Source organism: Liolophura sinensis, chromosome 12, assembly GCF_032854445.1.
Source record: "Liolophura sinensis isolate JHLJ2023 chromosome 12, CUHK_Ljap_v2, whole genome shotgun sequence".
Classification (NCBI taxonomy): domain Eukaryota; kingdom Metazoa; phylum Mollusca; class Polyplacophora; order Chitonida; family Chitonidae; genus Liolophura; species Liolophura sinensis.
In genome coordinates this window covers 10,313,388-10,435,754 of record NC_088306.1, presented here as the reverse complement: position 1 = coordinate 10,435,754, position 122,367 = coordinate 10,313,388, and the positions used below count along the sequence as shown (strand labels likewise).

Sequence of the window (122,367 nt, the reverse complement as noted above, 5' to 3'; positions counted from 1 at the left end):
TTCACTTCGTGGAACTGGTCAACAGTGCATCATTTTAAAATGCAGTTTACAGACTAACGTTGAATAAATAGAGTGTGTAAGGAATTCTCGGCTTGAAAACAAAGGCGTTGGGATCTCTTTTAATAAAAATTAAAGCCGTTGACTAAGAGCGTTGCCGTAGTCCGCGCTACTTGGTAGTGTGTTATCATCTCTGTTAGCCAGGTCCATATATTGTGTTCTTTATAATGAAAAACGACAAAAACTGATGGTAAGAAGGAACATGGATAAACGGGATTTGAACCATAGACTGTTAGGTGGTATGAGCAATGGACGTATTATACAAAAACCAATGAAAAGAAAGAACACATCGTGTTCAGATGCTGGCGCTGTTTCGTTGTAGCTTTTTGATTTACTGCTGATAAGGGAAATCATGCATTGATGCAAATTTGTTTGGTGATGGCCTGCTCCTCCGACCGCATGTTAACTGAATGGGAGAGAGCAATATGTCATTCCCATGAAAGATGATACTTTTACCCCACAAATCAGTGTTTTCATCATTGAAAAATCTGCACAGAAAGCTATTGGTCAAAGCATATATTTGATCACAGGCTACGTTTAGGTAGTTCCGTCATTCTAACATTTGGTCGCCACGATATGGCTGAAATATTGCCGATGTGGCGTTAAGCCATAATCATTCATTCATTCTAACATTTGGGGTTTTCTTTCTACAGAGAAACATCTGATTTCTTCAAAATGGATGATATCCGGAAATAAGCCGAGCGTGATCCATTTCACAGTGTTCTGACATGCACTATTGATCTTGGCATAGTGAAACACATTAAAAACGGTCTTGCATCAAGTAAGGTCAAGAAAGGAACTGATAAACGTGACTAAAATAGCTGACGAATGCGAATTTGCGCACGGAAATCAAACATTTTTAACATTCAAAAATGCCTCATCACTGTGTTGCAGCATATCAAATTTCAGATCGACTGGTTGTGTGTTTTTTAAGACGCTTTATTAAGGTACTCATTAAAATTTAAAAAGCCCGACCAATATGATTCCCAACGTAGTAAAAGTTATCCCATGTGTTTAATATTGTTACTGCTGAATTTATTTTTTGCACACTAAGCAGTTTTGAGACATTAATTAACAGCAAACGATAATAATCCCCAATAGGTGTCCCGCGAGGATGGCGTGGAACATTGATGATATTATCAAACTGCAGATTTGCAGAGTTTTTCAGGGATTTATTATTTCATTGGCATTTTACGCCGTACACAAGAATTTTCCCCTTATACGACGGCGGTCAGCATCACGATGGAAAGAAACAGGGTGGAGCTCGGGGGAAACCCACAATTACTCACAGGTTGCTGCGAGACCTTCCCAAGTACAAGTGCGATGGGATCGAGAGCAAGCCAGCATAAACCCACAGCGACCGCATTGGCGAGAGGCTCTTGGGACATTGTGACGTACAAGCCAGCTAACCACTAGGCCACGAAGTCCCCTTTCACAGGGATCTGTCGCATTAACATCCGGGTGTCACTGAATCCTGACATTTTTCGTCCGATTTCAGCAACGACAAGTCAAGACGTCTACCGCCATCACCAAGTGCGTTGGGAAATTAATCGAAACAAGACTCACAATAGCACTAACATACCTTCAAATTCGAAATATATCAATGTTGCTCATACCTTTATCACAGTACACAGTGCAAACTAAAGACTTTTTACCATGACCAAATTTTGGGTGGAGGAAACCGGAGAGTCCTTGGTAAACCTTCAACCTTTTGCAAGTTATACTGGCTAACTTTTCCACCTGCGACTTATGTCGTTTTGGTGGCAGGTAAGTGATCTGTAGAGAACTTCACGCAAGACTACACGAATAAGAAACGTCGACAGCTTATTTTCACCATGGCCAAGAGACCAAAGGAAACAGAGAAACTTCCTTGTCCGAGAACACAGACACTCAAAACATTTATATGTTAAAGTTAACAGAAACTATGTTATCTGAGTGATGTTAGAATATATTCTGTTATTGCAGCAGATTATTCAGTGAATAACACACATATTCTGTCAGTTTAACATAACCATTCTATTAGACTAACAGGATATTATGTTGAATGTGACATCATATTGTGTTATAACAATAGTATACATTCTTAACACATTAATTTTTCCGTGTGTAACTAATGTGATGGACTGACGCAGAAAAGACATGGTTGGTAAAAGTCATCATCGAAGTTTTTATTGACAAATTCTTTGTTAGCACAATACAGTACATATTTGTGAAAACAGAAATAAACTGGGTCTATTATACAAACACAAAGGCATGAAGATTCCGTAAATAGCCTTCCACTGTACGTTTCAAGACGATGAATCAAATGGACCAAGTTATTTCCGCTTTATTCTTCCAAAATCTCCAGGTCGGCATTCTGTCAATATTTATTTATTTCTTAGATTGGTTTTATACACCGTCCTCAAGAATATTTCACTCATACGACGGCGTATAGCATTATTTTGGGAGGAAGCCGGAGAAAACTCACGACCATCCGCAGGTTGCAGCCAGACTTTCATTCAAATAAGTGTAGATATACATATGGAGCGAGTCAAATCCAAATTTACCACTCTAAGTAAATATTGTTTGATTTTTGGTGTTTTTGCTATATAAACTCGGCTCGCGTGCTTGACAGTTGCCCTATTTCATAAAGGTGGAGAGTCGAAAATATAGCTCTCGGATATAGGGCCACGAGAGATTACGTTGATCTAAGCAGTTTCTGCAGCCGTACAACATGACTATGATCTGATCTCCGGGTTTACATGGTCATTTCTGACTTTTGGATATGAAGCCAACTGACGATAATTTGACTCAATAAAAAAAAAAAAAAACAGGCACCACCTTTTAATGAATTTCATCAAAACTATTCAGCTATATGTAAAAAAAACAGAACGGATTCGGGGCATATATTTGTAATCTCCACACGATCGCATGTTTAACGCCTACATTTCTAGATTTTAATCACAAAAAAAAGTATAAACAAAAGAAATTTTTATTACAAATTCATAATTAAACGTATTTATAATTAAAATGTAAGTTTATTGGATGTAACGCCGAAGTATATTGGAAAAACCTATAAAATGATTACAACTGTTCAGGTTTTCGCTTGGTGCTAAGACAATGGTGGACACTATTAACAGCCAAGCTACGTCAAACCTCCGTTATGTCATATCTCGTGTACATTTCATTTGAGTCAACAAAATTATATATAGATATCAGACAAATAATGAACAATTAATATTTTAACAATGCTTATGCCACAGTGTATAATAAATTGAAATGAGAATGAATTATAACTAAAAGGAGAGAAACAAGCAAACAAACGTTACACATAAACTTCAAACAAACATTAAAAATGAACTTCAAGCTGTTAAGATGTGTTGTATGTAAATATACTGTATTATAATAAAACACAAAAAAAGAAAGAAATAAACAAATATAGTAACGTTTCCATTACAGACATATTAAATATACATATAACCTGTTGAGAAGACCTTTCTGAGTATACAAAGAAACCAACCATAACCCTTAACCATAAGTGTGGGAACATGTATTCCAAACTTATAACAAATAACGACAATCATACTATTCCTAAGCGGAACAATTAATTTCATATTGGAGGAAATCTTATAAACAAACAGGGCATAAAGCAAAAGGAGATTCATGTGAAGTGAGGTGGGCAAAGAGGATATAAAGCAATTTTAAGCTGCTATCCAAAGATACTCTGATATAAATAAAGTGAGTTTCACATAACTGTCTTTCTATACAAAAACAAAACAAGCTTAACAAAATATGTTACTTTGAATTTGGGTTCAATAACAAAACTCCACAAAGACTCAACTCATGACAACTGATAAATTGTTTTCTTTTTTTATGTTTTTTTCTTTGACATTATACTGTCTTAAAGGTACCTATCAGAACCTTTTAACACTAGGTTATTAGGGTTCCTTATACATTAAAGGCCTTTCATTCATTTATCTATCAATCAGGGGAAATATTCTAATGTTGACGTTGACCTTCCACTTTACCAAGCTTCTGTCAGGATTACATGAAACAGGTGAAAACTAAGAGAAATTTATGGCATAATTTTGTCACAGATTTTCTACTAGTATGACACTGGAAACAAGAGAGTGATGTCATGGACTGGTAATCCTACCGCAGCTGTTTTTCTCACCATTGTTATACATTTTTGTCGCAGGAACGCAAACTTATTTCCATAACAATAATTACATAACAATTTATTCATCTTGTCGAGAACTGTTAGGTTTACCAAAGTTTTTCTTGGGATTGGTGACTTGACACAAATTTAATTGAGTAAAACTCAAGATTTTCTAGAAGTCTTCTTGAGTAAAACTCAAGATTTTCTTGAGTCTTCAAGAAGAAATCGCTTACTGTTTGACGTTATACGCAACTGAAATGCCGTATAATACAAGAGAGCCATGCTAATTTGGGTTTCACGGGTGTTTGACTACAGCAATTTTATCCTCCAGGATATCACCAGATATTTGTTTCTTTTTTAAAGACTTCTGTTTAATACGGAATTCAAGAAATCTTCACTTGTATCAACATTACATGTAGTCGGGATTATGGGGTAAGCTCATGCCGTTTCTCATGGGGTAATGTCATAAACTTCCTCAATTCAAGATGTACATGGACTGAGAGCTGGTTCACAGTGTTCTACCCCTGGGGCTGTCAGGGGCAAAGTGGCTATCAGAAGAACATTCAACAAGATTTTAATGTCTGATAAGCGAGTGAAGGCCCCGGATGATGATACTAAATACCACAGAATTATAAACATATCTTGCATCCAGTGGGTGAATATCAATAATACTGTATTGATAGAACATTTTGTATTACAGTATTACTTTGTACATGTAATAAAGACAAATATGTTGAACAGTAAAGTTTTCATGTCATTAATTACAGAAACTAAACAATTTCACGCTGGGTTACAAGCTCCATAGCCTTCGTCTGGTACAGAGGAATGGTAAACCTAAACCTAAAGAACAAATTTCTACGGACAGGAAATTCTACCGTGAGAAAAGCTTAAACTTAAATAAACTTATAACCATTGCATCTTAAGAAAATTTGGCTCCCTGTTAACCACAGCAATCAAAAGCGAGCCTGTAAGTACAGACAGGTGAGATGAACTGGAGGACTACATACATTTACATGTATATTCGTATCACAATAATTAACCATAACAAGTCACAATTGCCACACAATGTCAAATTCTAATCTGTGCTGAACTAAAATGGTTCAAATCCCGCAAATCAGGGATTCAAAGATAGAAGCATTCCTTTTCAGTTTATCACTTTTTTAAAACATTTTTCTCCTTTTAAAGCAGCAAAGGTTATTATTCATATCTACCCCACATTTACATACACGCATTCCAGATGAAGGAAACGAACTAGTACACATATACAACCTTCATAAATTCAGTCATTTAATCACACAGATTAATGTGACCTGATTTGCTTGCCACATATCTACTCATTACGTGAGAATTACAGCTTCAGCCATGCATGAACAGCTTGGTCACAGGCGTAGGTGTAGTGGTTAGGATGAAATTTTCACATTTATAAATACATACATCTGCCACCTCTGCAATACGTCATTTCACATCTCTACAAATACATAGGTATGTAAACATTTTAATATACAAGTATGGTTACACATAGATATCTTTTATAATCATTATAAGCTAGTATGTACAGGCTTACAGAAAGATACATTATTAAGTTAAGGACTACCTCACAATTAACACAGAACCAGATGTACATATATACTCTAAAACTTCTCATTTTAACATATATTGTAACATCTTATTGGAGAACACAAAAATTGTAGTTCAGGACAACAAAAAACATAATTCACTGCATATGATACATATTAATTCTTCAACCTTTTCAATCACCTCTGCAAACGTATATATTTTGAAACATTCGGAGAGAACTGAGGGGTGTAGAGAAATAATCTACACAGTTTTATGAAGCTTGCATCTTTAATGACACACACAAAAATAAATTTTGGTGTGATTTTCATAATAACTGTACGTATATATTCCACTGAAAAAGTGCTTCAGTGGTTGGAAATGTTGAAGACTTACAGCACTTATCATAATCTTAAGAAACCAGGAGATATAATTTCTAACCCAACTTTTTTGAGGTGTAGAAAGAGTTCACATGAAAGTGACATCAGGTAAAAGTTACCCCAGTACTTGTAGAGCAAACTTGAGTTGTAGCAATTTGAGAAAAAAAAAATCTGATTGTGGAAACATTGCTTAATTCTTATTACTTTCCACAGCTAGAACACAAGATTGACAGTTTCTACCGACAAAGAGCAAGATTCAAATTAGAAGGACTTTCAAATTTTATGGTAGTTGGAAGTTCTGTAATTCTTCAACCTTTTCACATGTTTGCCAAGTGTTTTTTTTCCAGTATATTCTGAAGGCATAATTCCATGTAGAATGATAAACTTATATTTACGGTGAAGCCCTGAAACTGGTCAATCCAACCAATGTACTTCTGTCTCCAAAACCAATTTAAAAATGCATGTAGATTGCACTGAAAGTGGCCCTTTCATATGCAAAAAAGGTTCAGGAATGAGTGAAGCGGTACAAATTACAGCTGATATACAAGCACTTTGCATTATTCCTGTGTTGGTTCTCAACTTCACACTGGAATGGTTTGACTTTGGTGATACAAACACTTCAGCTATCGAAGTATAGAACAGATACACCTATGCCAACAATATTAATATGCTGGAATATTTGTGAGTTAATGAAAACAAAAATTTAAAAAATGTCAGTGAATAGGGCCTACATCTTTCTACAGCAAGCATCAACAAGCAAACTGTCCATAAGGCCATCTGGATCCATATTAACTTATGACTAACTCATAGCCAATAGTACGTGAGAAGGTCTGCCAACAACTTGTGGATGCTCATTGCGTTTCCCCCCAGGTTGTGCCGGTTTACTCCCACCATGATGCTTGCCCCCATCACATAAGTGTTCTCAGTATGGTGTAAAACATCAATGAAATAAATAAATCATAGCCAGTGTAGCCACACTTGGTTTTTCAAAAAACAAATATTCAAAATCTTGAAAGGCTGCAAATTAATAAAACTTTGGTTCAATGTAATCCAATCCGAATGGCAGTAATTTGTGTCAACATTGTTAATTATCTGTCTAATTAGACGGACATGTCATCCAAGGTATACTTTCAGTCAAAAAAAAAAAGAAGACATACAAGAAGAAAATCATGACTCTGGCAACAGATGAAAACTTGTTTAAATATAGTGGAATGCTTGTAGCCAGCAGCAAGTGTACTACTGGTAAGCTATTAGGTTCAATACCTGGGTTAGACTCTAATTAGCCATTTTGGTACTTGGAATGCAAGCTGATCAACAGGCTGGTTTACAATATGCCTTTTTCGGAACATGCCAAAAGTGACAGTTAAACCACAATTACAGTTCAGCTGGATTCTATTTTAAATGGAATTGGGGTTATATGTCCTTCAAATTAACGAACACTCAATTTATGCCATTTTTGGTTAATCACTATTTACAGAGCAATGAGATACCAACATTTTTAAGACTGGACCACAATTATCAACTATTCTCTTACAACTAAAATTAAATAAAAGTACATAGCTCATCACATGAAATGTTATTTGACCATTACGATAAATCTTAAATAGACATTCAGGCTTATATGCACATGTACACATCCTTTAAATGTTAACTGAAAACATTTGTCCAAAATTCAACTGATCCAACAAGAATAAGATCTGCATCAGTGGTTCTTCATCATACATTTATCTCTAAAATGTTCAACACATTTGCAGGAGAATTGTCTATACAACACAGCTGCTATATAAACAAGTTTTAATAAAACACTACACGATAAACTAGCACAGATAACTCATACATGTACAGTATGACAAGCAATCTCTGGGAAAATGAGCCTGGATGCGATTGGCTACTTTACATCACCTGACACACATACATACAGTTTTGATTGGCTAAACACGATCACCTGATGATCCCGGTAACTGTATCTGTAATTTCATTGGTTGATGGTTTGAGTCCCCAAGGCCAAGGTCACCTAACACTTCTTCATCATCTAAGCCCTAAAATTTAATGATCAGAAATGGATTAGACACCTGATGTATACATAAATTAATCACATGAACCTATAATGAGTTATAAAGAAAATAGATCAAATGCCAAAAGCTGAGTATATTATGAATTTCAACAACAACAACATTAATAACCATGATATTTAAATATTTTCATGCACATATCAGCGCTTGTAAGATTTAGAAAGTTACATGTATGATCTTTCCGCGCTAAAATCTGTTTCCTGATTTTTTCCCCTAAGCTTTTACCTCTGAAATACACTTCAAACATTCACTTCGTGTGAGTGGAAAGAAAATATTAGGCACATTAACAAGCACGTGTGACACACTAAAATTCAGTACGGTTCACTCAAGGTGTGGCTCAAATTTTACAACTGTGATATTAAACATTAAATTTCAAAGAGTAGTTGTTAAAGATAAAATTTCTGTGATGTGACCTCCATGCCCAAAACGTTAGATGGATTTATCATTCCTTGCAAAACTTAAGTTTTTACTGGGTGTTAGTTATATTAGGAAAATTCCTAGGATGACCTTTGACTGTTAGAAATGCATTTTATCCTATACATGCTTTTCATGTATTGATCTGAAAACTGATAAACAATGTTCTGAATGACAATTTAATAAAAAAAATAAAAAAAAAGAATCCCGTCACCAGAACTATTCTCAGTATCTATGAAAATTGTTGGTACAGTAGTCAAAATAAAAAATAAACCTTGAATAAAAGCATTACAAAGTTCTCAAAATATTGATTATGCACAGCATTTTCAGTTAAGTGTCTAAAAACAAAGTTCCTGAAGTCAAAACAATCTGTGAAAAAGAATGCATTCCTTGTAGCATGCTGCATTCATTTCCATGTCCCATGAATGACAGAACGAGTGCATTACTGTAATGCTGACAGTTTCAGAGACTTTTCTAAACTGAAACGGGCAATGCAGGCAAGATTTCAAAAAAAATTCTATTGCTTTTGATCCTATCCAATACTCTGCTGATATATATATATATTTCAGGAGACCAGGGCCCACTTGCACGAAGCCCTCTTAATGTTAAGAGCACGAAACTACCATGACAACCAGCACTGTAGGCATTACGTCGCCATAGTAATTACGTGCTCTTACCGTTTAAGGCGGCTTCGGGCAAGTGGGCCCAGGTTTAAATGCAGCAAGGATTTCTGTCAAATACGCCCACGTGACACATATATGTACACACCATGATATATATATATATATATATATATATATATATATATATATATATATATATACCCACTACTTTACATGTATGAATCACACTACACATCAATGCCAGAAGCGCATTGTAAACTATCAGCCATGTAACATGCCAAGGATCCAAAATTCAGTTGCAAAGTTCCCTTCCAATTTCATGTACATCTACATGTCTAATTAAGAGCTAAACCTACAAGAACATATCCAATTCTTGTATTTTGTGATAAATCACAAAAATGTGCAATTTTTGACTACCTACTGACCTTGGCAGCACTTTTTCTGACCTTAGGTAATTTTTTTTTAGCAATGTTTAAATACTGCAAATTTTCTTATTTATAGGACAGACATTATCGTGGTCTTGAAAGTAAAAAATTACATTTTGTTTTGTGAGGGAAAAGTAAAGATATGGATGGTAGTTTTACAGAGATGGATTAACAATGTGAGGAAAGAAAAACTGTTTAATCTTATTACAATTACATGTACATCTGTATTGGCTAAAAAAAGACTACACCAGGTCTGGTGGTCGCAAAGCGATCGTAGGCTGAAGTCAAAACTTCAATCCTTACATTTAGTCTGTTCCTTTCCTTTATTTTAGCTGCAATTTGTTGCACAATAACTCACCTAGAAGTATAGGATAGAGGTCATTATGAAAAGTGTTCACAATTATGACGGGCAGAGCGAAGTCAATAGCCAATCTGTCATCTAATTTACATTGTCAAGTAAAATTTTGACCTTGTAGCATAATAAACAACAATTTTACTGTGATTTGAAATTTTGACTTAAGTCTAAGATCGCTACGTAATCCTGCGGCCAGATGCCCCAGGAATTATGTCACTTATGTGTATGTGCTTGTAATTCAGAAATAACACATACATTTATTCATTTATTGCTATTTTTCATAACATTTCAACAAAGTTTTTCTCATGGTTATGGTTCAGGAATACTGTTACGGTTGAAGGAAACCAAGAAGAGAAAGTAGGAAACCTATCTGACTGCTCATTCAGGAAACTGGATTGATAAAAAAAAGTAATGGCTTCTCTGTTTTCTATCCTCTCTATGTACATGATGTGATGAGAAATTCCGCAAGCCTATAGCTCTACATATTATATTTACAAGGTTTGATTCAGTAAGATTTGTGCAAGTGTAATGGAGCCTGTATTAAACAATGAAATGTGCATTACAATTTTGTATGCTGTACAATTAATATGCTGACTATGAGGCCCAATAAGTCTGGGACAAGGTATTGGGTGAGTGAGAGTTGGAGGGGTGGGGGTAGGGTGGGGTGGGGGTGGGGGGGAGAGGGTGATTGCCAAGGAGGGAGAGTTAGGCTATAAGGAGTGCAAAAACGGTATAGGATGGCAAAATGGAGCAAACAGGTTTAATACCATGATCAATGCATAATGTAGTTACAAAATGTTAAATTTGTACTCTCACAACAGCGCGCACGTGGAACTGTGCAAACATAGATTATAATACAGCGTAGGTAAATCCCCCCTGATCTCTGTTATTCACATTTTGTATTGTTTTATACTGGATGCAGACAAATGCACCTACAGTTTTTCTTCTAGTACTCTTCCCTTGATCTTCAGGTAATTTCATAAATAAACAATAGTTTTCTTTAATTGCTGTAGGAGTCATACTGGGACTCGTTGAAACAAATAAAACTACGATATTTGTAGAATGCTCCACACTTCTAAATAGCTTCAGATCATGACAATTCAGCCCAGCTCCCACCGACCAAATGACATGAACAACACGAAAAGAAGTTTGCCAAAAGTAATAAATACTGTAAAGCTATGCTGGTAAAGAATTATCTATCAAAGTCAGCTCGCAATAGTTGCACCCAACAAGACTTTATGAAAACTACTGGGTTCTAGTGATGACAGTAAGTAAAGTTTTACAAACCGTAAGGAGTCTAGTATACATTACAGTTAAAAAAAAAACCAAAAACAAAAAAAAACCCCTCAAAACAAAGCAAAGCAAGCCAGCACAGAGTTCCCTACTTCGGGCTAACAAAGACCTATCTCTCTTTCACCTGATCAATGTTTGAGCACAAGTGTGCGTGTACTTATTTCTTTTTCCCAGTAAAACTATATGATGATCTCATTCAATATGTATGCTGAATTTATTTATCTACTTATTTGATTGGCGTTTTATGCTATACTAAAGAATATTTCACTTATACAAAAGCAGCATTATGGTGTGAGGAAACCGTGCAGACCTTCTCATGTGCGACTGGAGAGGAAGCCAACATGAGCTGGACTTAAACTCAAAGCAGAGAGGCTCCTGGATAATTGTGCTGTGCTAGCCCGGGGAAAACCCATGACCATCCACAGCTTGCTGACACGTTTGATCTGCATGGATTAGAACCTTGGATCTCATCATCACATACGTCAGGGCTGACTGACAGAGGGGAATACAATGTTCTTGCCAAATGAATGAGATAGTCTTTTGCTCCAATATTTTTGTACTTATACACAAATGAGCGGTGTGAATAAAAACATACTCATAGTCAGTCCCGGTAAGCGGCTTAGGAGAGCTGTGGGGAAGAAAACTGTCACATTTAAAGGGTGAGGAATGTGCACAGCTGCATCAGCACAGGTAGGTGTCTTTACGGGTAATCACAATAATTTTTTATCTGCCAAAACTGACAAACTTACACTTTTCTGGGCCAGGTAGCTTTTTTTTTTTTCCTTTTTTTTTTATTAGACACCGTTGTAGCGAGTAAAATTCAATTGTTCAAGGCCTGTAGCGAGTAAAATTCAGTTGTTCAAGGCCTGTAGCGAGTAGAATTCAGTTGTTCAATGCCTGAACTTTTGACTGTCAGCAAGCAAGGGACATACAGTTACTAAGTTAAACGCTCAAAAATTCGACACAACAAAATGCATTTTTATGAGCATGACCAAGTGTCCTAAAATATTACTTTCAGTGTCGAAACTTACACTGTAATTTCCACGGGAAACAATACTGAATTCCAAACAAACCTTAAAACACTTCGTACATGGGAAGGACTGCCAGCAACCTGTGGATGGTTGTGGGTTTCCCCCAGGCTGTGCCCGGTTTCCACCCACCATAATGCTGGCTGCCGTCGTATAAGTGAAATATTCTTGAGTATGGCGTAAAACACCAATCAAATAAAATAAATAAATTAAAACACTTTTATAAGATCAACGGAATGATCAGAATCAAAAATGTGTTTGTGATCAAAATGTGCATTTTAGTCCTGGATTTTAGGTTCTTTATCATAATCGTATCGTATGTCGTAAAGAAAAAATCATTAAGGTCGTAAAGAAAAAAACGTTAATAATACTCAACACATTACAAACTCCACTTGTTTCTTTACATCTTCTTTCCTTTTTTTTTGGACTGAATTAAATCTAGTCAAATGCTTCAGTTCTGCTGTGCTGGGTAAATGTGATCAGATCCTAAAAAAGACCTTCCTGCCACACACATGTAGCTTGATGCAGAGCAATTACACCATACCATAATAAAGCAACCAAGGAGGTAAGTAAACTAGTGCAAGACAGATGTACAGAAATCACGGGGCAGGTGCTCCAAACCAAAGAAAAAAAAGTAGGGCTACCTCAATGGATGAAATCAACGGGCGTCTACTTCAAACTGAAAGTGAAAGATGGGTCAAATCAAAACTAAGAATCAGTGCATGGGGCTACTTTCACAAAACTTCGTAAATCAAACTTCTCGCAACTTTTCCCGTAAAATGAACACAAAGCTGTTTGGGTAATAGTGTTATGAGAAATGTGACACAAACCTGTTTTACAAAGTTTTGGAAAAGCTGGCCTTGAGAGGAAGTTAAAAGGAAGACATTTCTAAAAAATTCTAAATGGGAAATGGCATCTGCAGGCCTTTCAATGGTCAACAGGATAAATATAGGACACGTTGTTGTTTTTTTTTCTTCTCATAAATACAAGCTAACCATACAAAAGCGGAAATCTGTTGCTGCAACATCCTGTCTACAGTCCTGTGTTGTCTTGTACACAGACCACAGGCCTGTTGAGTCAATGGCCCATGTAAAAAGACACAGGAAAAAATTATTTTCAGAGCAGTTGTAAATTAGACTAAATAAAGCACATTTTTGATTCCCTGAAAGCAAAAAAACCCCAAGACACTAGCACATCATACATATCAAAAACACACCATGTTATAAAAATCAAGACGGCATCATACATCATGCCACATGATCCAACATGGTGTAAAACCTGAGAACAAAGCAATGTACTGTAGCAAACTAAATATGCACACAAGAGAGTGACTAATATATATAAATGTGAACACAATGTAGGAAAACCTAAAACAAAATGTGTAAAGTTTATTTATATGATGGTGGCCAGCATTATAGTGAGAGGAAACCGAATCCGTCCCCTGGGGGAACCCATGACCATCTGCAGGTTGCCGCCAGTAAAGTTTATAGGACACACAGCTCTTAACACAACAGTGAGGAGTGAAAAATATTACATTTACCCGCTGGGCATTGTGGAGGACGTGTGCCTTTACGGAGAGGGAATAAGGAAATGCATGACTTGGTACTGGAGATTAAATACAGATGATAGTTATCAGTTCATGATATGGTAGGAAACATATGAATGATGATTCCATGCAGGCTTATATAAAGGACTCATACTATATTGAAGTTTCTCATATACCAGCACATGTACTTGTATACACTGTATTTCGCCATAAGTTTGGTAAGACCTTAAAATGACACACTTGAGGTCAACAGTTTTTCTGATAAAAAAATTAATCAAACTTCACAAAAAAAGTCTCTTCAGTGTGCCTATATAAAAAAAGTTGATGAATCCATCAGAAACTAGCAAAATATCACATAAAAATGCTAAACTTTAGGGGAAATACAGTACTTTTACAGTAAGCTAGTTACAAGCCATGATGTCACAAAACCATGAATCAATACCTTCACAAAAGCTATACACATAAACATGATTATGATGACGGCTAGTGGTACACCCAACTATGACTGCACTCAAAGGGTCAGCCTACACCAAAACATGACTGCACTCAAAGGGTCAGCCTACACCAAACCATGACTGCACTCAAAGGGTCAGCCTACACCCAACCATGACTGCACTCAAAGGGTCAGCCTACACCAAAATATGACTGCACATAATGATCCCAGCTGTTCACCATAGCAGTACACCAAACCATGACTGCACATAATGGTCCCAACTGCTCACTAAAACAGTACACCAAACCATGACTGTACATACTGATCACAGCTGTTCACCAAAACAGTACACCAAACCATGACTGCACTCAAATGGTCAGCCTACACCAAACCATGACTGCACATAATGGTCCCAAAAGCACACCAAAACAGTACACCAAACCATGATTGCACATAATGGTCCCAACTGCTCACCAAAGCAGTACCCCAAACCATGACTGCACATAATGGCCCCAACTGTTCACTAAAACAGTACACCAAACCATGACTGCACATAATGGTCCCAACTGCTCACCAAGGCAGTACACCAAACCATGACTGCACATAATGGTCCCAACTGCTCTCCAAAGCAGCACATCAAACCATGACTGCACATAATGGCCCCAACTGTTCACTAAAACAGCACACCAAACCATGACTGCACATAATGGTCCCAACTGCCCACCAAAGCAGTACACCAAAAACCATGATTGCACATAATAAACACACCTGTTCACCAAAGGAGTACACCAAACCATGACTGCACAGGCCATCAAGTCACCTATAAACCATGACCATGCATGTGTCAGCTGACGAAGATTGTACACTAAAACATGAGAGAATGCCTTGACCATAAATGTACACCAGACTATGACAGCTCGCATCCCACAAAACCATGAATGAACACCACAAACATACATAATTGTACACAAAGCCATGATAATACTGCACCAAATACATGTACCTTGTTTTAAGCTAACGTTGTAACATTTCTATGTTTATGTCAGGTAAATCATGATGACGGTGCTTGCTCTTTTGTCTAAACATTATGTTAAAACATAACTAGCAGCAGATCCTTCAAGCAGGATTACAGTCTTGCTGGTTAAAATTTATTTTGAACTTTGGAACCGCAATATCAGATAAAAATTTAATACAATCCGTGCTCATGAACGATGAACGGGCATGGATAAGAAACGAAGGAATAAATATGGCCTTAAAACACCACATCATAGATCAGGAATGAAGGAATGAATATGGCTTTAAAATGCCCCATCATGGATCAGGAATGAAGGAACGAATATGGCTTTAAAATGCCATATCATGGATCAGGAATAAAGGAATGAATATGGCTTTAGAACACCACATCATAGATCAGGAATGAAGGAACGAATATGGCTTTAGAACACCACATCATAGATCAGGAATTAAGGAATGAATACGGCTTTAAAACACCACATCATAGATCAGGAATAAAGGAATGAATATGGCCTTAGAACACCACATCATAGATCAGGAATGAAGGAACGAATATGGCTTTAGAACACCACATCATAGGTCAGGAATGAAAGGAATGAATATGGCTTTAGAATGCCACATCATAGATCAGGAATGAAGGAATGAATATGGCTTTAAAATGCCACATCATAGATCAGGAATGAAGGAATGAATATGGCTTTAAAACACCACATCATAGATCAGGAATAAAGGAATGAATATGGCTTTAGAACACATCATAGATCAGGAATGAAGGAATGAATATGGCTTTAGAACGCCACATCATGGATCAGGAATGAAGGAAAGAATATGGCTTTAGAACACCACATCATAGATCAGGAATGAAGGAATGAATACGGCTTTAAAACACCATATCATAGATCAGGAATGAAGGAATGAATATGGCTTTAAAACACCATATCATAGATCAGGAATGAAGGAATGAATATGGCTTTAAAACACCATATCATAGATCAGGAATGAAGGAATGAATATGGCTTTAGAACACCACATCATGGATCAGGAATGAAGGAACGAATATGGCTTTAGAATGCCACATCATGGATCAGGAATAAAGGAATGAATATGGCTTTAGAACGCCACATCATAGATCAGGAATGAAGGAATGAATATGGCTTTAGAGCAGCACATCATGGATCAGGAATGAAAGGAATGAATATGGCTTTAGAATGCCACATCATGGATCGGGAATAAAGGAATGAATATGGCTTTAGAACGCCACATCATAGATCAGGAATGAAGGAATGAATATGGCTTTTGAACGCCACATCATAGATCAGGAATGAAGGAACGAATATGGCTTTAGAACACATCATAGATCAGGAATGAAGGAATGAATACGGCTTTAAAACACCACATCATAGATCAGGAATAAAGGAAGGAATATGGCCTTAGAACACCACATCATAGATCAGGAATAAAGGAACGAATATGGCTTTAAAACACCACATCATAGATCAGGAATGAAGGAACGAATATGGCTTTAGAACACATCATAGATCAGGAATGAAGGAATGAATACGGCTTTAAAACACCACATCATAGATCAGGAATAAAGGAATGAATATGGCCTTAGAACACCACATCATGGATCAGGAATGAAGGAATGAATATGGCTTTAGAGCAGCACATCATGGATCAGGAATGAAGGAATGAATATGGCTTTAGAGCAGCACATCATAGATCAGGAATGAGGGAATGAATATGGCTTTAGAGCAGCACATCATAGATCAGGAATGAGGGAATGAATATGGCTTTAGAACACCACATCATGGATCAGGAATGAAGGAATGAATATGGCTTGAGAACGCCCCATCATGGATCAGGAATGAAGGAACGAATATGGCTTTAGAACGCCACATCATAGATCAGGAATGAAGGAACGAATATGGCTTTAGAACGCCACATCATAGATCAGGAATGAAGGAACGAATATGGCTTTAGAACGCCACATCATGGATCAGGAATGAAAGGAATGAATATGGCTTTAGAATGCCACATCATGGATCAGGAAAGGAAGGCTAATATGTCAATAAGTCTAAAGTTAATATGGTCAATAGTGATCATTCCATGACATATTTGGAAACACTTTAATGAAGGGGCTATACCTGTACTGGATATTTTTGGTAAAACTTCCATATTTGTTAATTAAATCAAATTTTATTTATTTATTTCAAATTATTGCCTTTTAGAAAATATCTATTATTAAAATGATTCAAAAGTCTGAAAAAGCCAAAAAGCGCTTTGTATAAAGTTGTATAATAAAAGCTGTGAATTATATTACCGATTTTGAACAGATGATGATGATATTTTGAGAAATGTAATTATTTGGACTATCCTAAAATTTTAGTAAAACCTTCACTGCATTTGTGCTGACTGATTTCCCAAAAATCAGTGGTTTTTAATCACTTTATTAAGCAGTTTTAGGGGACTGACATTAACAGATGATTAACACACTAAAGAAAATCCAGACTTAAAACAGATGTGGCAAATACAGTTGTATTTTTTTATTCTGATTGCCACACATCATGTTGGCAAGACAAAACACAATACATGTAAGCATTCAAAAAGAGATTGTCAAGCTTACAAAATACAATAATTGTTTAGGTTTCTTATTGGCAGAGCGAATGCTGTTTTTAATATTTCTTATAATGTATGACTTTACATGATTATTATGGTATTATAGAAAGAAATAAATTGCATCAATTATTGTTATAATGCTTATTTGATAAAAACACTGGTCTTTTATGTCTTACATAAATATTTACATGCATCCTCTAATGTACAATATAATAATCAATAAAATATGGAAAACAAATTAACCTAAGTAACCATGTATATATATATACATGTGTGTATATATATATATATACATGTGTTATATATATATATACATGTGTTATATATATATATATATATATACGTGTTATATATATATATATATATACGTGTTATATATATATATATATATATATATATATATATATATATATATATGTGTATATATATATATATACATGTGTTATATATATATATATATATATACATACATGTGTATATATATATATATATATGTGTATATATGTATATATATGTATATATATATATATATATGTATGTATATATATATATATGCTCATGTTCTTAATTCAAATACGCCAAAGTGAAATACTCTTGAGTAAATAAATACTGGTAAATCTTAATTCAAATTAAAGCCTGCAATGTAAAGTGTATGTATATGTTATAACTTCTGTTTTTTTACACAATAAAGCATGTAGCATGCCATTTTACCACATGCATCTATATACAAGGGCACATTTATATCAATTCCGCTTTTTCAAATACGTGTGGGTGCACACATGTACAAAATACTCACAAATATACGCATCTAAAACTACCATGCTACCAGATCTTACATTACAGAAAATAAAATAAAATAATTTAAACTGTTTGTAACACATCCATCATATACAAATGTCCAAAACACTCACTGATCCAGATATGGATAGAAAAATGATACAAAAGCATGTAAAATGAACACATCAACTATACTTAGGTCTTTTAACGATATTATATATATATATATATATATATATATATATATATATATATATATATATACATGCGCATATATAAACGCTACCTGTAAATGTGATTAAATACAACATATACATGTGCTTTGTGAAAAAAAGAATGTTATAAAATGAGTACTGGAGTTACTTTGATTAAAAATTCAATACAGTGATCATCCCTTTGTCTGTATTGGCCTACATTTACCTATATGTATGTATACTAGTGGTTTAATGTCATACTTAACAATTGTTAAGCTATATGACTACAAGGAGTCTTTAGGCATTTGCACATATTGCATACATATTGTCTTCTTGTGGCATGACGAGTCCATGCTGCCAAAGTGCTTCCTTAAACTGGACACTTGACACGACACCCTACCCAGTCGCACCATACTGACACTGGGCCAACCAGTTACATGTCCTTGCCCTAACCTCTAAGTGCTAAGCACCAACGGATGCAGCAGCAAGCAGCATTTTGTAAAGTCTCTGGTATGACCTGCCCCGTGTTTGACCTCAGTCTCCGTACTATGATATGGACACTCTAACCATTAGGCCACCGAAGCAGTCTTAATATCAATACCCTTGAGAAGTCACCCAAGTACGCTGTGACATATAACATTACTGAAGAAATTGTTTATTAATTTGATTGGTATTTGATACTTCATGCTCAAACATAATTCACTATTATACAACTCCATACTTTATACACGTAGGTTTACACGTGTTAGAAACTGAGCAGGATTCACAGATTTGGTAGCAAAGTTACCAAAGAGTTTTTCTGTAGGAAACACATGAAAGCAAAACTTCAGCTGAAAACCTGAAGTACTAAAATCATGAATTTGGCAATTTACAGTTATTGATATGCACACAGAGCATCAGCGATGAAACATCCCCCTTGTGTAAGTGCTTTATCTGTGTACAATTTCAGGAATTTGATAATTTACGGTATTTAATATGCACACATCAAATGTACTCTGGACAAGCTAGCTAAAAACACTGCACCAGTGTAAAACTCTAGAGGCTGTGTGCAAGCTTCACTGACATACATGTAATGTCTGTAAGCTTCACTGTCGTGTAAAGGCTGTGTGCAATGTTCACTGACACATACAGGCTGTGTGCAGGCTTCACTGTCACATAAAGACTGTGTGCAAGCTTCACTGACACATAAAGACTGTGTGCAAGCTCCACTAAGATATAAACAGATAAAGGCTGTTTGTAAGCTTCACTAACATATGAACAGATTAAGGCTGTTTGTAAGCTTCACTAACATATGAACAGATTAAGGCTGTTTGTAAGCTTCACTAACATATGAACAAATTAAGGCTGTTTGTAAGCGTCACTAATATATGAACAGATTAAGGCTGTTTGTAAGCTTCACTAACATATAAACAGACAAAGCGCAACATGACTGTGCAAAATGACTCACTGACATAAGCCTGTGTATGATCACTTATTCATTCACTGCCTACAGAAATTGTAAAACTTTACAATGACACATGATGTTCTTAAAAAAAAAATACAACAGTTAACAGAATAATTATTAAAAATCCATATAAAAAGCACAATATAACAATATAGGTCATAAAGATAAATGTATGTATAAATTAACACAAACTTGTTACAATGACCATAAAAACACAGTTCCAGATGTTACTTTGTTCTGAATATGCATGTTAGTGCTCTTTATGGACATTTCAGATCTACAAACGCTTATTTTACATTTGATCACACAGATCTACAACTGCTTATTTTACATTTGACCACACAGATCTACAACCGCTTATTTTACATTTGATCATCGTATATTACAACAATGACAAACATACTTTGTTAAACGTTCAGCTTACTTTTAGACAGTCATAGCTTATTTTTCGAGGTCAAAACTTCAACCTTTCGAGGTAATTCTTCAACCTTTTTGCATGTTTGCAAGGTGTTTATTGAAACATATTTTGAAGGTATTATTCTGTGTAGATTGATAAAATTATACTGTTTATAAGAGCCCTGAAATTTGCGATTCCAAACAATGGAGTTTTGTCTCCAAAATCAAATTAAAAATGTTCATAAATTAGGATTAAAATTGCTCTTTCCTTCATATGCACATACTGTCTCCAAAACTATTTTTTATCAAAATTAATCCACATCACCATTTCTAGGTCAAACATGGTGTCAAGCAGTTTAACTGAATATACCAGAATAGTTCAATTAAATGACTGCAATCAGGTTTATGGGTGGAGAGAATTAAGCAGATCCAGAGGAGAATTCTCACTCAACTACATGTACTATGCGTCTGCCAAAAACAAAAAGGCAGAACTGGAATGTAGCTTGCAACCTCAACTGTCCTACTTGTGTGAAATTGAATACTAGTCCAGCAGTGAGTAGACAGTAACTGCTTTTAAAACAGATAACTGCTACACAGTAGCATTGTTTTTGGACACGTGAGTGACAAATCACACATATTACTTGATTCTACCACACATCCATCTCGTTTGGCCACTGCAGAGTTTTTTGTTACTTTGGAAGTGTTTGCATTACAGGTATCAATTTAAGACTGTATATATGTGCTTCTGAAAATGCTAAATACATATAAAACTTGTTTCAAAATACACTTAGATGTTAAAATTTAACACAAACAATAAAAATGTCTCATACTGGCCTTGGTTGCTTGTGACATATATTAATAAATAAACTACATCTTTTCACAACGGTGCCTCCATGTAACACGCCACACGGTCCCAAAATTTATAGTGCTGCCTCACTGGAACATCATGTGGAAAATACAATAATCAATGGCATATCCCTAATTTCTATATCCAGCGGCCAAACTTATAAATTCTGCTCGTTAACCGTTTTAGACATTCTGGATACCCCATTTCTTCTAAATATTGGGACACCTGGTCTGTTCATTTTAGCCAATATATATGTAATTCTAGCAGAAATATTGAGTTTCTTTTTTCCCACATGGTTCGACAATCGAATGGACAACATACTCATATCTTTACTTTTCCAACAGGCTGGTAATGAAATGTAGTATTCTAATATCAACGCTACTAATATCTGCCCAAGATAAGGATTTTAAAGAAACTAACATTTAGAGAAAATTTAAAAATGAATTTCATCAAAAGCCTCCTATTCCCTCCCAACCCCTTATTTCCAAAATATTTTTAGAGCAGAGCCTTTTGGCTGGAAAAGTCAGTTTGGTTATATCCCTGGAACATACAATAAAGAGGATCTGAGGACCAACCCAGTGATCGAAGTACCAAAATCACAAATATCAAAGTTTTACCTGTACATGTACCTGTAAGACGGTACTAAGGACTCGATCTCTGAAGCTCCTACTTAAAAGCTGGATATAACACTTAACTCGCCCATCTGAGTTTCTTCACAATCATATATTCTAGTATATACACTTGCGTATACAAATAAACTATCACAAGGGATTATTAGCATTGCTAGAGCACACAAGAAGCATCCACAAGTCTGAAAGCAGCCATTAATAACCTTCCCATTCTTATAAAATAAGTTGGTATTAAATACAGACTTAAAATTTTTAAAATTATGACCATCGGCCATTTCATTTACTTCAGTTTGTAACTCTTGAAATTTATCAAATATTTTTGCAATTAAAAAAAACTAAGAAAAAACAAAGACAACAAACAAAGGCTTATAAATCTTTGTACGACACATGATGGCCTTGTAACATGTATAAAGGTTTGGCAGGAAAGTCAGTCTATGGAATTTCTACATGCACGTCAACTGAGATACAATGGCAGGAAAATTACCAGTAATAACAATCACTGTATGCAGCCACAATGCATCACTGATGTCCGTAAGACACAAAGCGCGAAAGGCAAAACACAATCTTCAACCACCCAACATCAAGTTTCATAGAGCTCTGACCTTGTTTGTATTAAACTGTCTTGCAATAATAGGCATTATGAAAGCACAAAGACTGCATTACACACAGATGAAAGATTTGACACATAACGACTTGTTGCCCAAAATGTTGCCACTATTCAGCCTTAGAACATAAAGATTTGATCAAATAGACAAATTCTTGTTGCCACTGTTCTACTGCTGAACAATGTTGACCAACACAAAGTTCAGACAGGCTTATGAAGTGTTCCAATCCAAATTGTTGCCACAGTTTGAAGACTATGAGGACTGCATGCAGAGCTCACTGTTGCCACACTGATCCTGAATGTTGCTACACTGATCTTGAATGTTGCTACACGCATGCTGTGGATGGTCAGGGTAGACATGCAGACCTGATCAGATCTCTGATGTGTCCACACGGATGAGATCAAACGATCTAAGGCGTCAAAGGTGGATCATCTTCATCAATGTTCTCAACATAGACCTCGAAAAAAAACACACAAACAAAACCAAAAGATACTCAAGAGAGATGATGGAATGCAACAAAAAACATACATACAGAAAACAAATGTCCTGAGCTCAACACACATCTTGGAAAAAAAAACCCCAAACAAAATGAAAAGAAATTAAAACTGATGAAACAATACGTCAATATACACAGATCTTAAAACATAAAAAAGAAGATATCAATACAGACAAAAGACAGCAAGACAAAACCCCCCCAAAATTAGCAAAAATGCAAAACAAGCGATATGGAATTGATATGACAAAGAACTCAGACAGAAAAAAAACCTTCATGTGGAATGTAAGGTTTCACAAAAGTAGAAGATATCATAGAGATATATAAATCAATCATGACAAGAAACATACATTAACAGATGTGCACAAGGCAAATGATGAAAAATCATAGCCCACAGCAAAAGGACCAAGCCATCTTCCTCCTACCCCCACCCCCAACCCCACTTCGCGCACAAACTTCTCTGTATAAAGGCAATTGTACAATCTTTAATGCATTAAGAAAACGATCTCAGAAATATAAAACACATTCTTCATGCGAATTACAACATAAAGGTATCCATAATTTTTTTTCAAACGAGATATGCACACTGTTGTCATTCTGAGGAAATCATCTGCCAGCTGTACTGAATTAATTTAATCTGAATTAAACCAACAGATGTCCCCATGTACAGACATGATAAACTCAGTAATTCCAATGACCATTCTCCCATAAGCATCATGTATACCACCAAAGGCCTTCACCTTTGCCCTGGTGCAAATTATCATAACAGACTTTGTAATGAACGCTCTGCCATGAAATGCAGTTAAAAATACTGTACAATCAAGATAATGCAATAAATACCTGTTTAGAGATGCATGAACAATATAGTGTGTAGGGCAATTGCAAATGAAGCCCCAGGCCCCATAACCTTGAAAAACAATTAGTTCAAGGTCACTAGGAAACAATAGAGTGCTTCAGCAACACTTGATCCACATGTGGTACGAGCTGAATGAAACTGTTTAAAGGTTTCAGGAGATATGTTTTTCAAGCCTCAGGCAATGTAAAAATGTAAATGACCCCTATGACCTTGACACAGTTTACATGTACCCTACTAACAAACTTCATCACTCGGTCACCAAATGTAGTTGAAAACAAGACAGTAAAATGACTACTCAAGTCTGGTGTACATTTATATCATCTACCTATGCACAAACATCCGACAGAACAGTCACAGTGATAATACTCCCGTCACAAACTGCACTCAAGAAAATGTCTGGTGTACATTAGGAATGACCTTGACCTTTCAAAACCTTGACGCAGCAAAACACTGTAATGACCAATCTGCCCCTGAATGTAGTCTGAAACAATGTCCATGCATGCATGCATGTACTTGCGCATTATTGGTGCAAAGATCTTCAGCTCTATTAAACCCTTGTACCAATGCGGTCGCTTTTAGTTCAAGTCCAGCCCATGCTGGCTTCCTCACCGCTTGTAAGTTGGAAGGTCTGCGAGCAACCTGCAAATGGTCGTGGGTTTCCCCCGGGCTCCTCCCACCATAAACGCCAATCAAATAAAATAAATAAATTAAGCCCTTGTACAAGCACAATCAGACAGACAATGCTGTGATCACTCTTGTCATGAAATGCAGTTAAAACCAAGTTCCATGCACAATGATCTTCACCTTGACCTTTACACAAACAATTCAATGGACCCTCTGACAACAAGACTAATAATAACTTCAGGAGAGAAACATCAATGAAGCTATTGGCCATGATAATTGCAACAGCATGCGATGACATCTAAACCCTTTTGGCAGATAGGCCTGATACTAAACTATTTAATAGCCAAATTCTTTGACAACATTTGTGGCAAGTAAAAAAAAATCTCCACATCTGTGAAGAAAATGTACAACATCTTTTCGTACAATCTATATTACATACATCACTGCCATCACACTGTGTTCCGTGTTTCTACATGTAGAACAGCTGGTTGTGAATTTCCTCCAGGCTCTGCCCTGTTCCCTCCCAACATTTGATGGAATCTGAGGCCGAACACTAGTCACTTAAATAGCTTAGCATGTATGTGACTGGGGGCCTCCGTGGCTCAGTCGGTTAGCGCGCTAGCGCAGCGTAATGACCCAGGAGCCTCTCACCAATGTGGTCGCTGTGAGTTCAAGTCCAGCTCATGCTGGCTTCCTCTCCGGCCATAAGTGGGAAGGTCTGCCACCAAACTGCGGATGGTCGTGGGTTTCCCCCGGGCTGTGCCCGGTTTCCACCCACCATAATGCTGGCCGCCGTCATATAAGTGAAATATTCTTGAGTACGGCGTAAAACACCAATCAAATAAATAAATAAATAATGTATGTGAGTGCAGTTGAATGAATGTCGCCACTAAAACATTATCATCCACAATCTGACAATAGATTGTCATAATCGCTGAAATATTGCCAAAGAATATTCATTTATTCCACAAAACTTTGCCTGTAACAGCATACATGTACAGATTAATGTACGCAGCTTATAAATTGTAACAAAATCAATTCATTGTATAAAATTATAACTATGATGTTTGGTAAACCTTTGACCTATGCGATGATTCGTCAATCCTATGTAACTTGAGTTACGATCACCACACTTAACTTTGCGAAACGTACTGAGATTTCAAAATTCTATTCAATTTATTATTTTAGTCCAACACTGTTATGAGCTAGGATCGATTTATCTTCGATGGTTGCATCTGATTGTCTTGTGTTTGTTTCAGGGGTTTTCATTATACGTTAATGAACGTTCGTAACCCTGGCGTTCTCTCCTTCAATGGAGGCTCACGCATCAACGCCCCCCGACAATAATACATAACAATAACAAAAAGGAGAGAGAGGTTGTTTACGGTGTTGTTCCACTCCACTCCAGCTGTGGCTGACCATTGTTACAATCTATATCACAACCTCAAATTATATGGTTTGGTTTTAGTTAAACATCTCCATAGTGTGATAGAGTCAAGACTATCTACAAAGTTAAATGTGGTGATTGTAACTCTTGTTACATAGGACTGACAAAATGTCACATTGTTTAAAGGTTTGCCGAACAGCTTATGAGGTACAACATGTTGTCAGAGTTAGGTTTGCCAGCCTATGGCAAATCATAACCAATTTCATGTTGTCACTACACTCAAGCAGTAACTATTCAATGAATAATCAACACAATGACTGCATGAACAACCTGGAAAACGGTAAATGAATAACAGCTACAGTATGTGAACAACCAGCACAACAACTACATGAACAACTACAGTATGTGAACAACCAGCACAACAACTAAATGAACAACTACAGTAGGTGAACAACCAGCACAACAACTAAATGAACAACTACAGTAAGTGAACAACCAGCACAACAACTAAATGAACAACTACAGTATGTGAACAACCAGCATAACAATTAAATGAACAACTACAGTATGTGAACAACCAGCATAACAACTAAATGAACAACTACAGTTTGTGAACAATCAGCACAACAACTAAATGAACAACTACAGTATGTGAACAACCAGCACCACAACTAAATGAACAACTACAGTATGTGAACAACCAGCACACCAACTAAATGAACAACTACATGAACAAACAAAGAATGAAATACCAAAGGCCAAAAAATTTGCCCAAAACAGAATTCTCAGCTTGTCGCTCCAAAAACGTGTTGAAATTAACACAGGTACCAAAACTAGCTATTAATAGTTTCTGCTTCTTAAGCAGTAATTATAGCACCTACCTCAGCTGATTTGACGACATCTGTACTCTCCAGCACAGAGGCACTGGAAGCGCCACTGCTTGGTTCTCCGTAGGAGAGTCGATCTCCGTGAGCAATTATCATATCTGTGTCGGAATCATTGTCCTCCGTCCTCGAGGAACCCTGAGGAAGACCAGAGTTTTGAAACCTCAAGACATGACAGTAATGCCAGGGATATTAAACATGAGTATATACAAAACAGACAATTTCGTATCAGGCTTGGCATCGATGATTGATACCATATACACAGAGTCGTCCTATGACAAACACTCAAATGAAACAGTTCTTCAAATACAAAGATGACAATGCATCACAAAATAACACACAAATTTTGAAGTGAAATGATTCGTTTTCACAGGGAACCTACTCTTGTCGTAAAGTCAAAAAGTGAATTAATATCATAACTTTGAGTTACACATTTCTATATGTATGTATATATATGTGTGTACAGTACAGCTTAGGCTAAAAGTCAATTGTTTCCCACTCGTATCACCCTCCGAGATACTGAATAATGCTCCGCTGGTGTGTGACAAACCCTCTACTGAGCTATGTTGGGGATCTGCTGAGGCGCGCAGGATTATCGTCGAAAGTGTGAATATAGTACCCTCTACTGACTAATCTGCAGACTAGCTAGTCTGCAAGCGAGGGTGTCCTCGTGCGGTCAGCTATGTGAACATATACTAGCTGTGAAAGCGCAAAGTTTATCTTGCAATATGTAACCTACCTCAGCAAAACAAAATCAGTTCATCAACTATATATTAAGCGATTTATTTCAGAGTTAATATTCGATCAAAGTCATCCACTGGTATCAACGATCAGCGTACTAATTTTGATATACATTTATTTTACGCCATACAGAACCTTACAGCTCATATAAAGTGTATTGTTGCAAATTGAAAATTATGTTTTTTTTTCTGTGAGAAAAACTTTTCCTTAATGTATTTGCTCTGTGGGTGCTTTTTTCCACATGGTTTGGTACAAACCACAAATTATCCACAAAGTTATATGATACAGACAAACTTTAACTTGCCCTATATTGTGTTTTTCATTTTTCCCATGTTTTGTTGTTGCACGGCATGTCAGCGTCAAAGTGTCAATTTTGTCTGCTAAATTACGGAGTGGCATATAATTTTTCACTGGCAAATGACTCCCGCAACAAGGAAAGCCCTCTGTGGAAGAAAGGAATGATATCTGTCCACTTTTAAGGAAGATGAAGAATGAGCTAGGAGTCGTGGTGATCAATTACGAATCTCGCAAGGACTCACTCGTTAATCACTTCTTAAAAAGAAGATTGCCACGTTTGCAATAAAAAAAAAAGACACACATCAGATATTTTACTTCAGTTTCATGTATGGTGTTTGCCTTTCAAAAATTCCTTTAAATCATTGCAATGGAGAACTAAATTTTCTGCCGTAAATTTTCCACAGCCAGCGCATAGGCATAACAATGCTCAGCCATGTGTGTGTGATCGGTCACAGTAGATGGATCTCTGACACTGCAGGTGACTGTCTGTCCCTGAGCTCTCTACAGGCGCTCTACAAACTCTCTGAAAGATCTCTAGGATGGCACTAATCTGCTGCCTGGTTTTGACTTTTAGCCTCAGCTGTAGCAATATATATGTATATACATATATATATATATATATATCCACACACACACACACACAAAAGTAGCATTTTTGGAAACAACTATTTCTCTGACATTATTTCTGGTGTTAAAATTTAGAGTTTCCCAGGAGAATATCATCCTGCCTTCAAAATACCTCTCGGGCCATCTTCCTAAAACCAATAGAACTCTAAGAATCTGGAAAAATGAGCAACTTAGTTGGGCGAAATTTTACTTTATTTAGGTAGATGGCATCATCAAAAATTTTATAAACAGACCAACAGACAGCCAGATGGCCAGCACTACACTATAATTTAACTCATAATATATCGGGTGTGAAAAAAAAAAGTGAGGAGTTATTTAATACCATATAAGAAATGTTGAATACACATTCCTTCATTTGACTGGTGTCATGCCACGATTAAGAATAATTCACTCATATGATGGTGGTCAGGTATATTGGTGACTGCAGGTCACTAACATTCCTATCACAGATTTACCTGGGCTAATTGCTCCTCTGTAGTCAGGAACTGTGCCACAGGTAAACAGCGGTTCACTAACATTTGTTTCATAGACTCACATTTACCTGTCCTGTCAGAACTTACCTGGGCTAACTGCTACTCTGTAGTAAGGAACTGTGCCACAGGTAAACAGCAGTTCACTAACATTTGTTTCACAGACTCTCATTTACATGTATCTGTCCTGTCAGAAAACTTACCTGGACTAACAGCTCTTCCGTAGTCAGAAACTGTGCCATAGGTAAACAGCAGTTCACTCACATCTGTTTCATAGACTCACATGTACCTGTCCTGTCAGAACTTACCTGGGCTAATTGCTCCTCTGTAGTCAGGAAATGTGCCGCAGGTAAACAGCCGTTCACTAACATTTGTTTCATAGACTCACATTTACCTGTTTCTGTCAGAACTTACCTGGGCTAATTGTTCCTCTGTAGTCAGGAACTGTGCCACAGGTAAACAGCAGTTTGGTAGCGTCTCAATTAGACACGGGCGACAGTTTGTCAACAGTGGCTTCATAAACCTGTCAATCATAAATGTTAATGTACATGAACATGTACCTGTATATATAAATACATAATTTCCACCATAAGACTACCAAATGTTATTGATGTCTTTATTCTTCATACCGTATTTTTTCTAAAATTTGGGACACCTTGTCCGTTCATTTTAGCCAATGTATATGTAATTCTAGCAGGAATATTGAGTTTATTTTTTCTCCCACAGTTAGACCATCTAATGAACAACATACTCATAACTATACTTTTCCAAAAGGCTGATAAAGAAATGTAATATTCTACTTTCAACACTATTAACATATGTCCTAAATTTTGAAAGAATTATGGTAAAGTATACAATCTACTCACCATAATGATTTAAAGTTCGAGTCATTAAAGGCTTCCATTGCCTTTTTTCCCTGTTACTATTCAGATGGTTCGGCCGAGCACAAAGCAAATTACCCACGAAGGCTTCTTTACAAAAGCCTGTGATACTGTTTGTGATATCATCCCACACAGGTAGAACAACACAGGTAACTGACAAAAATAGCACTCACCTTGTATCAAAGTTGTACCACTTGGCTGCCACCCAGGCTTTTTCGTATTTAGAGGAGGAACTAGGAGGAGGAGCTTCTGGCCGGCCCTGATACGAACAAAATACATGTAAAAATCAAAATGATGGCTATAAAGGTAGAGTGAAATGATAATAATCAAGAGCTAGTCAAAATATATATTAATAATGTTACAACACTGTAGGTTTTCCCTACAGCTTTGAATTCCCTGTTTATGTTTTTTCTTAACTGTTTCAAAATTCATTTCGAACTTTACTACAACAGTTTAACCAGTAAGCATTAGAGTGAGTGAGTGAGTGCTTGGGGTTGAACGTCATACTCAACAATTTTTCAGTCATATGACGACGAGTAAGCATTAGAGAGAAGAATGAAGAAAAGTGCATGGGATATAAGCGGCACACTGAATACCCCTTTGGGGGGAGAGGGCCGTCCATGCTGGCATTTAGCTACCTGTCTTCATGCTGAATATGTGAAGTGAGATTCATTTTGCATTCATTTCTAACATAATAATGTCAACAATCCAAATCTGCTAGAGAACATAAGGCACATGAGAAAAAAAAAATAAGATATACATGTACAAGCATAATAATTATAATACAGGTAGGACCTGCTGTGAACTGCTGTTTACTTGTATTTACTCTTTAACAAATAAACAAATGATAGTGCTGAAACAGGTAACTCTCTATACAACAGAATACATGCGTTAATAACTCATTGTTTAAGACACTATATAACAGCCTGCTCATGCATGCTGCATGCTTCCACCAACTACATGTACATGTCTATTTCCCCTTAATACTCTATTTCACCCAAATACTCTATTTTACTTAAATACCCTATTTCTCCTAAATACCCTATCTCACCTAAATACTCTATTTCACCTAAATACTCTATTTCACCTATGGTTTGTCATTTTTCAAGCAACACATTTTGCTTGATTTTCATTACTTAATACTCTATTTCACCCAAATACTCCATTTTACTTAAATACCCTATTTCTCCTAAATACCCTATTTCACCTAAATACTCTATTTCACCTAAATACTCTATTTCACCTAAATACTCCATTTCACCTATGGTTTGTCATTTTTCAAGCAACACATTTTGCTTGATTTTCATTGATTCACCAAACCTGATATGATCATTTACCAGTTTTTTTATGGAGTTTGATTAATGTTGTATGAGAAAAACTTAAATGTTCCTACGAAAAGTAGCATTTCAAGACTTTCATGTGCTTCTGAAAGAGCATTTATACACAGCAAACTTGAAATACATTGCTCTGAGAGTTTGTACTACAAAACAGCTTTACACACAGCACTAATTAACTGTACAACCATACAACACTGACGGTACCTAAATCTAATTATACAACACCGAACACCTTTATTACAACCAGTCATACCACACTCATGCAATCCTTATATTTGCTGATGCAACTCACTGTTTAATCAACTAAACAACACTTTAATACTGGGTTTAAATGCATGAAGGCTATATTAATGACCAAATCCAGCTCAAATGCACAACCACCAAATTTACAACATATTAGAGATCATGTTTGATGATGAAGATGATGATGATGGTGGTGGTGATGATGATGTCATGATAACCGTGATGATAACCGTGACAGCTCAAAGTAGTCTCACTCCCATGGCTATTAACTCATATGTAACTAAATTTTCACAATACTTAACGGCTAACATGGAAATGATAACAGAGACAAACAGCTTATTATCAGTAATAGTATAATAATTACTTATTAAAATAATATTATTCCACAGCTTTTTACTTTCTATTTTAATTTTCTCAAAATCTTACAGTAGGTTTAATTTGAATCATAAGAAAGCGTTTTATACAAGTGCAATGCGCACAATAAGGACTTTTCAGTTAACAGGCTCTATCATTAACTCAATGTACAAGTATCACTAAAACACGAAAGTGAACGCCAATGTCGGATGGTTTATTTTTCATGTCCACACTTCAAGTCTAGTCCTAATATTTGAAAACCTTCGACCATCAAGAAAATGATGCCAGCTTGTCATTTATTTATTTATTTGATCAGTGTTTTACACCGTACTCAAGAATATTTCACTTAGACGACAATGGCCAGCATTACGGTGGGAGGAATCCGGGCAGAATTCAGGCTCATTGAACCTGCAATCTTGGTTCATGAGCTGCAGAAAAGGGAGGTGCAATGGCCTAAAGCTGCTCAAAAGTGAATTAAATTTTTAAAATTATGTCAAATGTATAGGAAACAAAAAGGTGGCTCAAGACAGGAGGGAAAATTTAAAGGGGGGGGGGGAGGGTGGACTACTGGGTTGGAAATACAGTTAACTTCAGACAGACGATGTAAGCGAATGCTCTGTTTAAATTAACATCCCTTAGTTGCAGACTGATTTACTGATTTATTATTTACCTTTCACTTACACATGTACGCTTCCTGGTTTAGAGGAAAACCAATCTATGGTTGGAGGAAACCAGGATAAACCAATCACCTACAGCAAGTTACTGAGTGACAATTCCACATAAATTATGACGTATATATACAATACATGTACTGGTGGTAGACAAGTGGTCTTCAATGAAAGTATGTGTAAAACTGAATATGACATATGAGCGCTGTAGACTGCTCACTGTCCACTGTCCAAGGGTCACAATGAACAGGAATCATACAAATTTCCTGTTCAAAGCTGTGATTGAGCCTGCTTCTGGTATGAGTCTAACACTCACATACTAATTACAAGAGAAGGAGACAGAAGGACACAGTAGCAGCAGCATCAAAGAAATAAAACCAAAAAAGAAGATAACAAACCAAAATTTAAAACTAAACAAAAAATAAAATACGCCAATGCAATCAACTGACCAAACAAAAATCTATTGAGAGCATATAAACCTCTATGTAAGACAACACGAAATTAAAAAAAAAAAAAAAAGCCAATAACAGATTTTTGATAAAAGCCTGAGTGTTGCCCTTCACCAATAAATTCATTAAAGCTGGGTGCTTAAGTGCTGATACAGAAAAAGACATGTGAATTTATACAGCAAACCCAACCTCTGATGTCCTCCTGTCGGCTGTCAAAACAAGGGCATGTAAATCTTGGAATGGAAGTAAAGGTGAACTAGCATACGTGTGAAGTGGATCATGCTATAATGTGTAAAAATGTACAACCATACACTTTTGTCAGGTGAGGCCTGCATTTTAAGGGTGATCACAAAATGGTCCAACTGTACATATAGTTGTAAAACAATGATGGTGTAGAGTGGATGATAGAAAAGTAATTACAATAACAAAAACTGTCCTGGAAAAACTGTGATAATTGAAATAGTTGAAGTCAAAGCCATAGGCATAATATGTATATATACATGCTGGGCTGGATACAGGTCTTCTTACAGAAAAGTTAACTGAGCCCAAAATGAGACTCTATCGCTCAGAAAACTCCCAATAGAAAGCTCCATATTAGAACAGCTGACCACCCCCTAATCCCCTAACTGAAAGGGACATCACAACTCTCAATTTAGAAGGACTCTTAAAATCCCCAAAGTAGAAGGGCTCTTAAAATCCCCAATTTAGAAGGGCTCTTAAAATCCCCAATTTAGAAGGGCTCTTAAAATCCCCAATTTAGAAGGACTGAACATCCCAAATTTCCGAGGACTCTAAAAACCCCCAATTTAGAAGCGCTCTGAAAACCCTCATTTTAGACATGCTCTGAAAACCCCAATTTACAAGGGCTCTGAACAACCCCAATTTAAAAGGGCTCTAAAAAACCCCAATGTTGCATTAATTGAACTGTATGTCAGTTCCAAGTTAATGGTAAATTGCCACAAGGATACGTGTTCTTCTTTTCTGTGAATTTTTTTCTGTGCTTTATTAAAAATAAACAGGAATACACTATCATAAATCTGCCAACAAAGAAATAAAAAAAAAAGGTGTGGTGAGGTGGTGGGAATATACAGGAAACCCAAAGTTAAACAAAGCAAGTGAATGAATGCAACAGCAACAACTACTAAATCCTAGAAGCAACGAAACTGAATAAAGAGGCTAGACCACATGGCAACACATCAGGGGACTGTACTCACCCCTTCACAGTCATCGGACAACAGGGGGCGCTGTACTATCTAGGTAAAGATATAACAAAAACGTGCAAATGACAGAGGCAATTGTGAAGCCAGCCGACATCAGAGCACCACAGTGCAGCAAAATATCAACAGCAGCTGCACCTTATGAAAATGCTGCTCAGAAATGAAATGCAATGCGATAAATATGAACACCAAAAGAAAAAAAAAAAAACTTCCAAAAATTCAGTGCTAGTACAAAATGCATGTATATAAAAGATTCAAGGTAGATATACATGAATAGATATACAGCCCAGTCCTCCAAAATATTACCATAAATAAATTATTAGAGTAATCTATATTTAAAGACTTGTCAGCGAGAAAAATTTTGTTAAAAATGGAGGCAAATCTTGCTTCCCGCAGAACACCAACAACGCTCAATATGTAATTGCCATTCATCGAGAGTGGTATAAATGTCAACTCACAAAGTTCCTAGAATTTATGAATCAATTTATAACGTCTTCAAATTTCATGCCTATAAATAATACTGGTATGGGTCTCCTCTTCGTAAACACAGAGAGTTTTGTTTTATTAGCAAATATGGATTTTGTCGAAAGTCTCTGGGACATGGTATATCTGGATGTTGAGGTAGTGATAATCGAGACTGTCCAAATTTCTAGAGTGTCTGAAATTCTAGAAGAATTACAGTACCCTCTTTAAACATATTCGTATTAAGTTTTCGATATGATGATGTAGTTTTCACAAGGCTATGTACTTATGGTTATGATGTAGTTTTCACAAGGCTATGTACTTATGGTTTGAATATGGTATTTAAAAGCTGGGAATTTGCACCTATAAGCCTCACCAAGAAAAAGCATATTTAAGGCAACACCAGTCAGTTTATCAAGTCCTTAAACTTATTTATATTTATTTCTTTATTCGATAGTTGTTTTACAACGTACTCAAAAATATTTCATTTATACAACAGTGACCAGCATTATGGTGGGAAGCTGGGCAAAGCCCGTCGGAAACCCACAGCCTTCTGTAGGTTGCTATAAGACCTTCTCACATACAGCCAGAGAGGAAGGCAGCATGAGCTGGTACTGAACTCACAGCCACCACATTGGTGACAACTCCATGATCAATTAAAGTCCCTGTGATCAAGTGAAACTCCAAAAAAAAAAGTATCAGTAATGATATTCTCCAATATCAAGCATAAAGTGAAGGGTGTAATCACTACAATTTCATCCATTTTATCTCAAATTCCGTCGAAAATTAAGTGCCAAAGAAATATATGTTTTTTTAAACTATGGTAAAGAACTTCCGGGTAAATCACAGATCACAGACCAGGTAAAAGAGGGAAAAAAAAAAAAGTTCAGCTGAGGAAAACGAAATCAGATCTGGCCACATCAGATGACAAGATGTCCAATAGTTGTTTTCTGTACAGGTGTTTTTAACATCTCAGTTACCTTTCTTATACACTCTGTTGGGAACATAAGGAAAAATTCAAAAGCTTTCAATGCAGTTAAACTCAGATGAAATTACATCTGCAACTACCTATTCCCACTTTTAAAAACAAATATTACCTTGTTACTTGTATTAAATTAAAAAAAAAAAAGGAAAAAAACAAAACTGTAATATACTGGAAGTCACAATCTGGATGGTCAAGTTTAACTTCTAAAAAAGCTAGAACAATATTAATTTTTGCAACAAGCTGATAGCAGAATGAAGAGACTGGGGTGAATGTCCTTATTGTGAAAATGACAGAAAAACTTTCAAGCACGGGTTGTAACTGTCCAAAACTTTGAAGAGGTAAGGTTAAAAAAAGTGGCGGAGCTTAGTTTAGAACATCAAATTTGAGTGACAGATAACATATATATATATATGAATATGGATAGGATCTGGATGTTATTGAAGATGATATGAGAATGACAATGAGTTATGAGATGAAGGGCTTAACATTCTGAAGCATTCAAAGCAATCAGCAAGACAAAAACAACCAAAACAACCAAAACAAAACAAAAAAGAAACAATGCCCAATTTGACAGCAGAACTATGAAAGACGAACCGCAACCGGAGGTGTCATTTCAGTACTGCCGGTACTGCCCATGGTGTCATATTGCCGGCGCCTCTGGGACCCCTAAAGAGTTAGCAATCAAAATCATGTTGGGCATCAACTACATGGCAATGAATGGTGATTTTCACAGGTTGAGAGATACACAAAAATAGCAGAGCCCCTTCTCAACCTTTTTTTAATTAAGATACCTAAGCTGCTGAACAGTATTAGTGATTAAAAAACACAACAACAACAACAACAACAAAACCAACAACAACAACACATAATTGCATTTATTTATTTCAATGGTGCTTCTGGTGTTTTGGGTGGAGGAAACCATGCTACTGTAATTCCTCAACATTTTCGCATGTTTGTACGGTGTTTCTTCAAGCATGTTCTGAAGATATCATTCTGTGTAGATTGATAAAATTATAGTTTTTGTGAAGCCCTGAAATTGGCCAATCCAACTTGAGTCATTTTGTCCGCACAATCATGGTGAAAATGTGCACAAATTCCACTGAAAGTTCCTCTTTTATATGCGAAAAGATTGAGGAATTAGGTAAATGCTAAAACACTAACCACCCTTATACACGACAACCCTCCTGATAAAGGTGTGAGCCTACACCAAACTAGAGCAGAGAATACTGGGTTCAAGCAGACCACATTCTCACTGAAATAAGCCAGCAAGGACACCATACAACGGAGTCCCCCAGGCCCTCTACAAAGGGAAGCAACTCTTATAACTGATAAACAGCATTCCCCTCTATCAACTTAAATAACAAAACCACTGATTTCAATACCAACACCAGTAATCTGGAATAATAAAAGCTGATATCGTTATTCAAATAGATATGTTTTATCAGTTACAAGATTTGCTTCCCTTTGTAAAAGGCTGGCAAACCCCATTACATTGCACCTGCACCACAAAAGCCTTATAGGTACCAGGCAACGGATTTCATAATTCTGTCAAGGAAGTGGTCAACAAGTAACACACAGGACCAATTTATTTATGTCCTTTACAAACATTACTTCATTTCATACATGTACCCTACATGGCCCTACATTTCACTCACAAAATTGCATGTTAAGAGGCACATACATGTAGCTGTCACAAAATATTTCCGTTTTTCAGTAGAATATCATCCCATGTGCCAAACGAACCTCAAAACGCCTTTCTACAATCAACAGAACTCCCAGAATCGGAAAAAGGGACAAGTTAGTCATAGACAAAATTTATGGTCATTCAGGGTATATAGCATCTAATTTTTTTTTTTTTTTTTTAACAAGAAAGTGTTGAGAAAGCTCACCTAGGATGGCTTTCATAACCGGTGGTGAGTACAGAAGTGGCTTAGGTGCACTCTATAATAAAGGACTCAGTCTTTCTATTAGGTTATGTAATTAACACACTGCACACTTTTATCACCCCTGGGGTTGACTATTCTATTTAATAACCAGATTCTGACAAATTCTGAAAATTTCCGACATTCGTTGCCAAACCTGGCCTGGTATCTAATATTATGTATGTTTGAGAAACTGACGCTCTTCAATCTCTATCATTTTATGGTGCACCACCCAGGCAGAGCCGAAGAACCAGGGCAAGGTATATAGTACCGTAATCCTGCAACCTTTAGTATGTTTGCAAGGATTTTATTTGTAGCAAATTTTGAATTGTTTGTGAAGCCCTGAAATTGGCCAATCCAACCAAATGTAGTTTTGTATCCGAAATCAAACTAAAAATGCACACTGAAAGTTGCTTTTCAAATACGAAAAGGTTGCGAAATTTGAGTGCATGTGGGTCCCTCACCGAGGTGGGTCCCTCACCAATGTGGACCCTTCACCAATGTGGGTCCCTCACCAATGTGAACCCTTCACCAATGTGGGTCCCTCACCAATGTGGGTCTCTCACCAATGTGGGTCTCTCACCAATGTGGGGCCCTTCACCAATGTGAGTCCCTCACCAATGTGGGTCCCTCACCGATGTGGATCCCTTCACCAATGTGGGGCCCTCAATGATGTGGGGGCCCTTCACTAATGTGGACCCTTTACCGATGTGGGGCCCCTCACTGATGTGGGTCCTTCAACAATGTGGGTCCTTCACCAATGTGTTTTGCATAAAAGTGCAAAAGACACTGACTGACCATGAAGTTACAGAAGCACTAGTATACTAGTCAACTGGTACTACAAGTAAGTCTCAGAGGTCCACGGCTACCATAAATCTTCAACTTTTTCAATTTCTAAGGCGCTGTTTTGAGCGGCATTTATGCATACTATTACTAAGAAATGACATTAAAAAGGACTTGTTTGTGTCACTAAAGACACAAGCTTCATAAATCTGTGCAAATTATTTCTCTACACCCCCCAGTTCTCTCAGGATGTTCGAAAATATTGGCTGAAAAGGCGGTTGAAAATGTTGAAGAATTATGCTAATGAGGAATGTTAATCATTGACCAGAATCTTTGTCTATCTACTATAATTAGGCTACCACAAGACACCCTACACACACTCCAAACAGATGTCGATTAGCTGATGATTCAAACTTTCGGCAGAGTTTGATCTGTTTGCTTCAGGACAGCAAATCATGCTGACTGTTCTCTGTCATGTCTCTTCACACTATAATCTGTAGATAAAAATGTACCCCAGTAGGATTATGTGCCAGTAGGTCCTGCCTCAGGCTCATGCGGCTAAAGCAATTAGTCTTACTGCAACTGATCCTCCCCTGGACTATGAGGTCACAGGATCAAATCCAGCTTCCGTGTTAGTTAGGCCAAATCAGGAGGTTTGTCACATACCTGACAAAGGGAAACTGTGTCCAGGCACAATAATACAATGTCCAGACTGATATGTTAGCCTGTTGCATTTTTTAACAGCATCCTTGAGCTTTCAGGGCTACGAAAATGCGATTAACCTTGAAGGCCAAACTTGCAACAGAGAGCTTCAAATGTTGCTCATACCATGTCAAAACAAGTGTAATGTGTTGTCTGGTTTTGTAGACTTCTGGTGGGAAACACTCCTCTGAAAGGCTGAAATATTTATACTCACAGCATTTGCAGGATCAAATGTCCTTGTTTCTTCTTCAACTCAACCCTAAAATCATGAAAAAAAAAATTGCATGTACGTCCAGTATTTGATAAAGCTGCAAATGTGAACCATAGAGTACAGGTCAGATGAAAGGCCATTAAATGTTAACTAGGAAATAGTTTGATTTATTTTATTTTTTTTTTTTTTTTTCAGAATATTTTTTGACCTAATAAAATGCATTTAAAACTTTTGATTCTACTTATCTGGCCTAATCTGACCATATTGGGACCAATGATGTTACTTTAGCTTTTTGCCCTCTTAACACTCATTCTAGCCTGCTACAAAAATAAATCAACTATTTTCCTGAACAGTGTTTAATGGTCTTTTCATCTGATAAATACTTTATTTTAGTGTTTTCTTTGCATTTAAATATCTGCTTAGGGCAAATCTCCAAGTTAGGCATACCATCACCAGACATGAATGTTGGCTGAGGGAAGATAAATACTGTATGTATTATAGCCAATTAGGGAAGAGCTCATAAGCCGGAGCGGCGAACCGAACAAGGTGGCGCGCAAATGTAGGATGCATGCCGTTCGTGCCCAACCTCTAGGAACAAGGATGTAGGCATAACCAGCAGGTCCAAACGATTGGATACATGCATGGGATGTGGCTTGATAGGAGACAAGTCAGTCTGAAACAAGCAATCACATACGAACCAAATCTGAAGCTACGACTGTCTTGTGAAGTCGAAGGAGATTGGAGTGTAGGATATTTTACATGTCCTAACAAGCAATAAAAACTTGTAAATTAAAAGGAAATTGTCTGCAGACTGATACATCTAGGGTTCATTTGTTATCATCCCTTATACAACATCCATCATGTCCAGATGGTGCTATGCCTATCTCGGACATACGGGCAATGAATGAGCATCAATTTAAGATAAATGAGCATCAATTTATGATAAATGATAAATGAGCATCAATTTATGATAAATGATAAATGAGCATCAATTTATGATAAATGATAAATGAGCATCAATTTATGATAAATGAGCATCAGTTTATGATAAATGAGCATCAGTTTATGATAAATGAGCATCAGTTTATGATAAATGAGCATCAGTTTATGATAAATGAGCGTTTATCTGATTTCTGTTTCATGTCAAACTCAGGAATATTTCACTTATACGACAGCACTCAGCCTTATGGTGGGAAGAAACTGCGCAGAGCTCAGAGGAGAAACCCACAACTATCCACAGGTTGCTGGCAGACCTTTCCACATACGACTGGAGAGAAAGCCAGCACGAGTTGAAGTGATATAACTGGCAAAATGCAAATTACTGGAGTCATTGTGTTGTGCTGGCATGCTGATCACTTGGCCACGAATATTTTTCTGTGACAAAGAGATCTATGATGTACATGGATAGAACACTGTTGGCAGAGGGGTGGAAACAACCCCAGAAAGATGGTTATAAGACCTCGTATATATGCACACACAGTCATGTACAGTTCATGTGTAACTTTTAACTGAAATTTCTGTTGTAAGAAGACAGTGATTGGGTTACCTGATCTGGAGCCACTGTAGCATGGGTGTGGACAGGCCTCCACACAGAATGACGGTCACTAACACAATACACATGGTAGAGGACAGCATCAGCTGCCGCGGTTCCGTAGTAACACTCTGAATCGCTAATGCATAAGCAATTGCACCGCGAAGACCTGAAACCACAAAATACATCGTACATGTACGAAGTCTATTCATGACTTCTATTTATCAAGTTTATTTACTCGATGTGCATTTTATGCCAAACTTTTTTCCACCGTATGTACTACGGCTATTTGTTTCAGAAGAACAAACCATAGTGCCAGCGGAAAAAAACTACTAATCTTTGGGAAGTACTGACGAACTTTGCCACTATAAAATCTTCAATTTTTTTTCCCTAGTGCATGCCTTAAGAGCTGCTTTTACTTAGCTCTACTATGCATCTGAATTTTTAGAAAAGCCATAATCGTTTATTTCTGTGCACAAAACTCTGATGGATACCAGTGTTATTCCCCTAGTCAATCACTAAGATTGATTACTGTTTAGCGAAAACTTATTTTATTTATGGTGGTAAGACGTTTATAGGTGTAAGAAACTGGAAAGCCTGTAGAAATCGCCGATTCAACAAAGCCATTTCTGACTTAAATCAAAATTTTAAACCTCTTTACAATGCGCAGTTTTTGGTTCTGGCAATAGAAATTTGGACGCTGATGAGGTGGACAAAATTTTAATTTCTAGAGCTGAAAAATAAGCTTTATGATCGCATTTCAATTTTGGATTGAAGTCAGCAATGGTTTTGTGGAATCAGCACCAGGTATCTGACAAAGCTCTTGAATAACTTTACTCGTTCAATGTGTTGTAACTTACAAACCTTCACCCCCAAGACACCTATTTTCAATGAAAGATTTTCCATCTTTCATGTGCATCTCTCAAACGTAATAAGACACGAAAAAGGTGAAAAAAAAATTCAAAAAAGCAGAAATAAAAAAAGGTACTTACCTGCAAACATCATCATGTGCTGGAAATTAAACCTAATTTTATTGGTCCTCCCCAAGTTTAGGAGGAAAGACAGTGGATATATGTTAAATATTCTGCCCAGAATAATGGCGAACTGAAATAGGGGTTAAGGATTACATCGCCATGATTATATCAATAAAGGAACATGTACAGTTTCTTTGGTTTTGTTGATATATTACCTTAAACATAGTTTGAGTTAATATGTGATTATCTGATTTTATCTGATTGGTGTTGTACGCTGTATTCAAGAATATTTCACTTGTGTGACGGCGGCCAGCATTATGGTGGGAGGAAACTGGGCAGAGCCCGTAGAGAAACCCACAACCATTTGCAGGTTACTCTCTGACCTTCCCATGTATGGCTGGAGAGGAAGCCGGCATGAGCTGGACTTGAACTCACAGTGACCGCATTGGTGAGAGGCTCCAGGGTCATTGCATCGCTCTGGCGTGCTAACCCCCCCCCCCCCCCCTCCCAAACCAACCACAGAAGCCCTCGTCCTTTGAAGCAAATGCTCCCGTCCGGTACCAAGACGTGCCCTTTTTCTTTTAATTCAGATATACCATTAAAGAAAGAAATCAATGAATGCAGGTATTAGATCAGAAGTTACTGATTGATCTTGGTCTTTGACTACACTGATATGAGATCAACAAAGAACTAAACATAGGAGTTTAGTTCTTGAAGTGAGATTTGAACCCTCAAACTCAACGGTCAGGGTGCATTGAATAAAACAACAGTGCTTGTCACTCTAATTTCTGTTTACTAGTCATAAACTGGTAATATGGAAAAATGAAAAAAGCTTTTCCCATGCCAAAATTTTAATTTTAGATGGATGAATGAATGGATGGATTTTAAATTAACTGGATATTAATTAATAAACCTTAATTAGTAATGACAGTCACTTAAAAGGATACAAAAGCTGAGACTATAAAGGCTAGGTGCCATTTCTGGGGCTGGAAGGTGAAGATGGAAACACCGATGTACAGGAACACAAAATTCTCTGCCAGAAAGTTCAGCAGGTCAAACAGCTGCAAATGGGAAAGTGAAAGTAATGAAAAGCCAGACAAAATATGTTACTGATCAGTTAAGTTTGTTGCACACCTTTGCAATGATCTGGATTCATTTGTTTGAAGAGTTGTGTGAACACTTTGATTAATAAACTCACAGATCACTCACAAACACATAATATTACAGTTCAGTGCTATTTAGCACCGCAACTGATAACTTTTCTCTTGATACAAGATGGCGGTCAGTTTTACCGGGGGAGATAACTTGAGTTTTTCTAGAGAAATCACCCACCTCGGGCAAGTTACAAACTCTCCCCACATCTGTGGAAGACACAAGGCCTTCAACAAATTTTAGACAGAGAATATGAATGTTGACTGCTTAATGTTAACGTGAAAGTCATAAAATATAATTTCTTGTGGTGAAACTTACATTTTTCTAGTAGAATATCATAATACAATCAAAACAAACCTGAAAACACAGTCTATATAAGATCAATACAGCTTCTCAGAATAAGAAAAAATTAGCAATAAAGTCAAAGACGAAATTCTAACTTATCTACTGCAAAGGAAAACAATAAATGCTTTCTTACCTGTTTTGTCCACACCTTGGAGGTGGCAGAAAGATTGTTGAAAGTATAATGAGCTTGGGTGATGCCACAAAACAGAACAGCCACAATACCTGCAGGGGAAACAAAAACACAGTTGACACAAATAAGGCACATATCAAATTTCTTTGTATGCTTACTTGCATTTTAAATGTTTTCAATTACTTTTTCACATATTATTAAGTTTTCATAGAAAAAAAAAACGCTCTCTTGTTAATAATATATCAAGAAGCCTCTCAGCTTATTTATTTCACTGCAAAAGTTGTCTCCCCTGAACGACTTCTTCATACATACCCGACATTTTAGCTGCCTCTGATGCCTCAAAGGTAATGTATGACATCAGTACAAACAGCGACGTCTCCAACAGTGGGTGGTCACGAATCTTTGTGAACTTTGTCAGGTATAAGAGGTCAAGGCAATAAATTCTAAGCATTTTTTTAAGTACAATCAATGTTCGCTTTCTTCAGTTTATAACAGACCAATAATGTCCAAATGTTTAGCCAGAGTAATTTTCACTCACTGTTAAAACTTCCTGTGCTAAACAATACATTTATTTATTTATTTGATTGGTGTTTTACGCCTTACGCAAGAATATTTGACTTATGCGACGACAGCCAGCATCATGGTGGGAGGAAACCGTAAAAAACAGTGCTTATACAAGTATTTTCTGTAACAAACTGCATATAAAAAGCAAAAGTTTTGAAAATAAAGATTTATATCTTTTACACGATTCAAAATGGGCACATCTTATTGTACTGGCTGCAGCATTAAGTCAGGAAATGTGTCAGGTATACCTGGCAAAAGGCTGCAGCCTCAAGTCAGGAAATGTGTCAGGTATACCTGGTGAAATGCTGCAGCGCTTAACTCCAGGCATTCCAGTTGTCATCGTAAATGTGAATAATTGTTGTGGATGGCATTAAGAGCCAAATTAATCAATGAAAAGATTTTGGTGCTTTATGTTTACCACTTCAGCTTCATATGTACACATTCCAGTTCAATACATAGGCTCATGATGACGAATGGCAAAATTTTGTTTATTTATTTGACTGGTGTTTATGTCATGCTCAAGAATACTTCACTTGTTCAACGGCAGCCTGCATCATGGTGGAAGGAAACCGGGGGAAACCCACGACCATCAACCTGTTGTTGCCAGATCTTCCCACATACAGCTGGAGAGGAAGCCAACATGAACTAGACTTGAACTCATAGCAGCCGCATTCAGAGATTCCTTGGTCATTGCACTGTGCTGTCATGCTAAGCCCCTCGGCCACAGAGGCCCCTAGAATGCCAAATCATCAAAAAGCTATCTATGAATGGTTACTTTCAAGTTTCATGAACAGAATGTACAGAATATACCGATCTGGTTTTGGAAGAGTGACTTGGGCCCATCTTATTTCCTGGGTAATATTAAAGCGACTTCAGGAAAGTTGTAAAGTAGCTCTGAATCTCACTTCTCTTTACCTATTAAAGACCAGCGATGTGTTACTTTTCACGTGTGGTTATCAGAGTTACATTTGCCTTCAGTATATTATTTATTTATTTGATTGGCGTTTTACGCCGTCCTCAAGAATATTTCACTTATACGACGGCGGCCAGCATTATGGTGGGCGGAGCCTGGGGGAAACCCACGACCATCCGCAGGTTGCTGGCAGACCGTCTCACTTCAGCATATTAAAATGGAGTTTCACACATATACAAGAGCATTATTATGCACTAATATTTCATTTATTTAGGGGTGTTTAATGCCATATTCAAGAATTTTTTCACTTTATAATATATATTGTTGGTCAGTTTTATGGAGGAAACCACTTGCCCGCAGTAACAATAGCGTATGTCCAATTCCATGTAGCTTGTTCACTTATGCTCAATTTTAAACTTGTATCCTGACATAGAAATTGTGTGCTGCCTGATGAAAGAATGTTTGAAGTTCATGAAACTGATCCAGAAATGTGCGTAAAATCGAGATGTGAAAGTCACACGTCATCAGTGATTTTTGTCTGTAGCATCTGTCACACTATGCAAATTAGCCTCTATTATGATTTGTTTCTTTGATGTTCCTTATTAACTTTGGCTTTCTTGATATATTCCCTAGGATGGCCATTTATTACTGTGTTAAGAACGGATATGTCTTTGAAGTTTTTAACTGTTTATTTGGTACCTGAATAAGTGCAAAAAAGAAAAACACAATCTGAATGAAGCACCCGTCACATGAAATTGACCATATGCCATTTTAAACAGGTGGATATCAATAATTGAAGAAGGAATAACTCCTTCATAATGTTTATCCATCTTGTTTCTGAATGAACAAATCTGATTAATCACCATAAAAAAAGGATATCAGAGCTGTAATACAGCCCATCAGCGAACCAATAGCAAATGCTCCGAAGAACACTTTTACAAAGGTCAAAAGGGCATGGAAAAATGCACTGGCGCTAAAGTGGCCAGCACGGGACTCTCGACCATACGTCTCAATAGCCCTACAAACAGACATAATGTGCATACTCTCAAGCAACTTGATTAAAACAGAATCCATTTTAAAAAATCACTGTAACACCACTGATTAGTCACAAGTTTTACATTTGCAATCAAAGTAAAAGAAAGTTAAAATATGAAGTAAGATTCATCATAAAGACAACGGAAAACTATGCGAAAAATTCCTTTCATTTGTTTTTCAGATTTTTTTTTTGAGAGCGTTGAAAGGCATTCAAATATTTGAAAACTAAGGTGGGCTTTATGAGCCATATTGACAGTATCTAAGAATTGTGATGTCACATATAACCGTACGTTCACCAGAATGTAGGAATTTTGGCAAACATCATTTCAGCAATCTTTTACTCATGGATAAAAAGAGTTATTCCAACATTCAGTGTGGTGATTAAGTTGGATAAACTTCCTGTGACGTCAGAGTTCCTAACCTCCGATGGTATGGTTCATAAAACCCACCTTACAAGTCAAATGTTTTAGTGCATTTACACTAACTCTTTTCATAAAAATCTAAAAAAAAAAATGAATGAAAGTATACATATGCAAAGGTTTAAGTTGTCTACTACATTTTTAAGGCCTTTTCCTTTAAAGCACAGAAAAAGGTTGTAATATGTAAAATTATTATCCAGGGTAATGTTAAATTTGTCAGATTGAACTTCAACATTTCTCAAACAGCTTTTTAGACTTTTTAATTAACATTTAAAAAATACTGATTACATTATCCAGACAGCAATACATGAAACTACTATCTGCTGAACAGCATTTTAAAGAGACATCTGTAATGCTACTATCATTCAAATTGTTCTCTCGGTATAAAATCATTTTCCACTATTCTTAGCAATACTGCAGTCTATCATCCTCCTTTACCAAATGTGAAAAAAAATATTTTTTGTAAAATTTAATATTCCAGAAAAAAATAATGAAAGCTATTCCACGAACCATGATAGGACAATGGCCACGGCATCATTCAGAACTGACTCTCCAAATACCAGGGCATACAAGTCTACATCAACGTTCAGATCATGAAATATAGCCAGCACCGTCACTGTGCATAAAACAGAAAAGCAAACAATGTGATTACCAGAGGACACTGGACAGGATACATTGGTTTATTTATTTATTTTTTTTTTTGGACTGGTGTTTTACGCCGTACTCAAGAATATTTCACTTATATGACTGCAGCCTTCATTTATGATGGGAGGAAACTGGGCAGAGCCTGGGGGAAGCCACAGCCATCTGCAGGTTGCTAGCAGACCAGCCAGCCAGAAGCTGGCATGTGCTAGACTGGAACTCACAATGACCGCATTGGTGAGAGGCTCCCGGGTCATTGCACCATGCTGGTGCACTGGCATGCTAACCATCACGGCCACGGATGCCACGCAGAGCCCAAGCTGGATTCAACGACAAGTTACTGTTCTATGGCTGGTATCGACTAAATTAGGACTTTCATGATAAATTTAGCAAATATCCCTAATAATACAAATAGTTCTAAATGTTACCTGGGTCAGTGGCTGAGATCAAGGCTCCGAAGAAAAAACAGTCATTTAAGCTGACACTTATGTTGGTCATCAATCTGGTCAAACCAAACATAATGCCCCTGGAAACAGAAAACACAGTGAGAAATGCTGCGATAAAAAAACACTTTGTTCCCCATGATTCTATACTACAAGGTTTCAGAGAGTACTTACATTATCATCAGGTAAAGTGGCAATTGTTGCTTTAGTTGCCACTGTCCCCATCATCAGATAAAGTGGCAATTGTTGCTTTAGTTGCCACTGTCCCCATCTTCAGATAAAGTGGCACTTGTTGCTTTAGTTGCCACTTTCCCGATCATGAGATAAAGTGGCACTTGTTGCTTTCGTTGCCACTTTCCTGATCATGAGATAAAGTGGCACTTGTTGCTTTCGTTGCCACTTTCCCGATCATGAGATAAAGTGGCACTTGTTGCTTTAGTTGCCACTTTATCTGAGGATGGGGACAGCACTCTCCAAAAGCTTGTAGTATAAAATCATGTTCTTTGCTGCACTATTTTCTCGCTAGTTTAGTGAAGCTTCTCCATACCCACATCTATCAGTAAAAGATAAATGTTTAAATAAATATAAAAAAAAAACATGCTAAATGGTATATTCTTTAATTTTACAAAAACGCAGAAGAAATTACGCTGTTCAACCTTAATTTTTCATGTTTGTATAAATGAAGTACAAAACTCCACAATGTTTTTGGACGTTTGAATAAAACTATTCACCATGGTAATTTCAAATTTGTTAAGATTGACTTTCAACATTTTTTGAGGTTTCAGCCCTGTATTAAAGCTTTAACATTTTGCACTCATTACATTTTTAAAGAGTCTGTCTCTAATTACAAAGAGCAATATATAAGAAATGCTCATTCAGTACATGCATATCAACAAAACACAATCTAACTACTTATTTTTTTTCAATACAATTAATCTTAATATTTCTTAAACTACATTTCTTTGTATTTCTTATATAAGATCTTTATTGATCTTAAAGAAGAGATCTTTATATATGTACACTCACCCAACAACAACACATGAAATTGTCGTCCCAAGGAAAGCATATGCAAATATTGCACCAATATTTCTGAAAAAGTGTTTCTGAAATGTAAATTGAGAGATCCAATAAAATTTATTTATTTATTTGATTGGTGTTTTACGCTGTACTCAAGAATATTTCACTTATACGACGGCGGCCAGAATTATGGTGGGTGGAAACCGGGCAGAGCCCGAGGCAAACACGCGACCATCCGCAGGTTGCTAACAGACCTTCCCACGTACGGCCGGAAAGGAAGCCATCATGAGCTGGACTTGGACCCACAGCGACCGCATTGGTGAGAGACTTCTGGGTCATAACCCTGCACTAGCGCGCTAACCAACTGAGCCACGGAGGCCCCGATCCAATAAAAGTATGAGCCTCATATCAAACACAGAATGCGTACATGCATGTATACTGTCTTGTTTAACAGGCTACCGATTACTTCCTGTACTCAAGGCTGTGAGAGAACAAAACATGAAGTCTATATTTGCATTCTAGAACAGTCTTCAAGAATCCATCTTCAGTACTTGTACGGTATTAAAGAAAGGCGGACAGATTCCCAGCCATATGCAAATCTCATTTGTACATGTGGGTTGAAAGTGTACGGTTCCTGCTAGCACACGTTTTTAAGCAATCTCTCCTACTGCAACAGAATTACCCAAATTCCTCAACCTTTTCGCATATAAAAGAGCAACTTTAAATTTGATTTTGGAGATTGGCTGGATTAGCCAATTTCAGGGTATAATTTTATCAGTCTACACAGAATAATGCCTTCAGAATATGCTTGAAAAAAAAACCCTGCAAACAGGCGAAAAGGTTGAAGAATTACAGTAGGCCTATTACAGCTTTTTGGTCAGATCGGTCATAAAGGTTTAGGGAACTATTTCCAAATCTAGAAATCATTTAACCCAAAACCCTCAGAAGTAGGGCAGCAGAGGCTTTAGATCTGCTTAGAACTTAAATCAAAGTTTACAGGACCATCATTGCTATGACAATACTGTAAATCTTCAACCTTTTCAACTACACTAAAGCACTTTCTTCAGTGGAATTTATGCATATAATGATAACGCAAACACCACCAAAAATAACTTGTGTTTGTGTCACTGGAAGCTTCATAAAACAGATTATTTCTTCACACCAAATAGTTCTCGCAAAATGTCTCAAATATTGGTAACGGTGGTCGTTGAAAAGTTTGCAGACTTGGGGTAATTCCTGAATACAATCCAATAAAATGCCCTTTTTGAGAGTACATGTACTTACCCTTTTCATACTGTATCCAGCGTTGAAGATGATCAGTGGCAGTAGTACATTGAAGAACAATTCAGGGTTAAAGGTCACCTTTATCAAGAAATAAACGAAACGGTATATGTAAATGATATGAAATAATAGACGCAACCAACAGACGTTGGCGCCTACATGTACATACTCTCCTTAAAGCGCATGCGTCACTCTCCAACTTTCGCATTACATCACTGCCACCACTAGACAAGCTTGGAGTCCACGAGACACATGTAGGCTTGTTTAAGCTCAGCCTTATCACATGTGACCTCCAATGGAACTATTTAATCAGCATTCATCAATAAAATTGCTTCAGGTTTTGATTAGAATCATGTTATACATACTCTGGATAAAGAGAATGTATGTGTATCAAGTATTGTTAGAGACAAAGGCTGAGGCAGATTGTTTGTGTTTTCTGACGTCACTTCCTGCCTCACCACCGTGGCCCTAGTGACCTTTACGTTGTTCAAGATTTCCGTATAATATTTAATACTGGTGACAGTGATGTAAAGTGCACGGTAGAGACTGACACTGTAAGGAGTATGCTACAAGCACAGCTACAGGTACATTTACACTAAACATCTCTCTGCCTACTACCAACATGTCATTCATTTGCATGTACGAACACTGAAATTCTGAACAATTAAACAGTTGTTCAAACAGTTCAAACGCAAAAAAGGGGGAAAAAAATTCATGATACAATAAATATATTTATTTATTTGATTGGTGTTTTACGCCGTACTCAAGAATATTTCACTTATACGACGGCGGCCAGCTTTATGGTGGGTGGACACCGGGCAGAGCTCGGGGGAAACCCATGACCATCCACAGGTTTACAATAAATCTAAATATAACACTTATACCAATGTATCCAAAATTCTTCACTATTCTAAACTTCCTGAAACAAGCCATACCACACGCTGATCAAGTTTTCTGAATATACATGTATACATTGGAATAATGTATAGTCTATACATTACACTCTACATTTTTATGTATTTTAGTATAAATGTGTACAAATTTAAAGAAAAAAAAACCCTTTTCATTTATTTGTTTGTTTATTTGATTGGTGTTTTAATACTGGTGAGAGAAAGCTGGGCGGAGCGCATGGGAAGCCCACCACAATATGCAGGTTGCTGGAAGACTTTCCCACAAACAGCAGGAGAGGAAGCCAGCATGAGCTGGACTTGAACTCACAGCGACCACATTGGTGAGAGGCTCCTGCGTCATTGCGGCGCTGGGACGCTAACCGCCATGGCCACTTCGGCCGCTTACACACTTAGGACTGCGGCCAGAACAGCTTAAGCTGGATTTGAACCCACAATTTACAGGCTCAACAGACATATAGCCCCTTAATATGAGCTTCCATATTGCAGCATGTTGACAGGAAGGTGTCTACTGGTACTGAAATGAATGGACAGTGGAAAAACCTGACGAACCCTAAAATGACCATAAAATTTTGTCCATGAATAACTTGCCCATTTTTCTAGAGTCTGAGAGTTCTGCTGATTTTAGAAAGGCGTGGTAAGGTTTGCTTGGAACATGGGATGATATTCTACTGGAAAATTGTAATTTTCAGCACCAAAAATAATAATTTTTATAATACAAGGGCTATAATACAAGGACTTTTTTCAAACACTCAAGTTAAATTTATTAGGCAGTACATGTATTTCCATAATTTGGGCTTTTTTAGGGTTTGCTCTAATTTGGGTGAAGCGTATCAAAATGTCCTTGCATTTGACCCTATATACATGTACATACACATGTGTATGTGTTACACATGTGTTTGTGGTACACATGTGTTTGTGGTACACATGTTTGTGGTACACATGTAAGCGTAGTACAGAGAATTCTAACAGTACAGTACTTCACCTAAAAGTTTGGTCAGTAAAACCGACACTTTCAGAACCGCATAATGATACTTTTGATGCCAACACTTCTGAGTTTATTCTGAATATTAAGACATAAATCAAACTATGTTTAAACTAAAATCTTAGTTACATCACTTTCCCTGTTAGTTGACACCAAAGCCAAGGCTTGCGGCACAACATAAGCTACGCCTTTACTTTGTAAATGCAGGCTAATAAATTCTTAATTTCATACAGTAACCGCAGGCCTAGATTTAGCCAGAATTTGAAATCAGGCTGTCTCGTTTCCAATTTTTTTCCTTTTTTTCCCTTTCTCTCCCATGTTAATTTTGTCAGAATAGCGTATCTCAAAGACACTGAGCTAAACCTATGCCAGCAGGGTGTTTGCATATTTCCTCCATGTACACAACTATGTGCTTTTACCTTGTTACTGTAGATAACGTAGATGTGAACAATGTAATCATGACAAAAGCAGATCTGTGTGATAAAACTGATGAGGTCACACAGTATGATGTGATAGCTAAATGTAGAGGAAAACTGTCACCTGCTATCTTTCATACACGACAGATGCACACAGCATCTACTCTTCCACATGGGCTCTATCTAAGAGTCATTTTGGTTCTGGGAAGCCGTTGGGCTCTCAAACTATTGGCCCCCAAAACTAAACGAGCTATATTAAAACTAAAAAGGAAATTAAACAAAATATGATGGTTTACTGATAAAAGTTAAGTTTTCATGTCAATTTTTTTTTCGTTTACAGACTTAAAAGCTCATAGAAAGCATCATTTTGAGTTGCATTTCTCCATATTTATTTATTTATTTATTTGATTGGTGTTTTACGCTGTACTCAAGAATATTTCACTTATACGGTGGCGGCCAGCATTATGGTGGGAGGAAACTGGGCAAAGCCCGGGTGAAAACCCACGACCATCCGCAGACTGCTGGCAGAACTTCCCACTTACGGCCGGAGAGGAAGCCAGCATGAGCTGGACTTGAACTCACAGAGACCGCATTGGTGAGAGGTCCCTTGGTCATTACGCTGCGCTAGCGCGCTAACCGACTGAGCCACGGAGGCCCCCTTTCTAGATATCACCAAGTATACATACACAATGGGTGATCATGGTGATATTATTTAATTGCTTCTCCATAAAGGTTTGCAAAGACTTTATAACAAAGCGTACGATATAAGACTTCTTACATCCTGCTTTCATCCATGCATTTAGTGTTTTAATAATGTCATACTGAAATTAGTATATTTCCTTATATACACATGTCACATTGTTTGGCAACAGGCTTCATCTATCTAAATGTATCTGCTCATGCATGAGTGGCATGATAGCTGACATAATTAAGGCAGTTAAGTTGGCAGTGGCCTCAGGGGAAAACCAGCCTACTATTGGCAGCCATGACTTCACTGATATATTTCGAATAGAAATGAAACTATTTTCAGGTTAAACACGTTAAATGAATTTACACAAGATCATATGAACACATAAGCAAATGAAAAACGAAAATACCACTAAAAACGACACATGTATATTCAAAATAAATTTGATTTAACTTTTATTTCAGATTCATTTTGCTTTACTGAATTAATGCAGTGTAATGTAGGAACTAAAGTTGGGCAGCATGGACAGCTTAGAGCATTTATAGTGTGGGCATGGTAGAGTGCCAGTCTTTCAATCTAAACAACCATATTAAGGGTTGGAGTGGCTTGTTAATGTGGAAGGGTGAAGCATACACTCAAATAGACATGTAACTTCACAAGAATTTCTCCTACAGCATTTACGGTGAAAATACAAAAAAAAAAACTCATGAAAAGCATTAAACTGATCAATATGGTCTCATAAAAGCCCAAGTCCTACAAAATTCAAGTAAACCACTCATTCTGTGAAAAAAAAAGGAGAGTAGGTTGAGGTACATAGTCCCTCTTATAGTTTTCTGTGGTCTTTCTGTTAAAATTCATTTATTCTGTAGTACTCTTTCACATAAAGTTTTATAGCTATGTTCCATGTATTAGGACATTTTCCTTTTTTTTTTTTAATTTTTCTTTCAACAGATATGCCGCATGATATATGATATTATATTGCATCAGATGTACACATAAACAAAGAAAAAGACTGCTACAGAAAACATACGTTAAAGTGAGGCACCGTTCATATGCGTGTAAATCATCTATGTACTAATACTACATATACCACTGGGCGGTATTCCCAATGACTGGTTATGCAAACATGTAATTAAATAAATAATATAAACACATATATATAATTTGGACTTTACATGGGGATATGTGGGAACATAACCTGGAAAAGACCGTTGCCATTGGTAGGGAAATAAATGGGGGTTTCAGCATTTACCCGTATATAGGAAGGACCATTCCATTATGTACAATAGGGGGTGTTGGGTTCAAAGGTCAAACCAAAAAGGCCCAGGGGTTAGACCAACCCAAAGCCTAAACTTACCGCCACAAGAAGGGTAGTATAGTAGGAGCAAGAATCACAACCTTTCTGTGAAGATGAATCAGGTAAGAAATAAACAGAAATCATGCCCCACGAGAAACGCTCGCAAACCCATGCAGACAATTACTGCAGTAAGTAAAAACTCAAATATAGTTTTTGTTTACTTTCTCGAAAGCTTTCCTCAGGTGCACACGTGCACCTTTGCCAAAAATAAAACACATTTTAGTTGGATGACCTGTAATAAAAGTTTTTTTAAAACAACAACTTCATGTATCCAGTCTATTGGACAGCCAGGTATGTGTCCGAGGATACCATATAATGTGAACCAATGACCTTAGAACCCTGCATGGCCTTGGTTTCTACCACGAGAATGATGGGGACCTTCAGTGGCCTTATTATATTAAAATCCAGCATATTCTGTAGTTTTTAGGTTGTAAATCACTATATTTAGGGATCCCGTTCTCCCGAACGGGATCCCTATTGTAATCGTTCTGTTTTTTCTTATTATTAGGGATCCCGTTCTCCCGAACGGGATCCCTATTGTTATTGTTCTGTTTTTAGGGATCCCGTTCTCCCGAACGGGATCCCTATTGTAATCGTTCTGTTTTTTCTTATTATTATTATTATTATTATTATTATTATTATTATTTTTTTTTCACCGACTTTGTTCGCATGGAAACTTTTTTACCGTTTAACATACAGGTCTGAAATTTTGCACACATATTCTGGCGGTGAATACCTCGGGACAAATTCTCCACTTTTTTGCCATGTCACGTGGTTCGGACGCCATATTGGATTTTGTGTAAAATTTTTAAAAATCTTCTTCTCCAGAACCACTGAACCGATCGGTTTCAAATTTGACATGCTGCTAGTAAGTTACGAGTTCTTTAAAGTTTGCGAAAATGGTTCACTTCCGGTCAAAATTCTGGAAGTTCGCCATTGGTCGAATTTATGACGTCACAAAAAGTTCTCAAAGTTCAAATGTTCTTAACGTATTCTGATGTATCTTGAGCTGCTGATTCTGAATCTGCTTGTATTTTTTGCATATCTGTGTAACTTTTTGAGATATTAGCAAAAAACTCAAAAAAGTGACGTAACTTCAATGACCTGTAACTCGAGATCTGTGGCAGCTAGAAATGTGCAACCTGCACGAAATTGTAGCCCAAGACATGCTCTTTCGAGCATTCGTCAACAGATTTGAGCTCCGATCAATAGTTTTTTCGCTACAAGCGCTTAAATCACAACACCGTTTTTTGAATAAAAAAGACGGGAATCCTATTGCTTTAACATGGAGTTAGATGGGGACTGGACTGGGTTTGTAGTATTTGACCTGATGCTTTCGGCTACACTGTCCGTGATCTTCCGAAACAGGTTTAGGATGACATTGATTCCAGTTCCCATCTAACTCGAGTACTCTATTAGAAGGCGTAGACATCTAACTACAACAGCAAACGACATGGACCTGTAAAAGTTAGCTTTGTTTTGCGCAGACCTCGTGCTCTTTACTATACGTTAAACAGGCCAGGGTGATTAACAGATATGGACACGTGAACTGGTCCAAGTGCTGACTTTCCAACGATGGCCGAGCTATCAGTGGAGCAGTGAGTCTGTGCATGGCATATCGTGGATTGAGATGTGAATGTACAAACCTGCTGTTACACTGGTCGTGTTTTTGCGTTATTTCTTACAATTAGCGGGCTAAATCTGTCGAGGAACGACCGTTTTTCACTGGGCATAGCGTAGCATCATCAAGGTCGCCTATCTATTTGAGGGAATTCAAATGATCAGCCGACTGCCTCAGTGACAAACGGTGTAAGGTCGCAAGGTAACTTTGAAAGCCGTGTATGTGGAACATGTGTCCTTCGAACACAGAACATGAAGGGGAAAACCTCATCGATCCGATCCGGGATCCCGGCCTAGGATCTGCTATTCGCAGATCCATTCTAGTTTCTTATTATTATTATTATTATTATTTTTTTTTTTCGATTTTGTTAGCAGCAGAACTCCAACACCGATCAACACAGAAGTTCAAAATTTCGTACACATAATCTAGGGAAAATTTTCTAGGGGTATATTTTTTCTTTTTTTGCTATGTCACGTGGTTCGGCCGCCATATTGGATTTTGTGTAAAATCTTTAAAAATCTTCTTCTCCAGAACCACTGAACCGATCGTTTTCAAATTTGACATGCAACTAGTAGGTCACGAGTTCTATAAAGTTTGCGAAAATGGTATACTTCCGGTCAAAACTCTGGAAGCTCGCTATTGGTCGAATTTGTGACGTCACAAAAAGTTCTTAAAGTTCAATTGTTCTCAACGTATTCTGATGTATCTTGAGCTCCTGATTCTGAATCTGGTTGTATTTTTTGCATATCTGTGTAACTTTTTGAGATAAAAACAAAAAACTCAAGAAAGTTACGTAAGTTCAATGACCTGTAACTCGAGAACTATGACAGCTAGAAATGTGCAACCTGCACCAAATTGTAGTCCAAGACATGCTCTTTCGATCATTCGTCAACGGATTTTAGCTCCGATCAATAGTTTTTTCGCTAGAAGCGCTTAAATCACAACACCATTTTTTGTTTAGAAAAAGACGGGAATCCTATTGCTTTAACATGGAGTTAGATGGGGACTGGTCTGGGTTTGTAGTATATCACCTGATGCTTTCGCCTACACTGTCCGCGATCTCCAGAAACGGTTGTAGGATGACATTGATTCCAGTTCCCATCTAACTCCAGTAATCTGTTAGATGGCGTAGATATCTAACTACAACAGCAAACGACGTGGACCTGTAAAAGTTAGATTTGTTTTGCGCAGACCTCGTCCTCTTTACTATACGTTAAACAGGCCAGGGTGATTGACAGATATGGAGATGTGCCGTGGTCCAAGTGCTGACTTTCTAACGGTGGCCGAGCTATCAGTGGAGCAGTGAGTCTGTGCATGGCATGTTGTGGATTGAGATGTGAATGTACAAACTTGCTGTTACACTGGTCGTGTTTTTGCCTTATTTCTTACAAATAGCGGTCTGAGCCTGCCAAGGAATCACAGTTTTTCACTGGGCATAGCGTAGCATCATCAAGGTCGCCGATCTATTCGAGGGAATGCAAATGACCGGCCGACTGCCTCAGTAACAAACGGTGTAAGGTCGCAAGGTAACTATGAAAGCCGTGTTTGTGGAACATGTGTCCTTCGAACGCAGATCATGAAGGGGAAAACGTCATCGATCAGATCCGGGATCCCGGCCTAGGATCTGCTATTCGCAGATCCATTCTAGTTATTATTAGGGATCCCGTTCTTCCCGAACGGGATCCCTATTGTTATTGTTCGGTTTTTTCTTATTATTATTATTATTTTTTTTTCACCGACTTTGTTAGCAGCAGAACTTTAACACCGTTCAACATAGAGGTCTCAAATTTTGCACAAATAATTTGGCGGAGATTTTGCAGGGGTATATTTTTCTTTTTTTTTTTATGTCACGTGGTTCAGCCGCCATATTGGATTTTGTGTAAAACTTTTAAAAATCTTCTTCTCCAGAACCACTGAACCGATCGGTTTCAAATTTATCATGCAGCTAGTAAGTTACAAGTTCTTTAAAGTTTGAGAAAATAGTTTACTTCCGGCCAAAACTCTAGAAGATCGCCATTGGTCGAAATTGTGACGTCACAAAAAGTTCTCAAAGTTCAATTGTTCTGAACGCATTCTGATGTATCTTGAGCTGCTGATTCCGAATCTGCTTGTATTTTTTGCATATCTGTGTAACTTTTTGAGATATTAGCAAAAAACTCAAAAAAGTTATGTAACTTCAATGACCTGTAACTCGAGAACTATGACAGCTAGAAACGTGCAACCTGCACGAAATTGTAGCCCAAGACATGCTCTTTCGATCAATCGTCAACAGATTTGAGCTCCGATCAACAGTTTTTTCGCTAGAAGCGCTTAAATCCCCAAACCGTTTTTTGTTTAGAAAAAAATGGGAATCCCATTGCTTTAACATGGAGTTAGATGAGGACTGGACTGCGTTTGTAGTATTTGACCTGATGCTTTCGGCCACACTGTCCGTGATCTCCCGAAACGGTTGTAGGATGACATTGATTCCAGTTCCCATCTAACTCCAGTACTCTATTAGATGGCGTAGAGATCTAACTACAACAGCAAACGACGTGGACCTGTAAAAGTTAGCTTTGTTTTGCGCAGACCTCGTCCTCTTTACTATACGTTAAACAGGCCAGGGTGATTGACAGATATGGAAATGTGCCCTGCTCCAAGTGCTGACTTTCTAACGATGGCCGAGCTATCAGTGGAGCAGTGAGTCTGTGCATGGCAGGTCGTGGATTGAGATGTGAATGTACAAACTTGCTGTTACACTGGTCGTGTTTTTGCATTATTTCTTACTAATACCGGGTTAAGCCTGCCAAGGGACGACTGTTTTTCACTGGGCATAGCGTAGCATCATCAAGGTCGCTGATCTGTTCGAGGGAATGCAAATGACCGGCCGACTCCCTCAATGACAAACGGTGTAAGGTTGCATGGAATCTTTGAAAGCCGTGCATGTGGAACATGTGTCCTTCGAACACAGAACGTAAAGATGAAAACGTCATCGATCCGATCCGGGATCCCGGCCTAGGATCTGCTATTCGCAGATCCATTCTAGTTAGGGATCCCGTTCTCCCGAACGGGATCCCTATTGTTTTCGTTCTGTTTTTTCTTATTATTATTATTATTATTATTATTATTTTTTTTTCACCGACTTTGTGAGCAGCAGAACTCAAACACCGTTCAACATAGAGGTCTCAAATTTTGTACACACAATCTGGCGGTGATTTTCCAGGGGTATATTTTTTGTTTTTTTCTTAAGTCACGTGGTTCGCCCGCCATATTGGATTTTGTGTAAAATCTTTAAAAATCTTCTTCTCCAGAACCACTGAACCGATCGGTTTCAAATTTGACATGCAGCTAGTAGGTCACGAGTTCTTTAAAGTTTGCGAAAATGGTTTACTTCCGGTCAAAATTCTGGAAGCTCGCTATTGGTCGAATTTGTGACGTCACAAAAATTTCTCAAAGTTCAAATGTTCTTAACGTATTCTGATGTATCTTGAGCTGCTGATTCTGAATCTGCTTGTATTTTTTTTGTATCTGCAAACCTTTTTGAGATATAAGCAAAAAACTCAAAAAAGTGACGTAATTTCTATGACCTGTAACTCGAGAACTATGGCAGCTAGAAATGTGCAGCCTGCACGAAATTGTAGCCCAAGACATGCTCTTTCGAGCATTCGTCAATGGATTTGAGCTCCGATCAATAGTTTTCTCGCTACAAGCGTTTAAATCACAACACCGTTTTTTGATTAGAAAAGATTGGAATCCTATTGATTTAACATGGAGTTAGATGGGGACTGGACTGGGTTTATAGTATTTGACCTGATGCTTTCGGCTACACTGTCCGTGATCTCCCGAAACGGTTGTACGATGACATTGATTCCAGTTCCCATCTAACTCCAGTATTCTATTAGATGGCGTAGAGATCTAACTACAACAGCAAACGACGTGGACCTGTAAAAGTTAGCTTTGTTTTGCGTAGACCTTGTCCTCTTTACTATACGTTAAACAGGCCAGGGAGATTGACAGACATGGATATGTGCCCTGGTCCAAGTGCTGACTTTCTAACGATGGCCGAGCTATCAGTGGAGCAGTGAGTCCGTGCATGGCAGGTCGTGGATTGAGATGTCAATGTACAAACTTGCTGTTACACTGGTCGTGTTTTTGCGTTATTTCTTACAAATAGCGGGCTAAATCTACCAAGAAACGGCCGTTTTTCACCGGGCATAGCGTGGCATCATTAGGGTCGCCGATCTATTCGAGGGAATACAAATGACCGGCCGACTGCCTCAGTGACAAACGGTGTAAGGTCGCATGGAAACTTTGAAAGCCGTGTATGTGGAACATGTGTCCTTCGAACACAGAACATGAAGGGGAAAACGTCATCGATCCGATCCGGGATCCCGGCCTAGGATCTGCTATTCGCAGATCCATTCTAGTTAGGGATCCCGTTCTTCCCGAACGGGATCCCTATTGTTATTGTTCTGTTTTTTCTTATTATTATTATTATTATTATTATTATTATTATTATTATTTTTTTTTTTCGATTTTGTTAGCAGCAGATCTCCAACACCGTTCAACATAGAAGTTTAAAATTTTGCACACACAATCTAGAGGAAATTTTCTAGGGGTATATTTTTTTATTTTTGGCTATGTCACGTGGTTCGGCCGCCATATTGGATTTTGAGTAAAATCTTTAAAAATCTTCTTCTCCAGAACCACTGAACCGATCGTTCTCAAATTTGATATGCTACTAGTAGGTCAGGAGTTCTTCAAAGTTTGCGAAAATGGTTCACTTCCGGTCAAAACTCTGGAAGCTCGCTATTGGTCGAATTTGTGACGTCACAAAAAGTTCTCAAAGTTCATACGTTCTGAACGTATTCTGATGTATCTTGAGCTGCTGATTCCGAATCTGCTTGTATTTTTTCAATATCTGTGTAACTTTTTGAGATATCAGTCAAAAAATCAATAAAGTTACGTAACTTCAATGACCTGTAACTCGAGAACTATGACAGCTAGAAATGTGCAACCTGCACGAAATTGTAGCCCAATACATGCTCTTTCGAGCATTCGTCAACGGATTTGAGCTCCGATCAATAGTTTTTTCGCTACAAGCGTTTAAATGACAACACCGTTTTTTGTTTAGAAAAAGGTGGGAATCCTACTGCTTTAACATGGAGTTAGATGAGGACTGGACTGGGTTTATAGTATTTGACCTGATGCTTTCGGCCACACTGTCCGTGATCTCCCGAAACAGTTGTAGGATGACATTGATTCCAGTTCCCATCTATCTCCAGTACTCTATTAGAAGGCGTAGAGATCTAACTACAACAGCAAATGACATGGACCTGTAAAAGTTATCTTTGTTTTGCGCAGACCTCGCCCTCTTTACTATACGTTAAACAGTCCAGGGTGATTAACAGATATGGACGTGTGCCTTGGTCCAAGTGCTGACTTTCCAACGATGGCCGAGCTATCAGTGGATCCGTGAGTCTGTGCATGGCATGTCGTGGATTGAGATGTGAATGTACAAACAGGCTGTTACACTGGTCGTGCTTTTGCCTGATTTCTTACAATTAGCGGGCTAAGTCTGCCAAGGAACGACCGTTTTTCACTGGGCATAGCGTGGCATCATTAAGGTCGCCGATCTATATGAGGGAATGCAAATGACCGGCCGACTGCATCAGTGACAAACGGTGTAAGGTCGCAAGGTAACTTTGAAAGCCGTGCTTGTGGAACATGTATCCTTCGAACAAAGATCATGAAGGGGAAAACGTCATCGATCCGATCCGGGATCCCGGCCTAGGATCTGCTATTCGCAGATCCATTCTAGTTAGGGATCCCGTTCTCCCGAACGGGATCCCTATTGTAATCGTTCTGTTTTTTCTTATTATTATTATTATTATTTTTTTTTCACCGACTTTGTTCGCATGGAAACTTTTTTACCGTTCAACATACAGGTCTGAAATTTTGCACACATATTCTGGCGGTGAATATCTCGGGACAAATTCTCCACTTTTTTACTATGTCACGTGGTTCGGACGCCATATTGGATTTTGTGTAAAATCTTTAAAAATCTTCTTCTCAAGAACCACTCAACCGATCGGTTTCAAACTTGACATGCAGCTAGTAAGTTTCGAGTTCTTTAAAGTTTGCGAAAATAGTTTACTTCCGCTCAAAATTCTGAAAGTTCGCCATTGGTCGAATTTGTGACGTCACAAAAAGTTCTCAAAGTTCAATTGTTCTGAACGTATTCTGGTGTATCTTGAGCTGCTGATTTCGAATCTGGTTGTATTTTTGGCATATCTGTGTAACTTTTTGAGATATGAGCAAGAAAGTAAGAAAAGTGACGTAATTTCAATGACCTGTAACTCGAGAACTATGACAGCTAGAAATGTGCAACGTGCACGAAATTGTAGCCCAAGACATGCTCTTTCGAGCATTCGTCAACGGATTTCAGCTCCGATCAATAGTTTTTTAGCTACAAGCGTTTAAATGACAACACCTTTTTTTTGTTTAGAAAAAGACGGGAATCCCATTGCTTTAACATGGAGTTAGATGGGGACTGGACTGGGTTTGTAGTATTTGACCTGATGTTTCGGCCACACTGTCCGTGATCTCCCGAAACGGTTGTAGGATGACATTGATTCCAGTTCCCATTTAACTCCAGTACTCTATTAGATGGCGTAGAGATCTAACTTCAACAGCAAACGACGTGGACCTATAAAAGTTAGCTTTGTTTTGCGCAGACCTCGTGCTCTTTACTATACGTTAAACAGGCCAGGGTGATTGACAGATATGGACATGTGCCCTGCTCCAAGTGCTGACTTTCCAACGATCGCCGAGCTATCAGTGGAGCAGTGAGTCTGTGCATGGCAGGTCGTGGATTGAGATGTCAATGTACAAACTTGCTGTTACACTCGTCGTGTTTTTGCATTTTTTCTTACTAGTAGCGGGCTAAGCCTGCCAAGGAACGACTGTTTTTCACTGGGCATAGCGTAGCATCATCAAGGTCGTCGATCTATTCGAGGGAATGCAAATGACCGCCCGACTGCCTCAGTGACAAACGGTGTAAGGTCGCATGGAAACTTTGAAAGCCGTGTATGTGGAACATGTGTCCTTCAAACACAGAACATGAAGGGGAAAACGTCATCGATCCGATCCGGGATCCCGGCCTAGGATCTGCTATTCGCAGATCCATTCTAGTTATTATTATTATTATTATTTTTTTTTTTCGATTTTGTTAGCAGCAGAACTCCAACACCGTTCAACATAGAAGTTCAAAATTTTGCTCACATAATCTAGCGGAAATTTTCTAGGGGTATATTTTTTTTTTTTTGGCTATGTCACGTGGTTCGGCCGCCATATTGGATTTTGTGTATAATCTTTAAAAATCTTCTTCTCCAGAACCACTGAACCGATCATTGTCAAATTTAAGATGCCACTAGTAGATCATGAGTTCTTTAAAGTTTGCGAAAATGGTTCACTTCCGATCAAAACTCTAAAAGCTCGCCATTGGTCGAATTTATGACGTCGCAAAAAGTTCTCAAAGTTCATTTGTTCTGAACGAATTCTGATGTATCTTGAGCTGCTGATTCCGAATCTGGTTGTATTTTTTGCATATCTGTGTAACTTTTTGAGATATGAGCAAAAAACTAAAAAAATTACGTAATTTCAATGGCGTTTTAATCGAGAACTATGGCAGCTAGAAATGTGCAAATTGCATGAAAATGTAGTTCAAGACACGCTCTTTCGATCAGTCGTCAACGGATTTGAGCTCCGATTAATAGTTTTCCCGCTAGAAGCGTTGAAAAAACAACACCGTTTTTGTTTAGAAAAAGAAGGGAATCCTATTGCTTTAACGTGGAGTTAGATGGGGAATGGACTGGATTTGTAGTATTTGACCTGATGCTTTGGGCTACACTGTCCGTGATCTCCCGAAACCGTTGTAGGTTGACATTCAGCTATACAGTACTATATTAGATGGCGTAGAGATCTAACTACAACAGTAAACGGCATGCAACTGTGAAAGTTAGCTTTGTTTTGCGTAGACCTCGCCCTCTTTACTACACGTTAAACAGGCCAGGGTAATTGACAGATATGGACATGTGCCGTGGCCCAAGTGCGGGCTTTCTATTGATGGCCGAGCTATCATGAGAGCCGTGAGTCTGTGCATGGCGTGTCGTGGATTGAGATGTGAATGTACAAACTTGCTGTTACACTGGTCGTGTTTTTGCGTTATTTCTTACAAATAGCGGGCTAAGTCTGCCAAGGAACGACCGTTTTTCACTAGGCATAGCCTAACTTCATTAAGTTCGCCGATCTATTCACGGGAATGCAAATGACCGGCCGACTGCCTCAGTGACAAACGGTGTAAGGTCGCATGGAAACTTTGAAAGCCGTGTATGTGGAACATGTGTCCTTCGAACACAGAAGATGAAGGGGAAAACGTCATCGATCCGATCCGGGATCCCGGCCTAGGATCTGCTATTCGCAGATCCATTCTAGTTATTATTATTTTTTTTTCACCGACTTTGTTCGCATGGAAACTTTTTTACTGTTCAACATACAGGTCTCAAATTTTGAACACATATTCTGGCGGTGAATATCTCGGGACAAATTCTCCACTTTTTTGTTATGTCACGTGGTTCGGACGCCATATTGGATTTTGTGTAAAACTTTTAAAAATCTTCTTCTCCAGAACCACTGAACCGATCGTTTTCAAATTTGACATGCAGCTAGTAAGTTACGAGTTCTTTAAAGTTTGCGAAAATGGTTCACTTCCGTTTAAAATTCTGGAAGCTCGCCATTGGTCGAATTTGTGACGTCACAAAAAGTTCTCAAAGTTCAATTGTTCTGAACGTATTCTGATGTATCTTGAGCTGCTGATTCCGAATCTGGTTGTATTTTTTGCATATCTGTGTAACTTTTTGAGATATAATCAAAAAACTCAAAAAAGTTACGTAAGTTCAATGACCTGTAACTCGAGATCTGTGGGAGCTAGAAATGTGCAACCTGCACGAAATTGTAGCCCAAGGCATGCTCTTTCGAGCATTCGTCAACAGATTTGAGCTCCGATCAATAGTTTTTTCGCTACAAGCGTTTAAATCACAACACCGTTTTTTGTTTAGAAACAGACGGGAATCCCATTGCTTTAACATGGAGTTAGATGGGGACTGGACTGGGTTTGTAGTATTTGACCTGATGTTTCGGCCACACTGTCCGTGATCTCCCGAAACGGTTGTGGGATGACATTGATTCCAGTTCCCATCTAACTCCAGTACTCTATTAGATGGCGTAGAGATCTAACTTCAACAGCAAACGACGTGGACCTGTAAAAGTTAGCTTTGTTTTGCGCAGACCTCGTCCTCTTTACTATACGTTAAACAGACCAGGGTGATTGACAGATATGGACATGTGCCCTGGTATAACTGCTGACTTTCTAACGATGGCCGAGCTATCAGTGGAGCAGTGAGTCTGTGCATGGCAGGTCGTAGATTGAGATGTGAATGTACAAACCTGCTGTTACACTGGTCGTGTTTTTGCCTTATTTCTTACAAATAGCGGGCTAAGTCTGCCAAGGGACGACCGTTTTTCACTGGGCATAGCGTAGAATCATCAAGGTCGCTGATCTATTCGAGGGAATGCATATGACCGGCCGTCTGCCTCAGTGACAAACGGTGTAAGGTCGCATGGAAACTTTGAAAGCCGTGTATATGGAACATGTGTCCTTCGAACACAGAACATGAAGGGGAAAACGTCATCGATCAGATCCGGGATCCCGGCCTAGGATCTGCTATTCGCAGATCCATTCTAGTTTCTTATTATTATTATTATTATTTTTTTTTCACCGACTTTGTTAGCAGCAGAACTCAAACACCGTTCAACATAGAGGTCTCAAATTTTGTACACACAATCTGGCGGAGATTTTCCAGGGGTATATTTTTTGTTTTTTTCTTAAGTCACGTGGTTCGGCCGCCATATTGGATTTTGTGTAAAATCTTTAAAAATCTTCTTCTCCAGAACCATTGAACCGATCGTTCTCAAATTTGACATGCAGCTAGTAGGTTACGAGTTCTTTAAAGTTTGCGAAAATAGTTCACTTCCGGTCAAAATTCTGGAAGCTCGCTATTGGTCGAATTTGTGACGTCACAAAAAGTTCTCAAAGTTCAATATTTCTGAACGTATTCTGATGTATCTTGAGCTGCTGATTCTGAATCTGCTTGTATTTTTTTGGTATCTTTAAAACTTTTTGAGATATGAGCAAAAAACTCCAAAAAGTGACGTAATTTTAATGACCTGTAACTCGAGAACTATGGCAGCTAGAAATGTGCAACCTGCACGAAATTGTAGCCCAAGACATGCTCTTTCGAGCATTCGTCAACAGATTTGAGCTCCGATCAAAAGTTTTTTCGGTAGAGGCGTTTAAATGACAACACCGTTTTTTGTTTAGAAAAGATTGGAATCCTATTGATTTAACATGGAGTTAGATGGGGACTGGACTGGGTTTGTAGTATTTGACCTGATGCTTTCGCCTACACTGTCCGTGATCTCCTGAAACGGTTGTAGGATGACATTGATTCCAGTTCCCATCTAACTCCAGTATTCTATTAGATGGCGTAGAGATCTAACTACAACAGCAAACGACGTGGACCTGTAAAAGTTAGCTTTGTTTTGCGCAGACCTTGTCCTCTTTACTATACGTTAAACAGGCCAGGGAGATTGACAGATATGGATATGTGCCCTGGTCCAAGTGCTGACTTTCTAACGATGGCCGAGCTATCAGTGGAGCAGTGAGTCCGTGCATGGCAGGTCGTGGATTGAGATGTGAATGTACAAACTTGCTGTTACACTGGTCGTGTTTTTGCCTTATTTCTTACAAATAGCGGACTAAGTCTGCCAAGAAACGACCGTTTTTCACTGGGCACAGCGTAGCATCATTAGGGTCGCCGATCTATTCGAGGGAATACAAATGACCGCCCGACTGCCTCAGTGACAAACGGTGTAAGGTCGCATGGAAACATTGAAAGCCGTGTATGTGAAACATGTGTCCTTCGAACACAAAACATGAAGGGGAAAACGTCATCGATCCGATCCGGGATCCCGGCCTAGGATCTGCTATTCGCAGATCCATTCTAGTTAATCTTGAATTTTGTGTTACAGTTCTGGTTAACCAATTCCTGTTTTTTGTTTACGTGATTAGGCGGGTGGAAGAGACCCAAGATTCAAAATGTCACGGAAACCCCCACACCTTGTCAAGCACCAATCAAAATCTCCTCCATATAAATATGTATTTCATTGGTGTTTTACGCTGAAGTCAAGAATATTTCACTAAACGACATTAGCCAGCATTATGGTGGGGGGAAAACAGGCTCTGGGAAGCTCACCACCATCAAAAGGTTGCTGGGCAAACCTCGCCACATATGGACAGAGAGGAAGCTCCTGATTGGTCAAAAAAAAGTGCCAAACCAACAGAAGTTGAATCAGATCCTAAGACCTTAAAGTGAAAGACAGCACCTGACTAATGTTTATTTCCACTGAAAGACTATCATTCAAAGTATCCTAAGCCGGGATTACATAATTTCTTTAGATTTTTGTGCACAGCAATTAAAGTTTTCAGTGAAGCTTCGACCTGACACATCTTCAGCAAGTCTCTAGTTCTCTAACATCATCTAACAGGTATTTTCCGCACAATAGTCTAAGCAGTACATCTTATGGCAGATTAAAGTTGTGGTCTTTGACAATGAAGGCCCAAGTGATAAATATTGTTTTCTCGGAAATTGAACACAATGGAAGAATATTTCTTCCACTGCATGAACTTGATACAGGAAGCCTACCATATCATTTACAAGGAACTCCAGGGAGCCTGTTTAAATAGCCTAGCTGCAGGTGTACAGCTGAGGTATTCCTGGTTCACTTCGTAGCCTCCAGAGAGGCTGTGCTGGGGATTCAGTTGAACCCTATTAAATACTTACAAAATTACAATAGGATTATTGTACGACTAGATTGCGAGAAAAAATTAAATTCTTCAGATGTAATAAATTCAGAGAATAAAAATATATAATTAAAGTAAGATTTATTTTAAGTAAGATGTCCAGTGAGATGTCCCATGAGATGTCCAGTGAGATGTCCCATGAGATGTCCAGTGAGATGTCCCGTGAGATGCAGTCTTCTCATTCCCATAAACCTTCCGCATCCCTAATGAATTTTGCACTAATGCTGATATTTGTTATTTAGAAACTGCTGACGTAACGCTAAAATGAGCAACACAACATACATTTGGGGAGATGAATGCGGTTTGGCCCAAGACGGTGTGCTACTGTCTGACATAATTTGATACCAACGTTGAATATTGCACGACTTGTACATCAACTGATTTTAGGCCTCTGTTTGTGCGTATATGATACAGACCCGTTCCACAAGGCTTCATGGAATGACTGTTCGGCTACACGTAACTAAATCGTTGTAAACGATCTCAAACTGATGTCTTATGCAGTAGTTCTGTGTTATCATATGTCACTTCATGGAGTGAATGAGTAAAGGCGACGTCACAGCTTAGACCGCGAAATCTGATCCCAACGGGTTTGATTGGATAAAATTCTCACGAAATTCAGACAAATTCTGACTCACACCAGTCATTTGTACTGTATTGTCATTTTGTTCTACACGTTATTCAGTGAAATCTCATTAAAATAATAAAGTATGATACTTTTTAGAAAGCTTGAGTATTCTGCTTTCGACTGAAATATGTTTTAGTCAGGTGCTGTCTTGTCCAGGAAAGGAAAAGAAAAAGCTGAAATGAAATAAATATCAGACGATCTAATCATTAAAATCTGTCCAGAAGAATAGTTTGATATATATGTGTTTTCTTCTGACCACAGGCAAGAAAGATGGTTTCAAAAAGTCAGATTCTATTATGGTCTCTTGTGATCCAGAGGGTAGAAGCGACGTCACATCCTTACTTATAGCTGGAAATAATTCCATCTAAGGTGTACTCGGCCAATGTATTCAAAGATCTATACTTGTATGTATGGTATGAATGGTATATACTGGTATGAATCCCAATATGGTCAGAAAAGGCCACCATAGAATCTGATGTTTCAAATTTATGAATTTACTAGGGTGATTAAAATCCCAAAAAAAAAAATAATAATAATAATTCAAATGATAATTTAAGGTACTTCAACAGACATATACATGAGCTTCATGTCAGTGATATCTTAGCCTTTAATGGTCAAGGATCGAGGAACTTTCACGAGGAGCAATCCACAGTCTTAATAGCCAGGAGGGCCTCACTTCCTGTTTGGAATGTGATGGATGCAGATAACAGTTCTGACCCATCGACTGACCATACTCCTCGCAGTGCTCAAACTACTCCTCACACTCACTTTTACACTTTCATGTGATAAAAAGCCACCATTACATGAAGGCTGACAACTACATGTCTGTCAACCACATGTAGCCCCGGGTATCCTTTATTTATTCGCCTTACGTACTGCTCAATTTATGGACAGTCATCTATAAACATTGCCTTAGCTGTCCATTAGAATCCCTTTGTGAATCCTTGTAATATTCATTAATATTCATTTATTTTACTGATGCTTACTGCCGCACACGAGAAAATTTCACCTATACGATGCGGCAAACATAATTGTGGGAGGAAACCTGGCAGGGCCGGAGGAATCCTTTTAACAGATATAGAGGGAGGTTGCCACAAAGTTTTGTGTTTTTTGTTTTTTTTAACACACATTTCTGCCTCATTACTCAAATCCAAGTGACCATCACATTATTCACAATTTCTGTACAAAATTGGGTACATATAGTAAAGGCGGAGGTAAAGTAAGTTTAGAGAGGGAGTATGCACTGCGAGGAGTATGCTTACTGATTATAATGGCTGCTCTCCACAAGCCTGGCCTTCGACTGCATTACCATCTTGTTACATGTATCATATGGCATGCAGTTGACTGGGGTTGTAATCATTATATTTAATGGTATTTTACATGTATGCACACCTATTTCCATGCCTTGTCCCAGGTATCGTTTCCAATCCTAATACAAAATGAGACTTCCATGTGGCATATAAACACCCAGGTTGGTGCTGACGACACAAAGAGTTTAACCCTGAGTCAGAAACCTTCTGTTAAACTGATACCCCCATGTAAACAGGACATAGTTTTGCTTATACTGTATGTCCGGCGTTTATGTCACCAAGTCTAACTGGTGTCAATGAAACTGTACTTTAACACGTAGATAAACTGCACCATTAGGCCTTCATTACCCAACAGTTACAGTATTTATTTGTTTATTTATTCGATTGGTGTTTTACGCCGTACTCAAGAATATTTCAATTATACACCAGCGGCCAGCATTACGGTGGGAGGAAACCAGGCAGAGCCCGGGGAAACCCACTACCATCCACAGGTTGCTGACAGACAGTTACAGTAAGTTACAGAAGTGTGTTGTACATCTGAGAGTTACATACATACAAGTGTAGCAAATGATTTTTTCATTGGTGATTTTCGCAATGCACAAAAGTACGCCACTCATATGGCGGTGATCAGTATTATGGTGAGAGGAAACCAGGCAGATCTCACAGGCAAATAATGATTATCTCCAGGTTAAGAATTACAGTATTTGAAACCAAATGCACAGATTTTTCTAGACACAGACATATGGCCATGCATGTTTTCAGAAATTGCAAACAAAATGACAGTAGAGAGTATATGACAGCAAAGTTCTACACATAAATACACAACCAAAATAGCTGTAATTTCAGTACACATACACATAGCTAAGATTCTATAAAACCACTGGCTCCGGGATCATGAAGCAATCTCAGATTTAAGTTAAAATTTCAAATCACTTCAAAATTGATATGTCTTACATAACAAAGGCAAAATTGTGCTTAACAGCAGAAATTCAGGATAAGTTATTGTCAAACAAATTTCAGCTAAAATTACGGAAAGGAAGATACCAAATATAACAACTAAGTCTAAGATTGCTTCATGATCCCGGGGGCTTGATGATTAAATGACACATGAAATGACAGTAGAACAAATACACAAATGACAGGTTTTTACTACGTGTACAAACACAACCGAAAAGCCAGTGTACATGTAATCTCAGTACACACACATACATGTATAGCCACAATATTATTAATTCCACTGATGAATAAATGCTTACCGTCCTGGGCAACGTTGATTCATCCTCTGGCACGCTAACCTCTCCGTAATAATCATACTGGATTCTCTTGGAGCTTGAATTATTTTGCACATCATATGAGATAAGCACGCTTTCTGGAGCATTCTCAAAATAGTAGGTCTCATTTACAATAACTGCACTTGGGATTTTGCTGTTTTGAGTTGTGTATCGTATGATAGCCCCTACAATTAAACCTGCACAATAAAAAAAAATAAAAAAACATACATATAAAAGGCTATAAACCACAGTTTTATTTAATTTTAATTTGATTATATGTTCAACGTCATACTCTAAGACTTTTTCATGCCTTACGGGCATTATGGGTGGAGAGTGCCATGACTTTACGGTAGTTGATAGACTGAACATACATCTTGCACAGCTGGGTTTGTCAGCTGAACGGTGAAGTTAACAGCTACCATAAAACCATGTCCTTTTGCTGTGTCAGTTTGTGATAGCCGCCACTTTATCCCACATAAACCTGTGAGAACTTGTGAGACTCTGGAAAACCTGATTCGCCTAGAATTGATCTTACTTTGGATCTACTGTGGCTTCCTTCACATTACAGTCCCTGTAATTCAAACCCCTAATCAGTGGGATATCTGGTCTTTAGACCAGTACCTTATCAGATGCAGCAAGAACAACACCTTTGCCAAATGACATATACAGCTTATTATAGAGCCCAAATGAAAAAAGTAGTTCTGTTTCCTTAATGTTTTTCTTTCTTTTAAGAGAGAGTGAAAATTTAATTTTAGAATAGCATACTGAGTGCATCTAGATTGTGTAATCTGAGCTGCAGCAGTTCACACAATCTGCAAAGTGGTTATTAGTGACATCACTTGACCAATAAAATATTGCTACACATTGCTCTATACCTCTGTTAACACTATGACAGAGCCACAGATTTCAGAGGAGACATAAGATAAGTGCATGTGGTGAAAAGCAGCAGAACTCTGGCACTACTCTAAGAAAATTAAATACAGTGTTGGACAGCTCTACTGTAGTGTTAGCAAAGGTATCCAGAAATGTAGAGAAACCCCAGCTGGTTGTTTCAACTCCTCTCTTTATAGTGGGCTGGCAGAGTATCACAACCACAGCAGCAGCAGCAGCCAATGGTAAACTGTACACCGTTTCATGCCAAGCCTGATAAATCTTTTATAAATGATCCCAGTACAAACGGATGTTAACTGTGGCTCTTACGTCCCAGCTTGCCCGCACACCCATTTCTATTCCCTTTGGTCACACGAGACCCAAATTCCTGTCATGGTCATCACTAACTAATGCAGCAGGCATATTGCCTTCACCACAGTTATGGGTCTTGAAAAAGTTATTGTTCCATGATCATGCATGCACGTCAAACATGAAAAGACAAGCCTAATGGCCGCCTTGTTTAGAAATGGCTTGCCAAAATATAAGTTCTTTTATATCATATTATTTTTGGATTGAATTAAGAAGTCTGAAGTTGTTCTTGCAAGACAGCAATTGAAATACAACAGTTTTCTTGACGGTTTCAATACCGTGACACTTCAAAATGGCCGTCAACAGTGAGGCACTTGGTACCGCCGAAGCTTTGGCAGTCAATGTGACCACCATGCAGCACAGTTAATTAGTTTCATTGGTGAGGATAGTGAATTAAGAGGATAGTATTAGAGATTCCACCATGAAATTACATATAAAAGAGCACAGAAGGTGAGTTACACTGGCACATGTGGGAAGGAGATAGGAGTTTGAAATCCCTGCCATGTTTTTTGAGAGGCGTTGATTGACTCAGTGTTATGATGAATGTCAGAATTTCAAAATAGCACACTGAGTCCATTTGGATGGAATACACTGGCTGCTGTTGTGGCTGTCATATTTCACCAGACCAGTACAAATAGAGCAGTTGAAACAGCCACCTGGGGCGAAATGTAGAGTTATATGTCATACTGTCTAAAACACACAAGGCTCACTGCAGAACGATACAGGCACGAACAAAATATTGATCTATTGGTACAGACAGACTAATATCTTATTCTTACCGTAAATCATCGCCAAGCCAGTCTCGTGCACGAAACGAAATCGCCTGTGCTTGAACAGCCAGATTGTCAAAACCGTTAACAACAACAACGTCAAAAACATCAAGATTGTCAAACTGTCTGTACGGTGGCGGTCTGCCGCCCGTTTTTCTTGCACGGGTTCTTTTGCATGTGTAATGGGTGCCTCCGTCATGGTGAGAACCACACTCAGTACAGAGGAAATGCAAAAGCAAAACACGACAGCTTTTGAGAACGTCATTTTGATTCTAGATACCTCCCCCCTCGAGGAGCACGATGCCGAGCCGTGATGGGCACTCACGTGATGCACCGCTTTCGATTTTTCGGTCGAATTACGTCATGGTTAAATTAGCGCTCTCTCACAAAGTTAAGAATGTTTGCATTTCTTTCAATTTTATTAAATAATGAAAATGAGAAGAGCATTTTTCTTTAATTTTAGAATTTAATTTCCAAATGCAAAGCCACTGTAGATCTCCGCGTGCTAAGTGCATTGCTGCCTGACGGCGAAGGTTATGTCCCTTTGAAACATACACATAGTCCACAAGAGCTATCTCCCCTGAAATACAGGATTTGCGCAAAGCAAGCGTGAAACTTCTTTCTTGATTTTCATTTCTCGACCACTGGAATGTGATAGAACGTAACAGTATTTTAAATTAAAGATGATCATTTTTTTTTATTAACGACGTAATCTACTCGTGGCTATGTACAAGGTGATTCCATGACATATAATGTTTGAGTCGTTGGTTTCCCCCGGCCTCTGCCCGGTTTCCTGCCATCCTGATGCTGGGCGCCGTCGTATAAGTGAAATATTCTTGAGTTTGGCCTAAAACAACAGTCAAATAAATAAATAAATAAATAGGCCTATAGTCTAGGGCCAGCACGTACATGTATAACGAAGTTTTAGATGTACTTAACTAATACCTACCGGTATCTTATAATTCATATGAGAGAAATTTAAAATATATGAATATCTTGAAACAAGCAATTTTCAAGAAATATAGCCCTAATATCATATAAAACAGTGCTCCGCATGTAGCTTTCTGACGGAAATCTTAAGAAAAAAGCATCCCAATAGAGGACTGTTGGTTTCTTGCATTGTGGGGGTGAACCTTTTAGAACCATACGGTAACACACGCATTGAGTCAAAACAGCCCTATAACAGGTGCCTATATCGTACCCTGTCGGAAACCTTTAGTTCAGAAGTACTACGCCTACTCCAAAACAGCTATAGCGGGCGATTGGTTTCTTACAGTGTAGAACTTTTTAGAATCATAACACAGGCATTAGGTTTTTTAGGCCTTTTAAATGGGCCTGTGTAGAACCCTGTAGTAAACCTTTCGTTCAGAAACACTATGCCTACGTCATTAGAGCTAGCGGATTATTGGTTTCTTGCAGTGTTTAACCCATTAGAATCACACCACAGACATTAGGCCTGTATATAGTGTTACGGTCAACCGGGTATTTCGATATATATCTAAGTATTGCACGTCTTCGAGAATAAAAGTACCGGTACATCTCCAATCTTCGTCGAGCGTTCATACATGTAGAATCAATTCATTGATTCCGATTATAAGTGGTTCGGCTGTTCTGTGTTGTACCCCAGCACAGTGTTTAGAAGTCTGGTACGTGATAAGGTATAGGATGTATCCACGACTGCTGCGTTGTACCCCAGTACAGTGTTTAAAATCCCGGTACGTGATAAGGTATAGGATGTATCCACGACTGCTGTGTTGTACCCCAGTACAGTGTTTAAAATCCTGGTACGTGATAAGGTATAGGATGTATCCACGACTGCTGCGTTGTACCCCAGTACAGTGTTTAAAATCCCGGTACGTGATAAGGTATAGGATGTATCCACGACTGCTGTGTTGTACCCCAGTACAGTGTTTAAAATCCCGGTACGTGATAAGGTATAGGATGTATCCACGACTGCTACGTTGTACCCCAGTACAGTGTTTAAAATCCTGGTACGTGATAAGGTGTGATGTAGGCCTATCCACGACTGCTGCGTTGTACCCCAGTACAGTGTTTAAAATCCTGGTACGTGATAAGGTGCATAGTGTACCCAAGGCTACTGTGTTGTACCCCAGCATAGAGCTTAGATGTCTGATACGTGATAAGGTGTGCCCAAGGCTGTTTTGTGTACCCTCAGCTTCATGTTTATTTATTTATTTGATTGTTGTTTTACGCCGCACTCAAGAATATTTCACTTGTACGACGGCGGCCAGTATTATGGTGGAAAGAAACCGGGCAGAGCAGGGGAGAAACCCACGACCATCCGCAGGTTGCTTGAAGACCTTCCCACCTACTGCCGAAGAGGAAGCCAGCATGAGCTGGACTACACAGGTATATCACACAGGTATTTTATTTATTTATTTATTTGATTGGTGTTTTACGCCGTACTCAAGAATATTTCAATTATACGACGGCGGCCAGCATTATGGTGGGTGGAAACCGGGCACAGCCCGGCGGAAACCCACGACCATCCGCAGGTTGCTGGCAGACCTTCCCACTTACGGCCGGAGAGGAAGCCAGCATGCACACAGGTATGACCGGAGCTAAACAATGAGACATTAAGCCATTTTCTGAATTTATCTCGCGTCATCATCAGTTCTCGAATGTAGCACGTGCACCAGAGTTAGCAAACATCACTACACGACTACATAACATTTCACCAAACACAATATGATGTGTTTTAAATTACCAATTTAAAGCTCAGAAATTCTATAAAATTCAAAGTCGATATGAAGGGTAAATGGTTATGTTTTATTAATAATCAACGTGATGATTGTAGATGTCAAAAGTCAGAAAGCAGCTTGAACATAGGCTATGGACGTTTTGTAAAAAATGTTTACACTTTTGGCAACAAATACATGGAAAATCTTTTTGAAATCAAAAATGTCTAACTACAGCATAAATGAAATATATGTACTTTGAACTAAGTTGTTTTATTTTCATACTGATTATTTTTTTAAGTTACTGAGCTTCATAAATATGATGGGGTTTTCCGAAATCAATGAATGAAATGAAGAATGTATATGATGGTTATACGCTCCATTTCTATCATATCGTGTTAAAAACTTTTTCACACCTGTAGGCCTACATGTGATCAGTTTTGTTTTCGAGACCAGAAATAATTACACCCAAATTTATGACACATCCAGAAAAGCTATAGAAAAGAGACAAAGGATTATGCTGAAGAAAGCCAATTACGTGAAGATACGGCACGTGTTAAATTCCGCATACGGCCGCTTTACGCCTTTTGTCCATTCCATGCTACAGGTAGGTGAGTCTGGCTGGTTCTTATGACGTTGACTTAAGGCTAATGGCTAGGGGTGTGGCTGGAGAGGAGTCCCTATGTCCACATTGCCATGGTTATTTGAAGCTTGCCGTTCTTGAGATACCAACTGGTCAGATATCTGTAACAGAAATATACATTTTAAAAGTCGCAAGATGTCGCGACACGCTTATCACAACATGCAGAATGGTGCGTGTATATGTATACTACAATTTCACTTTCAGCAGCAACAGTTGAAAAAATGATAGTCGGGGTTAGTTTAATTTTCTGGGGCCCGTTGTTCAAAAGTGTATTAAAAGTGAAACTTTAATACTAGTCTTGGCCTAATATAAAACTTATGGCACTTTGGTCCACACTAAAGTTAATACCAGGTCTAAAAGCTTGTGGACTTTAGTACAACTAGGCTCACGTGTGCTGAAGGGAAAAGTGCAAGCTACACGTGCATGGCATGGCACAGCGCGACAGGGGACATATAATTTTGCTGTTGAAGTTGACAAATCTACTGCACATATAACAAACCAAATCAATGCGAACATGTAACCTATAACCTTGCTGTATATATCATGTAAACACATTTATTAACAGCCAATGAAGAAATGACTTGAGCAGTAGTGGCGGTGATGTGGGCCTGACCATACATGGCAATGAGAGTCAAGTGACCACACTAGCATAGTACATGTATGTCTCTACTTACACTCCGGAGTAAGCCACACTGCCATTCGCCCGACTGAGTTTGTATCGGCCCCGCTCATTGGCCACATCTCCAAGGTTAGTGATAGCCATCGTCGTAAGATCGAGGTCCACGATACCTTTGTCAGACATGGAACGGAACCAGTCCGCAGTATCTGAGACAGAAGAAATAGTAAGGATAAAATACAATGCGTAATCGAAGACAGTTATCTCCCCCCCCCCCACCCACCCCATTTTTTTTCTGACCAAAATATTGCGGGGACAAACTGGATATGGGTGATATTGCTACTGAGAAACTAGCTTTATACTACCAATGTTCTATGCACACTTACCCTGGTTATTCAGAGACATCACCAATGTCTTGCCGCCTTGGATGAATGTGAAATCGCTTGCGGGGGCATACGTTTTTGAAATCGTTTCGAAATTCTTGTGTTTGAGTGCTGTTGTTAGCTTGGAATTTCCATTTTTTATGACCTCAGTCCAGTCTAAAATAGAAAAAGCGTTTCAGAAAATTAAACTCTGCTCCTTAAAAAAATATTTTGTTTTCTTTGAAAAAATAACAGCCTGCATGAAAGAATCCTTAAGCAGCATGGTGCTCGTGATTTTGATTGCATTACTCTCATGTCGGTTTCATTTTGGTTGACTATATTATTATGCTGACACAAATCAGGCTCAAAAACAAATCAGAAGAGGTGACAGACTGAGAACAGTTCCACAGCAAATGCACATAACTGAACAACAATTTTAAAAGAACGAAGAGCTTAAGTAATATTACGCTTTTCATATCGGGGGTAAGTAACTGTACTTCCATATCGTTATTAGAAAGTTTTGTTCTTACTTGCTTGGGCTCCCAGGATGCAACTGGCCACCAAAAGAAGCAGCCCTGCAAACATCTCTCTGATCCAGTAGCCACGTGCCACTGTGGAAACCAACACAAAATGTGGAAGTCTGGAGTTACGTCATACATGCATGCTATCGTAAATTAGCCATGCTAGGTGATGAATTGTCGAGTATCACCTTTAAAATTACCATCAGTTAATGGAGATCGGAGGTAGAAGTCGAATTCCAGTTTCCATATTAAGTCCTTGTACATACATCATTTTTATGTGAGAAATCGCTATTTCCTATTTCGTATTAACATCAAAATGCAAAAGTCCATTGATGGGTTTATCGCCGTGTTTAATTTTAACGGCAGTAAGGTTGATGAGTAGATGAAACCGGAGTAAACCACTGACCTTTGGCAAGGTATCTGACAAACCTGTTGTCAAAACAACGAGAACTGTATTCAAACTCGTGGTGTTGAGAGTATCCGACATGACGCCACTTTTTGTCCTTAAATTTGGGACTAGAATTGAGAAACCACAGACCTATATATAGTATTAGGTTAATTAAGTGATTGTAAAAACAGTGATATGGAGTGAGAAGTAATTTTAAACCAACAGGCATGAAAATGATAAAAAAATAAGTAAAAAAACATAAATTTTAAAATTTTCAACGCCTCTTAATTTAAGCTTGTGGGCCTTTTGATTCAATTTGAGCATACATTATGGGCATAGAAAATAACCATTTCGGGGTTTAATGATAACACGGAGGGAAGCGGTACTAAGTGATACATTTGTGATATGTACCTTCCCCCATATATTATTAGAGGATAATGAATTTACTTCATATGTTGCATACGTGTCACCAAGGCCACACGAAAAGGGAGAGCAAACGAAGCCACAAATTCTGTATCACTGAATGTTTTTTTTGTTTTTTCACTAATTCTGCTTAAGCCATGCCTTTTTAGGAGACGTGTAATTTGTTACTATTTAAGCATTTACACGAACAGTTACAATGAAACGCTAACTGAGGTAAACTGACAAGAGGCCGTATTTCTCCGGTTACGCCATGTACGTATGACCAATTGCCAGCTATCGCACTGCCGCGGCTGTAAGTCTTTTATGAATCTGCACTTTCTGAATTCTAGCAATTCTAGTTGCTGATAGACTTTCCCACGTACGGCCAGAGAGGAAGCCAGCATGAGTTGGACTTGAACTCATAGCGACCGCATTGGTGAGAGGCTCCTGGGTCATTATACGCTGCGCTAGCGCGCTAACCAACTGAGCCACGGAGGCCCCATCTCACAATGAATGAGTATACTCATATAAATGTACACACACAAAATTAATCTGTTAATTTAACACAAAGTGTGTTGTCAGAGGGATGTTAGAATGTTATTTTAATAGATTATTCTACATAATTCAACATAATTTAATTCAGCATAAAGATTCTATTAAACTAACAGGATATTATGTTGAATATAACACAGTATTATGGTGTAATAAAAGAATACTTTCTAGCATCACTCAGACAACAGACTTTCTGTTAAAATTAACAGATTAATGTTTTGAGTGTATAGCCATATACATAGGTCAAAGAGTTAGAGGCACCTGCCTCTCAATTGCTACGACACACCAGTTGCCGATTCAAACCCAGTCTAGGACAGGGAATTTGTTCATTTCCAAACTTACTGCTTTCAGGCCTTGGTGACAACAATTAAGCCGATTACAACGCTCTTGTGGCCGTTTCTGCATGTAGTATGAAGACCACTTCTCTTCCAGTAATATGATATGCGTATATACATGTATGTACGTCACATGTGGAAAAGTTTGTCAGTTACTTGCCATAGGAAGGTGGTTTACTCCGATTTCCCCTATCCATAAATTTATAATTTATAAAAATTCTTATGTAAATAAATCTATATAAATATAAAGAGGAGATATACAGGTCCGCTCATGCAATGTCGTGACTTACCCACAAAGATTCAGGCTGAGGAAGAAAATGGACACAAATCCAAGCCCACTTTTATACACTTCCATCTATTTCATCCGGAGGAGCAGAGCTTCAGTTTTTAATAACACATCTCACAGTCCACTACCTGTGTTTGCTCACTGTGACAGGTTTTAATATACCCATATTGTGTCCATGATTCACATTATAATATCAATAGGTTTTGCATCGATCCTAGGCAGAATGGATCGCAATATAAGGAATTATAAGCGTAGCGTATTATATTAAGCGGGTATTTTACATCTCAAGGCCAAAAATCTGCAGCCAATAAAATTGCAGTTTATTTATAGAGTCATAACATCTTTATTTACAGTAAAGCCTCATTCACATTTCGGACAGCTTTGCTGACAAATTTAGACCTGTCGTTGTATTAAACTGGTCATATAAGCGTGCATACAGACACACCCACGCCAACCAGAATTCAGTTTTCCATCCACAATATATATAAATTATATATATATATATATATATATATATATATATATATATATATATATATATATATATATATATATATGTATATAATATTTATCCATCCAGTGAATAAATATGCTTATCGATCAAATACCCGTATGTATGTTTCAGTGTCACACCACAGACATGTTAATTGTTTAAATCTGCAAGCATTAAAACGCAGATGTAGCCAAAATAAGCGATGAACAATTGCTGGTTAAGTGATAAGGCCATTTATCCGCATCAAATCGCAAACCTTTCGACTTTCTACTTACAGCGCACTTTTAATGTTAAAGTAGAAAAAACTTATACATTCACCATATAAGATGAAAATGTATTCCTATAATTTGCCCCTGTTTTCCCCACCATAATGCTGGCCGCCGTCGTATAAGTGAAATATTCTTCAGCACGGCGTAAAACACCAATCAAATAAATAAACAAATCCCAGGATTTGCTTTATCTATTCGAAGATGTGTGTTCAATAGTCGCAAATTCCACTCAGACGTGATTAAACTTATCAGTTACTAGTACAAGTATTTATCAACTTCACTTATATTTAGGGAAGTGTAAAACACAAATGGAATAAATAAATAAATATATTTAGGGGACAGGTGTTATCTAAGGCAGTCCACTGACAGCCTGCGAACACGATAGGCACTGTCATGGCTAGTTGTAGCCCTCACCCAACTCTGGTGAAGATTCCCTTTTTGTGATCATACATTTTTTTCACTTGAATGAAAACCTTGCGAAGATATGTGATGTCAACAAAGCGAATACGCAGGCCTATATCACCATCATATTCAAGCCTTTTATCAAACCTGTTATTTATTTATTTGTTTATTTATTTGTTTATTCGATTGTCGTTTAAAGCCGTGACCGTACTTAACACACTGCGAAAAGTAAAAATATTGCCTCGAGTGAGATCAAATATTTGGTTTTTGAAAAAAGATTACAGTTCAACCCAAAATGGTTATGTGTAACAGGCTCTTTTCTGGTCAACTGGTCGCATGATAAAATATGGTATAGATCATTTTTCCTCACACATAGGTAGGTCTGATGTACATTCAAACTGTTGATCTGTTAATTTTAACAGAAAGTCTGTTGTCTGAGTGGTGCCAGAATGTATTCTGTTATTGCAACAGATTGTTCTGTTAAATATAACACCCCTATTCTATTAATGCAACATGAAGATTCTACTAACCTAACTATATATTATGTTGGATATGACAGAATATTATCTCATTGTAACAGAATACATTCTAGCATCACTCAGACAAAAGACTTTCTGTTAAGATTAATAGATTGCTTTTTTTTAGTATAGGTGCATCTTTGCTGCAAAACTATATAATTTATTTTTCGTCTCTGAAACACGTGATATGAACCAAACTGCACATTTCTCTTTCAGGGATACTAATTTACCACCTAAAAGAACATTGATATGAAATATCCATATTTTGCAGCACTAACCAAAATACAAGCGAAAAAAAAATGGACAGCAAGCTTTCACATGTGAATTCGATGGTCAGCTGACAGAGGGGTGTAACTCCAACAGAATTAGACACTACAGCCTGCAAGATCCAAACATCAAACTGAAGGACATACTGAATTTAGTCTCAGCTAAAGAACTCCCCTTATGCCAGGCAAAGACGATTGATCATCCCTAACGCAAGGCGAAGACGATTGAACATCCCTATGCCAGGCGAAGACGATTGATCATCCCTAACGCAAGGCGAAGACGATTGAACATCCCTATGCCAGACAAAGACGATTGATCATCCCTAACGCCAGGCGAAGACGAATGAGGATCTCTATGCCAGGCGAAGACAACTGAGCATCCCTAACGTCAGGCGGAGACGATTGAACATCCCTGTGCCAGGCAAAGACAACTGAGCATCCCTAACGCCAGGCGAAGACGATTGTACATCTCCCACGCTAGGCGAAGACAACTGAACATCTCTAACGCCAGGCGAAGACGATTGAACATCCCTGTGCCAGGCAAAGACAACTGAGCATCCCTAACGCCAGGAGAAGACGATTGTACATCTCCAACGCTAGGCGAAGACGATTGAACATCTCTAACACCAGGCGAAGACGATTGAACATCCCTGTGCCAGGCGAAGACGATTGTACATCTCTAACGCTAGGCGAAGACGATTGAACATCCCTATGCCAGGTGAAGACGATTGAACATCTCTAACACCAGGCGAAGACGATTGAACATCTCTAACACCAGGCGAAGACGATTGAACATCTCTAACGCCAGGCGAAGACGACGGAACATCTCTAACGCCAGGCGAAGACAATTGAACATCTCTAACGCCAGGCGAAGACGATTGAACATCCCTATGCCAGGCGAAGACGATTGAACATCCCTGTGCCAGGCGAAGACGATTGAACATCTCTAACGCCAGGCGAAGACGACTGAACATCTCTAACGCCAGGGGAAGACGACTGAACATCCCTAACGCCAGGCGAAGACGACTGAACATCTCTAACGCCAGGCGAAGACGACTGAACATCTCTAACGCCAGGTGAAGACGACTGAACATCTCTAACGCCAGGCGAAGACGACTGTACATCTCTAACGCTAGGCGAAGACGACTGAACATCTCTAACGCCAGGCGAAGACGATTGAACACCTCTAACGCCAGGCGAAGACGACTGAACATCTCTAACGCTAGGCGAAGACGACTGAACATCTCTAACGCCAGGCGAAGACGACTGAACATCTCTAACGCCAGGCGAAGACGATTGTACATCTCTAACGCCAGGCGAAGACGATTGAACATCTCTAACGCCAGGCGAAGACGATTGTACATCTCTAACGCCAGGCGAAGACAACTGAGCATCCTTAACGCCAGGCGAAGACGATTGTACATCTCTAACGCCTAGCGAAGACGATTGAACATCCCTATGCCAGGCGAAGACGATTGAACATCCCTATGCCAGGCGAAGACGATTGAACATCTCTAACGCCAGGCGAAGACGATTGAACATCTCTAACGCCAGGCGAAGAAAACTGAACATCTCTAACGCCAGGCGAAGACGACTGAACATCTCTAACGCCAGGTGAAGACGACTGAACATCTCTAACGCCAGGTGAAGACGACTGTACATCTCTAACGCCAGGCGAAGACGACTGTACATCTCTAACGCTAGGCGAAGACGACTGAACATCTCTAACGCCAGGCGAAGACGACTGAACATCTCTAACGCTAGGCGAAGACGACTGAACATCTCTAACGACAGGCGAAGACGATTGTACATCTCTAACGCCAGGCGAAGACGATTGAACATCTCTAACGCCAGGCGAAGACGATTGTACATCTCTAACGCCAGGCGAAGACAACTGAGCATCCTTAACGCCAGGCGAAGACGATTGTACATCTCTAACGCCAGGCGAAGACGACTGAACATCTCTAACGCCAGGCGAAGACGACTGAACATCTCTAACGCCAGGCGAAGACGATTGAACATCTCTAACGCCTAGCGAAGACGATTGAACATCCCTATGCCAGGCGAAGACGATTGAACATCTCTAACGCCAGGCGAAGACGATTGAACATCTCTAACGCCAGGCGAAGAAAACTGAACATCTCTAACGCCAGGCGAAGACGACTGAACATCTCTAACGCCAGGTGAAGACGACTGAACATCTCTAACGCCAGGTGAAGACGACTGAACATCTCTAACGCCAGGCGAAGACAATTGAACAGCACAATCAACCAATCTCAGAGAATACTGATACTGTCCCAAACAGATCTTCTCAAACAGGGAAATTTCGCAAAGCGTACCATTGAAATCTTGTCTGATTATATCGATCGTTTCACTGGATTAGGGATTGAAAGGTGACCAAACAATCTTTATGGACACACGACAACAGAGCTAAAACGTCGACTTCAAGTTGACATCATTCAACCAGTTGGTGACGCCCCTACTCAATGTGTTTCTCCTATTCTCAGATGAGTAAGTGAGTGAGTGAGTGAGTGATGTGCTTAGGGTTTAACGTCATACTTTACAATTTTTCAATGATATGACGAAGGAGTCCACAGAGTTAACATGTACGTGTAATGTGCCTCCTTGTTGCAGGACGGATTCCACCGCTCTTCTATCTAGTGCTGCTTCACTGAGACGACTAACCGAAGGCAAGTAATCCGCGCCACACGAGTTATTATACTGATACGTTGCATGCACTATGTCCTTAGTGTTGAACGCCAAGCGAAGAAGTTCTTCCTCTTTCAAGGTCTTAGGTGTGACTCGACCAGGATTGACCATGGATATACAGACCCCGATGCAAGCGCTCTATCAACTGAGCCATCTTGGCCGGCCATTCTCAGATGTGAATATGTATCTACATGCGCGCTTCAAATGAAGCGAATGTACACATTCCTCTTGTCGTAAAGTCTGCGAGAGAGGAAACCGTGATGGTCTTTGTTCAAATATAGGTTCAGATAAGATGCAACATCCGGAGAGTTTGTGATTTCTTTTGAATCCAGCGATTCAAGGTGGAGGTATATATGAGGCACAGTTTGTACGCATCGGAATACCTATATAAGCACTGCTGATATCTGGTTTCTCCAAATTTCACATAGATGTTATTACTGTGAAATTCATGCGTCCCGATGAACAACGAAACATCCCATAAATGGAAGCCCTTGTATGCAGTGAAAATGAAGAAGGCTTTGTTGCCTTTGACGTTAACGTAGCGGTGACCAGTTTAACACTGGTACAATTAGTGATGAAATTCAATCAAACAAGTCTTTGTGAGGAATAGTAGTACAGAGAACAGAAAAATCCCAAGTAGAGCTATCCTTATACGTTACTTGAAGTTGACCGTTTAGTTCTTCTGTGAGACGCTTGAAATTTTTTTAAGCATCCACATACATATGACACCGGAATTATTTGTACTTGGACAACGCTAGCCAGCTGCATGCCTACTTTTCCAAAATGACGGTAGGCCTACTTCTTGTAGTACCTTTGTTAAGAGAGTAGATACAAGTTTGGTGGTACAGTTTCTTGATGCTGCAATAAAAGGCGCTTTGTTTGGGGATTTATGCATTTTTGGAATTCAGTGAAGTTGTGGTGTATCGGTGTGACGGGCAGATACGGATAAACTCCTCGATCTATTTGAGAATGGACTGATTTTTGTAAACGCACTTCCTCCAGAGTATATGTCGTTAGAGAATACGTTGACGCTGCAGCAGGTGATGTAGTGGTATTTATGCCTCCTGTACAAGAACTTGATAGTTATAATTCTTGCAGACAAATATAATATTATTAGAAGCTTTTTTCTGCACAGGAACATTAACGTATTTTCCATGAAAGTCACATCAAGTACTTATTTGGCATGTTAGGATCCTTGTTTTCTCTCAAATAAGCATTATCATTCACATGGCGGATTGCATACGCAAACCTTTTTCTTTACTAGCACAAACATGCGGATGGTCGTGCATTTCCCCCATGCTGTGCCCGGTTTCCTCCCACCATAATGCTGGCCGCCGTCGTATAAGTGAAATATTCTTGAGTACGGCGTAAAATACCAGTTAAATAAAAAAATAAATTGACTAGCACAAGCCAAGTGTCAAGGACTGAAGGTTCTACCTCCTCCCGTTTGTATGTTTCTTTCATTATTTACAATACCAAGGTTACCAGTCATGACATGTTTACATGGACGGCAAGTAGAGTGACGATTCACAGTCACAACTGCAGGCCCTATCTATACGAGAAGTATAGTTTAGACATCTCAAAATATTTAACTGCTTTCGCGTAATTAAATATCTTGGACGAGATTGACATGGTATATTAAAAGGAAATGTATGGGAGCTGCCGCATGTTAAAGTAGTTCGGCACAGCGTTGCGAACCTCTGGCCCACTTAAAACTCGTGGTCTGCAAATGCCATACATCTATGTACTGGACGGGTATCATTGATGCTCCTTGACCTCAGTGTAATTTATTTATATATTTATTTGGTTATAAGCCTATGTAACACAATACGCCCTCAAGAATTTTCCACTCAAGGTGTACTATGACGATGACGGTTTGACCGGGTAGAATCCAGGTGAAAACAACTTTTTCAAAACAAAAAAAACTATATGTAAGATAGCAGACCTATATAGAGACCTACTGGTAAAGTAAGAAATTAAGATGATTTCGTGCACTTCTGACTGGACATGTCTAACACTGGTGAAATATGTGAATATTTTTAGTGCATAAATTCTCTTGTTTCAGGACACAAGAGAATAAAGAAACAAACTTTCGCTAATACTAAAAAATACGTCTGACCTGGGACTATTATATAATAGTCCCAGATCTGACTTTAGCAGCGGTCAATGGGAAACTAGGCCTACACACATTATCTTAAAAATGTGCATTTTAATTGGTTGGCTATAAGCCGTGGGAATAGAAAATGAGAATGAAACGTCAAGTGCTACCGCAGTCCGGTAGAGGGTTTATGTTGATATACTGGCACACCTCATTGTCTAATTCAATTAAATTAATTACGCAGGGGCTTACCAACATCTGATTAACTCCACTGTCCAGTATGATTTACTTGAAATCCCTTCTTCGTCTTTCTCCACTTGAAAGTATGAATCATAACAGCAATCAAAGCGAAGTGGAGTCGGAGATCCCTGGTCGAACCATTCCCCAGTTAAAGTTTTTAACTCACCCACTAAAGCACGCTGTTGTTATTGTCAAGGCAAACAACCGACCAACCAACCACATGTTTGGCCACAGGAATTTTACAAAAGATGTAACCTGGTTACAACTAATGACCGTGGCGAGGTGAGGCAGAGGTGACATGTCGTCGAGAGGCTCAATTAACGCTGCTTGAACGGATTTATCTGTCGAGCAAATCAGTGGTTTGGCAAAAAACATTGCTATTGCTGCACTCGTTGTTGTTGTTGTCACGCTGCTTCAGACTGCGTACGGTTTACAGCTGACGATGCCATCGCTATATGTAGACGCTGGGGAGGGATACTGGGGGAAAAGGAGCTCAACCATCGACTGGTGTGAAGAAAATTATGTCGTCACACATTATATTGCAGAATTTTGTAAGTACCGATAGTTTTAGTTAACCAAGTTGTCTGAAATAGATGTTATTTTAGTATTCATACTTTGTGTCAACATCCGGGTGCCTTGCAAGGACCTGGCCCCGGTATCATGAAATGATCTTAGACTTAAGTCAAAACCTGAGTCATTAAATTTGGTATACTCTTTTTCCGTTATTTTAGCTTACTCAGAATTAACGTTTTCAAGCAAAATTTCGACCTTGTAATATGAGAAATAACTATTTTAAAGTGATTTGAAATTTTGACTGGAGTCTAAGATAGCTTTGTGAACGTGGAGTCAGAAGGTGATAAATAACGTGGGGCTAATTCATGTAAATGGGTGCAATGCTGATTTTTGCCGATTTCTAAAGTTATTTCTAACTATCACATTTGGAGAAGGTTGGAAACATTCTGACTACTTTTCCAGAAAAAATTCTTACCAATACCTAAAATCTATAGGCCTAGGCTATTTTTCATTATTTTTCACTATTTTTTTCCAGTGAAGCAGCACTGGGGCCTCCATGGCCTCCCTTAGCGCAGCAAATGACCCAGGAGGTCTCTGTGAGTTCATGCAAATGACCCAATGTGGTCTCTGCGAGTTCATGCTCATGCTGGCTTCCTTTCCCGTCATAGGTGGGAAATCAAAGTATGTCAGTAAACTGCAGATGGTCGTGGGTTTTCCCCGGATTCTGGCTAGCTTCCTCCCACCCAGGCCACTGTTGTATACATGAAGTTTTCTTGAGTACAGCATGAAACAATGAAGTAAATAAATAAAGTAAAGCTGTTATCCAACGGCAATGCCTGGGTGCACGTGACTGGAAAAGTTTATCTTGTTAGGTTTAGCCATTTTGGAGAAGAAGATTTTTTTAGCTTATCAGTAAAATTCAAAATGGCCGCTAAATCACATGACTGGTAAAACAGTAGAAAACATCATATGTTCCTTATTAAGACTGCAAAATTTGGTTTTTCTGCCTTAACCAGTTTTGGAGATATTGCAATTTTGCGACTTCACCAAGAATAATAATAATAATAATAATGCAAACAATTTCAAGCAGTGTCCCGGTAGGATACTAACATGGGCCCCTAATAATAGTGCAAACGATTTCAAGAGGTGTCCTGCTCGGATACTAGTGTGGATCCCTAATTATCAGAATGATTTCAAGACGTGTGTTCTGCTTGGATACTAGCGTGGGCGCCTAATAAATGAAACAGTGCTAAAAATATGTCTGCATTCATTAGAATTCAATGTTGTGCAAAGTGACAATATATCCATGTTACAATAGCAGCAGTCTAACATTTTTGACTGTCGATCACACTGTTCTTCACAGGGAACACAATCAGCAACTTGATCATGATCATTCCACCTCTACTCTGTGCTGTCTATTATCTTCGGAACGGCTTAGAGACACGCCTGGTCATGTGTCAAATTAGTCTACTGGGTAAGTACATGTACAGTCAAAAGATGATGGATTCGAGGTTTTAAATTTATGAGATATTCATTTTAAAGCACATTTGTGCATGTACATTTGTATGTGACATGTGAGACTTGCATTCTACCAAGTGTTAGACCCAAGTACATACCATTCTTTTTTTTTCTAATCTCCTTCTCTCTTTATGAAAGAAAAATAATAGTTAAACAATTATTAATAATCATACCTACAAATAACTAAGTATTGAAGGGAAATACTGCCTGTTATGATGATGATAGACTCACTGTCATTTTGGCTTGGCCAAGCTAGGCATTTGTGGAAAGGGCTACCTTTATGATGTCCAGTAAAGCATGCCTCTTATAGTGAATTGTTTCACTTTGAGGTGTGATACTTGCCTTTGCTAGACTTCATCTATTTTTCAAACTAAAGCTTTTAAACTAACATGCTGTCAAAGGTGTCAAAGGTTACTTCTATCACTAATTGCTTTCTAGATTTAAATGTACCTGTATTAATAACTTAAACTTAATAAAATATGCCATTAATTTTAAATTCATTAAATCTTAGCGTTTTGGTGAAGCCTGGCTGTCAACATTTACTTGCCATTTTCCTGTACACCATGTGCACTGCAAGCACATCTAGCCAGTCAAAGAATAATGAGGAAACATGACAGGGGCCCCCTGCTAAAAACTTTAGTGTCTCAGGAGACCCGGGATCAAATCCGGATCAGGTCATACCAAAGGCTTTAAGAAATGGTACTTGTTGCTGCCTTGTTTGTCCCTCACCATTGATAGATTACAGCAAGGAAACAGGACTGGTTGACCCGGTGTCTGTATAGTGTGACTGGGTGGGGTGTCATGTTTGGTGTCTTCGGCATGATACTTCAGTGGTGGCAGCATTTTGGCGGCATGGACTCACCCTGCCACAAAAGAGACACAGTATATGTATAAACATACGTAATGACTCTTCATCGCCATATGGCTGAAAAATTTTACGCCGTGCAATGTTTAACCCCAAGATTACATACATGCCTATATACATACATACCTCAGTCTCTTGTAAGCACAAATTTACAATATCAACACAGAATAGTAGAAAATGTCTGCACTGTGTTTGTGATGTTTTCGTTTTTTTAACTTTCTTATAAAATGTTGACAAACTTTAGTATGATATTTCTAGTATAAAAATATAAGTATTTCAGGTACTTCTGCGTTTCAGATTCATTCGGAAAACTTGAAAATCCAGGGGCCAGTTGTTCAAAAGTGTATTAAAGTTAAACAAGGTTTAATCATAATACCTCCTATCCTATCCTATCCTACAAAATAAATTGTGTTTTAGTCTGGACTAAAGTTGATACAGGGGACTGGCCGAGGTGGGTAGCGTTCCAGCGCAGCACAATGGACCAGGAGTCTCTCACTGATGCAGTCACTCTGAGTTCAAGCCCAGCTCATGCTGGCTTCCTCTCCGGCACTGTGTGGGAAGATCTGCGAGCAACCTGCAAATGGCCATGGGTTTCAACCGGGATCTGCCTGGTTTCCTTTCACCATAATGCTGGCCGCTGTCGTATAAGTGAAATATTCTTGAGTACCATGATTACGGTGTTAAAAAAAAACAATCAAATCAATCAGATAATATGAGGTTAATATCAGGCTTAAGCTCTAATACGCTTTTAAAGAATTGGGTCCAGGCTTCAGCATTTTGTGAGATTAAAACATTTGTGTGGTGTGTAGTGTTAGTTTACCATGTGTCTTGTTTCATGTTTGATCAGCTGTAGGTCTGGGCTCCTGGTGTTTTCACATGACACTTCTATACAGCATGCAGGTGAGTCCTACATATAAACAGTGTAAACGGTCCTTTAGTAGAGACTGTTGTGTTATACCCTAGTGGAGTGCTGTGTGATACCTTAGTGGACTGCTGTGTGATACCTTAGTGGACTGCTGTGTGTGATACCTTAGTGGACTGCTGTGTTTGATACCTTAGTGGACTGCTGTGTGATACCATAGTGGAGAGTTCTCTGATACTATAGTGGAGTGCTGTGTGGGATGCCTTAGTGGACCTCCAAGTGATAACATAGTGGACCGCTGTGTGATACCTTAGGGGGTTTTTCTCTGACCAGTGTGATACCATATTGACATGTTTCCTGATATCATAGTGGAGTGTTCTCTGATACAGTGTAGTTAGGTGTTCTTATGATACATTGTACCGTAGCTGGTTGAATGTTCTGTGATACCTTGGTTGAATGTTCTGTGATACCTTAGTTGAATGTTCTGTGATACCTTAGTTGAATGTTCCATGATAGCATGGCCGAGTATTCTTTGATACCATGGTGGAGCACTCTCATGATACCTTGGTTGGATTTTCTGTGATACCTTGGTTGAATTTTCTGTGATACCATAGTGGAATGTTCTGTGATACCATGGTAGAGTACTCTTGTGATACCTTAGGGAAGAGCTTATAAGTCGAACAGTGAATCAGACAAGGTGACATGCCGATGTTAGGAACCATGCTGTTCGTGTCTCTAGGAACGGACAGCCGGTCGTGTACATGTAGGTGTAACCAGCCGGACACATGTAGGAGATGTGGCTTGATAGGAGACAAGTCAGTCTGAAACAAGCAATCACATACGAGCCAAATCTGAAGCTTCGACTGTCTTGTCAAGTCGACGGAGATTGGAGTCGAAGACATTTTACATGTCTGATCAAACAGTAAAAAAATATTTATGTCAAAGGAAAGCATTTGTGAACTGAAACATCCAGACTGCCGGCTTGGTTTTAGATGTGTGAGATTTGTCATACCTGAACATGGTGTTGGGCAGGTGTGGAAATGGATGTATACGTGGAAATATGCCCATCACATATACTAGTACATTGCAGCCATTTTTAAATAAATAAGTATTTCTGTAAATTGGGACGCTAACATTTCCTGAGAGCTCACAGTCAGGTATTTGTAACTGACAGCCTAAAGAATTCAACATTGACCAATTATATTATTTATTTTCAATAACCTGCTCCAATGGAATATTCACTGTATGGTTTTGGTGGGAGTAATGATTGATTGGCAGCTCAGTTGGAATATATTATGAAATTTTCCCACACCACACGTTGGCCTGTACTGAAGGGGTTCATTTGAGGTGGGGGGGGGGAGGCAATGTGGGTCATACGGCAATACTATTATGCTTTCAGATATAATAGATATGAAAAAATGGAGGTGGAGAAAATAGCTGTAAATTTAGACTCATGTTTGAAATATTTTTGAATATTGGATACACCTAGGGAAGAAAGTTTTTAATGGCGGATAAAACATGGAGGCTCACGGTACGTGTATGATGACTGATTATAACAACTTCAATTTTTTAAGAATTCTAACTGTACATCCAGCTTGTCGAACATACATTGAATTTAATCCTTGGACAGGGATATGTTTATTCACCTTGTGTGACAGAAACAGAGTGCACATGTAGGCCTATACACTTGTGCATGTTTGGAAAGAATCACCCTTTTGAGCCTCATTTCCAGCTACTGAAGGCGACCAGTCTGGACTGATGGGGACAGAATGTCTGGCTTGCCCTGAGTGAGGAGGGAATTTTACTTTGATGTGACTTGTGATCTTGTGTGCATTGCGAGATCTCCGCAAACCAATTATATTTATTCCCTTGACTCTTAGACATTTCACTGAATTAGGGCACTGCAAAAAAGGTTACATTGGGTGTATTAATTGATTTCATAACCACTGAAGATACCTTAAAATAAATCTGTCATCGATCGGGTCTACAGTTGTCGTGATTGACACGTCTGTGGAATTGCATACATGGTGACTCCGCATTTGTTGATTTTTGAATGCTCGGTCGCTTATATAGGTTGATACCTCAATCTCCACAAAATGAGTGCTCTTTTTAGATCATTAGCGCTTACATTAGTAAGGTGTAATAATGTCTTGAGTGTACTGGTATACCAACTAACGGTGTGAAAATGGATTTTATGCCTACGTACCCAGCATAAGCGAACAGTGAATCTTGCATGTTTGGTGCAGAAAGCTATAGCAGATTTACCAGTTTTTACAAGTATAGTTTGCTGCCTCAAGAGGCCGATGTCACGCTGGCAAGTGTATTTTTGTAGTTGTGTTGACAAGCTGGTACATGTTCACCCATTACGATGTACCATCTGATTGAGCGAGACTTAAGACTTGGTTCAAGAAGCTGTAAAATATCATCCATGCAAACAAAGTGTTTTTTTTGTTTTTTGTTTTTTTTTTTTTAATCAGCAGAGAAAAACAATTGTAAGGCTTTGTACACGTTAGATCAGTAAATGAAGTTTATAGAGTAAAGTGTTCAGTTATGTGAACAGACTCTAACAAAACCTGTTGTCCTCGTGGGCTGAGTGAAGCTTGCAGCTGTTGGACAGCCAGTCTTCATACTTTAGCAGAGAGGCAGCTTGGTCAGGAACAGGTAAGGGAGCTGTCCAGGTGATCAGATGTACAACACAGCGGGCATATCTTGTAGCCCAAGGCATATCCATGCATGGACGCCCTCTGTTCTAGTGCAGGTGACTGTCTGTTCTGACTTTTGAGCTCTTCCCTTAGTTGAATGTTCTGTGATAGCATGGTGGAGTATTCTTTGATACCATGGTGGAGTACTCTTGTGATACCTTAGTTGAATGTTCTGTGATAGCATGGTGGAGTATTCTTTGATACCATGGTGGAGTACTCTTGTGATACCTCAGTTGAATGTTCTGTGATAGCATGGCAGAGTATTCTTTGATACCATGGTGGAGTACTCTTATGATATCTTAGTTGAATGTTCTGTGATAGCATGGTGGAGTATTCTTTGATGCCATGTTTGAGTGGTCTTATGATACCTCAGTGGAATGTTATGTGATAGCATGGTGGAGTATTCTTTGATACCATGGTGGAGTACTCTTGTGATACCTTAGTTGAATGTTCTGTGATAGCGTGGTGGAGTATTCTTTGATACCATGGTGGAGTGGTCTTATGATACCTCAGTTGAATGTTCTGTGATAGCATGGCAGAGTATTCTTTGATACCATGGTGGAGTACTCTTATGATATCTTAGTTGAATGTTCTGTGATATCATGGCAGAGTATTCTTTGATACCATGGTGGAGTGGTCTTATGATACCTCAGTTGAATGTTCTGTGATAGCATGGCAGACTATTCTTTGATACCATGGTGGAGTACTCTTATGATATCTTAGTTGAATGTTCTGTGATAGCATGGCAGAGTATTCTTTGATACCCTGGTAGAGTACTCTTGTGATACCTCTGTTGAATGTTCTGTGATAGCATGGTTGAATGTTGTGTACATCTGTGTCTATTTGAGCGCTCTGGTGAAAACTATTCAATATTGTTACAGCGTATACCAAGTCATTGTGTACTGCTATTACAGCTGTGATTGAGTTAACAGTCTTACCAGCCTTAATTAGCTGTTAATCCACATACTAGATTTATCAGTGATTTTTTGCCTGGGAATATTTTGGATCTAGAAATTTTCTATGTTCAAGTTGAAATGAGTCGTTTGTCATAATCCTTTTAAATATTAAATTTAGGAGACTATTACAAATTTTTGTGTAAAAATCATTACATTGATTAATTTCTTTCTAGTTATCTGTGAACTATATGTACAGTATGTTATATCACTATTTCACTGAATGTACATGTATTTCTTTTTCTTTTTAACAGTTGCTTGATGAATTGCCCATGATATGGGGAACTTCCTTTCTCCTCTATTCTCTGTAAGCTACATATTTATTATTTTTTTTGGTTGAAAGAAGACATTTCTGTAAAAACAGCCATACAAAGTAAACATGGCATACTTAAATCGACCTTTGACTAATACAATACTGCCACTGAGTGTCAGCTAGGATAGTGACACCAATTCTTAGTTTGTTAGACAGCAACACCAAGTCTGAGATAGGATAGTGCCACCAACTCTTAGTTTGGACAGTGACAGCAACCCTTACACTGCCTTAGTTGGGATATTGACACCAAGTCTAAGCTAGAAGATTGACAACCATGCCGTAGCTAGGATATTGACACCAAGTTTAGGTCAGAACAGTGATACCAAACCTTAGAATATTGACACGAAATCTAAGCTAGTAGAGTGAAAACATGCCTTAGTTAGGATATTGACACCAAGTTTAGGTTAGAACAGTGACACCAAACCTTAGTTAGGATATTGACATGAAGTCCAAGCTAGAAGAGTGACACCACACCTTAGTTAGGATACTGATACCAAGTTTGGGTTAGAACAGTGACACCAAACCTTAGTTAGGATATTGACATGAAGTCTAAGTTAGAAGAGTGACACCACACCTTAGTTAGGATATTGACACCAAGTCTAAGTTAGAAGAGTGACAACACGCCTTAGTTAGGATATTGACACCAAGTTTAGGCTAGAACAGCGACACCAAACCTTAGTTAGGATGTTGACATGAAGTCTAAGTTAGAAGAGTGACACAACACCTTAGTTAGGATATTGGTACCAAGTTTAGGTTAGAACAGTGACACCAAACCTTTGTTAGGATATTGACACAAAGTCTAAGCTAGAAGAGTGACACTGCCCCTTAGTTAGGATAGTGATACCAAGTTTGGGTTAGAACAGTGACACCAAACCTTAGTTAGGATATTGACACAAAGTCTAAGCTAGAAGAGTGACACTGCCCCTTAGTTAGGATAGTGATACCAAGTTTGGGTTAGAACAGTGACACCAAACCTTTGTTAGGATATTGACATGAAGTCTAAGTTAGAAGAGTGACACTGCCCCTTAGTTAGGATAGTGATACCAAGTTTGGGTTAGAACAGTGACACCAAACCTTAGTTAGGATATTGACACAAAGTCTAAGCTAGAAGAGTGACACTGCCCCTTAGTTAGGATAGTGATACCAAGTTTGGGTTAGAACAGTGACACCAAACCTTTGTTAGGATATTGACATGAAGTCTAAGTTAGAAGAGTGACACTGCCCCTTAGTTAGGATAGTGATACCAAGTTTGGGTTAGAACAGTGACACCAAACCTTTGTTAGGATATTGACATGAAGTCTAAGTTAGGAGAGTGACACAACACCTTAGTTAGAATATTGATACCAAGTTTAGGTTAGAACAGTGACACCAAACCTTAGTTAGGATATTGACATGAAGTCTAAGTTAGAAGAGTGACACTGCCCCTTAGTTAGGATAGTGATACCAAGTTTGGGTTAGAACAGTGACACCAAACCTTAGTTAGGATATTGACACAAAGTCTAAGCTAGAAGAGTGACACTGCCCCTTAGTTAGGATAGTGATACCAAGTTTGGGTTAGAACAGTGACACCAAACCTTAGTTAGGATATTGACACAAAGTCTAAGCTAGAAGAGTGACACTGCCCCTTAGTTAGGATAGTGATACCAAGTTTGGGTTAGAACAGTGACACCAAACCTTTGTTAGGATATTGACATGAAGTCTAAGTTAGAAGAGTGACACTGCCCCTTTGTTAGGATATTGACATGAAGTCTAAGTTAGGAGAGTGACACCACGCCTTAGTTAGGATATTGATACCAAGTTTAGGTTAGAACAGTGACACCAAACCTTAGTTAGGATATTGACATGAAGTCTAAGCTAGAAGAGTGACACTGCCCCTTAGTTAGGATAGTGATACCAAGTTTGGGTTAGAACAGTGACACCAAACCTTTGTTAGGATATTGACATGAAGTCTAAGTTAGGAGAGTGACACCACGCCTTAGTTAGGATATTGATACCAAGTTTAGGTTAGAACAGTGACACCAAACCTTAGTTAGGATATTGACATGAAGTCTAAGTTAGGAGAGTGACACTGCCCCTTAGTTAGGATAGTGATACCAAGTTTGGGTTAGAACAGTGACACCAAACCTTAGTTAGGATATTGACACAAAGTCTAAGCTAGAAGAGTGACACTGCCCCTTAGTTAGGATAGTGATACCAAGTTTAGGTTAGAACAGTGACACCAAACCTTAGTTAGGATATTGACATGAAGTCTAAGTTAGGAGAGTGACACCACGCCTTAGTTAGGATATTGATACCAAGTTTAGGTTAGAACAGTGACACCAAACCTTAGTTAGGATATTGACATGAAGTCTAAGTTAGGAGAGTGACACCACGCCTTAGTTAGGATATTGATACCAAGTTTAGGTTAGAACAGTGACACCAAACCTTAGTTAGGATATTGACATGAAGTCTAAGTTAGGAGAGTGACACCAAGCGTTGGTCAGGATATTGATACCAAGTTTGGGTAAGATCAGCGACACCAAACCTTAGGATATTGATACCAAGATTAGGTTAGAACAGTGACACCAAGCCTTAGTTAGGATATTGACATGAAGTCTAAGTTAGGAGAGTGACACCAAGCGTTAGTTAGGATAGTGTCACCTTGCCTTAATAACAACACTGACATCAGATCTTAGCTAAGATGGTGACACCAAGCCTTACCAGATGGACGCCTGGTCACTGCCAGAAAGTGAAACATTTTCTGTTTCGCTGTGCAAAGCAATATTCAAAGTAGGAGATGCCACTATCATTTGATTTGATGAGTATCCAGGATGATATGATCAAGTGTAGATACATATATTACACTGTACAACATTGTACATGATGCAAATGCCAACGTTTCAGCGGAAAAATTAAACATGTAAGATTTCATGAATTGTTCTGTTTCAAAGAAAAAAGGGATATTGAAATTTGACAGCCAGAAAAGACAAGATAGATTTACATGATACATTAAAGCTTTAATACATACATGATCAGGTACATTTATAGTTGTATATTTCTTACAAATTGTGTTTTTGTGTTGACAGGTTGGAGTTGGAGAAACCTTTGTTCACTCGCAATCAGCTGTTACAAGTGGGCCTTTTTATGTACTGCTTAGTGGTAACTGTGGTAAGTTGAGATTTGTTATACATCGCTTGCTGATATCTTTAGTAAGTTGGGACTTGTTATATATCGCTTGGAGGTATCTTTGGTAAGTTGGGACTTGTTATACATCGCTTGGTGATATCTTTGGTAAGTTGGGATCTGTTATATATCGCTCGGTGGTATCTTTGGTAAGTTGGGATTTGTTATATATCGCTTGGTGGTATCTTTGGTAAGTTGGGATTTGTTATACATCGCTTGGTGGTATCTTTGGTAAGTTGGGATTTGTTATATATCGCTTGGTGATATCTTTGGTAAGTTGGGATTTGTTATATATCGCTTGGTGATATCTTTGGTAAGTTGGGATTTGTTATATATCGCTTGGAGGTATCTTTGTTAAGTTGGGACTTGTTATACATCGCTTGGTGGTATCTTTGGTAAGTTGGGATTTGTTATATATCGCTTGGTGATATCTTTGGTAAGTTGGGATTTGTTATATATCGCTTGGTGGTATCTTTGTTAAGTTGGGATTTGTTATACATTGCTTGGTGGTATCTTTGGTAAGTTGGGACTTGTTATTTATCACTTGGTGGTATCTATGGTAAGTTGGGACTTGTTATATACTTCTTTGTGGTAACTGTAGTAAGTTGGAACATGTTATATACTGCTTGGTGGTATCTTTGGTAAGTTGGGACTTGTTATTTACTTTGTGGTTACTGTAGTAAGTTGGAACATGTTATATACTGCTTGGTATCTTTGGTAAGTTGGGACTTGTTATACACTGCTTACTGGTAACTGTTACAATATATACTGCTTACTGGTAACTGTGGCAAGTTGGCACTTGTTACAGTATATACTTCTTACTAGTCGGTGTCTGATCCATTCTTTAACAAGGGCCTGCATGGCTGGCTTATTGGTTGATCTCCAATGGGGCTGGGCTTTTCTAAGGCATTCTGGGGTAGCCTTACAGTTCAAGAAACTCAGCTGTAAGATGAACGCACACTTTGTGATGTATCCAATGGCCCTGACAAGTTAATCTCACTATAAAACAGACTTAACATTGGCAGTTTTTATTCTGGCCATGTACCAAATTTTGTTCACCAGTACTGTAGTTCTTACCTTGTGTGAGTTCAAGCGCTGTTCGTGGAATCTTGGTAACAATAAACCGTTTTGTGTTAAAGAAATCTCACATGTTCACTCACTTTGGTGTTTTTTTTCTTTCAGATATACCTTCTTGTCAGAAATCCATTATTTTTCCAGGTAGGTATGTTTAAAAATTCCAAGTATGAATTGTATTTACAATTGAAATTGACCAAAGTTTACCTGTAATAACTTTCGAGCATGCCTGGTTCCTTGAAACTGTTTTTTTTTTTAGCCTGCCTGTGAAATTAAAGGGTTGCAGTGGCCACCCATAGTACACAGATAGCTAATCATTGGTAGCAATTTGTATATCAGAGACCAAGGAAGTCTTTTACCTCATTAGCATCTCTCGAATACTGCATATCTTTAGATACGAGATCATGGCTTAAGCATCTCTTGAATACTGCATATCTTTAGATACAAGATCATGGTTGAAGCATCTCTTGAATACTGCATATCTTTAGATACGAGATCATGGCTTAGGCATCTCTTGAATACTGCATATCTTTAGATACAAGATCATGGCTGAAACATCTCCTGAATACTGCAAATCTTTAGATACAAGATCATGGCTTAGGCATCTCCTGAATACTGCATATCTTTAGATACGAGATCATGGCTGAAACATCTCTTGAATACTGCATATCTTTAGATACGAGATCATGGCTGAAAGATCTCTTGAATACTGCATATCTTTAGATACAAGATCATGGCTTAGGCATGTCCTGAATACTGCATATCTTTAGATACGAGATCATGGCTGAAACATCTCTTGAACACTGCATATCTTTAGATACGAGATCATGGCTGAAACATCTCTTGAGTACTGCATATCTTTAGATAGGAGATCATGGCTTAAGCATCTCTTGAATACTGCATATCTTTAGATAGGAGATCATGGCTGAAACATCTCTTGAGTACTACATATCTTTAGATAAGAGATCATGGCTGAAGTGTCTCCAGAACACTGCGTATGTTTTTAGAAACTAGATCATGGCTAAAGCATCTGTTGAATACTGCATATGTCTTAAAAACTAGATCATGGCACCTCGTCGTGTTGGTTTTTTTCCACTATTCACAAGTCTAAATACATGTACGCATTGGCCTAAATTATACGTAAGGGCTATTTGTAGTCTTTGTATGTATGTAGTTGCCCAGCAGTGTTGCTTGTCCCAATGCCTTCATTTTGCATTAGCACTGCAAGGATCCTCCGTGATTGCAGTGGTAACCTAAGCTGCTCCAGTAAATGTGGATGGTCAGCGAGGGAAAACCAGGCAGTGTTTCTATAAGCAGTACATCCCTACATGTATATGGTTACTACAAGTGTGCTTTCTGTATTGTACACAATACAGGGCAGCTATGGCCTCATGGTCTTTGCAGTGGTCATGAAATCCTGGCACATCATATCGTGAGTATTGACTCTTCCTCCTCCTCTTCTACTTTACACTGTCCTCCCGCTGATATAATTTATAACTTATCCTCACTGTATTGCTTTCTGATGTAGCATCACCCTCGTATCACCTGCTGATATAATGTCATCCTCATTGTATCGCCTGCTGATGTACCATGGTCCTCATCATATCACCTGCTGATGTAACATCCTCATTATATTACCTGATGATATAACATCCTACTCACTATATCACCTGCTGATGTAACATCCTCATATCACCTGCTGATGTACCATTATCCTCATTATATCACCTGCTGATATGACTTCATCCTCATTATATCACCTGCTGATGTACCATCATCCTCAGTATATTGCCTGCTGATGTAACATCCTCATTATATCACCTGCTGATGTACCATCATCCTCACTGTATCACCTGCTGATGTAACATCCTCATTATATCACCTGCTGATGTAACAGCATCCTCAATGTATCACCTGCTGATGTAACATAATCCTCGTTATATCGCCTGCTGATGTACCATCATCCACATTATATCACCTGCTAATGTAACATCCTTCTCATTATATCACCTGTTGATGTACATGTACCATCATCCTCATTTTATCCCCTGCTTATATAACATCCTCCTCATTGCGTATAGCATCACTTGTTTCCATGTCCACCCTAAACTGATGTACCTTATCACTATCATAATAGGGAAAAACTCTTGACTACATCATTATACATGTACATGTATATCAATCGCTAAATCAATCTTCCTTATGGTGGACTGAAACAAACCTCCCTGTTTTCATGTGAGGGCCCTGGACGTCTCTGTTTTTTTGCTTTATAGACGCCATGGCTGGAAGCTGAGATTGAAGATCCACGTGCTGGCTTTATTGAGTTACTGCACTGGTGTCATACTGTGGTTGATTGATCAACATTACTGTAGCAGTGTGCGGTATGTATTATAACTCTCTTAGGGTGTTACTGCACTGGTGTCATACTGTGGTTGATTGATCAGCATTACTGTAGCAGTGTGCGGTATGTATTATAACTCTCTTAGGGTGTTACTGCACTGGTGTCATACTGTGGTTGATTGATTAGCATTACTGTAGCAGTGTGCAGTATGTATTATAACTCTCTTAGGGTGTTACTGCACTGGTGTCATACTGTGGTTGATTGATCAGCATCACTGTAGCAGTGTGCGGTATGTATTATAACTCCCTTAGGGTGTTACTGCACTGGTGTCATACTGTGGTTGATTGATCAGCATTACTGTAGCAGTGTGCGATATGTATTATAACTCCCTTATGGTGTTACTGCCCTGGCCTAATACTTTGGAGAAAATCAAAGGAATTATACGTATATAAAAGTTATTTTTAATTATGTTTTTCAGGATTTTCTCATGGTTTTTCCTCATGAGGAGAAATTGACATTTGTAGATGGGTTTTGTTTGGTGTGTTTTTGGAACCTCCCCTTGGTACAATATGAGTTGGACATAAGTAGGCATAATAATGCTCTAAATGAGGATGCGATATATGTGTAATCAGTTTGAATGTAAATTTTGTGTTTGTTATCCACACATGTCAGTAAAGTCTGAATTATGATAATACTCTTATACAAGAACATATCAAAATGATGGATATTACAGTAATTCTTGAACCTTTTCTTATGTTTGCAAGGTGAATGTTCAGGCATATTCTGAAGGCATTATTCTGTGTTGACTGGAAAAATTATACTTCTTGTGAAGTCATGAAATTGGCCAATCCAACCAATCTAATTATAAATGTGCATAAATTGCACTGAAAGTTGCTCTTGCATATGGGAACTTTCAGAAGTTTACTAAATTCTAGCGCTAGTAAATTCATTAGACATGCATCACATACTCATCAGAGCATATTTGTGCATAAATGTATTGCACTTTGATTATATGAAGAGGTGGTCTCAAATACATATCGGTTTTCAACTGGTTTTTTCTCCTGAAACAAAAATTGGAAAAAATATTGAATCCCATACATGCCGTACTTGCCACGTTTTTGTCTGGCCTGTTACGAGACAACTTTGCTGTCACAGAAATACATGTAATATAGCTATAAAGAGCAGTTGACATACACTTGTAAGAGCTGCAGGCCATGCCCACAAGGGGTGTATGAATCACATCGGGAAAGGAGGGGGAGGGTAAATAATTGATAAACTTCTTAGCATTAAGCATGACAACATATTTCTTTGTGATGCAGAACTCGGTAGACTCATTTTCAAACTATACTCCGTCAGAAAAGTTATGTTTTAGGAAGTTTGCAGAATTTTATAAACGTTGGAATACACATTCATAGACATGTGTTATAGACGACCTGGGAATACACATTCACCTATATGTGTTATAGACGACCTGGGAATACACATTCACAGATATGCGTTACAGATGACCTCAGAATACACATTCATAGACATGTGTTATAGACGACCTTGGAATACACATTCACCTATATGTGTTATAGACGACCTTGGAATACACATTCACAGATATGTGTTATTAACAACCTGGGAATACACATTCACAGAATAAATGAAGCGTTGCATAAAGCACATTACCGCATGACACTTTGCCACGTGGTGGTTATTTTACGACTCTCCATGCTCGGGTGACATTTATGCATTTATGGATGCAAACAGTTTTCATGTTGGACCCTTGTCGTGCAAATTCACCTGATTTAGCACCTTTTGAGCATGTTTAGGACGAAATGGACTGATGCTGGAAACAGCAGAGATGCCAACTGCAAAAAAATTGACACAATTGCCAACCTAACAGGGATCTGGGTGGGGATTCCGCAATCATTCTTGCTCCTCTGGTGACTTCAGTGAGACGGAAATGCACAGAAACTGTAAACATTCATGATGGACACACTTGTTAACGAGCTTGCCAACCCTCGTTTTGACCCTTCCTCTGCCAATGACATCAGCAACATGACTTGAATAATGTTTTTGGTCTGCTCATTGACCATAGGTTGTCCTACTGTGTGTACTTGAAAATAGAAGAACAATATATTTTGATCTGGGCACAGTTACTGTGTTAAGAGAGTATAAATAAATGTGCTTCCTTTTGAAATAGTGTTTATTCCAATATTTAATCAAGCAGTGCTTTGTAACACTTCTGCACTTTTGGTGTTCCAGGGCACTCAGACAGCACATGGGCCCTGGATTGGGCACAGTGACACAGCTCCACGCTTTGTGGCACCTCTGTGCGGGCTTTGGTACATACATTGGCATTCTCTTTGGGTGAGTACCTATATGTACATGCACCCAAGTGGTAAGAGCGCGAGCGCAGAACAGTGACTCCGAAACCTCTTACCAATGTTATTGCTGTGACTTCCAAGTCCAGCTCAGAAACAGGCTCCCTCTCTGGTCATTCCTGGGAAGGTGTGCCAGCAGTATTCGGATGGTCGTGGGTTTCCCTGGGCTGCTTTATGTTTATATGCAGGAGCGCATTATTAACTTGTGGAAACCTTATGATATTGATCTTGTTTATATATCTTACTCGTAGCTTGCACACTTTGTTACAAGCTTTAAGTTTACAAACCTGTGGATGGTCACGTGTGGAGGGCAGGGCTTCATCCCACATAATGCTAGTGGGGCGCAATGACCCAGGAGCCTCTCACCAGTGCAGCCGCTGTGAGTTGAAGTTCAGCTTGTGTTGGCTTCCTCTCTGACCATACAGGTCTGTCGGCAACCTGTGGATGGTCGTGGGTTTCCCCAGGGCTCTGCCTGGTTTCCTCCCACCATAACGCTGGCTGTCGTCCTATAAGTGAAATATTGTTGAGTACAGAGTACAAAAGTAATCAAATAAATAAATAAATAAATCCCCTTCCCCTGGTTTCAGTTAAGAGCTTTGTCAGGCACCAGCTTGTCACATAATAGGTTGTGTTTAGTACAGCACAAGAAAAAATAATTGAAAGTCATTATTACATGAAACAAAAAAGACTACTGGCAAATAAAATAACATTGCCTGTTGTATTTATTTATTTATTTCATTATTGCTTTAATAATACCATACTCAGGAATTTTTAACTTAAACAGTGGCAGTCACATGTTATGGGTGGAAGAGACTAAAGTGCTGGCGTTAAACCACCAGCCTTTGGCAAGTTACTGATGAACTTCCCCACGTGCGACTACAGATATGCACACCGTATTGATGTAAGACAAGCGATGTTCAATAAACATTAGATTTTGCTAATAGCTACATGTTACTCATTGTCGTCAGCAAGGCCCCACAAGCACTGAGAGGAGGGAATCTACAAATTCTCTGTTGAAGGCCGGGCTTGAACCTACACCTTGTGTGTACATGTACTTTTGAAAGAAGAGCAAGTGCAAATAATGTGCAGTGAAAGTTGTGGGACTGTATTCGGTTTGAGTCCGAATGGTGCAGTGATCACAGTGTTATACTGATCCAGTTGCCTTCATACTGCATGTACATATATTAAAGTGGGAAGGCCTGCCAGCAACATGTGGATGGTTGTGGGCTTCCCCCTCCCTCTGCATGGTTTTCTCCCGCCATAATAGTGGCAGCCGTCCTATAGGTGAAATATTCTTGAGTACGACATAAAACACCAGTCAGATAAATAAATACACTGCAAGTAAATACATTTATGTGACACATACATTTATGGGGACATGTACATTTATGTGACACGTACATTTATGGGACACGTACATTTATGGGACACATACATTTATGTGACACATACATTTATGTGACACATATATTCATGTGACGCGTACATGAAGGTATTTAAATGAAACTGCTATTAGCTCTGAACCTTCACCATAGGATCCCTGGCTTCTGCTCTGAATTTTTTCACATGGAATGAAAACTGCAATATACAAACAGGACGCTCCATTTTTCCTCTTTTTATTTTATTTTCTTCTTTTTATTTTGCAGATTTCATTCCCGCTATGTCATCCTCCGAAAAAGGCCTCAAGTGAACGTGAGTTTATGTATAAGATTTACTAGCTCACTGATAATTTGAATGAAGAAGAGAAATCTTCTGAATCATGTGAATCTTACATGCTTACACAAACTTTTGATCCTTATGCCAATGTCTTGAAAAAGTTAAATAACTTTTATTTTCAATACTATAGAGTGTAATGTATAAATACTAGCAACTTGTCAGTTGTGGTATTTGTCCATGCATTATTACAACTGCCAAAATAGCACCATCAGCAACTTGTCGTCAGTGAGGGATTGGGGGGTTGGGGTGGGGGTGGGGGCTGTGTCTCGTGAAGGCTGGTTTTGAAAATGTACATGTAGCTTGTGTGATTAGTATAGTAAGTTCCATAAATCTGTCAGTCAATTCACAGAAGTAGTTTGGTTCTTCTTTCAGTACCTATTGGGAGTTTGGCCTTACCTGGACCTAGAACAGCCACTAAGGTCGTTGTAGATGAGAACAAAACAGCCTGCTCAGATACATGCACTGTGGCTTGATCAGTTGAAATGTGTCATGGACCTAGAACAGCCACTAAGGTCGTTGTAGATGAGAACAAAACAGCCTGCTCAGATACATGCACTATGGCTTGATCAGTTGAAATGTGTCATGGACCTAGAACAGCCACTAAGGTCGTTGTAGATGAGAACAAAACAGGCTGCTCAGATTCATGCACTGTGGCTTGATCAGTTGAAATGTGTCATGTGCCTGAATTCCTTAACCTTTTTGTATACAAAAGAGCAACTTTTTGTGCAATTTATGCACATTTTAAGTTTGATTTTGGGGACAAAACATTGGTTGGATTGGCCACTTTCAGGGCTGCGCAAAAAGTATAGTTTTATCGGTCAACACAGAGTAATGCCTTCAGAATATGCTTAAATAAACACCTTGCAAACATGCGAAAAGGTTAAAGAATTACAGTGTGTACATTAATCTGTTCTTGTGTATGTATTTAGCTGTTCATGTATGTACAAGTACATGTATTTTTTAATGTACATCCATTGCATTTATCTCTGCAAGTGTGTACATTTGTCTGTTCCTGTATAATGTACATTTATCTGTTCCTGTATAGGGTACATTTATCTGTTCCAGTGTAGTGTACATTTATCTGTTCATATATGGTGTACATTCATTTGTTCATTTGTGTACATTTATCTGTTCCTGTATAGTGTACATTTATCTGTTCATGTATAGTGTACACTTATCTGCTCATGTATAGTGTACACATATCTGTTCATGTATAGTGTACACTTATCTGTTCATGTGTGTACATTTAATGCATGTACATGTATGGGTAGTGAAGGGCAATACATACTGTTAAGATTTGGATACCGCTAAAGTGTGTGATATGCTTTCTGTCTTTATATGCAGGGATGAAGGGGAAACCTAGCTGATGTGAATAACATACTCATAGCCCAATTGAGAGATAGCACATTGTATGACAGTTAATCAAAATTACATGCAACGTACCTTTAATATGTACAGTTAGAAGATTTTATAATCATTTCTGTACTCGTTTTAGAGTGATTTTGTTGTGTGCTTTGCAAAAATGTGGTAGTGAAGACTAACCAGGAGCTTATTTTATAATGTTGTCTGATGCCTGTATAGATTTCATCCAAGTGTTCTATACTCGATGTGTATTTTGTCCTTGAAGGAATTAAGGACTTCCTGTTATGAAGATAATGATCTGCAGGAGCGATATTAATATAAAGGTCTACACAGCTCTATCACTGTATAAACACATTTTGTGTATTTGTACACATGAGGTACACACTTTATGTAAATGGGTGTATAGAAAGCTTTTTGTGTAATTTATGTGTACACAGGGGATTGTGCTGTGTTAAAAAGGGGACTGATTTTAACAACATTTTTTTTACATATTCATGTATTATTATTGAAACATAGCTGTGTCCTCATTCAAAAGGTACATGTTTGTGTATTCTAGAAGGCTAACTTTACTGATAGTATCATTTAAAGTTGTATTAATATTATTGCCATGTTTGTGAATTTTGACATGCAGCTCCAAGGGCTTTTGGATATTTAATGTTACATGTACCTTTGTAAATAGACATGTATTTTGATTGAAAAGTTGAAAAGTCAAAAAGCAAAGCATGTGACATTCCTCGGTCTACTGAAATAGACAAAGAGACAAAGCTGGTGAACATGTGCCCATATGAATGAACAGATTCCATCTTGCCCCCCGTGCCTCTCCACCCCCTGCCTCTCCACCCCCTGCCTCTCCACTCCCTGCCTCTCCACTCCTTGCCTCTCCACAACATCCTGGCTTCACACCTGAGCACTGACCTGTCAGTTTGGTGTCTCGCTGTGTCACAGTATATTTTGAAACATTCATGACAAGGTGCAATAGTTTCCTCCATTCCCTGCATTTTATTTATTCATAAAATCACCTTCCTGACGTATTTATTTACTTATTTCATTGGTGTTTTATGTCGCATTCAAGAGTATTTCACTTGTACGACGGCAGCCAGCATTACAGTGGGAGGAAACCGGGCAGAGCCCAGGGGGAAACCCACGACCATCCGCAGGTTGCTGACAAACCTTCCCATGCATGGCCAAAGAGGAAGTCAGTCGTTGCATTTTGCAGCCCCCCAGAAAGTGAAAGTTTTTGGTGTTTTTTTTTTTTTTTTTTGGTATGACTTGATATCCCACTGCTGCAAGAAAGAGCTGTAAACAAGAATGTTGTTAAATTTAAGGCTACGGGTACTATGTCGTTTACCAACTACCTCAGTTGAAGATGAACTGCAAAGGTTTTGATTCTAAACTGAAAGTTACATGAGTATAAAATACATGGTGATGATTGTTTTACATTTTTCTTTTATTTGGGTTACGAGCATGCAAATTGGTAACTTATGTTTGAGCAAACATAAACCGGAACGATCTAGACAGTATATAATTTTCTGGCTTGTTACCTTTGGATTTTGGAACTTCGTCACTTCATGTGGCCCTGGTTTGTTCATCTGACTGTCAAGGATGTTAAAAAAAACTAATATTTGGGGGGGGGGGGGGGGGGGAAACTAACATTATTTTGTGGGAAAAAACTAACTTTTTGGGGGAAAAATCTAACATTTCTTTTTTAACATGACCAATTGTCACTACCTATGATGTTCCAAACAACCAATACAGATAAGCGATAAGCATTTCGATACTTTGTTGAAATGGAAAATTATGAAATTTACACTAATTACACAAAGAAAACATACCCGTACTTATACAATATTAAAAAGAAGACGACGTGACAAAATTTTGTACAAAAGTTGAAAAAGTTGTGTTTCACCTTTAAACATTCTGTGTTGCATATTTAGACTGCTGAAGTGACTGTTGCGACTGTTTAAAACGAGCTACATGTATTAAAATCGGTGGGAATATTTTCTACACAGAGTGATATATTTGCATATTTTGTCTCTTTAGGGGCGGCTTTCTTCAAGGAAGCATGCTCCACACATGATTAGTATGGTGTCAGAAGCGACCTTGAACCCCAAAAGCAAGCAGAGAAACTTTACCTTATCCAAAGTCCGAACACCAAGTGAGACTGTATTGAGTTTTTCTGTGGAACGAGTAATGTATGATGTTTAGGATTGGCTTCATCCATTCATGTGATGTTACACCAAGTTTCAAGCAATGTTGAGGTACTTCTTACTGAAGGAAAATATAACCAAATATATATATATATATTAGGAGAGACATTAATTTCTTGTATAGGTTGTGATAGATGTCAAATGTTTACATTGCAGAAAACTGTTGTGATTTAAGTGTTTATGTATAAAATGACTTATTGTTTACGAGTTCTGAATTGAAACTGCTGAATTAAGTTGAAGTGAAACTGCGAGAAATTGGGTCAAGGTACATGTATGTAAATGTACTTAAGGTGATGATTTTGAAAATCTACATATAACAACCGTGAGCATGCCCATGTATGCAACAAAGCTGAGCTTTGTTCTACATGTATGTAACAACTTTGAGCATGTACATGTATGTAACAACTCTGAGCATCTACATGTATGTAACAACTTTGTGCATCCCCATGTATGCAACAAAGCTGAGCATCTACATGTATTGACAACTCCGAGCATATACATGTATGTAACAATTTTGGGCATCAACATGTATGTAACAACTTTGAGCATGTACATGTATGTAACAACTTTGAGCATGTACATGTATGTAACAACTCTGAGCATCTACATGTAACAACTTTGAGTATCTACATGTATGTAACAACTCTGAGCATCTATATGTTTGTAACAGCTCTGAGCAGCTACGTGTTTGTTACAACTTTGAGCACCTACATGTACGTAAAACCCCTGAGCATCGATATGTTTGTAACAACTTTGAGCCTCTACAACTGTATGTGTGTGTAACAAAATAGTTGCATTCCTGGAGGGAAAAGATTTTTTTTGTACATTTTGTACTTACAAAGCTCAATCGGCTAATGCTTTACCAGCCCGTCTCTTGGCCATTCTAGTCGCATGCTTGAATGCAGCTGTCGCTGTGTGGGAATCACCTTCAAGTTGGCAGATAGCTCCGAAACCTCTGAAGGTCGGTGATTTTGTTCAAATTCTGGACGGTTTCCTTCTCGATCTTCCTGCAACTTAAACCTACTACTGTCATTTCAGTGAATTAAGATCTACAACAGTGTTAAATTAACCTCCAGTGAAATGAATGAACAGCTCATGCTGGCTTCCTCTCCGATCGTATGTTGGAGGGTCTGCCAGCAGCCTACAGATGGTTCTGGATAGAGTCTGGTTTCCTCCCTCCGTAATCCTGGCGCCCGTTAAATAATTGAAATATTTTTGAGATCGGCGTAAAATACCAAAGAAGTAAATACGTGTAAATGTATGGCTGGAAAGAAAGCAAGCATGAGCTGGACACATTGGTGAGAGACTCCCGTGTCATTGCGCTGCGCTGGTATGCTAACCATTTCAGGCAAAGGGGCCCAGTATTCTATTAAGTATCAACGTATATGTAGCCCAATAGAGAAAATGGAGAAATGTATGCTTTACCGAAGTGCGATGTTATAATTGTGCGGTGAGATTGCCGTTACCCATTAAATGTATTAAGTTGATGTAATTATCCATATTGGTGTGATTTGACCAATATATGTGGTAAAGCTGTGACTCTCGTGTGGTAAGTTACCTGGTGAGAATGTAGTCTTCAGTGCTATTGTGAGTAGTATGTACAGGTATATATTGTGATAAACACGCCAATGAGTATTTACTGGCAATATGTATATGGTGAGAGCGATACAACAATATATATAATATATATATATATATATATATATATATATATATATATATATATATATATATGCAAAACAAATCTCAAGTTTCCTGTCTTTTTTTTCCCTTGCATTTCCTGGTTTCTCCTTTTAGCCAGCATGCATTTTACCAAAGGACCCGTCACGAAGCTAAGCACCGGCTAACGGTACTAAAAGATGGCCTCTTCTTTACCTAACCTACATATACTTGATCGGTGTTCGTACTCCTTGACGACGGTGATGGAGTAAGCTTCATTATTTTGCCCACCTGACTATGTGGAGCCTATTTATATAGGGGCCTGTCACGAATTCACCTGGCATATTAACAAATCGCTTCCTATAGTCCTTTTGAACGCGGATTCACTCTAATATGCGGACATAAATATGTACATGTCTTCCGGCGTCAAACCCACGATGCTCCTTATCGTTCATGGAGAGGAGCCTGTCTCACGCCCGTGTTCTACATAGCTGTTCAAGCGAGAAGAAATATACAATACAAACGTACATGATCATACGAGAAAATGCACCTGAGGAAGGTTCGTATAACATATATAGATCGCAGATGTCAGAGATATCATAGTGATATAACTGCATGGCTGTATGTATGCTAAGGTTCAAATTAGTGAAATTTCTTTTTGAACGCGGATTCACTCTAATATGCGGACATAAATATGTACATGTCTTCCGGCGTCAAACCCACGGTGCTCCTTATCGTTCATGGAGAGGAGCCTGTCTCACGCCCGTGTTCTACATAGCTGTTCAAGCGAGAAGAAATATACAATACAAACGTACATGATCATACGAGAAAATGCACCTGAGGAAGGTTCGTATAACATATATAGATCGCAGATGTCAGAGATATCATAGTGATATAACTGCATGGCTGTATGTATGCTAAGGTTCAAATTAGTGAAATTTCAACTCGGTCTGGTATTTTAATGGCGTTGTATTGTACCCAGCCTATGCGTGGTACATCACTGTGTGAGACGGTTAACAACCTGAAGTTTGACATGACACACTCTACACGCCAGGCATGCGCTGACTAGGTACAATTTACATGCAAGTTTATACATGTAACACAAGCACGTCAACATTATGATGTTCATATTGTTCTATAATACACGTTTCTTTCTTTTTTGCACATATAACAGCACAACATATACCTGTAACTTGAACAAGGAAATGATGCTGTCAACGCTTGGGTGAATTTATGCGGGAAACTACTGGTAATGTCGCTGACAATTCAAAATTGTGGAGAAAAAAATTATTTGCTTCCGCCCTGTCTGGAGTTTATTAAAATATTCAGTTTGCTTTTCGTGAGATGTTACCTACAGCGCCCCCTGTGGGTCGAGATCAGAATTAAAAGTGCCGTTAAGTAGTCCTTTGCAGGATCATTTATCTTATGTACTAAATATGAATGTTAAGCAGTAAAAAATATGGCTTTGGCGCCTTCTGGCTATTCAGTTATCTAACAACGGGTATTATTAACAGCGCCATAAAGAGGCTAGTTTTAAAAGTATGATGTTCAGAAGAAGATTAAATGTAAAACCACTTAACTAATTTTGCAATAACAGTAATAAAGCAATTTAAAGGTCTGTCAGCAAACCTGCGGATGGGCATGAGTTTCTTCCAGGCTCTGTGTGGCTTCCTCCTACTATAATGCTCGCTGGCGTCGTATAAATGAAATATTGTGGAGTAACACCAATCATATATAAATAATAAAGCAAATTTAGGTGTGAAAAATGAAGGACTACGCCCATTTGAATAGCTAGCCGCAAACTGCGAACCTTTAACTGTCATCACAGAGATGATTGCCGACGTGTTCTGTGGGGGTTGACTGATCGACTGTGAGATTTCAGAAGAGAGATTTATACTCCCTCAGCGTTAGCGTGAGTGAGTTTTCTAACCGATTCCTGCTGATTTATTCCCGGAAGTGCTCCTGCTAATATTACCACACATTTTGTTGGACACAAATGTCATCACCGTGCATAGATGTGAAAGGACAATATTGTGGGCGAAAGTAAAGGAGTCCGGATAGATTCAGAGACCAGACATGCTTCCTTCCGTTAAGACTTATTTTGAATCACCTTTCTCAGAACGAAATTCATTATTTGATTAACTCGCCAGGAAACAATATAGCGTGCACCAATAGAGACCTCAGCTCTACCCAAAAAGACACATACTAATGAAAGTATTAAAGGCTTAACTATAACTATGAAGAGGGAGGTAGTAGCCAGCCAGTCGAATCGCAAGATTCAAACAATACGACCAGCCCTTATAGCACAGATGGTAGAGCGTCCGCTTCGGGAGCGGTAGGTGCGGGATCAATCCTGGGTCGAGTCACACCCAAGACTTTAAAAGACAAGGTTGTAACTTCTTCGCTTGGTGTTCAGCATGAAGGGGATAGTGTAACGACTGGTTGACCAGTATCAGTATAATGGCTCGGGCGGGGCAGCTTACTTGCCTTCGGCAAGTCTCAGTTAAGCAGCACTAGATAAAAGAGCGGTGTAAATCCGTTCTGCAACAAAGAGGCACATCACATGCATCCTAAGGATTCCTTCGTCGTCATATGACTGAAAAATTGTTGAGAACCACGTTAAACCCCAAGCACTCACTCACTCTCTCAAACAATACGCCGACCAAACATTGCCGGACCAAGACGACGAACATCCAATGAACTACACGCATGTATAGCTATGTGAGTGAGTGAGTGAGTGAGTGCTTGGGGGTTTAACGTCGTAATTAACCATTTTTCAGTCATATGACGACGATATACCTATGTGAACAAAAAGACTAATTTTGTCTAGGTGTTACACAAGCTCATCTGATTTACTCAAAAAACTAACCTGTAAAGTGAAACCACGCCAAACAAGCAAGCTGTAAAGATCCAATGGATGCTAGAAAAGCTAGTTGTAATGAGTTTACCACAGATGAGCCGTGAAAATCAGCCTGTTAACCATTTATCACTTCAAAGAAAACAATCTGTATACAGTTTACCACCCGATTGACTTTAGGAAGCAAGCTGTGCCCCAGTTGCCACCCTATAACAAGTAGAAACCAATTTACAACCGTTTTTACCACCCGCTAATCTGGAGGTGTAACGCTATTGACAGTTTACCACCCGATGGTCCGAAACAAACAACAACGGGTAAACAATTAATATTGAAGATGGCTTGTAAATCATCAACATCACCCGGTCGACTCGTCATAACCACTTACACCACCCAAGAAAACGACCTACAAACCACATACACCACCCAAGAAAACGACCTACAAACCACATACACCACCCAAGAAAACGACCTACAAACCACATACACCACCCAAGAAAACGCCAGGCAAACTACATACACCACCCAAGAAAACGCCAGGCAAACCACATACACCACCAAAGAAAACTCCAGGCAAACCACATACACCACCCAAGAAAACGCCGGTAAACCACAAACACCAACTAAGAAAACGCCTGGTAAACCACATACCCCACCCAAGAAAACGCCTGGCAAAGCACACACACCACCCAAGAAAACACCGGTAAGCACAACCACATACATTAACCAAAAAATAAACGCCCGGTAAACCGCATACACCTCCCAAGAGAAAGCCCAGTAAACCAAATACACCACCCAAAGAAAACGACCCGGTTTACCCCCGATAAACCACATACACCACCCAAGAAGGGATTTGCAAACCACATACATTAACCAAAAAGAAATCAACGTCCGGTAAACCACATACACCACCCAAGAGAAATTCCAGTAAACCACATACACTACCCAAGAGAAAGCCTGGTAAACCATATACACCACCCAAGAAGGGATCTGCAAACCACATACATTAACCCAAAAAAAAAAATATATATATATATATATATATAAATGGTGTAAAATGGTGTTTTTCACACGAATAATAGCTTTGGTGCATGAGTGGGTAGGGGTAGGGGTAACCATTCTTCGTTATATCTAAGCTAACGTTAAGCTTTCATATGATGTCAACTGACATGTTTTTTCTTGTTGGGGGGAGGGGGGCTTTTTCTTTGCTTTGCTTTCATATCAAGTGTTTAACGCCATAGGTAACTGGGATTTGTGTCGAGATGAATATATGTTGTTTTTTTTTTTTACGTGGCTGGCGAACGAGGTGACAGCCCTGAATCCCGTCCCTGCAAGTTAATCAGCAGTTCTGTGTCAGTGTCTCAGTTCTGTCAGGAGTTGTAGTGGTTTTCTCTCTGGGGTTTTCCCCAGATTAGAATATCCCGAAAATCTACCTACTGCACATGTATACTTTCATAAGCGCAAAACAACCTTCAAGGTTAGTAAAATAGCCGAATAGTCAATATCAATACAGCTTTGTGATACCCCAATTCTTCTCTTTTGAGAAGCAAAGATAGGAATACGTTGTTCATTAGATGGACTAACCATGTGAAAAAAACCCAAATATTCCTTCTACAATTATATGCATATTGGTTAAAAAGAGCAATATTAGAAGAATAAGGGTAAGCAAGAAATAATTAAACCAGCAGTAAAGTATTACAGCGTATTTTAGAAACATGAGACTTGTCCGCAATGCCAGTTTTGTGAACAGTTAATCTCCATTCAGTTTTGTAAAAAATCAAGAAAAAATAAAACCAACAGTGGCAACATGTTTTAGAAACACGAAACTTATCCGCAATGCTCGATTTTGTAAAAGAGTTGAGTTTTGTAAAAAAATCAAGAAAAAATAAAACCAACAGTGGCAACACGTTTTAGAAACATGAAAGTTATCCGCAATGCTCGATTTTGTAAAAGAGTTGAGTTTTGTAAAAAAAATCAAGAAAAATCAAACCAACAGTGGCAACATGTTTTAGAGACAGCAAACTTATCAGCATTGCCCGATTTTGTGAAAGACTTGAGTTTGTAAAGAGTTTGAACTGTTTGGTCCCAGAAAGCCAGAGTAGGTGGGCGTGGTCTGGCATCTCCGCAAGCCGAAGCACCGCGGAGTATGAATGCATCACTCTTCACAGCCTTAACGGTCCGCCTCCTGTCCTTCCAGTCAGACCACCCCCGGGGAGAGTAGACAGCACACGGAATCTAACCTACCTTACCCTGTACTTTTCTAATGAGCTGTCACTTCCCAAAATTATAAATGACGATGGAGTCTAATGTTTGAAATTAGGTAATCAGAATATGGATGTCATTGAATTGGGCGATGATACTAATGCATCGGCGACTCTCTCTAGAACGATAATCAAGGATGTCCCGGGAAATATTAAAATGTTAATAAATAATAACAACAAAAAGAATATGCCAAGCTGAGTGAATATACTGACATATAATGGTCTATACACTCATGGAATTTGCTTGCGTGCGGTTGTCATCGAACACACGTTGGCTTGCATACGTGTATAGAAAAAAAGCATTTATGTAAGAAAGGTAAAATGTGTATGATACTCCAATATCCTGACTGTATAAGACGCATGTAAGAACAAGTTATTCCCTCTATTCTGCATAATATGTGTATGAATTAATGGTGAGATTAATTGCGGGAAGAGTAGGCTTATAGATCATAACAGAATTTTTTTAGTTAAATTTTAAACAAAAATTTTTGTTGTTACTCGGAGTGACCAATATTTTTGGCGTACATGGAGTTTTTACCAGAAGTTAGTCGTTCTAAGTCCTCCGAGATGAAAAATGTGTGGTATTGATGTTGAATGATAATACATGTATGTCATAGACCATTATTTTATTTTAAACAATTTAACATAATAATAATACACATACGGATTCCAGATATTTAAGTTATCGTGGACTACCAAGAAGGGCCCAAATCCGGAAAGACATGACATTCTGTCTGACAGAAAGGGATCATATCCGGAAAGACACGGCATTCCGACTGCCAAGAAGGGCCCAAATCCGGAAAGACACGGCATTCCGTCTGCCAACAAGGGCCCAAATCTGGAAAGACACGACACTGAGTAGTCCATGTCCGTCAATATTATCGTGAGGCAGCACTACATATCATCGTGATATCCTGGAAATAGAGGTCTAATTTAGGTTCAAAACGACGTATAACCATATGCATAAGGACAGAAAATGTGCGTAAAACTGAGCCTCGATCTGGCTGAATCGGTATAGATAACCATTTAATCTCTAAGGGTGGGAGGGGGGAGGTGCTCCGTGGTTCAGTTGGTTAGCGGGCTAGCGCAGTGTAATGACCCAGAAGCCTCTCATCAATGCGGTCGCTGTGAGTTCAAGTCCAGTTCATGCTGGCTTCCTCTTCGGCAGTACCTGGAAGGTCTTCTAGCAACCTGCGGGTGGTCGTGGGTTCTTTCCAGGCTCTTCCCGGTTTACATCCACCATAATGCTGGCCGCCGTCGTATAAGTGAAATATTCTTGAGTACGGCGTAAAACACCAATCAAATAAATAAATAAATCTAAGGTGAACCTGAGCATGATTTTACAGGTTAGACATTAGCAATTCCAGCAAATAGGTTTGGAGTCGGAGTTGAGACTGAGAGGACTTGCATTGGACGATAAAACCAGTGCGCATGTACAGGTAAGAAGGGCATATGATAAATGTTTATTGTCATCATGTACTCATTTGAAAGACACATGTTTTTGCCCCAGTAAACCTAAGTGGTAGATATTTAGTCGAGTCGCAAGCCACACTACCTAATGTGAAACCATGATGACTTGATGCCATGACTTTATTCTCATCAGCTGTAGTTGAAAGATGAAATTGTGGTCAACCTATGATATTTTGATACGCTGTACCTACGTAGTTGAGCTACATGCGCAGTTAAGTCACTATTCCAGTTGAAAGTTTGACAATAAAGATAATTCAGTTTGAACTTAATTGAGGAAATTACTACGTAAACAATAGAGAAAATTAGTGCCCTCTTGTAAATAACAAATAGTTCCTGATATCCGCCACAGCTGAACTGCGGAAGACGTCTACGGAATGCGAGTGATCCTTTTGACAGATATATCTGAGCTGCTTTACTGTTGCGATCATTAAGTTCCGGTAACAAACATAAACAACAGCACCGCAGAAACTAAAATTCTCGTCGACGATTGGTCATTATTGCCGTGCGATGATCGGCCCTTCACTCTCTCTATCATGTGGTCAACAGCCTCCTCCATCAAACGAAGGGGAACATTCCCCAAATCCAAAATGGTCGTGTGGAAATCCTTCAAATCGAAGTTATTGCCTGAAACGAAATATCACAGACTGCAAGTTGATTTTACAGAGAAAGTTATTGCTCCCTCCTTTTATATCTACGCTTTGTGACGCACAGTAGACAATGCCTGACATCAAACTGTTCGTGTGAATGCTTAAATAGCAACGGCTACCACCCCTTCTGGTATCATAACTCAAGCAAAATCAAGTTTCAAAAATCAAACGTGATTGACCTAGAATCAATGAAAAATGCTGTGTCTTCATCACATTTAATAAACAATAACATGATGACTTGATAATAATATGATAACAAATGAAGTATGACTTGTTTTCTAGACAGAAATAGGCGAGTTTTTTTATTGAATTTAATTATTTGATTGGCCCTTTAAACCATACAAAAGAATATTTCCCTTATACGACAGCAACCAGCATTATGGTGGGAGAAAGGCGGGCAGAGGCCAGGGGAAACCCATGACCATCCGCAGGTTGGTGCGGGACGTTCCCACATACTGAGATATGTATACGGCAATTGAATGTATAACTCCGTATTCATTGATATTATCTATGCGTGCTGAAGATGTATGAAGTCGTCAAATGACCAGATTCCAACACAATCGTTAACACAGGTTCGTTGTTACAAAAAATAGCCAACAGTATAACCTACCCAACTCCTTTTCCGCCTTGTGACGCAGTTCCCAAATTTTGAGCTCACCGATCTTGTATGCGCAAGCCTGGCCAGGAAACGTTATGTACCTGTCAACCTGATTTTCTATTTCCGGTCTTGAATATGAAGTGTAGTTGGATATGTACAAGATGGCTTCTTCTCGCGTCCACCTGAAAGAGATTAGTTTTCAATGGATCGAATTAGTTCTTTTCTCAATCCCAAAGAAAATTAAAATTTTGACAACGATTTATCCATCTTGAAAATGTCCCCTTAAGATTAAAATAGGCCACGCTGTCTAAGTGCCTTTCTGTAATATGTCGACGCGGATCACCCAGAAAGTTAAAGGATTCAATATTCAAATTTTTGTGTTGTTTTACTCTTTATAGTATATATATAGTGCACGCACTGTTTTTTTTATGTTCAAGATCATAGGAGAAGAAATGTCAGTATTCTGATCACGCTATGTTTGTGTTGGACCTGGTTTAATTGTAAAAAATAATTGATAAAATGCACATTTCAATCACGTCGACCATATTCAAAAGCTGTACTGTACTTTGGGCGAACTAGTGAATTCATATTTTTAGGCAAAATCGAACATAAACAATGCAAGCAGTCTAATAAATACGAGACCCAAACCTTTCACGTCTTTTTACAGCGTGAGGCCCAGGCACTTAGAGTAAAACATATACAAGACACAGTGTGCGCCCAAAACACTTTGTGTAAAACATATACAAGACACAGCGTGCGCCCAAAACACTTTGTGTAAATCATATACAGGATACAGTGTGCGCCCAAAACACTTTGTGTAAAACATATACAAGACACAGTGTGCGCCCAAAACACTTTGTGTAAAACATATACAAGACACAGAGTGCGTCCAAAACACTTTGAGTAATAGAGAAACAAGATAAGGTCTAGGCAATTATTACCCTAACACGTGTATTCCGGTGTCAACCACTAAGCGACAAGCTCGCAACATCTCACGGGAATACCTTCCCATTCTGCAAATGAAAAGGGATATTACTTCAGCCAAATCCGAGCAATTTTTTGTGTGAAACAGGAACCATTTTACAGAAATCAGGCTAGAATGCTTTCAATCAGCTAGTCAAATTTTATATCAAGTTGATTTCTTTGCGTTAATTCTGCACAACAGAATGATCCATTTCAACCCGTGTTCTTTCCTCCCACCATAATGCTGGCCGCCGTCGCATAATTGAAGCATTATTGAGCATAAGGCGTAAAACTCTAATCACGTAAATAAGTCAAGCCGTGTCATTATTCCATTTATACAATATTTTGCGAGGTTGTCTGCCTGCAAATGTTTATTGTGCTCTCTTCTGAAAAAAATGAGTGAAACACCAATCCTGTCAGAAATGAAATATTAATGAAGAATAAAGCTTACAGCTCGTAATCATCCTTGTACACCCTCATTTCTTCACCCAAAGCCTCTGCATACAGCGCCCATCCCTGAGGAAAACAGTGAAGCAATGTTATGTATGTGTGCCCGACTCACACGTACCCAGGAAAAGATAATATCAAGCATAGGGGTGTTTCTAGTTCGAACTCTTTTGTCGCTAAAGGTAAAAAATGCCCTGTTGTGTCATGTGACATGTCAAAAACGTCTGGATTTCAATGAAGTTTCACTAAAAATCGTTTATAGTAGATGAAAGATGGAGGAAACTGAGGAGGTAAACGCTTGTGAACTAATGAAGTTTCTAAAGGAACATTTTTGACATTTTATGTCACGTGATACAGTTGGACGTTTTCTACCTTTAGCGAAAAAAGAGTTCGAACCCGAAACTCACCCATTCCACTGGATTTAATCACTGGATTAACATGTAAAATACGCAAAGGTTTTGCGTGTTTATATGCATATGATAGCTAATTTCTCTTCTTGTACCATACCATAATAAATGACATTCTTCACTCTGATACATCAAACTTAATTAAATTCGTTCCGCATTGCTAGTGATATCTTGCAGACATAAATAACCAACCAGAATTGCAGAGTCAATCCGACACTCACCAAATTCGTTTAGGTCTCCCGCTTAATTCGGATCAAAAACGTGTTGTCTTTTGTCCATTCCTGCCTCTGCGACGACGTTAAAGGCAAAGAAAACACTAAAATCAAGTATGTATCAGATGAAAGTGAAAAACAGTGTTCAAGAAAATAGCTGGATTTATTTTTTACAATTTGTTTGTGGCCTTTTCTGACCACGAGGCTACCAGTGACGTCACATGAATTATTTGTGACTTAACACACATTAGGCTGCTAAATTCCATCATTCAAAATGCATATACATATAGATCCATGAATGCATTCGCCGATTTGAGCATGAAACGAATTATTTCAGGCAAAAAGTATAAATGTGACGCAAATGATACCTTCTGGATCGCAACAGATCACCGTAAGATATGAACACAATTTACTCGATTAGAAAAATTCTAAAAAAACTAAACCCAACTGTTTTCCTGGACAGTTTTTAATGGTCTTTCATCTGATATATACTTTATTTTAGAGAGGTCTTTGCCTTTAAGTGGGCAAACTGGTAAGGTTTTACTCATGCAGTGCTAGAGAACACTGGTTTACACAACTTGGGCCCCAGCCGCCAATGCGCGAAAAGTTACCCCATTAAGCTTGAAGCCAAATTTGATTAAATTCCGCCCCGAAATTTTGAGGACATGTACAACGGCTAGCACAAACACATTGTCGCCTTTCATTGTCATCAACGTTCGTATTATCAAATGTTATGAACGATATGTATTCCGACAAAGACAAACGCATATTTGAATTTTCAAATAATACCTTTGCTAAGGTAGGATAATTAATTTAGAAATTAATATGTTGGCAATGTCAGTAACTGAAAAGTAAAAAAAAAGCTAAAATATCAAGTAAGGTCCATCATTTAGACAACTGAAAACTATTCGTAAAAATACTTTCATTTAAGAGTGTGGAAAGTCAATGAAATATTTGAATACTATGGTGGGCTGTATGAGCCATACTAACTGTATCTAGGAACTCTGACGTCACTTCCCGGTCTTTTTGCTGACGTTCACCACTTCTAGGAACATTATTTTAGTCATGGGTAAAAAGAGTTATTCAAACATTCAGTGTCGTGATTAGAATGGGAAAACCTTCCTGTGACGTCAGAGTTCCTAAACTCTAATAGTATGGTCTATAAAGCCCACCTTAGAATTAAAATATTTAAACGGATTTGACTCTTTTCACACAAATTTTTTTTACAAAGTGAACAGCAAACAGAAGACCAGATCACAAGCGGTCGTTCATCTCAGCACTGGGATCACCACCATGTGCCCGCCACCTGTGAGTTTCTGTTTGGGGAGAATATGTGTGTGGTGTATGGCCGTTCTGGTAGTTCTGTGGTGTACCTCTGGAGCCTCACCTCAATATAAGCCGTATGTGCAGGGAAGCCAAATGGTACCCGGAAGCCTTGGCTTGGTAGACGTTTCCTGTACACTGGCAGAGACCTCTGTAGCATGTAGCTTATCTGCATCAAAACATCAGACTGGTTTTCAATATTCAACAAGAGGCTCCCTACATTTCGAAACACATGTTTATTGGTCATTCAGTTTAGAATGCCAAAGCTTACAAAATATTTGATATTTTCAATCTTTGAAAGTACCGTTCCTTTGTTTTGAGTCTGAAGTAACAGGTTCTTCCAAACTGTATCTTTCGATACACTGCAGTTTCAGTGTATATAAATATCGTCCCATACATAATTAAACTTTGTCCATTCCAAAAGACCTTGTAAAATCTCGACGTGAAACAAGAATTTTTCAGATCTCAAACTGTGTCATTTATTCATAGTTTTTCAGTGATGTCATAGCTTCTCTGAGCCAATCATTAGCACTCTATGTTGTCACGTCAGGAGAGTACTGGAGGTGTAAAGAACCAGGACAAAGAGAATTTAACAAAGGCTACATAGGCCTTGATTATGATTTTGCCACAAAAAATGAAAAATAATGCCATTAGGCGAGAAACTCTTTGTGTCAGAATGTGCCTATTTCAAAATCTGAATAAACTCAGCTGGATATGTGAGTACATAAAACTG

At 38.5% G+C, this 122,367-nt stretch overlaps 5 protein-coding genes across 7 annotated transcripts in view; 1 reads left to right on the top strand and 4 right to left on the bottom strand.

The window, feature by feature from the left end:
- Window positions 1-2,205: 2,205 nt before the first annotated feature.
- On the bottom strand, window positions 2,206-73,297 carry LOC135479682 (sodium/hydrogen exchanger 6-like). Its single transcript, XM_064759586.1, has 17 exons — window positions 73,044-73,297; window positions 71,011-71,222; window positions 49,886-49,963; window positions 48,611-48,687; window positions 47,570-47,667; window positions 47,010-47,115; window positions 45,925-46,063; window positions 43,881-43,986; window positions 43,572-43,660; window positions 42,889-43,002; window positions 41,960-42,071; window positions 40,983-41,136; window positions 38,376-38,475; window positions 30,277-30,362; window positions 29,637-29,745; window positions 27,085-27,225; window positions 2,206-8,168 (listed from the first exon to the last, which is right to left on the bottom strand). Exons 1-17 carry the CDS (start codon window positions 73,231-73,233, stop codon window positions 8,061-8,063), a joined length of 2,019 nt encoding a protein of 672 aa, XP_064615656.1. The 5' UTR covers window positions 73,234-73,297; the 3' UTR covers window positions 2,206-8,060.
- Window positions 73,298-75,805: 2,508 nt separating this feature from the next.
- LOC135479660 (uncharacterized) lies at window positions 75,806-79,901 on the bottom strand. Its single transcript, XM_064759556.1, has 5 exons — window positions 79,843-79,901; window positions 77,885-77,965; window positions 77,379-77,531; window positions 77,051-77,201; window positions 75,806-76,477 (listed from the first exon to the last, which is right to left on the bottom strand). Exons 2-5 carry the CDS (start codon window positions 77,937-77,939, stop codon window positions 76,414-76,416), a joined length of 423 nt encoding a protein of 140 aa, XP_064615626.1. The 5' UTR covers window positions 77,940-77,965; window positions 79,843-79,901; the 3' UTR covers window positions 75,806-76,413.
- Window positions 79,902-83,271: 3,370 nt separating this feature from the next.
- LOC135479681 (putative uncharacterized protein FLJ45035) lies at window positions 83,272-83,808 on the bottom strand. Its single transcript, XM_064759585.1, has one exon. It carries the CDS (start codon window positions 83,806-83,808, stop codon window positions 83,272-83,274), a length of 537 nt encoding a protein of 178 aa, XP_064615655.1.
- Window positions 83,809-87,040: 3,232 nt separating this feature from the next.
- Window positions 87,041-105,733, top strand: LOC135479634 (alkaline ceramidase 3-like). The gene is made up of 11 exons (XM_064759526.1): window positions 87,041-87,384; window positions 88,710-88,820; window positions 90,577-90,629; window positions 94,501-94,553; window positions 97,625-97,706; window positions 98,904-98,939; window positions 100,172-100,227; window positions 101,069-101,176; window positions 103,390-103,494; window positions 105,155-105,200; window positions 105,597-105,733. The coding sequence occupies exons 1-11, from the start codon at window positions 87,276-87,278 to the stop codon at window positions 105,651-105,653; spliced, it is 816 nt and encodes a 271-aa protein (XP_064615596.1). The 5' UTR covers window positions 87,041-87,275; the 3' UTR covers window positions 105,654-105,733.
- Window positions 105,734-117,077: 11,344 nt separating this feature from the next.
- Window positions 117,078-122,367, bottom strand: part of LOC135479485 (uncharacterized) — a 26,504-nt gene continuing 21,214 nt past the window's right edge. For 2 of the 3 annotated variants that reach the window (XM_064759335.1, XM_064759337.1), the window contains exons 14-18: window positions 121,699-121,821; window positions 119,697-119,761; window positions 119,224-119,295; window positions 118,295-118,464; window positions 117,078-117,661 (exon numbers count right to left, since the gene is read on the bottom strand). In XM_064759335.1, coding sequence (XP_064615405.1) covers window positions 117,465-117,661; window positions 118,295-118,464; window positions 119,224-119,295; window positions 119,697-119,761; window positions 121,699-121,821 — 627 coding nt within the window. In that variant the 3' untranslated portion in view covers window positions 117,078-117,464. The remainder of the gene's footprint in view (window positions 117,662-118,294; window positions 118,465-119,223; window positions 119,296-119,696; window positions 119,762-121,698; window positions 121,822-122,367) is intronic. The other variant, XM_064759336.1, reaches the window with a different exon arrangement.

Coding starts and splice junctions, on each gene's coding strand:
- LOC135479682 (XM_064759586.1), bottom strand. CDS start 73,233: ATGACGGAGGCACCCATTACACATGCAAAAGAACCCGTGCAAGAAAAA. Junction 38,476..40,982: donor CTACAGTGGCTCCAGATCAG/GTAACCCAATCA, acceptor ACATTGTTGAAG/GACCCACATCAGTGAGGGGC. Junction 27,226..29,636: donor CAGAGGAACAATTAGCCCAG/GTAAGTTCTGAC, acceptor GGTCTTCCTCAG/GGTTCCTCGAGGACGGAGGA.
- LOC135479660 (XM_064759556.1), bottom strand. CDS start 77,939: ATGTTTGCAGGGCTGCTTCTTTTGGTGGCCAGTTGCATCCTGGGAGCC. Junction 77,532..77,884: donor CATCCTGGGAGCCCAAGCAA/GTAAGAACAAAA, acceptor TTTCTATTTTAG/ACTGGACTGAGGTCATAAAA. Junction 76,478..77,050: donor AGTGTGGCTTACTCCGGAGT/GTAAGTAGAGAC, acceptor TTTCTGTTACAG/ATATCTGACCAGTTGGTATC.
- LOC135479681 (XM_064759585.1), bottom strand. CDS start 83,808: ATGTTCAATCGTCTTCGCCTGGCGTTAGAGATGTTCAGTCGTCTTCGC.
- LOC135479634 (XM_064759526.1), top strand. CDS start 87,276: ATGCCATCGCTATATGTAGACGCTGGGGAGGGATACTGGGGGAAAAGG. Junction 101,177..103,389: donor CATTACTGTAGCAGTGTGCG/GTATGTATTATA, acceptor TTGGTGTTCCAG/GGCACTCAGACAGCACATGG. Junction 103,495..105,154: donor TACATTGGCATTCTCTTTGG/GTGAGTACCTAT, acceptor TTTATTTTGCAG/ATTTCATTCCCGCTATGTCA.